Source organism: Mus caroli, unplaced genomic scaffold (assembly GCF_978045245.1).
Source record: "Mus caroli unplaced genomic scaffold, Mus_caroli_1 scaffold_18, whole genome shotgun sequence".
NCBI classification, from domain to species: Eukaryota; Metazoa; Chordata; class Mammalia; order Rodentia; family Muridae; genus Mus; species Mus caroli.
Genome location: NW_028227273.1, coordinates 19,445,762 through 19,589,940, shown reverse-complemented (window position 1 = coordinate 19,589,940; position 144,179 = coordinate 19,445,762). Strand labels below are relative to the sequence as shown.

The following is a 144,179-nucleotide window of genomic DNA, read 5'->3' as shown; positions in this document are numbered from 1 at the left end:
AGAGCACTTCCACCCAAAACTCTCTGCTGGTGTCAGACATGTGCTGCGGTAAACTGTAGCTCTCTGATGAGAAATAGAACAGGGCTGGCCAGTTTTCCCTTGGTTGGTTCTGAGATCTAGAGGAAACTATATGTAAGAGTGTGCTGGGTATGGCTCACCATAGCTCCAGGGTGCATGCTTGCTGTCTTACCTTTTCTACCTTTTCTCTGCAGTAGGCAAGGGTGTACATACTTCAGTGCTAACCTAATGCCTCCTTGTCTGTCTGGTTGTCTGGTTGGTTGGTTGGTTTGGTTTCAGTGTTGGTGTTGAGCCCAGGGTGGCCTGGATCCTCTTGTCTTTGCCTCTAGAGTGTTGGGGTTACAGACATGTGTCCTCGCACCCAAGTCATGAGCTGCTTTCTGTCAATGGTACTCCTACCCTGCCCCTCTGAGAGACCTTTTCTCTTCATTTGCTGCTGACATATGGAGTGAGATGCAAAGTTTCCCCTTTTGCCTTCCCTTGCTTGCTCCTAAACACCACCACCCTGTTCATCCAATTCTGGCCAAATTCATGCTATCCTCAGGCTATGATTGTAAAACATTAAGGAAGCAACAAACGAAGCACTTTTGATACAGCGAAGCAAAGAGTGGCACATATCTTGGTCCAGAGATGGAAGAACTTAAATTCGAAGAAACAGGTCTAGACCAGGAGCTAAAAAGAGAAGAAATGGAGACAAGGACACAAGTGTATTGAGCCTGTTGACTCCAGGCCTTTTATTTAGTGTGTGTGTGTGTGTGTGTGTCTATATATCTGTGTTTTGCTGTGTTTTGTGCCTGATTGTGTATATGTTGTGTTTGTGTTGTGGATGTGTCATTTGTGTATTGTGGGGTGTGTGTTGTGCCTATTTGTGGTATGTTGTGGATGTGTTATGCGTGTGACTATTGTCAAGTGTATTTTTGGGTGTATATGTCATGTGTGGTGTGTATATGAGTCTGATTATGTGGTGTGTCTGTGTATGTCATGTGTGCAGTTGTTTTTGTTGTGTGTGTGAGTGTGTGTGTGTGTGTGTCTGTGTGTGATGTATGTGAATCTAATTTCCTCTCATAGTTCCATACTTTCTAACTTCCTAGAAGATGGCTGACTATCTATCTGCTCTACTCTGGGCAAGAGATTATTCTCTGAAAAAAGACAGACATGCAGTGCAGTGCAGGTCTTCTAAGTCTTCTTAAGTACGACTTAAGTAGTCCTACTGAAGCCCTTCTGTCCCCTTCCTTCACTGCCACGGTCTAAAGAAGGAATTTGTTTTTGCCCATTTCAGTTAAGGACAAGTTTCCGTTCAACTGCAGACCGAGCAGTCACTGTGGCAAACATTCAAGTCCCTCCTCTGCCTCCCTATACCATCATCAACTAATGGTGCTTGTTTAAACCTGTAAGGAAAAAACACCTGGTAGAGAAACCTGCATGAAACATGACTCCTATACATACTACAGCAGACCTGGGCCTTGCTCCTCCTACATAGACATAGCTAACATTTCGTTGCTCTTCGGCTCTGGTGTGTGAAAACCCAAGCCTAGCCTCTGCTTCATGTCAAAAAGCTGACTTTAATCTGCCTCAGACAACAAAAACTTCACCTCCCGGTTTCTCATATGCCAGAGTGGCACAGTGACATGTGACTGTCCAGACCAGCCCCACAGATGTGTCTGTCATCAAAAACAGAGATTTCCTGCCAGGATGCAGTAATGTGCTTCCCATTGCTTCTGACAGCAGGGGTCCCAGACCCACTGGCTCCAGGGGGGTAATTTGAAAAAAAAATTTTTTTTCCACTTAAAGTAGAAATCAAAGCAGGACCATCTGTCGTGTGAATCTGCCATGCCAGGAAAATTAGTGTGATCAATGGCCTGGATCTGTTTAGTGTACTTAGTGGTGGTGGCCCATGCCACCCCATGTGTCCCTGTCATAGCTTTGATCTAGAGCTGTGTGCATTTGTGTTGGGGAGGTGGGGAATGCCATGGGGAGGGGACAGTCGTGGAGGTGTTACCATTTCCATTAGCTATTCATTTCACATTTGTGTTTGGCTAGATCCCCAGATGGAAACATTCACTGGGGGTCTCAGAAAGGAGGGCTCTCAGGATTTGCTCAGCCGTCCTCGCCCTGCATCTAGCACCTGACAGCTAGATGATTAATTGTTATTGGTGTGTATAAGAAGAGGGAGCTTTGGAAAGCAAAGAGACTTTAAGGACAAAGTATGCTGTGCGTGTGTTCACGGTGAGCTGGAGGAAGAGGCAGCCAAGGTTCCCTGGGTTCTCCTGGGAAGCTGTGGAAAGAGTCCAGGGATCTGCTGCTCTTGGCCTCTGTACTGCAGCCAGCCCTGATTCACTGATGTCTCCTAAGCTAGACTCTGACATTAAGCCAGACCTAGGGCTAACCACAACCAAGCACCTCCAAGCTAGAGTGGGTTTCTCTTGGGGCTTGGGATACTCAGAGGCCAGAACATGCTAGAAATGTATCCTCCTCACATTCTGAGGAAGGTACCTTACCTACTCCTCGTTGTAATGTTCTGAGCTATCCCTTGGACACCATGGAAAGAAGTCATGTTTGGTAGGATAACATTCTTTCTCTAGCATCTGACTTTGGTTAACCTGCTACTGAGGAACGTGCTATTTCGGTGGAGTGTGGTGGTGCACGCCTTTGGTTCCAGCGTTGGGAGGCAGAAGCAAGGGGATCTCTGTGAGTCTGAGGCCAGCCTGGTCTACATTGTGAGTTGCAAGGCAGCCAGGGCTACATGGTGAAACCTGTGAGTCAAAAATAAAGTAGTACTATTGTTCATAATTTATCAGACATAAGCACATTTGCCAAGACATTTGCCAGTTGTATGCCTTGTTGGAGAATGTTCATGAACATTTTTTTTCTCTATCCAGTTTCTTCCATCTATATAAAAAATCTCCAGATTATCTTCAAAAGGGAATCAGCAAACGCCTGCAATTTGTTCTTCTCTCTTCCTCAATTGACTGCAGCCCTTTTTGCCCACGGATCACCTTCGGTTCAGACATTTAGATATGTCACTTTCAATACTTTCAATATAGAGATCTTCCATGAAGCCTTCTGGGTTTCTCTTAAGGGAAAGAAAAGAAGACTAACTTTCATAATCTTTGAGCTTCCTACTTTATGAGCAAATTTATAACATTGCTTCACTTTTCACAGGTCACTAACATATGAAGATGAGATAAGAATTACCCCTGTGGAGGGGCTGGAGAGATGGCTCAGAGGTTAAGAGCACTGGCTACTCTTGCAGAGGACTCAGGTTTAATTCTCAGCATCCATACAGTGGCTCATAGCTGCCTGTAACTCCTGTTCGAGGGGGATCTGATTACCTCTTCTGGCCTCCATGGAGACTCGACACACACATGGCAAGCAGACATCCATGCAAGCCAAACATTCAGACAATAAAAATAAATAGAGATGTTTTTTTAAAGAATAACTCCTACGTGACAGATGTAGAAACTGAGACTTGCCCAACATTGCTAAACAGGAAAGCAAACAACCCAACCAAGACTCCAGCATGGGCTTCTGCCTCCAAAGCCCACGTTCTTCCCATTTCCCCATGCTCATGTCTCCCTTGACCCTGGCGAAGGATCTGAGATGACGTGTAAGATGGGAAGATGGGAGGCACAGCAGACATGGACCAGGACAGACCTTTTCTTGTTCCCAGAAAGATGACTGTGTCCTTGTGTTGATCACAGGCACGCATCTTCAGCTACAAGACAGAGCATGGGACACAGAAATGCTATTTTGACATCTAACCAGAACTGCTTAGCGTGCAATACATGAGAGACAGGGAGCAACAAGGACAGTAGAGCCTAGAATCCTGAGTGACCATGCCTGGCAGGAGAAGGGGAGGGAAAGATGAGTCAGGTCTTAAAACTAGCCATCCCCATGTCTCTCTACTACCTTCTCTCCAGCTTGGATCAAATCTGGGAACTTCTTTAGGAACCACTTGGCAGGGTCTGGCCATAATTTAGTTTTACTTGTCTGTACCTTGATTAGGTCTTTAAAATTAATCCAAAATACTTTTTTCCCCCATAACGTAATTCATTTACATCTGCATAGCCGTTGTTCAAGTGCAGCTCCCAGGCAGCTGTTTTTGGATGCTTGCTACTCATCCTTTTCACTCCCAGCTGAGGTCCCTCTTTTGACCTTGACAGAAGGTGAATGCTTCCAACAGTCACCTCACAGCTTGGTGGAGGAGAGCACAGGCTTGAAGCCAGACAACACTGGCCAGGCCCTTTCTGTGTCCCTTGGCATCCTTCAACCTCAAGTCTAGGTAGGGCTCCCTAACAGCTGACAGGCATCCCAGAGGAGAATACTCGGCCATCTCTGGGTTATGTCTTCCAAACTGAGTATATGAATTGATTCATGTGTAATATCCACTCTTAATCATACTATGGCTTGGCTATAAAATATTGAAAGATGTCCTCCCTTTGAGATGTACAGCAAATATATATATAAATAAATAAAAATCAGGAGCGATGACCTCAGCTCTCACAACTTGCAAACATTTGAACAATTCTGGTCTCAAAGGGAAGCCCTTCATGCTTTTCAAACGTTAATAATGCAGAACTGGACAATAGTTCATGCTCTACTTGAAGCTGGGGGTCTTTGTTTGTCTTTGTTTTTGAGTCAACAGTTTTATTTTAGGCTCTGTTATTTCCTTAATGAAATTAATATTTCATTTCACAGAATGGCTTCATGCAAAGTGTTGGGAGAGTCTGGGGTCTGGATGTTGTTTCTCCGTGAGGAGAGGGGTTGGGAGCCATGAGATTCCTGCCCTATCTTGTGACTCGGTGTGTTCTGAGGCCTCACTGTTTTCTCTGGCGCTATTCTCAGAGTGTGTAGGCTACAGTGCACATTTATATGAGTCTGAGGACAACTTGTCGGAGTCAGTTCTCTCCTTCCACCATGTGGATCCCAGTATTTAACTTAGGCTTGGTGGAAGGCGCTTTTTGTAGCTGAGCCATCTTGCCAGCCAGTATTGTTCTTTAGTTGTATATAGGAGGAAACAAACTGAAAACCTTTGGATAAGTGTTGCCTTGGGTGGTGAGGTTGTCTACCTAATAGGAGAGCCTAGTATCTGGCTGCCTCTACGTCATCCTGGCAAAGCAGATGACCTCTAGGAAGCTCAGACTTTTCACCAACTGCTCATTACTATACTTGGAGAATGCATTTTCTGTAATTCATACATTCAGCCCATAAAGCATTTCTCTCTAGACTTTCCGAAAATGACTATTAAGTGTAAGGAAGAGCCTGCCTGAGATCGTGGCATGCATTTAAATTGCAGCTACAGCCAATTACTGGAGGGACTAGAGGCAGGTGGGATGCGAGCTACCTGGTTGAGGGTGGAGAGGAGAAGAGACCATGAGTGGACAGAGGAGAAGCTGCCAGGAGAGGAAAGGGACTATGAGCAGCAAGTATTTGGGGAACACCCCTGGGGAGGTAACTAGCCCAGCAGATAGAAAAGTAGATTAAGAGAGACCCCCCAATTAATCGGTCACGCAATTTTTTAATTTAACCAATAGTTCTAGATCCCATGGCTTGGTTGAGGAGTAAGGTTAAGAATCCAACCATTCCGGGTTGGTCACACTTGGAATGGGGATGTGGGCTACAGGGAGTGGCAGCGGGAGGTGAGATGCAAGTAAAGCCCAGTGGTCCAGAAGAGCTGCAGGAGACAGCAGTTTACAAATGCTCTGTAGCCTGCTCATGGGGCTTTAGACCTGGTGCTGCTGGGTATTAGCTGAGATGTGATCTTTCTGCTTTTATGTCTGCACCCACCCTGTGTCTGCATCAGTAAAATGGGGGTAATAGCAAAATCTCTCAGAATGGAAATATTTTAGTGAAATGGGTGTTGATTAAATGCTTACAACAACACAGAGCAAGCAGTGTGTGGTCCTAAGTTTCTTGCTGCTATGCTACCGCTACCACTACTCTCATCCTTGTTGGATGTCCATCATGATCCTGTTCATGGGGCCTGGAGAATTCCGCAGTGCTCGACAGTTAGAGGAGCAGCTGATGGATTCAAGCTGGGAGTTTCCAGATGCTGTTGGGTCATGTTAGGAACACCAGCGATCCATTTTTTCCTGTTCCTATGGACATATGCTTTGCACTTACAACACGGACTATTTATTCCTTAATTTTTTTTATGATAATACATATTAGGGTTGGATAAAGCAACTCCTCCAGGAGGCCTGATGTATTTTAAGATGGCTTGTCCCTCCACCTCTATGTATGTGTGTGTGTTCTAGAATTTGCAAATGGTTTTGCAAATCATCAGCTCCTTTAAGTCATTGTTTATTCTTTATGCTCTATCCCAGTATTTAGTGTGTGCGTGAGCCCATCTCCCATAGAGGGAAGCCCAGCCACACTGGAGATGCTGCTGAATGGTGTGTGTCATGCCCAGATCACTGCTCTGAGATATGTGCGTGTCTAAGGTCACCTAACAGTGTCCATTCCCTCTCAGATGACTATGCCCAGCTGTGCAACATCCCTGTGACTGGGCGTCGGCGGCCATATGGACGGGATGCATTGGTGGACTTCAGTGAACAGTATGGCCCAGAAACAGACCCTTACTTCATCCAGGATCGTAAGTACACCCATGCAGTCATGTTAAGTTAAGCTAGGATCAAGAGTACTCAGTGTTCTCAAAATATGATCTGTGGGAAATTGTTCCAAATGCAGATATGTGGGTCTTGATCTAAACCTACCCATCAGAATGTCTGGGTGGGCCCAGCAGGCTGGTTTTATAATCTCTTTGGTTTATGTAGCTTGCCGACCTGGGTAAGAATCACCAGGTTCCAAGATTAGTATTACAGAGAGGACTATTATATTCATTTTCCTATAAAGTAATGAAAATGATCTTATTGTTATAAGTGCTACACCTCAATCATATCTTTTTATATTAAGTCATGGTCTAGTTCCATTTCCCTACACGATGACAAAGGTTCAGCACACCAAGTTGATGTTTGCAAAGATTTTAGAGTGGGTGGTCAGAAAACAAACAAACAAACAAACAAACAAACAAAAAGCAACCTTCTTGGTCAGAAATAGATTTTTAGAATCCATTTGTGAGGGGATTTATTAAGTAAGAAGTGATGGGTGCCAGCTTTTTCTGGATTTGTGAGCCGAGCTCTCATGGGGGAGACAAGAGGGAAAATATTGTCCCCTCTAGAAAGGAAATGTGTGTGAGGAAAGCGCACACGCAGAAACTCTGTTTCCACAGGAGAGACATCCATGCTTTTAAACAGGGAAGAGCAAGGTTTGAAAAGACAGCAGTTCAGGATGAAAGATGGCAGCTGGCTGGCTGGGGTCTAGGCTGCAGAGTAATAGCGAGAGGAAAGCTAATTCAGGGACCATTCTCATCTCACGAGGGATGCTCCCCCCTTAAACAGCTGTACCACATCCCCACATGCTGGAGCCTCAGCGGATCATGGATTCTGAGGCTAAGATCTTAGAGTTGCATCATCATTTCAAAATACTATGGAGTCTTTTCTTCTTCCAGGCCCTGCCATCTGTTTCCAGAGGCCACCATTTGGTAGTAGCCTTGGAGTAGCACCTAGAAATTTATAGGGGTTTGGTTTCAACACTATCTGATAGGTTATTTCTCTGCCACTGATGAAGTGAGCCAATTCAAGACAGATTAGATTAGATGAAAGGCAGGCTTATTGGGAAGCTGCTCTTGGGAGCATTCACTTCGGCTTGACAGAGTCAGTACCCCAGTTGGCGCAATCTTAGATGACTCACCCTTGACTCTTTCAAAGGTTGCTGCATTTTGATCATCCAGCAGAATTAAGGATGCCATATTTCTGCCATTCCAGAGAGCTTGGTTATCACATACATATATGATCCCTCTCCAAGGTCAAATATAATACAGTTCTAGAACGTTCCTGTTGCCCTCTCCCAGGTCTTTCCAAGAGTTCCTACTCTCCCATTCCTAAGACCTGTGCTTAGTAGTCTTCCTTTTTACCAACAAGACATGACCCTGAGTCACGTCACAAAATGGGCCTGAGTACATCTACAACCCCAAGACTATGATCACATCATATTACAGGGAAGATTATAGATCAGTAAGCCTTCTCCTTAAAAAGAGAAAGGAAGAAATAGCAAGATCCAAAGAAAGCCCACAAATCCAGAAACAGTAGGAAAGTCTCTAAGCAACCCTGACCCTGCCCAGCTCGTACGTAGCCTCTACTGCATTGCAGTTCACATTCCACGACTTTCCACGCTAAACACTTCTGAAGCTCTCTTCCATGGCAACATGACTCTGAGGCACCTTCCACTTCACACATATCATCAGACATATTGGTGTCACACTAGGCTCCTATTTAGCAACATAGAGAGTTGTCATGTGGGTCTTCATCTCCTGATTTGATTCCACAAAGGCCTTTAAACAGCCTACATGGCAGAAACTTCTCCCTGGCCCTGCATACACTGGTAGCAAGGGCTCCTGGCCCTGCTGCAGGAGGGACCACGCTGAATGGCTAGTGCTGGAAGAGAGTCTAAGTGAGAGCTCTCATCACCTTCATGGCTTGTGGTCTCCATTACCTTCAGTTTGAGCAGTATTACCCAAACTGGAACTCATTGGTGCAGAGATCACTCTGTTTTTCTGAAAGGCTAGATGTTGTAGAAATTATTTAATCTCAACCTGGAGTTTCTACCCCTCCTTTGACCCTTTAGTTCCTGTATAAAAGACACACAGAGCCTTCATATTTACAATAAGTCTTAAACAGCACAAGACCCTTTAGCTGCTTCTTCTGGGCTGCTCTTAACTCCAATTGGCCAGCACTCAGGGACATGTTTTTATAACTCACCTAACCTATGACGGCTTCTCCTCCCTCTTGCACCTTCTTTTCCTTGTGGTCCTTCTGCAACCCCAAGCCCAGGAAACCCAAACCCCACCTATGTCTCTTCTGCCCAGCTATTGGCTGTTGGCATCTTTATTTACCAATCAGAAATAAGGTCACTCTGTAGTCTCTGGGGCAACCAGTCTTGGGGGGGACTAATATTAGCATTAGAATACAAGCAGCATCAGGCCAGCCCACTACAGCTAGATATGGTAATGTTTTTGACTTTGCAGGCCACGTGGTCTCTGTTGTAGCCACTCAGCCCAGCCACTGCAGTACAGAAATAGCCACAGGGGGTTCTGGCAGCTACTGGTTGTAGGTGTATTCATTTACATAAAACAGGTACCATGTCAGATTTGGAGCAGGGGCTTGAGAATCCAGAAGTGTCTCTGGCACTCCCTAGAGATTCCTGGGTTGGAGGAGGCTCCTAGGAATCAATTTTGGTGGCCTTAGCTGAGATACATAACAGTGGGGATACAGACACCCAAGAGGCCAAACTCTTCTAGCTAGGTAGGATTCCCAGTAGAGGAATAAGGATACCGAAAAACTTTCCACTCACAATTTGTCCTGTCTAAAAGAAATGCAGGGACAAAGATGGAGTGGAGACTTAGGGAAAGGCCAACCAATAACCGGCCCAATTTGAGACTCATCCCATGGGCAAGCAACATTAATGATACTCTGTCATGCTTGCAGTTAGGAGTCTAGCATAACTGTCTTCTGAGAGTCCCCACCAAGAAAAAAAAATCCAGAAGTATTTTTAAGAGGTCTTGAGTTCCAATTGTTAATGGCACATTGCAATTCCTATAACAAAATGTAATTTTGCTAATTATAAAGTTGAAATTTATTTTGCTGTGATACGCTGGATTTGAAAATGCTTTCATTTCATCCCTAGTCTGTATTTCTCCAATCAGCTTTCTGTGTCTGCTATTTCTTGATGACCTGTTTCTTTCTCTCTATAAATTTTGGCAAGGGGACTTCATGGATGTGTTAATTTTTTTAAAGTGGGTGTTTTAGTGGGCTTCTATGCAAATTAAGACTTCCTAGGCCTGCAATAGCAACAATATTTTGCTGCCCCCTGCAGTTCTATTGGAGAATCACCTCAGAGGCCCGGTAATTCCCCTTTGGAGAGAGAAGATAAACTGTGACAGTGGACTTGGGGGATTATGTATTTATATATTACAACTTCTCTCTCTGGGAAGATAGCTCAACACTTTCAGGGCTGGCCATGTTGTTTTTATATTGTTAAAACTCTGGATGTCTCATATGGTTTTAGAGCTTGTATCTAAACTATAAGGAGAGCCAAACAAGAGCTTCTTTGTTTTATTCCTTTATTCTAAACACAAGTCTGATGTACCTTCCCATTTGTCAAGATGTTTGGAATCACTTCAGTGGACTTTATTCTTTGGGCTCTTGTGGAAGGCTTCATGGGAAGCCAGAGTAAACAGACCTCATAGGGCACAACCAGCCTGGCTCTTCTTTGGTTCTACAATTCCCAAATGCCCGTCCTCAAACCTGGAGCCCTCTTAGAAAATACCTACAGAACCCTGGTCAGGAAGTTCACCAATCCAATCCCAGAAGGCTTTCTGACTGGAAATTCATATAAAACATTCAAAAAGTTCCACATTTCCTAATTTGAAAGAAAAAGCTCAAGCCCGTGCTTGCTTTCTCATGTTATGTGGTTTCAGTATAAAGCATTGGAATTCAAAGAGTGGACTGGCTCATATAAAAAAACTGCATCGTTTTATGCTTAGCACTAGGTACAGGTATACTTGATAGCAAATTCTGAAGCTAACATTAAAGTATCTTAGACAGATAAATAAAATAAACCAGATCTATAATAATAATAATAATAGTAATAATAATAATTCAGTTTTCAACAGGGTAGGAGGGCAAACACTTGTAACCTGGCTTCTGCCTTTGCCTTTGCAGGCTTTCTAAATAGCTTTGAGGAGCTACAGGCTGAGGAGTGTGGCATCCTCAATGGTTGTGAAAATGGCCGCTGTGTGAGAGTCCAGGAAGGATACACTTGCGATTGCTTTGATGGATATCACCTGGATATGGCCAAGATGACCTGTGTCGGTAAGAATGAGAGTGTCCGTTAAGAGACTCTTTCCCTGGCGTCCCCTGTGACTGGTTCTGGTCAGCTGAGTAGGTGTCAGATAGATGGGTGGGCTTGTGGTTTGGAAAGATGAAAAAGGTTCTAGAAATATGCATGGAGTGTAATAATACTTCATGTCACAAGACTATACACAAAAACGGTTAAGGTAGTCAATGCTATAGTCTGTATTTCTTTTATGACAGCTAAAACTCATAGTTATCACCCCATATAAGAAGCCTAAGTGTCATATTTTTCTCATGGTCAGAGACTGAAGCCCAGGGCTTTGTGCCTGCTACTCAAGAACTGTACTGTGAACGATGCTCTACCTCCAGCCCCACCCCTAAAAGGCCAGAATGTCTCAAGTAATTATTTTGACTTTTAAATTTAAATTTTGACAGTTCAGTAATGACTCCCCTGAGTATGTGAGGTAAATATAAAAGACTGAAGGCAACTAGGAAATAAACAACTTCCCTAGCAGTAATTTTGGATAAAAATCTTTAAAAAGAAAAAAATCACCATTCACACTGTAGCTTGGGTATATTAAATATCAAGCTGACAAATGTTGACATTGTATTAAATAACAGGGCAATTCCAGACTCTCCCTGATCACTTATTTTAATATGTATAAAGGCTTATCTTGCATATTGAGAGAGATAAAAATGAGGAAACTGTCTGGTTTATGTGGCCAAGAACTGTGGACAGCACCCGGGCTGGCACCTGCGTGTCACTGGTGAGTAACGTAACCTTAAACACCGTGGTTTGGTTTATTGCAGATGTAAATGAATGCAGCGAGCTGAATAATCGGATGTCTCTCTGCAAGAACGCCAAGTGCATTAACACAGAAGGCTCCTACAAATGCTTGTGTCTGCCAGGCTACATACCATCCGACAAGCCCAACTACTGTACACCCCTGAACACCGCTTTGAATTTAGACAAAGACAGTGACCTGGAGTGAAGGAGAAGAAGCTGTGTAACCTATGCCCATATACTCTGCACTGTGTAAAGGAAAAGGGAGAGATGTATACTTGAGACACTGCACCTAACCCAGAATGTGGCAAAGACAGAGACAACTTGGAGTTGAGTGAACCCCCAAAGACAGTGAGCTGATGGAGCTGGAACCTGACAGGTGCAACAGACCAAATGGACATTTCTTCAAAAACCCAGTATATATAGTCTGTTCATATGTAAAATTCAATGGAAAAGAGGCAGGACATGGCTGTCATTTTAAACAGAGGTTGTATTATTATCTTGTTTTGATTTTTTTTTTTACTATTGCTTAAATTTGGCTTTTAAATAGTGGTGGAAATGTTTTATGTGATCTTTCTTTTTGCTGTGCAGATCCTCAGCTGCCATTTTTTTTCTCCAATGATAATCTCAAATGCAAACATCTTTGATAAAATATTGTTAAACTGTATTATAAGTAATATGACACAGGGTTGTGCTGTCCCTTGGTCTGGAGACTTTAAAAAAACAAATTGTCTGTCCTGTGGAGCAGGCAGTAATTGTTAAACTTGTGGAGGGGATGGGGAAACATCTTTATTTTCAATGTATTACCAGATTGCCTGTCAATTGGATCCCTTACCTGGATGGAAGTGGAAGAGCTTCATAGAGTTTATTAATATTGTGATGTGTAAAGTCAACTGAGAAAAATTTAAAAACCTGAACATCCCCCCAAACATTTACCATTGTATGTTATAAGAAAATAAACTCACCATTTTTGTAGAAAAAAAAATCTTGAGTGTGGAAAAGAAGTTGTCCCCTTCCCCATCTCTGATCTCTTAACCACTGGTCCTCCATCACGCTAGGCTTCTGTAAGTTAGGACTGGTTAGCTACTGTTACAGGTTGCTAATTTCCATCTTAAGTTCCATGCTGAAGTGCTGCATCCCTGTGCTTTAGGATGCGTGGATTCTCTTTGGAGACAAGATCTCTAAGGAGGAAATGAAAGTTACAGGAGACCAGTGGAGTAAACTGTAACCCAAGACTATGGGTGTCCTTAGATGACAGGGAAGTAAGGACATGTGCAGAGAAAAGGTCATTTGAAGAGGGCTGGAAGGCGACCATCTTACAAAAGAGTGAGGCCTCCGAGGGAAGCTAACTCTGCCACAGAGTTTGACCCCTAGTCCAGAATTATGAGAAAATAAACTTCTGTTGTCAAACCACCTGTCTATGATACTTTCTTATGGCCTTTCCTGACAACCAATACAGACTTGTATAACAGGAATAATGGACAAACAAGGCCTTTCAAAGTCCCGGTCTCTGATCTCATATGGACAACCCCTAGCAATGATAGCTGCTTCACGCACTGTGAAACTGTGCCTCGGCAAACCCCCATGGGACCCCCCCCCAGTGAACACTTTCTTGAAGGGCCTTTGCCTTCTAATGCCTGTAGCAGGCAAAGTGATAACAACTTAAAGATGTAGATCTTCCAACCTTTGGACTCTGTCATAATGAAGGGAAGTACTGTCTCAGAGAAGTCTGCCAAGTCACTTGGCCCCAAAGAGGAAGATAATCTTGGATTGCCTGGCTATTATTACTATGTAATCACCAGGGATGTCCTTGGAACCTTAAAAGTGGCAAGACAGAAAGAAAAAAGTTATGAAAATGTGACATGCAAGAGGTCAGGTACAGCACTAAAGTGATTCTTGTCACTACTGACTGGTAAAGGACATGAACCAAAGATGTGGACAGCTAGTAGAAGCCAGGCAAGATGAGGAGCTGGCTCTTCATATAGAAATGAGAATAGCACTATCTATACCCGATACCTTGTTTTTAGTCTAGTGAGTCTGTGTGAACCTTTCACCTATTGAGCTGTAAGATAACTGGGTATTGTTTGATGTGACTGAGTTTGTAACAATAGAAAGTTAAAGCTGCATAGAAACTTAAAGTCTAAACAAACGCAAAAGTTTCAGCTGATATTCACTTAGGAGAAATGGTTGGGCTGTCTCAAGAAAAGATGCTTAAGGGCTTGAGAGAGGGCTCATATAAGCATAAGGACAGAAGTTTGATCCCCAGGCATAGTGATGTGTACTTGTTAATCCCAGTGCTGTGTAGGAGACTGTCAGATCCCTAGGGCTTGCTAGGCCATCTAGGCTAGCCCACAGGGCAAGCTCCAGGCCAGAACCTGTCTTAAAAACAAGTTGAACAAAACCAGGTGTGGTGGTGGCCCAAGCCTTTAATTCCAGCACTTGAGAGACTCAGGCAGGGGAATCTTTGTGAGTTCAAGGCTGTTGCACAGAGAAACTGTGTCTCAAGAAAAAAAAGAAGAGAAGGAAAGAGAGAGAGAAAGAAAGAAAGAAAGAAAGAAAGAAAGAAAGAAAGAAAGAAAGAAAGAAAGGAAGGAAGGAAGGAAGGAAGGAAGGAAGGAAGGAAGGAAGGAATAGAGAGAGAGAGAGAGAGAGAGAGAGAGAAAGAAAGAAAGAAAGAAAGAAAGAAAGAAAGAAAGAAAGAAAGAAAGAAAGAGAAAGAAAAACAACAACAAAACCCACCAAACTAAAAAAAACCAAGTTTGTCCTCTGGTTCTCATAGACATGCACACATATTTATACCCACACACAAACATATGCATCTGTACACAAATATCTCACACACTCAATTTTTAAAATTTATATTATAATCTCATAACAGTATTTTTCATACAAGCAGAGTAACTTCTGACTCTAAAATATGTTCTTTGTCCAAAATTCTGATATGCTTGACTTAACGTTTATAAATATAGTATTGAATCAATGGTGTACAAATTTAGTGTGGAAATCAGTGTTTGCAAACTACTTTGTGGAGACTGTCGGAGAACAGCATATTCTACTCTTAAACAGCATCATTGTTGTATATATATATGAGAGTCTATTTGAAGAACACTGGAAATAAGGCTTCAGGACCTTCAAAGACCCAGAGACTCGAGAAAAGAATATAAAAAAGAGAAATAAAATCCTCACATACTTGTGGCTCACGTACAAAAGTAACTTGAAATCTGTGCAGTCGTCTCCCTTTGGGAAAGGATTTTGCTTCGTCTCCCAATGCATCCTAGTGTGATAAAGCTAGACCCTACCTTAAGAAGTGAGATCCGAAGCTGAGCTTTCCCAGGGCTTCACAAACCTCCGAATATTTCCATCTCTGAGATTCCATGGCACTGGCATGGAGTTATTATGGCTGCCATACAAAAACTCATCTTGGCCCAGCAGAATGTCTTTAGTCTAATCCTCCTGTAGTGCTGGGCAGGGTAGGAAACTGGTGGAAGAGTTAAGTCTAAGAGGTAGAGGAGCTTGCCCGCAGACCAAGGGCATGGTCAGCCATGGTTAGATTCATTTCCTGCCAGGACTGAAGGCCAGCACTCACAGTTCCCTTCACCCGTTGGACTATGCTCAGAGGCTTATGACTGACAGGGCAAGAAGGTAACATGGCGACCCGGAGCTTCTGCCCTAAATGAAGCAGAAGGCTGAAGGAGAGGTCTCCAAGTCACACTCCATATTACGGTGCACCTGGCCAGGGAGAGCCATGATCAGTTTTTCTCTGACCGACATACCTTCTTTTCCTGTTCCTTTTCAGACAAGCGCTACCCTCAATGAAGTTACAGGTTGAAAAAACTTCCATACCATCTGCCTCATGGCATAGGCTGCCGAAGGGAGCCACAAAAGGAATTTGCCCAGGCTTGACCATAATACCACTCTTAGCAAAAGCACTTCATTGATGTTTCAGAGTTACTGCTGACGTTTCTCCTTACGTATTCATGTCAGCCAGCCCCATATATCGCCCAATAAGCCTTTGACAGCAGCATATGGTCTAGAAAATCTCTATAGGCTTGGAAGGAATGGGATGAGATATTCTAAGCCCCGAAACCACAAAGATCATGGCTTCCCTCTCCATAACACTAGCCTTCAGAACTGAAGTAAAAATAAAGTCAATTCAAGACAGGACAGGAGTGGGGGACCTCATAAACAGCTGACCGGCCTTTAATAAGATACTTAAGACAGTTCTAATCTAAATTTACTAGCATATAAATATCAAGTCCAAAGAAAATAAATCACACAAGAGAGAAACAGAGGAACTAAATATTATCAGTGCATGAATCATCATACTATAAAGATAAGGGAGAGAAGAAAACAGAAACGGGGGTATTCAAATCAGCTTAGGAGAAAAGCAAGAAAACACAGGAGTGAGCCCCTACCTGTTAACTTTTAAAATTAAGTAAAATTGCCAATTAAAAGACTAAACACAAAGAGAGAGAGAGAGAGAGAGAGAGAGAGAGAGAGAGAGAGAGAGAGAGAGAGAAAAGCTCACCTCATTATTACTATGCACAGAGAGGAGATGGTGGGATGAAGAGAGAGATTGTAAAAGCACAATCTAACAATGGGTCCTGAAGATTTAAAAGAGCAAGAATAGACCAAACTCAAAATTAGTAGAAGTGATAGATGGCAAATATCAGGACAAAAATAAACTAGAGACTGAAGTAATAAATGAATCTATGCCCGTGCAGCATGGCAAGCTGATGTTTCCTTACATAGGGGTCACTGACAGGAGCACTGCCAATATTACAGGCACCTATGCCACTTAGGAGGGGTCTCCTTTTCCCATACATTGTCAACCACTTTTATATCCTCAGGGAGAGGAAAGCCATCATGCATCTCATGAACCTCACGAGTCGCCTCCACCTTCATAAAGGAATGTTAGTGGGCCCACTCTTCCTATGGATGACCCTTAAACCCAACCAAAAAGCCACTGGGTATATTAATAGCAATACCATTGCTGGTCCAGGGCAGTTATCTCACCTGGCATGCTGCTAGAATAGTATGAAGAGGAGGAACTTAATAAGACATTTGGTAACAAGCAGACTGCATGTAATCACTTCTGGTTTCACAACAGCTAGGTCGTGTGCAGAGAGCAGAGTTCCACAACACCCCACCCCTTCCTTTGACTCTTACATTTTATCTGCCCTTCTGGGATGCCCTCTGAAACTCAAAGAAGATGATGTAGATATATGATTATCCTCTCCTATTTGGGCTGACCATTGGACCACCACGCCACAGTCATCATTATTATTCTCCACAGTTTGACTGGCTATGAGTTTCCACAGTAGCCATTATCCACTGAAAAAGGAAATTTTCCTCTCAACCCAATATGGACAATGCTAATAATCTTTGGACATACATACAACTGTTTAGAAAGAAACTTAATAGCTACATTGCATCCATTTAACAAAACAGTAGGATTTTGTCCCCATTGATGCCTAGGACAGAGTTTTGTCCTGGATTACAGTACTAAACATGGCTTTCCTCCTATGGAATGTGCCTCAAATCCATCCAAAAAGCCATTGGATATATAGATAACAGTTGTGCCACTGTTGGTTCAGTGCAGTTATCTCACCTGGCATGCTGGTAGAGTAGTATGAAAAGTGGGGAACTTAATAGGACATTTGGTGACAAGCAGACTCCATAATGCCCTGTGGCATTCTGAAACCCAGCAGGTTATGTTGGTGGGAGAGCTTCCAGCTCAGTCCCAGCTTGATTTCTTTATGTCCTGCAACCAAAGTGTGTGGTCTCTTCAGTAACAGAATTGGACTATCTATTATTAGTATTTCTAGCATGCAATAAACATCACTGGCCATAGCCTGTATGGTTTTTGGGCCCTCAAGGATATTACTGGCCAACAACTTTTTGGGGATTATTTATTTTATTTATATGAGTATACTGTAGCTGTCTTCAGACACATCAGAAGAGGGCATCAGATCCCATTACAGATGGTTGTAAGCCATTATGTGGTTGCTGGGGATTGAACTCAGGACCTCTGGAAGAACAATCAGTGCTCTTAGATGCTGAACCATCTCTCCAGCCCCAGCCAACAACTTTTAATGACATAATCTATCCATGGCACGAAATTTCAGCCAGAACCTTACAGCTTCTGGGAGTGACTTTTTCTAATCATGGAAGGTATCTCCCAGGTTTAAATTCCTCGTGGTTTTTATAATCAATTCCCATTTTCTTCTTACACATTAATATCTCTCAGGCTGAGGAGCCTCCCTTTTTGCTTATGAGTCTGGCCTTTAATGACTGAGGCATCTCGCCAGCCCTTAAAGAACACTCTTTAACTCTTTAATCTTTTAACATTCTTGTAGAACTGATCTGGTCAAGAAATATTCCCTCAGTCAGCTTTAATTTACTTGATGTTGTCTTTATCACTGTCATTTATTTTTCTTTCTTTTTTTGTTTTTTGTTTTTGTTTGTTTGTTTGGTTGGGTTGTTTTTCAAGCCAGGGTTTCTCTGTATAGCCTTAGCTATCCTGGAACTCACTCTGTAGCCCAGGCTGGCCTCAAACTCACAGAGATCTGCCTGCCTTCGTCTTCCAAATGCTGGAATTAAAGGTGTGTGCCAACACCAACTGGTTCTCTATCATTTATAAAGGGTAGCTTTTCAGGTAGAATATTCTTGCCCAAGAGTCTTATCATTCATAGCTGTGAAGGTCCATCTTCCTTTCTCCCACACTGTAAGGTTTCCATGGAGATGTATGCTGTTGGATGAATTGGGACAGCTTTAAATGTTGTTTATTGTCTTTTAGAGCCTTGAGAACCTTTTATTTAGCACTCTCCTTTGAGAGTTCAATTATAAAATGGGTAGGGTTACATTTGGTTGAGTTAAAATTTGCTGGTGACCTGAACCTGACTGGGTATGTACATTCTTCTCTATGTTTGAGAACTTTTTCAGTGTAGTCTTGAAGATTGAACCCAGGGTCACCTGCATGCCAGGCAAGTGTCCCATCACTGAGTTACACCCCTGAGCACTAGTGTTTATTTGAATAAATCTAGCACCCTCTGTAATGCCTACGTTTTCTTGATCCCCATAACTGAAGCACTTGCTCATTTAATACTCTCTCAACCTTATCTTTCTTCCTCCTCCAACTGTATATTTTAAAGATCTCATCTTCAAGGTCATTGATTTTTTTTTCTTCTCTTTGATCTATCTGTCCTACTATAGCTACCTTTCATTATGTTTTTAACTGAGTGTAGTTTTCTTTTGAAGAATTTGAGTTTTTAAAAATTGCTTCCATTTATTGTAATATTTCTATATGTTTTAAGCTTATTGAGCTCCCTTAAAATCGCTGTTTTAAAGTCTCTGAGAACTTGTCCATACTGAGCACCCTCTTCAGCTTCTGGCCCCTTCTGAGGTGAGGTCATGGTTTCCTGAAAGTTCTTGATGCTTGTTGCTGGGCAACATCATCTGGTCCAGATTGCTTAATCTGCCTTTGTTCCCTCCCTTTACCAAAACCCTAAGCCAAATGTTGCTCTTCTCCAAGCCCGTGGTCATGCTATTTCAACACTGTGTAGTGTCCAGGTCCAGATTTTCTGAGAGTCTACTGCAGGTATATTGTCAGTATTTCAGTACTAGAGGAAAATCAAGCCCAAGTTTGTTCCAACGTCACTGTTAGAGACAGTCAGAAAACAAACAAACCAACAAACAACAAAAACCAGGATAATGTCTATATGAAGTAGTCTGCCTCCTTAAGGCTGCTCCTTAGAGTTGCATGAGACCTAAAGCCTTATCCATGGTTACTGGCTGTTGGGGCTCTGACTAGCTTTGGCCATATACTTATCATGGATGAACCATCTCCAAGTTCTTATGAAATAATTGTGTTGCCAAAGCCACCAAATTGTTTCATATCCTGAGCCCACATTCTGCCTAAGATCAGAATAGCACTTAGCAAAGACCAAGACATACACAGATAGGACTTTCTGTTGCTCAGGTAACCTCATGCCTAGGGCCACTGAAACAAGCCCTAGGCGATGCCAGTTGGACTAGAAGTTCGAGAGACTGGAGTTTCTTGTGTTCCAAAGGGTCCATCCACAGGCAGGATTCAGGATCAGGCTGTGAGGATCTCAGTGTGATGCTTCATTAGCCCAGCACTGAGTCCCATGGCAAAGTCTATTCCAACTGGTGTGGTCATCTGTGGCCACTGCACTCATGAACTCACTGTAGCTATGGTCACCTGTACAAAACCTGCAGGAGATTAGGCTCAACATTTTGTCATGGGATTAGGGAGGGCTCTCAAGTTACCATCCATCCATCACTGAGAGACTCGTAACAGTTCATGGTGACTGGGAGAAGGGATGTTACTGTCCTCAACGGGATAGCCCAGGTTCTAGTAACCTCCCACTATGTTCATGCAAGCAACACTAATTAAACACACATGAAAAGACATGAAGTGGGAGAGGGGCATGTACTTTGGGGAGAAGAATGGTTTCAGCAGAAGGAGCAGAAATGACCAAGTGTAATGAAGCATGTAAATGACTAACATCCTTTCTATACATCTATATCAAAGAATAATAAAATAAGAAAACGTTAAAACAGAGGCACAAGCCAGGTGTGGTGGCGCACGCCTTTAATCCCAGCACTTGGGAGGCAGAGGCAGGCGATTTTCTGAGTTAGAGGCCAGCCTGGTCTACAGAGTGAGTTCCAGGATAGCCAGGGCTACACAGAGAAACCCTGTCTCGAAAAAACCAAAAACCAAAAACCAAACAAACAAACGAACGAACGAACGAACACAGAGGCACAAAAGATTCAGACTCACAAAACCAACCCTGTGTTATAAGAGCAAAGCCGAAGGCATCACAATACTGGATGTGAAGACTGACTACAGAGACACAGTCACCACCACCACATGGTGTGACAACAGACTCGCAGGTCATGAAGCAGAGTAGAGATCACAGAAATAAATCCACACACACAGGGCCAACTGATTCACCTCAGAGGCATGGGCAGCATGCACTTGAGAAAGCCTCTTCAGTAAATGTGCTATGAAAAGATACCCATGCGTAAAAATGATGATCGGACTTCTATCCCCTACCCTGTGAGAAAACAGATTCAAAATGTATCAAAGTGGGCTGGAGAGATGGCTCCGTGGTTCAGAGCAATGAATACTCTTCCAAAGGGCCTAAGTTCAAGTCCCAGCAACCATATGGTGGCTCATAACCATCTATAATGAGATCTGATGCCCTATTCTGGTGTGTCTGAAGATAGCTATAGTGTACTTACATACAATAATAAATAAATCTTTTTTAAAAAAATGTATCAAAGTCCCCAGTTTAAGACCCGAAACTAGTAGAAGAAAACGTGTTGAAAACACTTCAAGAAATCAGCCAAGGCAATGTTTATTTTGGATATTAAAAACAAAAGTAAAAACACAGAAACATGAACACCACAAAGAAACAACTGATAGAGTGGACCCAACCTGACATGGGAGGAGATATTTGCCAACTGTTCCCCTGACAGAACAAACGAGCAACTTAAAAGCCTTACCAAGAAAATAAATGCTCCAGTTTAAGATGGGCAGATGACCTGAATAGACTCATTAGTGATCCAGACTCTGCCTAGAATGAATTATACTCTTAATTAAAATGTTTGCCTCCTGTATATGACATTTGGGACTACAAGAGGGATAAATGAAGCCATTCCTTTTGGGGCCAGGAAAATGTAACCCAAGTACTCACGCAGGTTAGCATCCCATGTGCATCACTTGAATGAAAGGCTTTGCTGGGGAGGACCAGGAATGAATGGACTCTGTACCACATTTGCATGACTGCATCACCACTGGATGGCAGTAAGAATCCTCAGATTTCACTCTATTCTCTTTTCAAACTAACTTGCCCTTTTGTCTAGCTAAAAAATGTCATGTGATGGGAGTTAGCTTTTACCAGAATGTCCTTATGTGAAATGTACTTAATATATAAGATTCAAGCTCAAAAATTTTAAATTATGGGGAAGGGGAAAAAAGGATGAATAAATTGTGCTCCAAACAAGATTAAGATATTTAGATAACAGTTAACATTAGGAAGTTTTCCCATTAGTGAAAATGAATGACCGCTATGCCCTTTAAACATCCAGTGAGGTGAAAACCACCCAGGTAATTCTCCTAGAGATATAAACCTTTAAACCTGGGCAGAAGAAGGTTCTAAAAATAAAGGCATAGGTGTTGTCTCTTATTGATTACTTCCGGCATTGAATAGATTCAACTCTTAGAACAGACCTTCAAACCATGACTCAAAAATTCTCCTTATCTAAAAGTGAACTCATTGCCTTCATCTTCAAGTTTACTTATTTCAAATGTTTGACAGAAATGCAGATGCAGACTAGGGCTAGGCATTAGGAATATAACAGGACTCAGGACACCCAAGGCTATCATGGCCATGGAGCTCTGATCCACTGCCTTCCCTAGATCTGAGAGTCACTTCCTGCCACTCTGTCTCCCATGGCTAGTCAATAGCCAGCAGTGTTTATTGTCTACTGAGATAGCTCTGGATTCCCTCCATGTCTCATCTTTTCTACTTTGAACTGATCTTAACTGGTCTTCCTGGCTCTGGTGTGTTAGCCATTTCCTCATTCCTAAGCCCTCAGAGGCCCTGATCCTCATGTCTCCCCCACTTAAACAGGATGCAGTGTTTGTTCATTTGTTCCATAGAGAGTAAGGGAATGCCACCCAGTAACCCAGGATGCCAACCATGGTCTTTCCTGTTCCATCATGCAGCCACAGTCCCTGTTCCAGTGTGCTGCATTATCATGGCCAGCTGCCTGAGATGTGACAGTCTTCTGTCCCCCATCACATCACCTCTCTGGGATGGCTCGCCACTGCTACAAGTTGGGGTTCTTGGAAAGTGGACTCTGCCATGGAGATAAGGACATGGGAATCGGATTGAATTGGGGAATGCTCTTGAGAATAACTTTCCTGGAAGATGACAGAAAGGAATCAAGTAGTACAAGAAGACAGATGGAGAAACAGTATCATCATCCTCATTGAGATCTCAAGGTTTATGCTAAAACAAATAACAGTTATGGCATCTAGGTAAGCTGATTTGTCATCCATATTGGTATGTTGGTATGAACTTAGATGTGTTGACTCTTTCAAGAAGGAAACACCAGTTGAATACCATTGACAAAGAGTCTTGCCAAGGCTTGCTGATCTTCCTCTTATTCATCTGTAGGAATGTGTTTTATTCTTCTAAATTCAGTGACTACATTTTAACAGTTTTCTTACAAGTGCTAGGTTTTTTAATCTTTTTTCTTTTTTCTTTTGTTTTTATTCTTTAATCTTTTTTTACAGTCCAGTTTTTATTTCCCTCCCAGTCCACCCTCTGACTGTTTCACATCCCATAGCTCCTCCCCAACCTACACCATCTCCAAGGGGATGTTCCCAACCCCCCAACTTTCCACCCCCACCCCAACAGACCTCCCTACTCCCTGGGGCCTTAAGTCTCTTGAGAGTTTGCATCTTCTCTCACTGAGTCAAGACCTAGTAATCTTCTGTTGTATGTGTGTTGGGAGCCTCATATCAGCTGGTGTACACTGCCTGGTTGATGGCTCAGTGCCTGAGCAATCTCAGGGGTCCAAGTTAGTTGAGACTGCTGGTCCTCCTATAGGGTAGCTGTTCTCCTCAGCTTCTTCTAGTTTTTCAATTACAGGGGTCATCAGCTTCTGTCCATTGGTTGGGTGTAATTATCTGCATCTGACTCTTTCAGCTGCTTGTTGGGTCTTTTGGAGGGCAGTCATGCTATGTTCCTATTCGTCAGCACACCATAGTACCAGTAATAGTGTCAGGTCTTGGGGCCCTCCCTTGAGCTGGATCCCAATTTGGGCCTGTCACTGGATCTCCTTTCCCTCAAGCTGTTCTCTGTTTTTTTTTAACCTGCAGTTCTTTCAGACAGGATCAATTCTGGGTCGGAGTTTTGGACCGTGGAATGGCAACCCCATCCCTTCATGTGCCCTGTCTTTCTACTAGAAGTAGACTCTACAAGTTCACTCTCCCCACTAAGGTACCTTCCTTTGAGTCCTGAGAGTCTCTCATTTCCCAGGTTTCTGGTACATTCTAGAGGGTCCCCCCACCTCTTACCTCCCAAGGTTGCCTGTTTCCATTCTTTCTGCTGGCTCTCAGGGCTTTAATCCTGTTCCTCCCACCCAATATCCAATCATGTGCCCTTCTTCTCCTCTCTGTCCTCTTCCCCACCCAGGTCTCTCCCTCCCTCCCCCTGGTCCCTGTGATTGCTTTCTTCTTCCTTCCAAGTGGGATTGAGGCATCCTCACTTAGGCCCTTAGGTTTGCTAACCTTCTTGAGTTCTGTGGATTGTATCCTGGATATTCTGTACTTTTTTGGCTAATATCCACTTATTAGTGAGTGCATACCATGCATGTCCTTTGGGAAGTTATCTCACTCAGGATGGTATTTTCTAGTTCCATTCATAAACCTGCAAAACTCAGGATGTCCTTGTTTTTAATCGCTGAGTAGTATTCCATTGTTTAAATGAACCACATTTTCTGTATCCATTCTTCTGTTGTGGGACATCTGGCTTGTTTCCAGCTTCTGGCTATCACAAATAAGGCCACTATGAACATAGTGGAACACATGCCCCTGTGGCATGGTGAGGCATCTTTTGGGTACATGCCCAAGAGTGGTAGAGCTGGGCCTTTAGGTAGATCTATTTCCAATTTTCTCAGGAACTTCCAGATTGATTTCTAGAGTGGTTGTACCAGCTTGCAATCCTCCAGCAATGGATTCCTCTCTCTCCACATCATTGCCAACATGTATTGTCACCTGAGTTTTTGATCTTAGACATTCTGATTGGTGTAAAGTGGAATTTCAGGATCATTTTGATTTGCATTTCCCTGATCACTAAGGACTTTGATCATTGCTTTAGGTGCTTCTCAGCCATTCGAGATCTGTCTGTTGTGAATTCTCTGTTTAGTTCTATACGCCATTTTTTGATTGGGTTGTTTGGTTTCTTGGTGGTTAGCTTCTTGAGTTCTTTATATATTTTGGATATTAGCTCTCTATTGGATGTGGGGTTAGTGAAGATTTTTCCGTCAATTTGTCTTATTTACTATGTCCTTTGCCTTACAGAAGCTTTGCAATTTCATGAGATCCTATTTATCAATTCTTGATGTTAGAACCTGAGCCATTGGAGTACTGTTTAGGAAAATTCCCCCTGTACCAATGAGTTCAAGGCTCTTTCCTACTTTCTCTTCTTTTAGATTCAGTGTATCTGGTTTTATGTTGAGGTCCTTGATACACTTGGACTTGAGCTTTGTGTAAAGGGACAAATATTTTCATTTTTCTACATACAGACTGCCTTTTAGGCCAACACCATTTATTGAAGATACTTTCTTTTTTCTATTGTATATTTTTGGCTTCTTTGTCAAAGATCAAGAGTCCATAAGTGTGTGGTTATATTTCTGAGTCTTCAATTCTATTCCACTGGACAACCTGTCTGTCTCTGTAACAATACCATGCAGTTTTTATCACTATTGCTCTGTAGCACAGTTTGAGGTTAAGGATGGTGATTCCCTCAGAAGTTCTTTTATTGTTAAGAATAATTGTTTTTGCTATTCTGGGCTTTTTGGTTCTCCAGATGAATTTGATAATGGCTTTTTCCATGTCTTTAAAGAATTATGTTGAGATTTTGATGGGGTTACATTGAATCTGTAGATTGCTCTTGTACGATGCCATTTTTACTATGTTAATTCTGCCAATCCATTAGCATGAAAGACCTCTCCATTTTCTGAGATCTTCTTTGACTTCTTTCTTGAGAGACTTGAAGTTATTGTTTGGTTAGAGTTACCCCAAGATATTTTATATTTTTGTGGCTATTGTGAAGGATGCCATTTCCTTAATTTCTTTCTCAGACTATTTATATAAAAGGGGGCTACTGGTTTATTTAAGTTAATTTTATATCCAGCCACTTTGCCGAAGTTGTTTATCAGTTGTAGAAGTTCTCTGGTAGAATTTTTGGGGTTACTTATATATATACTATCATATCATCTCCAAATAGTGATACCTTGACTTCTTCTTTGCCAATTTGTATCCCCTTTATCTCCTTTTGTTGTCTTATTGCTCTAGCTAGAACTTGGAGTTACTATTTTGAATAGCTATTGAGAGAGTGGGCATTCTTGTCTTCTTCCTGATTTTAGTGGGATTGCTTCACGTATATCCCATTTAATTAGATATTGGCTGTTGGTTTGCTGTAAATTGCTTTTATTATGTTTAGGTATGGGCCTTGAATTCCTGATCTCTCCAATACTTTTAACATGAAGGTACATTGTATTTTGTCAAATGCATTTTCAACATCTAAGGAGATGATCATGTGAATTTTTTCTTTGAGTTTGTTTATATAGTGGATTACATTCATGGACTTTTGTATATTAAACCAGCCTTGAATCCCTAGGATTAAGCCTACTTGATCATGATGAATGAGTTTTGATGAGTTCTTGGATTCAGTTTAAAAGAATTTATTGAGTATTCTCGCATAGATATTCATAAGCAAAATTGATCTGAGGTTCTTTTTTTCCTTCCTTCCTTCCTTCCTTCCTTCCTTCCTTCCTTCCTTCCTTCCTTCCTTCCTTTTATTTTTTGTCCTTGTGTGGTTTAGGTATCAGAGTAATTGTGGCTTCATAGAATGAATTAGGTAGTCTTCCTTCTGTCTCTATTTTATGGAATAGTTTGAGGAATATTGATATTAGCTCTTCTTTGAAGGTCTGGTAGAATTGTGCACTAAAGCACCTGGCCCTGGGCTTATTTTGGTTGGGAGGTTTTTAATGACTTCTTCTATTACCTTAGGGAATATGGGCCTGTTTAGATATTTTACCTGCTCTGATTTAACTTTGATATGTGCTATCTGTCTAGAAAATCATCCATTTCATCCTGATTTTCCAGTTTTGTCGAATATAGGCTTTTGTAGAAGGATCTGATAATTTTTTTGAATTTCCTCAATTTCTGTTGTTATGTCTCTCTTTCCCTTTCTGATTTTGTTATTTTGGATACTGTCTCTGGACCCTTTAGTTAGTTTAGCTAGCAGTTTATCTATCTTGTTGATTCTGTTAAAGAACCAGCTTTTGGTTTTGTTGATTCTATGTATCTGTCTCTTTGCTTCTACTTGGTTGATTTCAGCCTTAAGTTTGACTATTTTCTGCCTTCTACTCCTCTTGGGTGTGTTTGCTTCTTCTTGCTCTAGAGCTCTTAGGTGTGCTGTTAAGTTGCTAGTGTAGGATCTCTCCAATTTCTTTACCATGGTACTTAGTGCTATGAATTATCCTCTTTGAACTGCTTTCATTGTGTCCCATAAGTTTGGGTATGTTGTGTCATCATTTTCATTGAATTCCAGGAAGTCTTTTATTTCTTTCTTTATTTCTTCCCTGACCAAGTTATCTTTTGGTAGAGAGTTGTTCAGTTTCCATGGGTATGTGGGTTTTCTATTGTTTTTCGTGGTGATCTGATAGGATGAATGGGATTATTTCAATCTTCTTGTATCTGTTGAGATTTGTTTTGTTACTGATTATATGGTCAATTTTGGAGAAGGTACCATGAGGTGCTGAGAAGAAGATATATTCTTTTGTTTTAGGGTGAAATGTTCTGTAAATATCTGTTAAATCCATTTGGTTCATAACCCCTGTTAGTTTGACTGTGTCTCTTTTTAGTTTCTGTTCCAATGACCTACTTATTTTTGAGAGTGAGGTGTTGAAGTCTCCCACTATTATCATGTGGGGTTCAATGTGTGCTTTGAGCTTTAGAAAAGTTTATTTTATGAATTTGGGTGCTCTTGCATTAGGGGCATAGATGTTCAGAATTGAGACTTTCTCATGGTGGATTTTTCCTTTGATGAATATGAAGTGTCCTTTCTCATTTCACTTGATAACTCTTGGTTGAAAATCTATTTTATTGGATATTAGGATGGTAACTACAACTTGTTTCTTGGGACCATCTTCTTGGAAGATATTTTTTCCCAGCCTTTTATTCTAAGGTAGTGTCTGTCTTTTTTGGTACTGCTTATAGAAATGTGCAGCTTATATAAATTTGGCAAGTACTTGTCACTGGGCTCTAGAGGATGAAGTAGGATCAGGTAAAGGAATTTGTAGTTGGGCTGATGCAAGGATCAAGGTGAGCAAAGCCAAGGGACCTGTGACTCCCTTTTGTCTTGGTAATCCTGATAAGCACCCAGACCCACTGACTTGGGACTTTGTTTATTGCTTTGTTTGATTACTACCTGGTGTGATCTCTTTGTTCTTTGCCTTGTTTGATCACATTGTCTTAGATCTAAGAACTGACCCAATTCTCTGCATGTACCAAGAATGGTATAACAGCTGACTGGGAAAAAATAAACCCACTTCAGCTTCAACACTGGCTGGAGTTCTGTTATAATGTTTGTCTAATTATCTTTTTCTTTTCAATCCTCACTCCTGCCCTTGAGACCCTGTTGATTGACTGAACTGGTTTGGTCAGTCTTTCCTATTGAGGTGTGTTTCTTCTATCTAGCAAAATACTGATTCCTGTTTGTGTATCCAGCCTGTTAGCTTATGCCTTTTTATAGGTCAATTAAGCTCATTAATATTGAGAGATATTAAAGACTGTTGATTGTTAGTTCCTGCTATGTTTGTTGTAGTAGGTGGCATTATGTGCATGTGATTCTTTCCTTTTGGCTTTGTTGTGAGATCATTAATATCTTGTTTTGTCTTTGGTGTAGGTACTGTTCTTGTGTTGGAGTTTTTCTTCTAGAATCCTCTGTAGAGCTAGATTGGTACATAGGTATTATTTGAATTTGGTTTTGTCATGAAATATTTTGGTTTCTCCATCTATGTTGATTGATAGTTTTGCTGGGTATAGTAGCCTCCATTCATGTTTTCTTCGTTGTTTCTACTTCCAGTTTTAGGTTTTAGACTGACTTATTCAATTCCTTCCTCTGTTTGTGTTTTCTTCCACTTTGTTAAGGGATTTTTATGTTTCCTCTTTAAGGGCTTCTACCTATTTGTCTGTGTCTTCCTGTATTTCTTTCAGTGAGTTATTTATATCCTCCTTAAAGGACTCTATTATCTTCATGAGATAAGATTTTAGGTCAGCTTCCTGATTTTCAGGTGTGTTGGTATATTCAGGGCTTGCTGTGGTGGGAGAACTGGGTTCTGGTGATGCCCTTGTATATTGGCTTCTGTTGCTTATGGTCTTGTGCTTGCCTCTCACCATCTGGTTATCCCTGGTGTTTGCTGGTCTGGGTGTCTCTGTCTGTCCCCTGCCTCTTCTGTCTCTGGGTAGGCCCGTGGCCCTGGCTGCAGACCTCCTGTGGGGCCTTCAGACTGTGGGGTCTTCAGAATGGCATGTAGGCTAGTGACTTGTCAATCTAGTTGCAGTGGTTCTTCTGGGAGGCCCTGGAAGGCCTTCAGACTGAGGAGTCTTCATAGGGTCAGAGAAGCTGCTGATATGTTTACCCTGGCTGCAGGAGATCTTCTGAGAGGCTTTCAAAGTGTTGGGTCTTCACAGGGCAGTCAATCTGTTGCCCTGTGTGTAGCTGCTCTCCAGGAAGGTCTTCAGACTGTGGGGTCTGTTGCCCTGTGTGCAGCAGAACACAGGGAGGATTTCTGACTGTTGTATCAGTTGCCCTACATGCAGCAGAGCTGCTGGAAGGTCTTCAGGCTGTGGTGTCTTCAGGGTAACAGACAAGTTGTCAATCTGCCCCAGCAGAAGGTCCTGACTGGAAGGGGAGTGGAATTCGAGGGCGGGGTTTTGGGAGTGATAGGTCCTAAATCCACTGAACTCCCAGCTGCTGTGGGCCTTTGGGAGGGTCCCTTACCAGTTGTCCTGCATGCAGCTACACTCCTGGGATGACTTCAGGCTGTGGTGTCTTCAGGGGACCAGACAAGCTGGCGATCTGCCTCAGTAAAAGGTGCCAGCCATTACCTATCTTAAATCAGATAGGGGACTAATATCCAATATATATAAAGAACTCAAGAGGGTGGACTCCAGAAAATCAAATAACCCTATTAAAATAATGGGGCTCAGAGCTAAACAAAGAATTCTCACCTGAGGAATACTGAATGGCTGAGAAGCACCTGAAAAAATGTTCAACATCCCTAATCATCAGAGAAATGCAAATCAAAACAACCCTGAGATTCCATCTCACACCAGTCAGAATGGCTAAGATCAAAAATTCAGGTGACAGCAGATGCTGGCGAGGATGTGGAGAAAGAGGAACACTCCTCCATTGTTGGTGGGATTGCAAGCTTGTACAACCACTCTGGAAATCAGTCTGGCGGTTCCTCAGAAAATTGGACATAGTACTACCGGAGGATCCCACAATACTTCTCCTGGGCATATATCCAGAAGATGTCCCAACCAGTAAGAAGGACACATGCTCCACTATGTTCATAGCAGCCTTATTTATAATAGACAGAAGCTGGAAAGAATCCAGATGCCCCTCAACAGAGGAATGGATACAGAAAATATGGTACATTTACACAATGGAGTACTACTCAGCTATTAAAAAGAATGAATTTATGAAATTCCTAGGCAAATGGTTGGACCTGGAGGGCATCATCCTGAGTGAGGTAACACAATCACAAAAGAACTCAAATGATATGTACTCACTGATAAGTGGATATTAGCCCAGAAACTTAGTATAGCGAGATATAAGATACAATTTGCAAAACACATGAAACTGAAGAAGAACAAAGACCAAAGTGTAAACACTTTGCCCCTTCTTAGAATTGGAAACAATCACCCATGGAAGGATTACAGAGACAAAGTTTGGAGCTGAGACAAAAGGATGGACCATCTAGAGACTGCTATATCCAGGGATCCGTCCCATAATTAGCCTCCAAACAATGACAGCATTGCATACACTAGCAAGCGTTTGCTGCAAGGACCCTGATATAACTGTCTCTTGTGAGACTAGGCCAGGGCCTAGCAAACACATAAGTGGATGCTCACAGTCAGCTATTGGATGGATCACAGGGCCCCCAATGGAGGAGCTAGAGAAAGTATCCAAGGAGCTAAAGAGACCTGCAACCCTGTAGGTGCAACAACATTATGAACTAACCAGTACCCTGGAGCTCTTGACTCTAGCTGCATATGTATCAAAAGATGGCCTAATTGGCCATCACTGGAAAGAGACGCCCATTGGACACGCAAACTTTATATGCCCCAGTACAGGGGAATGCCAGGGCCAAAAAAATGGGAATGGGTGGGTAGGGAAGTGGGGGGTGGGGGTGTGGGGGACTTTTGGGATAGCATTGGAAATGTAATTGAGGAAAATATGTAATAAAAATATTAAAAAAGAGTAACAACTGGGGTAAATATGATCAAAATATATTATGTGATCTATGAAATTCTCAAAAACTTAATTTAAAATCACATAGTTTTTAAATGATAGTAGAAATACTTAGGTGTTTTAGTCTCTAAATTCTCATAATATTACGGGAGTTTTCTCTTTAAACAGTGTAGGAGGAACATATTTTGGTGAGTATTTGCTTTTGGAATATAATGAAACATTCATTTTCTCCTTTAAATTCAGGCTCAGAAACTATTTATAAAATACATCATCAAATAAATAAGAAGCCTTGATGCCTTGGTGATATATTAAAAAAAAAGAAAGAAAGAAAGAAAGAAAGAAATCAAAGATCTCAGAAAATGAAGAGATCTCCCATACTCATTGATTGGCGGAATTAACATAGTAAAATGGCCATCCTACCAAAGGCAATCTATAGATCCAATGCAATCCCCATCAAAATGTCAACACAATTCTTCAACGACATGGAAAGAGCAATTCTCAAATTCATATACTTCTTGTATTGAATTTCAATTTAATTTGTACTTGCTTTTCAATAACTTAAGTAATATTACTTATTTGAGTTTTCCTTAATTTTAGGATGTAGACACTGAGATCTTTTCTCTTAATAGATTTTGAAACATTGTGTTTCCAGTTTAATTCAATGGTAAGAATTTAAATAAAAATCTTGTTGATTTCTATAGTGAACCATCTATCATTTAATCATGTGTTCTTTAATGTCCATATATGTGTACTTTGAGTAGTTTCTCTTGATGTCTACTTTTGTTCCTTGTGATCGGAGAGAATATAAGATGTTATTTCAATTTTTCTATATTTGTTGAAAATCTTACTCTAAAATGTACTTTATTTTGAAGAACATTATGTGTTGCAAATGCATTCTTTATTGTTTGGGTATACGGTTTCTTAGGTTTTACTTATGTTCATTTGATTTAAGGTTAAATTTAACTTTAATTTTTGCATGGATGTCCTATTAGTGAAAATACGTATCAAAGTCACCCATAACTATTATATTGTTCTTAACATATGTCATTGAGAGTCATGTTATATATCTATCAAATTGGAAACACCTGTATGGTGTTTATTGGTTTAGATTTGTGGTAACTTGGATTTTTATATTATTTGGTTATAAAGCAGACTTTAAAAAAATCTCTTCTGAATAGTTTCATTTACAAATCTCATTTTGTCAATTTTTATAATAGCTTCAATTGCTCAATGTGTAGTGTTATTTGCTTTGAACACCCTTTTCCATTCTTTTCCTCTAAGGTGGTTCTATTCTTAATGATGAGATGTGTTTGCTGCAAGTGGGTAGACAGATGGATCTTGTTTTCTAATTGAATTTACTTGTTCACATCATTTAGTTGAATTTAGACCACTAACATTGTGAGTTATTAAAAGTTGTTTATTAATTCCTAAAAAAAAAAAGGTGCCAGCCAAAAGGCTTATTTAATCCTTTTAAATAAATTTTTGTTTGTTTATTTTAGATTTGTTTGAACCTAGTGCCACAGGTCTACTAGGCAAGTGCAGTTCAACTAAGCATTTGTTTGTGTGTTTGTTTGTTTGTTTGGTGTTTATTAGCAGTAATATAAACAAAGAACAATTCTTCAAGAATGTAAGTACTGAAATAAAATCTAGCAAATACCAGAAGCCATGACATGCTAAACACATTTGCTCTTGGAGCTAAATGCATGGCCAATATGAATCTATATTGATATTTGCTTCTTCAGCTCTTCAGCGTTTTCTACATGTCTTCTCCCAAGAAAAATCACTAAGGAGGGAATGCACTTTAGTTCATTGATCTTTTGCTTTATAATCACAGCAATGATTTTTCCTTTAAATTTGTGGCAGAAAAAAATAAGTGCACAGTGGCTGGTGTCATTTGTTGCTTAATTATAAGATATAAAGCCTCAAAGGGAGCGCTGAATAATTATCAGATTTTCTACACCATGTTAACAAAGCCCTTAAAAGACTTTCAAAAAAATCTCTGGAAAAATTCCTGGAGCTTCTTATCCCATTCTGGGTATTTGACATTCATGTATCTTCCTAATTAAGATGACTCTAGACACAGTATAGCAGTCTCTTAGAAAGAAGTTGAACATTAAGTTTGTATTTCAAAAGGCCTAGCATGTAGGCAGGGGCTTTCTCCGTACTTTAAACTGGCATGGAATCCAAGCCCTGATCCTCCTGCCTCAGCTGCCTGCATGCTGATATTTCGTGTGTGCATAATCACACCAACTCTCTTTCTGATCAGTTCAGATCGACAGATTGGCCTAGACTATTCCATTGTGATCTGATGACTTACACACACACACGCACGCACACACACACACACACACACACACACACTCACACACTTTGATCTTTTCATTCACTTTTGTAACCTTACTTGGCTGTTGATTTCAGGTTGCATTTTGTTTAGGTTTATTTGGTTTTGTTGTTGTTTTATTTATTTTATTTATTTATTTTAAACATGGTTTCTCTAGGTCGCACTAGCTGTCCTGGAGCTCACTAGGTAGACGAGGCTATCCCCAGACTCAGAAACCCTCCTGCCTCTGCCTCCCAAGTGCTGGTATTAAAGGTGTACCCACTTTCTTTCTTTTTTAACGTTGGTACCTCTGGTGATTTGAATATGCTTGGCCCAGGGAGTGACACTATTAGGAGGTGTGACCTTGTTGGAGGAAGTGTGTCATAGTAGGGGTGGGTAATGAGACCCTCTATCTATCCACGTGGGAGCTAGTTGATCCTGGCTTCCTTTGGATGAAGATGAAGAACTCTCAACTCCTGTGCCAAGCCTGCCCAAATGCTGCCATGCTTTCACCTTGATGATACTGGACTGAACCTCTGAACCTGTAAGCCAGCCCCAATTAAATGTTATCCTTTACAAGAGTTGCCTTGGTCATGGTGTCTCTTCACAGCAGTCAAACCCTCAGACAGTACTAAAAATGGAACCCGGGGCCTCGTATATCTAGACAAACACTCTACCACTCAGCTATATCTTATATTATCTTCCTTTTACCTGTGTCTTTGTCATATTTCTTTTTGAGAGAGGGTCTCACATAGTCCCGGCTGGCTTTGAACTCACTTTGTTATCAGGGATGACCCTAAACATCATATCCTCCTGCCTTCAACTCCCTAACGCTGCCACTTCAGGCGTGTCTCACCATGCCTGTGGATGTAGTGCTGGGATTCTATCCTGGGTTCTGTCGGGGTTAGGCAAGCCCTTCAACAAGCTATATCTGCAACCTGTTCATTTGTATTTTAAATTAAAACAAATAGAGGGAGAACTATTTGAAAGTCATTTTTCATTATGAAAGTGAACTCAGTCAAACCAGAGAACACTATGTAACAGTCTCCTGTCTGGGCAGTTGATGAATGGCTTGAGGCTTGTGAGAGCAGCCAATGAAGCCATCACTGCCAGCCCTGTCAGGCTGCTCTCTTCACCCAGCTGTTACTGTAGGGAAGTTGGTGAGACAGCAATACAGAATTTGAAATGTTTCACATCCCCTCCACACCCCCACCCTCAAGACCTTGTTTTGGCCTGTCAAGAAGATATTTGAACATCACTCACCACCACTCCCCGACCCTGACACACATAGATATATCAAGACACTGTCTCAGTATGTTGACCAGACTTGCTTGAAACTGACTATGTAGTCCAGGCTGGCCTTGAACTCACAGTCCTCCTGATTCATCTTACTGGTTACTATAATTACAGGCATGTTTCCTACAGCCAGCCTGTCAAAACTGAGAGAGATCTCATTCTGTCATCTAGGATGATGTGCTTTTTATGTCCTCCAAGTTCACATACCCTCTGCAACTTGACCCACAATGTGGATGCATTGAGATGGGTGTCTCTTTAAAGTAGGAGGCATCAATAATACAAATAAACTGCTTCCTCTGCGGATGTTGCTGTCTCCCCTGAAGGTAACCATGGCAGCATGGTTTAATCCATAGCATCCTCAGTGCCTATTCATGGGCATCTTTGGGATTTAAGATTAGGCAACATGAACTAAGCAATTCTTTGAGGATCTGCCTGCACACTTCCCTTGCAGCTAGCTCTAGAGAACTTCAGAGTTCTCTCCTCTGGCTTCTTGGCAGCTCCAGGCCACTTTCTGGCATCCTCAAGGAGCCCCTCTTAAGAGAGACGGTTAAACAAAAACCTTCCCCCGTATTCACCTTTGGCCTATTTTCTCTGCTGCGCCTCCCTCTTCTCCTGGCAGCCAGGCTCTCTGGTTCCCAGGCAGGAGGCAAGGGAAGAGGGTAGGAAACAGGATGTGGGGCCACCCTCTTTGATGTCAATGCACTTCCTCAGGTGAGAGACTCTGGCAAGCCTGTTAGAAGGGAGATTCACATCCAATGTTTCTGTGAGGTGCCTATGCATCTGTGAGAGGGACTGCTGAGGTAGCTCTTGCTGCTGTGGTCTGAAGAGTCACTGGTTTCTAACATCGCCCTCTCTTACTAACCCTGGAATTTCAGTCCTTTCAACCAATACAAGGAGAAGTGCTATTTCTAACCCCAACCCCAACAAAGTCTTGCTATGTAGCCCAGGCTAGCTTCAAAATCCTGATTGCCCTGCCTTTGCCTCCCAAATGTTAGAGTTCCAAGTGTGTGCCACCATGTCTGCTAGAAGCATTGCCTTCACAGGATTCTGAAAGCTTGCATATACTTTATGTTTATTGTGGGTTATCTTGCTGTAGCCTTTCCCCTTATCAATGATGTCCATACCTTCAGTATCTGGTTGGGAACAGGAGGCATTTTCTGGATCTCTATTATTCTGTCTGTTTCGAACTCTCTCGTTTTCACTTCCACAGGATGAGCCTCTTTGGCCTTGGTGATTGTCATGGCACTTGGGTGTCTCAGCTCTACCACGCAATTCCTGGTCACAGTGATTGTTACAAGAGGCAAGTGAGTTACCCATGGCAGAGTCCTGCCAGGGACTTTCTTTTCCTGTTGAAGGTAGAAAGGGAAGCTGTTAGTATTTAAGTGGTAGAGGTAGGTACCTTGGGAGATTAGGGCCAAGGGATGACACAAAGCCACACCATGCAATGGATTCATATGAGAGGTTTATTGGGGTGCAGGGGTGAATGTACAGCTTATCTCAGAGTGAGGGTGGAAGGGAAAGGGAGCAGGAAGAGAAGAAACTGGCTTTTCAATAAGGGCATATAACATATGCACATAGGGAGAACACTAAACTCCCGGTGACAGTGGAAATGTGTCACGTCTTGGTGGCCAATAAAGATGTGGCTTGCTGTCGCTAGACTATTGAAGGTGGGCTTAAGGGTGAGGTTTTTCAATAGGAGTCCTTTTCCTTTCTGGTCACTGTGAAGACTACGGATGTGAGTCTAGAAAAGGCAGACCTCCTCTCATGGAGAATTCTGTCAGACTTTGAAGGACAGATGAAAACCTGGGAAGGGATGGTGTTCTAATGTGTCCTCCAGACATTTTAATGTCCCACCATCTTTGTTTTTTCCTGAAGTGTAATTAGTTTATAGAATTCTATTTATGTCAGTCAGTCAACTTCAGATTTGTTGCCTCTTGTTGCCCTCAAATGTGACTAGTTCATTGTACTAAAGAAGGCTAACTCACAGCTGACGCCTATCTCTTAGTTCTAAAGTAGTCTCTGGTGTGATTTGTGAGGGGTTGAGGGGGACTCTGAAAGTTTGGATTTCTAGGAGTAAAGATTTCTTATCTTTTGCAGTAAACCCTTCACTTCTGGGAGTCCATGATGAAGTTTAGGGTACGGGAGATAAATAACATCCCCTGTTCTGTAAGCCAAGTCACGTAGCATCTTCAATCTATGAAAGCTGTAATAGCAGAAGTTGTAAGAAACTGGATTGCTGGCAATTAGAGTTACCTGGAGAATTCAGTCTTCTTCATTAGAAGGGTTTTTTTTCCCATTGTTTTGGATACCTGTTATCATCCTTTCCAAGTCTTTGGCTCAAAAAGTGAACTCAGCAAGTTAACCATAAGTATTCTTTTTATCACTAGTGCTGGCTTGGTATGTGTGTGTGTGTGTGTGTGTGTGTGTGTGTGTGTGTGTGTGTGTGTGTAGAATTCAGTCCAAACCTGTAACCTGTCGGAACTTCTGAGAGTGTAGTTTCTTTTCAACATGAGAATTAAGTGTAAGAGGATGAAAGTCTGCTTAGCCTGGTGTGGATGATCCCTTGATACTGAATAGAGACTGCCCCAGGATGGAACCAACTCACAGGAAGTAGATCCAGAAGATGGTGAGAAAAAGGTTGGCTCTTGCGTCAGATCTAGTGTCTCATGCCATATGTAAGATTGGTTGTTTTCTTTTTATATTTAAGAACATATAAAATGATTGTGTAAAACATTTAATAAAGCACAATATTTAAAACCATGTGCAGAGTGTGAATATATCACCTATAGGACTTGACTATGGTTTTAAAACTCTGATCACTTAAAAGAAAAAAAAAAAAAAGCAGAGGCTTGCCTCTGTTCTCTTTCCCATCCCTCACCCTTCTCATCTCTCTTCCTCTGGCTACACATACATCATAGACCAGACAGCCAAAACAGTTGGGAATCACAGAGACCACCTTGCAAGCTGTTTTGGTAAGAACAAGGAGACAAACTGCCTAGACATTAGTATCTACAGCCACTGCAGCCACTTCCTAATAGCTCTTGAGTTAGAAATTATACATAACTACCCTTGACTCCAAAGCACAAATATTATTAATTGGGAATATAAATAAGAAAAAATTGAGTTTTCCATGGCTATGACCATGTATCACTTACTCAAAAAATGTGATAGATAGATTTTCTTTTTATTGTTGTCTTGTTTTGCAATCCCTGATGTCTTTCCTTCGGACTACTTTGGTCATATTATCTGTTCCACAGAGATTGGGACAAGAGTCTTCTATCTGATAGTGATATACGAGATACCTTCTGCTTGTAGGGAATATGCCAGCTGGGTACCCACCATCCTCAGCCAGAGCTCCGAGACCTTCCTCTGCTCATGCCTTCACCTTCTTCCTTTCTTTCTGTTTAACAATTGGTTTTTAAAATCAAAGATGCATTTTGATGTTTGATCTGACTTTATCATTTTTATCTCACACCTAATGGTGTCATCTATTAGTTCAAAAACTGGCCCCTCCATTGTTGGAAGAAAAAAATAGAATAGCAGCTTTCAGGACCTGTGGGAGAAAGAGCAGAAGAATTATTCGAAGGCTATGAGGTTGCAGACATGCAGGATGAACGCACTCTGCTTCTCAAGAACCTGAAAATGCTAACATTACCAATTAATACACATCTAGGTCAAGACAATGAATAAATTACATAGTAAATGCTCTTTACTATCATTTTAAAAACTGCAAAAAAAATAGTTTTTGACATCTAGGAAGAAAAAAAAAGATTTCTCTTTGCTTGAAGAGACTCAAACTGAATTTGTCATCATTAGATACAAATTCAAACTGACTGTAGAGGAAATTTATATGGCCACATTTTCCAGAATAACACCTTGATGCTGGCTTTGGCAAGCAGTGGGATTCTCAGTACTCATAGAACCGAGTCCCTTGGGCCACTCTCTCAGTCTAGTTAAGAATGTATGCTTTGTCCCCTGGATCACCTCAGTGTGACCAGGTCATTGGTTCTCAAACTCCATTGTGCAGAGACAGCCCAAGCTTTATGATGAATGCACATTCCAAGACTTACCCTATTCTACTAAGTTATAAATCCACGAGGGTTGAGTCTCAGAAATGATCTATAAGCTGTCTAAATTATTATGATACTGGCTTATTGGACCATGGTGTTTGAAATTTGGTTTTTAGAAGGAATGCAGCTTTAATAGAAAAAGACTACATGTTCAGTGGGCCTTTGTTTTGTTTTGCTTTGTTTTGTTTCGTTTCCCTCAATCACCTCAAGCCCAGGGCTTTGAGTTGAGTAGGAACTTCTATGCAAGTTAAAAAAAAAAATGTTGTTTTGCTGAATTTACCCAAATAAGATGGACTTTGTAACACAAGCTTCTTCATAATTAGTCTTGCATTGGCTCTTGAGCAAACCGTATGATAAGGAGCTGGGAGATGATGCCAAAACTCCAAAACCATTCGTGTTCAGTCTCTTGAATTCTAGCCCCTGATCTCATGTAGCCCTGTGCAATGGTTGGTCTTGCTCATCAATTTGCTGGGAGTTAGAATCACCTGGAAGGCGCGTTTCCGGTGGTCTCAGGGAGTCTTACTCAGTCCAAGAGGGTTAAACAACCTCGTGGGTTGGAGTCCCGGGCAATAGAAAAGGCAAAAGAAAAAAAAAAGTGGGTCTGGAACCATATTTACTTTCCTCTGTTTCCTGACAAATACGTGTCTGCAGCACAACTCGCCACTATACTCCCATCCCTACCACCATAATGACTGTACTCCCTCAAACCATGAGCCAAAGGAACCCTTCTTTCGTTTCTTTGCCCATTTATTTTGTCACAGAAATGAGGGAAACAATCTACTACTGTGTGGGTTAAAACGACCTGGGCTGCTGGGTGAGGTGGGATGCAGGAAGTTTGTGCGCACCGCACTCAGCCACTGGGTGAGTGTCAGGCTATGAGAAGCCACAGGATCCTACCCTGGGGGTGGGGAAGTGCAGTCTGAGGTCCCTGCAGACTGATGGAGTTGGCTAGGACTCTCTCAGGCACCACAGACACAGCTGGGTGCTACAGAAGAGCTGAGAAGGGAGTGTGGGGCGCAGGGGCAGGCTCAAGCCTGGGATGAAGGGGAAAAGAGGGGGAAGAGAGCACTCTTGCTGGGTCCTGTGGGGACAAGAGTCCTTGGCTTGCTTGGCGGGCTGCTTGGCTTGGTGACCATTGCTAAGAGTGCAGGGAGACCCCCTGCGGGAGATCAGGCACAGCTCTTTAGAGGAAGACCTGCTCCATTGCTCCAGCACAGCAGATCCTGATGAAGAAGTCCGTGGTTTTAAGGCATTTATTGTCATGGCGAAGAGTTGTGATGAGTGAAACCGTACCCCCTCTTTCTCAGGCTGGTAAAGGGTATTTACCTTTTGCAGGGAGGAGTGTCTGGGAAGAGGAGCTAAGAGGGTAGTAGAGACAGAGAAAGGCAGAGAGAGGGAGAGAGTAGAGAAGTAGAGACTGGCCATGGCCATGTGGAGAGATGGGGGGAGGGAATTCCGGGGAGGAAAAGGGGATCCGGGCAAACATGAGGGCAAGGGAGAGATGCAAAAGTTAAGAGAGGGAGGAGGGTGTTGTGGCCACCAGCAGCTCACAACGAACGGTTCAACTGAGATGGCAGCTCGGGCTGAAAGAGAGGAATTAAACGGAAGGAAGAAAGAACGGAGCCAAGTCAAAAGTAACTTTGATCAAAGCTCAATTTTACTATATCAGCACGCAGTTATGAAGGAGAGGAAGGGGGGGGGCGATTCCCGCCAAATAGTCCGTGGACCAGTAGCAGGGGGACCACGTGTATGGCTCCGAACAGCAAAACGACAGGTTCCAGCAGTGGGCGTGGCAGAACGATTGAGCCCACAAGCTCCATCCAGGTGTAAACAGTGGAACCCTAAGGCTGGGGGAGGGGAGGCTACAGGAGGGGGCAAGCTGGCCCTTTTATAGTGGGCCAGGCCTACCTGGCTGTTGTCAGGTAACTGTGTGGGTGGAGTCCAGACAGAATGCCAGGAGCTTGGTGCATTGGCCTACCTGACTGATGGCCACAGAACTGTGAAGAGCTGAGGCCTCACTCATGTCAGGAGCCTGGTGTCTGGGGGCAAGGCAAACACCTTCTATCCCTTGCAGGAACACCTGCTGGGTCCCTGGGGTTTAAACCTAGCTCAATCAGAAAACAAGGTGCCTTTCACAGTCCCACACTACTGCACATTTCTTTCTTGGGCTTCTTGAAATCACTCATTAACATTTAAGTGGATATGAAAAACCCATCGTTTTAATCTTATTTTCCTCTTTCAAGCTGCGTTTTAAATTCACTATTAAAGAATATTTGGAAGGTATTCCAGGGTCTAATCTATCCTTACAAGAATGACAGTGGATATATTTCACATTTAATAGATTTGAGAATTTTATTTTTTTGCCTGAAGGAAAAAAATTATTTATCTAACTGGCAAGCAACTTGCAGTTGCCACATCTAGCTTAGAGTCACTTAAATTTTAAATAATAAATTTAGAATTTTTTAAATGAAAAAATTTAATAAATTTGTATTTATGATATCACCAGGATGTACAATAACAGCTCATCAAAATTTCCCTAGAAAATAATGAGATAATAAATTCTTCATGTACTATAAGATATTTGCCCTTCAGATGACTGACTAAAGAAATTAGTGAAAAAGGCATTGCACACTTTGAGAGTAAGTTTACACTGCCCAAGTGGTTTTTTTGATGCACTCAATACTGCTTACATTTATTTCCCACAATAACATAGTTTTTAGCTCAAAATTTGCATGTGTAAAATAAACTTCATAACAATTTTATCTCTGTGTATTTAAAAATCGCTTCATGCTTGAAGAATATAAATATTTCAAGGGAAAAATAAAAAGTTGTATCAAATAGTTAATACTTGCATAGATTTGGCATTTAACTTTTTAAGGGACTGGTCTATGGTATATTATCTTTCTCTTCTGTATTACTTTATTAAGATATGAGGGATACAAATTCAAAACTACATTCAAGCATGGCCAGGACTCTTGGCATTCCAAAATCACAGAGATGGGGCATGAAGACCGGTGCATTACTGAGTTATTCTAGAATTCATGAAGGTAGAGAACTGACTTGACTCTCCATCAGGGTGATACGACCCCCACTGATTGGAAGGAGGAAACATTACGGATTTGTCTACTTTGCCTTTGTGTAACACTCCTCAATTGTCCTTAGAGACCCACATGGAAACAAGACTTTTGGTTCTTCTAGATTGGTTACTTAGGCTCTAAGGTGGGCCCCGAGATCCCCCTCCTGTGGAACAGGGAAAGGACCTACATCTTGCTTCTAGTCCATAACTTCAACAATGTGAATGAGGTATATATGGTCCCATGTATATGATTGTCTCTTGCATGACTGGAAGCCGTCTTTATGTAAGATTTTCTCCCAGGTCTGCTTGGCCAGATATGGATGATTTGGGTCATCTGTTTCACAGCCTTCAATATCTGTGACCAGGGGATGGATAGGGGATGGATACATGGTTCTGCTTTAACAGCATTGGTTGCTCTTGCAGAGAACCGGGGTTTGGATCCCTGCACTATATGACAGCTCACAAGTCTACAACCCTAATGCCAGGGGGGCAATGTATACATATACATATATATAATATATATATATGTAATGTATATATGTAATGTATATATATATATTATATATGTATATATAATCCTGAGCTTGATTGGGATTAAATCTCTTTGCTTATTGGTAAATCAAGTCCTTGCAGTCAGATTAAACCGTCCAGTGTCTTGCTGATGGCTGGAGAGAGGTGCCATGTCACCCTATATGTGAGTAGCTCTCAGTAAGGGGGTTTGTTTCTCCCAGCATAAGGGAGATGAGAGAGGCTCTCGATCACGCCATACACAGCCAGAGGACTCAAGGGCTTTTCGTTTCTACTTTAGCTTTAACTTGTTCATCTCATTAAGTGGAGTTTGTACCCCTACAAGTTACACTAAAAGGCCATCTGTACTTACTAGCTACTGTTAATATAAATTCAGTTTAAGCTTTTTATATTGATTGTATAATTTGGGCATTAAGGGACTTATGACCAGGGCACCATTGTGAATTAAAACAAATCTAATCGGGCTGGTGAGATGGCTCAGTGGGTAAGAGCACCCGACTGCTCTTCCAAAGGTCCAGAGTTCAAATCCCAGCAACCACATGGTGGCTCACAACCACCCGTAACGAGATCTGGTGCCCTCTTCTGGAGTGTCTGAAGACAGCTACAGTGTACTTACATATAATAAATAAATCTTAAAAAACAAAAACAAAAACAAAAACAAAAACAAAAAAACAAATCTAATCCTCAAACAAGGAAACTGTATAAACAGTTAAATCGGTAATCAACCACATGGCTTTCTATCATGCTAAAGAGATTCCAAAACAATGGATTTTAATTATTAAGAGGATTTCTCCCAGGTTTCCTCTCAAATATTGCACAAGGCAAGGTAATACAGGACACCAACTCTCTTGCAGCCCATAGTAGCTTCCACTTGCCTTCAGATGTGTGTCACACACTGACCCTACAAGGGTCTGTCCTGCCTTGCTTCTTCATTCCAGTCATTGGCTCCACACACAACTTCATGGTTGAGTCAGGAGGCTTTCCTCAGTGGGACATGTAACTAGCAGAAACATTTGGATCAGTGCCTATGTGTCAGAATTTACAGATTTTAAAAAAATTGCAACAGCAGTCAGCATTTACTTTATCCATGGCATCAGATCTTAGTGTTACAAAAGCTGGGCCTGCGCTAGCCACTCATCATCAAAGAGCCTCATTTCCTTTTGGTGCTCTGATTGTTACACAGAAATCTGTTGTATTTTAGGTCTGGGACAAAGTCAGAGGACAACAATAGAGGCCAAAGTCCAAAACAATGAAAACTGGCTGGCTTGGATTTTCCCACTGACCGTTACCAAGACTGGGCCTCTCCTTAGACAAAGTATGAATTCTAGTATCAGTCCAGGATGTTTGTAATCTTGCAAAGTAGCTTTAATGTCATATGTACTAAGAACTGGGCCATTTGAAAATGAACTGCTAAACGACATAGATTCATTTAATTACATTAACAGGGAAGGATTTTGTTTTCTTTTTTCTAGCTCAGTAAGTTTTTGGTTGTGTTAAATAGTAACTTTTTTTTAATGTTAGAATGTAGAATTCCTGACCTCTAGCCATCTTCTTGCTGCTCCTGTTAAGGAGCTATGTAAAACCTGTATCCTTCTGAGCCTTCATCACAGAAGTCCCTGTGCATCTTATTAACATGATGCAACATTTGAGTTGGAGGGCACAATTCAACAGTGACTCGGGGCTTCTGTTCCATGTAGATAGACAACAAGGAGCTGTTACCAAAACCACAACACTAAGGCTCAGATGCACGCTGCTCCTCCGAGAAATAGCATCCAGACCTTTTTGTTTGTTTCCTTTGAGGACATGGGTTTGAGTTTTTTCTACATTGCAGGTACTGAAGTTATTTTTAGGCAACTGCAATAGGATATATACACTGTTTCATTCACTTAACAGAACCAAGACAACCAAGGAAAGTTGCTCTTTAGTTCCCCAGACAGGCCGCCAGTACTCCAGATAACTTTTCTGAAGTAACTCTGAGTGTCTTAACATTAGATGCAAAAGCTTATCTTCTGAATAAGGGTGGCATCAATAGAACCAACATTTAATTTTTATTCTTACATTTAAAATCTAAAATTCCCTTTAGAAGGTAAGATATACATAAACATAACTTCATAGAGGATCACTTGATAGTCATCCTGTGTGCCCAGAACTTCTGAGGTGTGTGTCACTGTGGTGACTGGTCCTTCTCTGGTTTTTGAGTGGCTCCTCCAACAGGTGAGGCATCACTGTACTGTCTCCATGTTACTTCTGTGTTAAGAGCAGCTTGTTAATCAGTTAAGTGTAGAAAGGTACAGAGATAGATGGATAGAGATGTTTGCTGGCAATATACAGGCATTTCATAGAATCTTGTGAATCTCTTTGAGTAGTACAGTTTTTCAACTCCTCTTTTAACTGAATAAAGCTTGACTTTTTACTTTTAGTGCTTTTTCAGTGCTGGGATTGATCCTAGGCCCTCGAGCATACTAAACAAGTACTCTACCATTAAGCTACGTTCTTGGTGCTGAATAAAAATTCAGCATATAAAGCGTGACATATGCAGCTATAATCAATTAAGAGCTACAGTGTGTGTGTGTGTGTGTGTGTGTGTGTGTGTGTGTGTGTGTGTGTGTGTGCGTGCTTGGAACTAAATTGTTTTCCCATCCCTAACTTACTCCCCAATCTGCAGAATAAACTAGATCGCATTACCTTGTTGGAGTCTGTGGACTGAACTTGAGGGTGAGGACTGCCCCCAGAAGAATGCAGTCCAGAGTTGGAGAGCTGGCCCAGTGGTTAAGAGCTCATCCGGCTCTTGCAGGGGACCTGGATTTAGTTCCTAGCACCCATGTCAGACATCTCACAACAGCTAATAACTCTAGTTCCATTGGATTTGACATCTCTAGTATGCAATGGCATTAGAACTCATGGGTGTGCTCCCCCCACCCCCCACCCCCCGCACACATGTAATTAAAAGTAAAACAAATCTTTAAAAAATAATACAGACCAGTTTATACTTCTACTTACTATTACACAAATGGTTGTTTCTTTACATATCAGTATCAGAAGTTAGCAGAAGTTTTAGCTGCCCATCTGTTATGTGGAAAAAATGGTACTATTTTGGGGTTTGCTTGCATTGTCAATAATGCAAGGGAATTTGAATTGCAAGAATGCAATTCTGTTTTTCCCATTCACATTAGATTCAGATGGTATATTCCTTTTTTCTTTTTCTTTTCTTTTTTTTTTTGGTATTTTGACTCAAGAAATTCTCTACTTTTTCTCTTAAAGACTTTTATAATTCCTCTGCATGTGTGTGTGAACACACACACACACACACACACACACACACACTGGAGGAGTCATTTTGTAGAGGCCAGAGGAGGGTGTTGGTGCTCTCAGAATTGGAGTTACAGGCATTTGTGGGATGCTGGGCTTATTCTGTGGGTGCTGGAAAACATTTTCTAGCCCCTAGGGTTGCTAGCAAGTGCTTGTAACCTGCTGAGTCAGCTTTCCAGCCTCAACATCTTTTTAAATGAAAGGAGAAAATGAGTCTGACATGGTGCTTACTTTGTAATCCTAGTATTTGAGGAAAGGGGATCACGAGTTTGAGCCTAGCTTGGGCTGTGTAATAAGGCATCATCTAAACTGTCTGAGGAAAGAAAGGAAAGGAAAGGAAAGGAAAGGAAAGGAAAGGAAAGGAAAGGAAAGGAAAGGAAAGGAAAGGAAAGGAAAGGAAAGGAAAGGAAAGGAAAGGAAAGGAAAGGAAAGGAAAGGAAAGGGGAAAGGGAAAGGGAAAGGGAAAGGGAAGGGGAGGGGAGGGAAGGAAAGGAAAGGAAAGGAAAGGAAAGGAAAGGAAAGGAAAGGAAAGAAAAGAAAAGGAAAGGAAAGAAAAGGAAAGGAAAGGAAAGAAAAGAAAAGGAAAAAATAAGACAGAAAGCAAAAGAACAGAACAGAACCAGGTCTTCCTCCTGGTGTTCAGGCATTCCCCCCACACTCCCACAAATTTGTCTTCCAGGAAATGAAGGATGCAGTGTGAATCTGCTCGTGGTAGTTTACACAGAAAATGATATTATTTCCAAATTCAAGCTTCGCTGGTGGGAAGTGACAACTTCTAGTCAAGTAGAGACTGAGGGACCAGTAAGTCACAACTCAATGGCTCACACTAAAGTTGAATTATTTAGGTTAAATTTTCTTCAGTGTGTTTACTTGTGCAGACTTGGAAGGAACACACACACACACTCATACATGCATATGTGTGCACGCACACACGCGCATACACACATGCACACTGCACACACACACACACACACACACACACCTAACACACACACCTCTAACTGCCTTTTGAAATCAAATACATTTCCTGCCTCTTCTTTCCTCGGTACTCACAGCAGCAGCTTATTTATAGCACAGGAAAGGGGAAAAAAACAGCACTCCACTGGAGGCCGGAAAACTAAGTAGGGAAAGAATAGGAGGAAGTGGGCCTGCCATTTAGCCAAACAGCCTTTACTTCATTGAGCTCAAAGCCTAGCCCCTTCAAGGTAGTGGTTTGTTGGGCACAAATTGGCTTCCAAATCTCTTTCTTTCTTTCTTCTTCTTCTTTTTATTATTTTGCTTTTACTCTTCACTTACGAACTGGACTTGAGCAATGGAGGGGATGACAGCTCTTTCAGGGGGAGCCCAGCAATCTCGAGGGGTTCAGGCACCTTGAATAGAGATTTTCAAGAACCTGGTGAAACCCCGATTCATTCCTCTTGTGAACTTCCACTGACTACGTGACTCTGGATTCAGGTATGTGTCCCTTTTAAATTTGCATCTTGCTATTTCTCACGTTTCCTTGGCTTTGCTTATTGGGCACAGGCAATATTTGTGATCTGAGGGCAGATCCTACTATAACTGTAACACGAGCTTTGCTTGTGTCTCTGAAGAGTAGCCAGCCGCCAGCGTCAGCAATGGCATCCTGAGCTTCTGGTAGCAAATGTGTATTTTACGGAAGTTGTTTTCTTGTGCTGACTTCCTTAAATCTCAGCATCATCTATAATCTCCCTGACGGTCATTTTTGAAAGCATCTGCCTGACACTATTTGTGCTTTCTGTCATGCTGATCAGTAACCTGTCTGACTTCTTTGAGGAATACTGGCTTAGAATATACTTAATAACCATGTCTTTAAACACAACCAAACCGTTGCCAAAGTTATTTTGCTGAAATTTAAGTTTTGTGTACAGCTGTGAAGATGAAAATTCGTCTGATATAAAGTTTCCTTTCTTAATCAATCATTCTTAAACAATGATGAACTTCTAAAACATAAAGACAACATCCAAGCCCTGAGCTTTTCCAGAGACGGGAATTATTCATAGCAATTACTTACATCTGAGTTTTTTCCAAAACCTTTCTGCTGTATAAATTTTGAGGGTCTTGAAAGAAAATATCCTTGTGCTTAGAAATGGAAAGGTGGGAGGAAAATTAAATAAACCCAAAAGAGTTGATGCTGCTCAAAAAACTTGGAAGGCTTCTGGGGACATGCTGAGGGACATTCCTTGGCATTACGTGAGTGCTTTTGTTTAAATGATGAGCCTGTGTGCTTCCAGGGCAGATAACCTCCACCTTTGCGTGGTAATGACGCTTGATTGATGTCAGCACAGTGACTGACCAAAAAGTAGGCTCTGCCAGTTGTTGAGAAGGAAACAGGTTGCTGTTCTTTCTGCCTCTCCTTGAATGAGATTTGTGTGTTTAGAGTTTGCAGCAAGAAGAGAGCGAAGTTAAAAAAAGCAGAACTGTGAGCCAGCCAGAACTGGTGCAGAGCCCAGGGCTTCCTTCTAAGTCATGATGGCTCTCTTTGGCCCTTTTCTCTGCTGAAAGAATTTAAGTGGGTATCTTGTTGTTGTTGTTGTTGTTGTGCTGTTTTGTATTGTTTTTCTGACTAGAAATTTGTAAGTCATTCCATGGAAATAGGTTCACAGAGATATTTTTTTAGAACACAGGAAAAGCATGACTGTTTTGCTTGTACTGTTTTGAAACGCTTTGAAAAGACAAAGGGAAACACGGTGACTTTAGATTTCCGTGAGAGAGCTAAGCAAATCACTCTCCACATTGGTTTCCCATGGCGCCACAGTATTTCCAAAGCCAGTTCTGAACCCAAGTTGTTCTACTGAGCTACCACACACATGACTCTGGGGATGGCGACCTTGCTCTCAATAACCCTGATTCTGCCATCGCTGAACCTGTCTCTCCCAACATTGTTATACATCTTTGCCAGCTGAGCAGATGCTTTGATTAAAGCGCTTCCTTCCTATGCAAAGGAAGATTGAAGCTTAGATCAATGCTTAGAGCTCACAGGAATGCTTGGTGGGCTAGCCAGCCAGGTTTGCAAGTCCTTGAATATCTTAGAGGAAGACTCCCTTGACAATCTCACATCTCTCTGTGTGTGAACACCTATACACACATGCACACCATGCATGTGTGAAAAAGAAAAAGACATTTTTACAGTAAAGACATTTACTTTATAAGCATTATGGTTTACTGTGAATCGTTTTTAAACAGTAGATAAAAATGATGAGTTCGAGGGTTTATTTTAGGAATATATGTTCTTCATTTGTCAAAGTCTTACAGCTTGCTATTGGTTTCTGAGGGCCAGCTTAATAAATTTATTCATGAGATACCAGCTATTGCAAACGCATTCCTTGGGAACTGCTTAATAGCCTCATAGGTTACTTGAGGCATTTTCTGACTCTCGAGACTTTTTTTAAGTTAGGCAATTTAGAAAAATGATTGTCAATATTTTTTTTTTCACTTTTCTGTTAACTAAGTAGAGGTTTGTCATCTCTGGTCTAACTCCTACAGTCATTACAGGTTACATAGAATAGCCACCCTGGGCCCCGTGTTTCCATAGGAATAAAAGCAGGGTCAAAAGATCATGTGAAACCACAGTGGTGTAGATGTCAGCAAGTCTAATCTTCGGCTTGTGGGATGTGTAAAAAAGGGTGTGGGGTGAGTCAGGCCAGGATCAGGAAGCTACACCCATCTCCCATCTGGCCAGAACTTGTGCAGAGAGCAGGGGATACTATGCATAGGATTCTGAGTTTCTATAGGAGCCCTAAAATGCAGAATGTGGGTTTTGGCAGATTCCCATTCTTCCCTCCTCCCCCAAACTGCAGTCCAAGCTGGCAAGCAGCACCATCCCACCAAAGCACATCAGGTTCTCCTAGATGTGGATTCATGTCAGATCTGTCAGATCTTCGCACACTCAATATTAAGTTAGAGAGAGTCAAGTAGGACACAGGCATCCGATATATGGAACCAAACTGATGATACAGATAATGAAGCCTAGGCAAGGAGGTGAGAACAGAAGAGGTGAGAACAGCCACTGCAGGCAAGGAGCCATGAGCCTGGACAGAGACGGAAATGTGCTCAGAGAAAGGGTGATTAGATGAAATGACGGATGCTCACTGAGAGGTGAATTTCTGCTAACAAACAAAACAAAACAAAGCCTACTTACCTACTATGTTCTAGTGCATGAGGTTGCATGGAGACGGCTGTAGTGGTCGTATTTATAAAACTATTATCCTTTCCCTTGAAATCACATTTAATTATGTGTCTTCCCTTTTTTAAGTCCTCATTTTGACAACCCATTCAGGGAATTGAGTCACCCCCTCGAGAAGAGCAGAGAAAGGAGCATGTGGGGCAGTGAGCTGAGTCTGAAAAGAGTTGAGGCCACACTGACATGCGACTGATGCCAGACGGAGGGATATGATACCTCAAAGATGTCATGGGTCACTGAGGAAGTGGAATGGATACAATTTGACGCAGGACTTGGCTAGGATATCGAGCACAGGACCCTGAGGCCTAAGTTCTGAAGCGAATGAAGAATACTAATTAGACATGGCTATGGGAGCAGAGCACAGATTGTGAGTCACGTGACTTGTGGAACAATGAAAAGCCATCAAGAGTAGCTCTGCATCAGGGAGCGGCTCCAGGAATTGATGGGAGATGTACTGAGTTTGAGCAATGGTGGAATAGTCAGGCAGGACAGCTGACCGCTGGCAATGTGGACTAGTGGAGGAAGGGGGTGAGGCGAGCTATGGTGGACCGGCAGCCTGCCTCTACTGAGCATTATGGTCCGTCGGGATTATGATCTCCGTTCCCTTACAAGGTGCTCACACACGGTTCTGGGAATGTTCCGTTGGTAGTCACCTGTGAAGGGTTGGTTTGGGAGCTGTTTGTATTAGTATGCTGCAGAAAGCACTTCACGAGATGGCATATATCCTTCAGTGTTAGAACACGTGTCTAGTGCACGCAAGGCCCTAGATAGCAGGACTAGCACCAGAAAAAAAAAGATTTAAAAAGTATATTATTTTATTATATTTGAATATTAAAAATTATGAAACTTTTAAAATGTACATGTAAGACTTTATTAACACAACTTCTTAAACATCACAATACATCTTTTTAAATAAAAAGTGAAAAGTTTAACTTAGAAATATGAGCCAAGGGACTAATCAAATTCAGACAAAATTGTGTGCAGATTTTTTTTTTCTTTTTAAAGAATTACTTATTTTTATTGTATGTTTGTATTTTGCCTGCATGTGTGGATTGTGAACCACCTGTGTGTAGTACCCGCTCAGGCGAGAAGAGGGCGTCAGGTCTTCTAGAATTGAGGTTGATGGTGGTGAGCTGCTATGTGAATGCTGGGAACTGAACCCTGGTCTCCTCCCGAAAGAGCAGCAAGAGCCCTTAGCAGGTGAAAGGTGTCCAGTCCCTGTAAAAGAATCGTTATTTGCAAAAAAACACACTTTAAAGAAAATACAAAAAGAAGGGAGCTGTTTGATATTATTCCATAATTTTGAATTTCAGAGTTTCCATTAGCATATTTAAAAGGGCTGGGATACAGTCATACTTAGTGTTACATGGGAAAGAAAAGGCTATAAGATGTTATTTATGGTATGGTCAAACTTTTCACACAACCTTTTTGTATATGAAACATATACATATTTCATGCATATATTCATATGTACATATGAGTTCATATACATATGTGTGTGTGTGCGTGTGAGAGAGAGAGAAGGAACTAAGAGTTGAGAATTCATAAGCCAACATGTTAACAGGAGTGATCTCTTGTCAGTGAAATATCAGACACTATTGTTTTCCACTCTGTCTTAGAATAAACACACAATACTTTATAATCAGTATCAAGCCCCAATAGTATCTATAAGGTAGAAAGCCAAGTCCTTTGTCCTGCTGTCAGAGTCAACAATATGTTTGTGCTAATTCAGCGCCATTTGTGGCCTCCTCATCCAGTGAGGAGCTGTATCCTGTTTGTGACAGCATAATTTATGGTAATGGAAAAGCTTGCGATACACCGACAGACCAACCGACTCTATGACTTCAGTGTATCCATTTGGCAACAGGAAACAAAGACCACACACACACACACACACACACACACACACACACACACACACTTTTTTCTCCGTAATTGTTTTAGTAATAATTGACAATTGGAGGAAATGAATGGCAGAAAACAATTATAGGCAGACAAGATGTCAGCAGATCCGGCTGGGGATTTCAGCAGACCTGTCCCGGCTTTATTCCTCTATTCACTTCAGAATCCCACAACGATATCATTGTTTTGCTCTCAATCTACTGCTGAAATCACTATTGTGTTTTGGTTTTTTTGTCTTGTTTTGTTTTTTTGTTTTTACTAGGAATTCTTTGCTGGCAGCACCCACATCCCAGTATGTATTGGATTTAGTAATATGGTAATCCATACGGGGATTGGTATTTTTTATGCTTATTTGCTATTCTGGGCGGAGGTGAGCTCCTCGCTGCACACAAATCCGAATCCAGAAACACTAGCTACTCAGCAATCTCTCTGGAATTTTCCTGCATTGGGCTAGCTGCCTGATGCCCGGACATGAACTGTTCAAATTTTTACTTTCCACTTAACTTGAACTTGAAGGACTCACAGCCATGTTTCTATTTCTGCACAATGATCTCTTGCCTTTGTTTCAGTGGCTGTAGACAGGGCTAGGGGGTGGGTGTGAGGGTGGGAGGCAAAAACTCAGGCTGGATGATTCATGGTTGACTCTCCAGTTTGTACGCTATAGTTGGCGACTCCTTAGAGGGAAATGAAGAGTTTATTATCATCTAGGAAAGGCTTAAGGGAGGGAAGCTGGAATTCATCGTTTCATGTCTAGTGTCCATAAATGCCGTGTTGGGACGTATTAAAAGTCTGTGTATTTGGGAGCTGAATAATCACAGGCTGTTATAATCTTTGCTCCGGTTTTATTTGTTTCCCATTAGTTCAGTTTAGAGTAGGGCTCTGCAGTGGGTCTGACTACTGTTTTTCATAATGGAAGCCTTACTAGGGGCATCCAACAGGAATAAAAAGTGAACCACAAGTGAGCTACAAAGATCCATTTTACCTTGCCAAGTGACCACATTAAAGCAAATAATAAAAACAAATAGATTAGATAAATTTTATTTTTATTTAACCATCTAGATATAGATCATTATCAATTCAAAGTATGATAGATAGATGGAAAACCTGTTATTGAGATATTTTACATCATCCTATTTTCCTGCCATCTTGGAGGTTTCTGATTTTGTTTACTGCACATCTGTATCCAGACTGGCTTTATTTCAAATGCTCAGTAGCTTTGAGAGTCTAGCGGCTGCTGTGCATGACTGCACATGTAGCATGCACAGTTTAGGACCCACAGTCTGTCTCCTCCATCCTAACCAGAGAGCTGGCAACACTTCGAGGGTTCAGCTATAACGCAGTAGTTGAAAGCCGGCAAAGAACCCATGCCTTTTGTCATCCAGTTACCAGAACAACTCAAAGCTCATGAGTCTGAGGAACTGTTGACTTCTCAATTGGAAATACAAGTGGATGAAGCTGACGAGAGGACCCACTGGGTAAAGAGCTTCCTGAGCAATTCTAAGGACCTGAGTTCACATCCTTAACTCCCATATAAAAGCTGGAAATGGTGGCCTGCCTCTGTAGCCCCAGAACTTGGGGGACAGAGACTGACAGGTGCTGGGGGCTCACTGGTCTGCCAGTCTGCCCCAAATGGAAAGTTCCATGCTCTATGAGTCTTTCTCAAAAGAACAGAATAGACACCTATGGTTGACTCCTGACCTCCACGTAGGGCTAGCATACCTGCACACACACACACACACACACACACACACACACACACACACACAAACACCGAAAAAAGAATAATGCTGATTCAAAACAAATCAGGATTACATATTTGCAATAGACTTCATTTGATCATCATAACATTTCTTGTGAATCTAGGCCTAGCATAGATTCTTCTACACAGACTGAAACTGAGTTCTAGGAAGCATTTGTGATTTCGTGCTTTTGATTCTATACAAAAGGGAAGGCATCTTTAGCAATTAAAATGCATACATACATGCATATGTCTCACACACACACACACACACACACACACGAGTTCTAGCATTGTGACTCCTTGCTGATGTCTTACTTGAAGGGTAGGAAACATGCTTCAATGGTCTTATGTAACACTCTGCCCTGGGGACTCCCATGCTAGTCAGCCGGGTGATAAAGATAGCTCTACGTGCTAAATAAGGAGATGCAAAAATAAACCTGTGGAAGAGGATATAAAACCAGAGGACCCTGAAGCTTCCCATGGCTTGCCAAAGGCAAAGACCTGGAAATCCAGGTCCCTGGAACCCTGACTCGGAGCCACGGCCAACTGCAGCAGTGCTATTTGGGGTTCGTTTCTTGTTACACGAGGGTTTGATTAGGAAGGTACGTTTAGAGCAGTCAGAGTGAAAGCTACAGACATCTAAAATGCAAGTGATGATGGTTTGCTTCATGCTTCGTGCATTGGGAATGCTCCAAAAGCTTGGAGATTTTCTTGGCCCTCTAAATTCACTTCCCATTTTTTTCCACATTAACAAAGTTATAAATAGTGATCAGGCATCTGCACCTAAAATGCCATATGTCTTCCATGAAATTGTTTCAATGCACTTACACCGAGTATGGAATGGACCAAGTTTCTGCTTGATAAGTTATTGTTTAATATAAATATGTTATATTCCTTAAATTATTCATTCTATTTACAAAAGAATATAAGGGTTATTATGGTATTTCTTAGACCACGGATGCAATATTCTATATACACAAGCTTTATTAGTATCTTGATAATTGTATTATATGATCAATACTTGGAAATATGTTAATAAATGAAATAGCATAATATATCAACTTATTTTTACCTTCTATGCAAAGAAATAAGCAATAGTAAAGATTTCAGAGAGCAGATGCTGTTCTGAGTTCCAGGACAAGCCTGTGGGGTAAATTCTATCTACTTATCTATTTGTGGTAAATTCTATTTATTTATCTATTCGTATTGGCAGGAAAGCAAATCTGTTAACAAAGAACATGGACGTTGAATTCTCACAAGAGTCACTTATCTAAGTGACTTGGGGACAAAGTCCTTTTTAGTCTTTTATGTCTTACTGTCCTTCCAAACACTGGTCTTGGCTTTCATTAAGGAAATACTGTTGGCTATACACTTAATGCATATTAATTAATATTAGGACTCCTTTGATTTACAGACAGGTCAGGTTTTACTGAAGGATAGAAGTCAGCAAATTGCAGAGGCGATTTAGAATGAAATATTGAAGCACACTGCACACTGGAAATCAAGCTACATACAATTGCTCAGGACTCTTTGGGGAGGGGCTGAGGCTGGGCTGGGAGGGATGATGCTGGGGTCTGGGGAGAGCGGAGGGACAGGTATGCACTCAGCCTTCACAATCCAGTTTTCATGCCTTAGAGATAGCAGCAAGCTGAATCCTGAAGGTATGACCATTGTTTTAGTTTATGGGGTTTTCTTCCCACTAGAAAGTGAGGTAGATGTCATCTGGGTGAGTTGTGTCCGTGTTTACTTTTATAAAACAGTCACATGAGTCCAAGGACTTACAAGAGGGCTGAGACAGAAGTTTGAGATGGGGAAAGAGAACACCTTGCTCTCTTTGATTGTCCCTGGGAACTAAGAAGGTTCCTTTGGTCCTACCCTACCAACAACGACAAACGGCGGTGACTGTGCCACAGATGTGCTCTGGAGTGTGGGCATCTGTGATTTCCTGCTAAAGCCACCCCAATGCCTTTCTGTCACTAAACATCCTTTTTTAGCATCTCCTCTCTTGGTTTCTTTGACTTTTGTTTATGATATTTTCGTTCAAATATCTACACTTCTTGAAAATGATCTCCCTGCTGAATCCCTCCATTCACCCCCTCCCACCATGATTTCCACTTTTCTCCATCACACTTTGAAGTTATAAATCTGACCTCTGTCCTCCGGCTCACTGGAACCCTGTCAGAGATGGAGTAAATCAATGATGCTTTTTTAGCATCCCCCTCTCTGATCCTTTTACATCTCGAGATCCAACCCTTTCCCAGTATCAGACACTGGAGTCCTGGTGTTTCTACAGCTGTAAACCCTGGTAGACTCTGTGTGTGTGTGTGTGTGTGTGTGTGTGTGCGCGCGCGCACGCATGTGCCATAGCTCTCTTATCTGGAGGTCAGAGGATACCTTCTGGGGAGCCAGTTCTTTCCTTCTCTCTTGCTTTGAAGCAGGGTCTCTCTTGTTTTGCCCCTGTGTTGTGTAAGAGAGTTTGCAGCTGACCTCCCTGTTGGTGCTGCTCATCTTGCCATAGGAGTGCCAGGATTACAGATGTGTACTGCCACATCTGGCTTTTTAAAAGTTATGAGTTCCAAGTATGGAACCCAAGTGGCCAGGCTTATGCGGTAAGTGCTCTTACCCACTGAGCCATCTCCTTAACCCTTCTAACCTTTCAAAGAACTTCATCCCCTCCTCCCTCAAAAGCCATTGTTTCCCTCTTCTCTCTAAATCCATTCTCTGCTCATACACTTGTTCTTGCTGCCAACATCCAAATGACACCGTGCTTCCTTAAACAGCTTTGAGAGAATTCGAGCTTATGTTCTATGTTCAGTTGTCCACTCCCCTTGATGTTCTGCATCATCTCAAACAGTGCTTCTGAGATAAGAATCCCATCCTCCACTGATGTCCACTCTGTGGGATTTGGTCCTTGAGATGCTGACATCAATCCAGCAAGCTGGGGCCATATTTCCCACCATCATGCCCTTCACCTGCCATGAACCCGGCTGGTCACCCTTCCTGTGAGCTGTGTCTCACTTCTTTTCCCAGCACGGCCACTTCCATTCTTGTTTCTTTTCACCCCATTACTGGACTCTCATGCACACATAGTGAAAAATCTAGCAGCTCCCCAGTTTATAGCTCATAGAAACTGATGCATCTCTTTTCAGACTGTTTTTGTTTTGTCGTGTTTGTTTTTGAAACTGGATATCGATATGTAGCCTTGGCTAACCAAGAATTTGCTATATAGACCAGGTTAGCCTTGAATTCAAAGAAATCTACCTACCTCTGTCTCCTGAGTGCTGGGATTAAAGGTGGGAACCACCAAATTTGGTTAATTTAACTTTTTAAAATGTATTTATGCATGGACAGGGTCTTCCTGGGTACCTCAGGCCAGCCTCCAATTTCAACGTGTAACCCAAGCTGGCTTCAAACTTTTAATCCTCCTGCCAATGTTTTCCAAGTACTGGGATTACAGGTCTAGCTCATGATACCCAGCCCTTGCCCATAACAGATTTGTTTGTTTGTTTGTTTCCTGCTGTTATGGCTGGAAAAGCTACTTGACAAGGATTCAATCTTTTTTAATTTGTTAAAGCTTGTTTTGTGACCTACCTTCTGGCCTATCCCGGAGACTGTTCTGCACATACTTTATTTAAAAGGATGCAATATATCATGTTCTTAGATGGAATCTTCTCTGTGCTAAACCTACTCAACTTATAGTGTGTTGTTCAACTCTATCATTTCTACTTTGGTTTATTCCCACTGTCTAATGAAGTCTAAATTCCCTGTTCTTATATTGTCTATTTCTACCTTAAGTCCTGTTCCAATATCTGTTTAAATAATAATCTCTTTTGTCTTGCTTCTCTCTCTCTCTCTCTCTCTCTCTCTCTCTCTCTCTCTCTCTCTCTCTCTCTCTCTCTCTCTCTCTCTCTCTCTCTTTCTTTTTTTCAGTTTTTGACTTGGCATCTCCTTTATTTGATACAAAAGTAGCTACCTCTGCTCTCTTCCCTTACCATGCATATGGAATTTCCCTTTCCTTTCAGAGTGTGTGAAGCTGGAACAAAGACCCTTGTAAATGATACATAGTGAACTCTTTGGTTTTTATTCATGTGACCACTTTGTATCTTTTGACTTAGTCCATTTACTTAGCAAGTAACTATTGATAGGCAAGAACTTTATAGTGTAACTTTTAGTTGCTTTCTATTCTTTTGTGTATATGTGACATATGCACGTGTCTACCTGTGTGTGTCTGTGTGTGCCTGGGTGTGCTTGTTCATATGTGGAGGTCATAAGTTATGTTGAATGTCTCCTATCACTCTAACTTTTTTTTTGAAAGATCATCTCTCGCTGAATCTGGAGCTTGCTAATTAGCTAGATTGGCTGACAAGCAAATCCCTGGGATGTCCCTGCCCTTCACAGTGGTGGGCACAGCACACCTGATATTTTACATGGCTGATGAGACTCCAAACTCAGACCATGCTTGTGAAGCAAGTGTTTTCCAATAGAGACATTTCTCTAGCCTGCGGTCTACTGTTTTAGAGTCCCTTCGTTTATTCTGACTCCTCTGTAGGTTGATGACTGCTGTGGTTGCTGAGGGAGTATGCTTTAATTCCTAACCTTTTACCTATTGTTTGTTTTACAGGCCTTGCTTTGTAGTTTCCACCCAAAGATTACATAAAACATCTGATATTTTTAGCAATGTATTTTAAGCTGAGAACAATAAGTTTTCATTGTTGTTACTGATGTCACAATTTACATCATTCTGTATTGTGTATCTATTAACAAATTAACATATCTACAGCCAATAATATATTTTGCGGTCCATTTGCACACAATAGTTAAAAGTGACCAGGCTATCATCACCATTATGGTATTAGAATATGGATGGACCCATACTTACTAGGGGCTCACACTTAGTCTTTTTAGTCTTGTGATGGGCAAAAGTGAGTCCAGTCTGTTGGAACCATATTTCGATTGTCAGGTTTTGATAGTTTTGCAGCCAGGGGTATACAACATTTAGTCTGTGATGATACTGGGCGGTGCCGTGAGTGTATGATTATAGAACCAGATGAATTATTATAGAACAAACAACTGGCCCTCTATACCCTACTGTGTTGTCATGTTACAATGATTGGAAGGTTTGGCGAAATAAATGGTTTTTATGACTTTCAATATTTTTGACACCTGCTGAGCCTTTGAGGGATGTAATCCCATTGTGAGCTGGGAGAGTATCTGCATTCTGAGCGTCACCAGATGCTTACTTTTTAATAGGGATGAGTTTAACATCTTTAAATTTTATTTGTTATTATTTGTGTGGGGGTATTTTTGCCTGCAGGTGTGTGTCTGTGCACAATACCCTCAGAAGCCAGCAGAGGGCATCAGCTCCACTGCTCCTGGGATAGCAGTTGTGAGCTGCCATGTGGGGGCTTGGGACCAAACCCTGGTCCTCTGGAAGAGTAACCAGTGCTCTTATCCTCTGAGCCATCGCTTCAGTCCCTAAAAATGAGTTTTATACTTTCATGTAGTAGATAATAACTTTTTAACTGGAAGACCTCTTTTTAGCATGTCTAATTGGTGATGAAACACCTTCTGTGTTTCTAAAGGTCCTCTTTACCTTCTTCATTTCTGAAAGATGGTCTGTCTTGCCAGGTTTAGTATCTTTGGTTGACATTTTTTTTCTATTAGCTTCTCTATACATCATTCCATTTCCTCTGGACTACAATCTTTCTTCAGAGAAACCTGCTAATTGTCTTCTGAACGTTTTCTCTTTATGTGGTAAGTTGCTTTTCTTCTCCCTGCTTTTCCTTGTTAACTTTGTCTTCGAGTTTTGAGAAATGATTACATTGTATCAGTGTGACGATATCTTCATAGCTTAACTACTTAAGGTTCACTGACCTTCAGGGATCTGAATGTTTATTTTCCTGTCTAGATCTTAGAAAGTTTCTGTCAACTCAATTATGTACTAGGGGATTCACAGATGCTTAGGGAAAGCAAACAGGGCAGAGTTTACTGGAGAAAATAACAGTATCTCCCTAGCATGGCATCAGAATTCCTTCAGAATGAGGCAATGTTTATTATGTCCTTACCTTGGAAGTTCAACTGTCACTTTTTGTGCATCCTGTTGGCCAGAGAGAATCCACCGTGATGGCTGAGGGCCATCTGCAGGATTCTACACATATGCGCCAGCACAGACTTCACAAAGTTGTGATTACAGAATCTTATCTCTGTCTTCCTGGTGCAATGAGTGAATGTTCATAACAATTTATGATTTTTATAATCATTAACATGTAAGTCAACAAAAATGGATTAATTAATTTCACTGTGTTCCAGAGCATAGAGAGTCACCCTCTCACATTGTGATATGAAAGTAAAATGAAAAGAAAGAAAGAAAGAAAGAAAGAAAGAAAGAAAGAAAGAAAAATGAGCTATACTTTCTTCTGCTTGTGTCAAATCTGTAACTCAGGAAAGTGGAACTTGGAAAGGAAGAGGGGTAGTTTAAATACAGAACACAAGGCTGGAAAGAATGAGCCAAGATGGAGCATGGAGCACCTAGGGAAGGAATGGAGTACCCAAGGGTCAAAGACATCAAAATGAGTTGAAATTATCATAAATATGAGCATACTGCAAAGTCTTCAAGCTTCTAGCTATTCTCTCTCTCTCTCTCTCTCCTTCTCCTCTCACCTACATTTACTTTGCTCTAGTATCTTATTCAAATGAGATCAAGGGGTTTTTGCATAAAAACAGAGATCATCTTTCTTCAACCACAGCAGAAACTAGATTTGTTCTCCCAGGAGGTTTTATACAGTATATTTTGACTACAGGACTCTCCTCTCTGGGTGAGATTCACTGAAGCATGTTTCAAACTAGGGGACTGGGTACAGGCTGAGGCCCCACTCTTTTCCCTGCTTCAGCACTCAGAATGTTGTGGAGCAGCAGAAAAGGTGATTGTTAATAGTTGTAGGTTTGTCTTAGACTTTGGCTAGAGAAAAAGAATTATCTAATTGCACATCTGAAAACCACAAGGAAGGGGGACGTTAGGGGAGGGGCTAATTCACCTGATTCTAGTGCATGCTTTTGGAGTGCTTTCGAGTGACCAAAGCAAAAGGGTGCTGGTGACTGACTTTGCTTGGGTCGCATGCCTATCTGTGGGTGAAAGTAGACTGGGCAGGTTTGAGACTGTGTTGAAAATGGTGGCCGAACGGAGTGGCAACACTGGGCACACAGTGTCAACGTGCCAACTAGAACTTGTCAGCCTCTTCTGTAGATGATGGCACACCATGAGCAGCACCAAGGAGCCTTCAAAGTACCTTGTGAGAATAAGAAATACACATTTAAGGTTGGCCAGTACAGAACGGTTCTTCTTAATTTTTAATGTTTTTTGAGGTTATAATTGTATCACTGAGCCTGACGGTGCATCCTTTAATCCCAGCACTTGGAAGATAGAGGCAGGTCATTTCTGAGTTTCAAGCCAATCTGGCCTATAAAGCTAGTTCCAGGACAGCAATGGTTACACAGGGAAATCCTGTCTTGAAAAGCAAAAATAAAAAAGTAAAAATACAACTTTATCATTTCCCTTGTTCCTTTCCTTCCTCCGCCCGCCCATGAACTTCCCCCCTTGTTATTTTAAATTTATGACCTCTTTCTCCTTGTTGTAGTTATGCACACACACACACACACTTATATATACTTAAATAGTATAAATATATATGGTATAAAATATAGTATATATACTATACATTTATATATAATTATGTGGGAAATAGTATTGGTCAGAATTCTTTAAAGTAAGAGAACTTATAGAATGAATCTTCCTCTCCCCCCTCTCTCTCCATACACACACACACACATTTATATATATATATATATATATATATATATATATATATATATATATACACTTATTAGAATGACTTACAAGCTGTGGTTCAGTGTCTGGTTGTGAACAGAAAGTTCGAGAATCCAGAAGTTGCTCATGCTAAGAGGTTGGATGTCTCAATTGGTCTTCAGTAAATACTGGAATCCTGAAGAAGTAGGCTCTAACTGCAGTGCAGAAAGGGACTTGGTAGGAAAGGTAAGAGCAAATAGACAAAGAACAAAATCTTCCTTCTTCCATGCCCTCATATAGGCTTTCAGCAGAAGGTGTGGCCCCAATTAAAGGTGTGTCTTCCCACCTCAAGATCTGGATTATTTTAAACTAGGCAAAAACCCTCACAGGTGTGTACTCTCCATTTTTGGATTTTAGTTAATTCCAGATGTAGTCAAATTGATAACCAAGAATAAACATCACAGAAATTATATATATATACATACAACCTACTATATAATATATCTCATCTGTGTATCTTTACAGAGCTGTCTATTTAGAATCAGAAAAGCGATTGCTATGTTCTTTCTTCTCATTCTGAGCAGTTGTTAGTTGCCTGTAGTTCTTTGTGGAGGGATGAGGACTCCTTGAGTTTCCCCTTCAATCTATCCTTATTAGCAAGTCCACTGGTGGCATCCCAAGTGGAGACTTGACTCACTCCACCAGAGACAAATCAAGCCTGTTACTGAAATAGCCATTTTACCTAGTAAAGCCATGAATTTAGAGAAGAAGTCTATAACAGCCACTTTACTAAACCAACATAATCCCTAACTACATTCTAAACATTTGTCCTTATGCCCCCAGGGACGTGTTACTCCCCATGAAGCAAACTTCTTATTGCAACAGTTAGAGACCATTACAAACAAGCACAGACAATCAAAATGCAGAGTTGTGGTGCTCATCCAACAGGTATATCTACCACACAACCCTGCACCTAAAGCCCAGGGATGATTCCAGGAGGGGGAGGGCAGGAGGATTATAAGATCTAGAGTAACAAGGGGTTTGCTGTCAGATTGAAATTTTAGAAAGATATTTCTTCAAAATACCTTTTCTGGGACATTCCCTTTCCTTTTGAAAGCAAATCCATGAGACACATATTACCACTCATTTTTTCGATTTACTATTAAGATGGATTCCAAAGAGCAATGGCGTAGAGTTGCTTACTGCCCCTCAAAGGCAGCATGAGTGACATCGGGTCGTTGGATTCCTTATCCTGTTCAGTTTTCTATTTTAGCTACTGGATCATCAAGACGACATTACAAATTCCTTGAAAACTGGGCATGGAGAAGGGCATTTGGAAGATGCTGTCTTCAAGTAATGAAGATTGCTGCCGTGGTCCTAGTTTCCTAGTTTCCTAGTGCCTCACCCACAATTAGCCTGCACTTCATCCCCAACATGTATAAAATGAACAGAGGCTGAGAAAGCACTGCAAAGCATAGACAGCCCAGAGGAACCACGTGGCCTCCTTTTGGAATCAGACTAAAGGATTAACTTCTGGAAAAACTTTTCCATCTGTTTCCCCGATAAGACTGATTAGAACCATCTATCTAGTTCTGCACACTCTGAACTAACAGATAAATGGTACCATCTGGCCTGGCTAAATTCAATGCAGATTTCTTCAAGGAGTTCTGGCTCCATTATGCAGGCAAAGAGTTCACCTTTCTGAAACCCTCGGAAGAACAGGAGCTACCAGGTGCTAGAGGTTGTCCACTCTGCATTCTCGGACCATCCACTGTAGGAAGTGGGGCATGGTTTTCCTTATACTGGCTAGACAACTGATAGCCAGCTCCTTGTGAGTTTCATTCTCTTTGTGGTGAACTTAGGGCTCTGTCTCCCCTACACTTCCCCATCCCTCACTTTTTCTACAGCATCAGTCAGTGTTCCCTTTTGGTTTTGGCATGAAGAGCTTGCTTTTAGTTAGGGTCAAGGATTTAGAATAAGCAGTTTAAAGAGGTTGAGTTCGTGATCGATGTCTCTCTGGTCCTGTTATATACACACAGACAGCGTTACTCCTTATGGGAACTGTGCTGACCTTGGGCCTACCTTCTCCTTTGTTCCTTAATGACAAGGTTTACACTCTAGGGGCGAATTCAGACAGTCTATACTGTGGTCATTAAAATAGTATGTAACTTTAGTTTTTAGTATCACATTTTTTACATATCTCTCTCTCTCTGCCTTCTCTTGAATTCTTAAAGTTCGCTGTATTTCATTTCCCCACATTTGTGCCTTGAAAGTTACAGGATATGTCTCCTTTGTTTTATAATTGGAAAACACACTTGATTTAACAAAGTCTAATATCAATATTGACAGGTAGGTGACACACATGTTATCTCAGCATTTGAAAGGCTGCGGCAGTAAGCTAAAATTTTTGAAGCTAGCTTCAGCTATGTAATAAACTTGCTCAAAGTCAGAGCTTTTCACTGAGACCTTGTCTGAAAAACTACAATGAAATCAAATCAACAACAATAAAGAACACCCCCACCCCCACTACCATGCCACCTTCTGAATAAGTAAGACATTAGAGACCTTTAATTCTGGGCTTCTACTTCTTTCTCCCCCTCCCCCTCCCCCTCTTCTTCTTCTTCTTCTTCTTCTTCTTCTTCTTCTTCTTCTTCTTCTTCTTCTTCTTCTTCTTCTTCTTCTTCTTCTTCTTCTTTGCTATCACTGTAAGGGATCCTTAGAGTCAGCACAGAACACACCCAGACACCAAATTCTTAAGCACAAAGGATATTTATTACCCTGGAAGGACAAGGGGGTGGGACTCTGGATAGAACAAGGAGAGCAGTAGGTGTTTCTGCAGGAGTGGTTTTTAAGGACAAAAAAAGGGAAGTCTGTGCTAACGTAAATTGGGAAGTCCTGATTGACAAGTTTGCCAGGGTAGCCAAATAATGAGTTTTGACTGCTGTGTTTTGATGGCTGGAGCTTGAAGTGTCAGTCAGGCATAAGGAAGAGGCTCAGTGAGGGAATAGACCTTGGGGCTAGTGTTAGGAATGAAACTGAATGGTTCAGCAAGAGAGAGGGACCTGGGGAAGTCAAGACATGCCCACGGCCATGTTTGCAATGCTTGGTCCTATTAGTCCTTCAAGTAGTGTGGAGCATTTAAATTCTACTTAAAGTAACCAAACAAAGAAACTAAACAGTCAAAGTACAATGGACATAAAATAAACTGCATACCTTTAAACCACAATTAGATTTCCTGACGTAGCAGAAATGCATGAATTGGCCACCATGATAAAGGTAATAATCATTTTACATCTAAAACAAATCAATCCAGTTCACACACAAATACGGCCACTATACGATATAAAGATCTGCTAGCTTCCAGTAGCGTTCAAAGTTCCAAAAGCTGGATGGCTAGGCGGTGAGAAGGCTAAGCAGCAGAGATCCTCCCCTCCCCGCAAGTACACATCTCCAATAAAGGAGAAGTCTTCCATTAAACCTTTACAGGTCTTATCACCATCCCTTTACACGTGGGCACTGGCACATTTACTCAAATCCTATCAGTATTTCCCTGAAATTTAGTCTTAGGGCTGACGAGTTGGCTCAGTGGCTAAGCGTGCTTACTGCACAAGCCTGATGACCAGTGTTGAATCCCTGAAACCTATTTGAAGGAGAAAGGAGAGAACCAACTCTAGAATTGTCCTCTGTCCTACACATACTTGTGTCTTGGGCTGCTACTACTAATATTAAACATTAATTATTGAAGTTGTGCCATTTGTTTTAAACATCCTTGATGCTAAAATCAATCACATCAGAAATGTAAAAATAGAATCATGTTTGGGTTTGTTTTATAAGAATGGATATATGTTTGTGTTGCGCCCACCTCGGCCAGCAAGGAAGACACAACACGGTAGGATTCTTCTTAACAGCCTTTATTACAGGAACACCTCGATGCTGCTACGGGGGACCCCGGGAACCCAGGGAGCACTACTTACATGCACCCCAGCACAGGAGAAGGCTCTGTGGCCCCCTGGGATTGGTCAGTCTGCCGGCACCTAATTTGCATGCACCCACTCGGGAGGGGTTGGCGTTGGCGCCAGATTCAGGCTAGCGCCTGCGCAGTGGTGTTGTTTACCACAAAGGCACACCTGAAACCAGCGCCATCTTAGAGTTGGCTTCCTACATGTTTGTTTTCATCTTTTCTCATGGCTGCATAATATAGACTTCATTGAATATTCATTCTGATTATTTTGACCAACTGCCTCTTGTTTCTTTTTCTTTTTTTAAAGACAGGGTATTACTCTATACTTCAGACTGGTCTAGAACTCACTACTGTAACCCAGGCTGGCCCTCAACTCACAAAATCTTGTCATAGTCTCCTGAGAATTAACATTACAGACATGAGCCTCCAATTCCTGCCTAGTGCCCTAATCATCAGATTGTTTCTTTTTACAGTATGTCATATGTTCAACTTGTCTTCCGTGTGTCTCTGTTCACTTGTTGACTACTTTTATAGGCCACACTTGTGAAGTCAATTGCATGATTTCCATTCTAAAACCTATTTGAGAAACCGTGGAGCCACCTTTGACTCAGGCCTTTCCATTTCCTTATTTAAAATGAAGGCTTTTTATTAGTCTTGAAAGGTTCGGTTTATGCCTGAGTGGGGACTGTGAAGCCTACCTCCTTTCTATGGTGTGGGGTCCCCAGCTCATCATACCACCTCTCTTACTAGGTTACAAAAGGACTAACAGAAAAAAACCAAGTGTGAAAGAATTGTCAGGAATATTACTAAGAATTTAAAACAAGTAGGGTCTGTGGAATCAGAGCCCAGGAGACCTACTTCAAGCTGGTGTAGTCTCACCTGGCCTTTCGGTTGAGGGCACTAAGTTGAGAGCTTATTTTTAGTAGTTGACTTCTGAGCACTCGGGTATCATGAAGTTGCTGTGTGTGACAGGCAGGAGGGAACTGCCTGCCTGCATTTTACTCTGAAGGAAAAGATGCAGCTCATCTAGGCCTGTAAGTTGGATCCAAACTTGGACTTGGATCTATTTTATTTAACAAATGTGCTCTTGATTCGTGTGGGCTGGATTTTGATTGATGTGGTGTCATTTTTTTTTTTAATGAAACAGGAATTTGTACATTTCTCATAATCTCTAAACAATGCCTTTCTAAAAACAAAGAATGTTTGAGAATTGTGAACAAATTTCCTTTGTTGTAAGAAATAGAACTATTTTTCATTTAAAGCCAGGAACCTGGTGTGTGGTGGTTAGTGACCTAGAACACGGTAGCTAGGGCTGAAGTCGTTGTTAATTGTAATGTGGACTGTATACACTACATACTCTCATTCTAAGGTCTTACTCCAATTAACCAAAACTTAAGTTTGCAATAAAGACTTAGCTTAGAAGAGTTGTGTTGTTGTTGTAGTTGTTGTTGTTTTGAGAAACTATCTCACCCGGAGGAGAGTATCTGTAGATATTGGTGATCCTTGGCCCGATGTTGATATTATATTATTGCCTCAGGTGTCATGTGAGGTGCTGGCTCTTCAGTTACAAGTCCAGCAAGCCACACAGAATCATGTGTGGGAGGGAATGGCCACTTCACCAGCACCAGTGCATGCTGGGAATGTGCAAGAAGATGCATGCTTCAAGATGACAGCTTAGGGATGTCTTTGGTTCCTACAGTTTGTAGCCTCTCATGGTTTGTTTGTTTGTTGTTTGTTTTTTAAATTTTTTTTGCCAGTCAGCGATTGATCCCCTTACAGAAATGGTCTTAGAATTCATGGGAGTCTTGGTATGTGCAGTTAACAAATGTTAAAATAGCAAGTAGTAGCTGGAGGCATGGTGGAACACACCTGTAATACTATCATTTGAAAGGCTGATGCTGGAGGATTGTGACTTTGAGGCAAGCCTCATCTACAGAGCAAGACCCTGTCTCTAAAAGCTACCGTACAAGAAAAAAAGTTAAGAAAACAGTAAAAGTAGACAGACTCTAAATTTAAACTTTGACAAAATTTCAATGAGTTTAAGATCCTTTGAAGAAGCTTATTATTCATCATAAAACCTAAGCAGGCATCTTCCATTTCAGTCATTGAGTAGGCCTGGCTGCTAGGATGTCATTTGAAATGAAATTTTATTGCCTTTCATTGTACAATCTAGATCCTTCAGATTAACGTTTCTAGGAACATTTCAGCCTGGGGCCGTGTTCAAAAGTTTTAGGAAAAAGAACTTTTTTGTCAAGTCATACATAAGTCCCAGGGACAAAGACAGATTTTCATCAGTCATAACTATGGCAATATTGCAAAAAGAGCCTGGTGGAAAGCCTTTCTTATTGAGTTTAGAGCCAACATACTTGGCCGTGATAAAAAATAAAATCAATTTACAGAGTATCAATTTTTAAAATGAAAAGGTATATCTATGGTATCTATCTTTTTAGAATCTCATATTGCTGCCATGTGACACAGAAAATCTATGTTATGTCAGTGAGTTAAGAACACATAAGAAAGGGGATTGGTAAGTGCCTGATATATAGCACTTTGTTACCGTGAGTGAGTAATGCTTTTACATTTAAGCATTTTATGAAACAAAGCACTGGAGTGCTGCTTTTATGACTTTGTGAAGAATCTGTGGGGATTCACATTCGATCACAGATTCGCAGGTTAAGCTGGCCATTCCTGGCTGAGCAGCTCTTCTGTCTTGGCTGCTCAGTCCGCTGTGTTTACTCCCACTAACTGAAAAGCTTCATCAAGAATTCAGCCTCTTGTCTATAGAAACACAACTGGACACTCCATTCTGAACCCTCCATGTGAGATGTCTTACTCCGCTACAGCGATCTACTTGCTTTTCTTCTGACGTCACGAAGGTGAACCCCGAGACTACTCCGGGTTTAATGAAAAGATTAGGCAAGAAGATAATTGACCCACCACCTTTGATGTTCCGCTAAGTGTGTCTTCTTAGTTAACCCACCATGATGTCCAAGTAAGAAAATCCTCTTGCAATAGCATTAGGTTCTCTCTAGCTGGCTCCTATTCAGCTAGCGGTCCCCTCGGTGTTCTCCCAGGAAGTCCTATGAAAAGAGCAAAGAGCTCAAAGGATCTCTGGACACCAGTGGTCCTCACCCTTCCTAATGCTGTGACCCTTTCTTACATTTCCTCACGAAGTGACCCTTTCAACCATAGAATTATTTTTGTTGCTACTTCGTAAGTGAAATTTTGCTACTGTAGTGAGTCCTAACGCAAATATCTGATATGCAGGATGGTCTTAGGAGACCCCTGCGAAAGGGTTGTTTGACCCTCAGGTTGAGAACCTCTGCTATACACCAAGAAAAGAATTTTAAGAGAAAAGTACAGCCATAAAGATAAATTTAAATGAATTAAAATTAATAACACAATTATCCCAAGGGTGATGTTTATAAAAAGTGAGTGAGAAAATTTTCAGAGAGGGAGGAAGGAGGAGAGCTGAAAAACAAGACAAAACAGAGAAATGACGGGGGGCACTCTATTGTAGTCAGGACTTGTCTGCAAATTTGAGAGTTTCTCCAAGAGGAGATGTGGGGGCTGGGTGCAGAGACCAATTCTGATGGAGACCCCCTCATTTTGTCTGCTAATAATATATGATTTCCAATTCATCTGTGCATTGTGTTCTAAAGATGAACCTGGAGATGGGCTGTTTGAAACTTACCTGTGTTTATCCCATATAATTCTTTCACTCATAGAGACACTATTGTACCTGTTCTTTCACACCTGGCTACCACACAGACACTTACTTGACTCTTATAACCGGCTCAACATCACATTTGTGGCTGATAATATTAGAAAACTGTTTTGTTTTGTTTTGTTTTGTTTTGTTTTGTTTTGTTTTGTTTTGTTTTGTTTTGTTTTGTTTTGAGTCAAGGTTCCTGTGTAGCCTTGGCTGTCCTGGAACTATCTCTGTAAACCAGACTGGCCTCGAACTCACAGAGATCCATCTGCCTTTGCCTCCTGAGTGCTGACATTAAAGGTGTGTGCCGCCACTGCCCAACTAAGGAAGCTAATCTTATATGCTAATAATTAGACCTCAAATGTAATAAAGTTAACTAGATTGCTGTGCTACAAGGTGAGTAAGCTTAACTAAATGAACAAGAGAACTTTTCTTCTAAGTTTGACTTCTAAGAAAACTTTGTGGCTACCAAACCACTAAGGTTGGGGGTAATATGGGTTTTGGAGTCAGAGAGATAATCTGGGTTTACATTCTTATTTCTTAGACTGCTTGTTAGTTGGGAATAAACCTTTTGTACTGTAGTTAACAAGTTATAAATTACATATTAGACTATGCCGGGGCCTGGCAAACACATAAGTGGATGCTCACAGTCAGCTATTGGATGGATCACAGGGCCCCCAATGGAGGAGCTAGAAAAAGTACCCAAGGAGCTAAAGGGATCTGCAACCCTATAGGTGGAACAACATTATGAACTAACCAGTACCCTGGAGCTCTTGACTCTAGCTGCATATGTATCAAAAGATGGCCTAGTTGGCCATCACTGGAAAGAGAAGTCCATTGGACTTGCAAACTTTATATGCCCCAGTACAGGGGAACGCCAGGGCCAAAAAGTAGGAGTGGGTGGGTAGGGAAGTGGGGGGGGGGGGGGAGAGTATGGGGGACTTTTGGGATAGCATTGGAAATGTAAGTGAGAAAAATACCTAATTAAAAAAAACATGAAACAATAATAAATAAATAAATAACATATTATATATATTATAATTATATAGTATGTTAACATGTTAAAATTATCATAGTGTATGCATATTAGTCTATTATAACCTTTTGTACAGTAGTTAACAGGTTATATATTACATATTACAGTTATAAAATATGTTAATGTATTAAAGTTTTTATAGTGTACACATATTAATATATTATAATTGCTATCATAATTACTTCTACTTTGGTGTTCTATGTGTTTCTCTCTGTTCCCACAGAGCTATTCATCTTGAGAGCAGAGACTTTTGTCTCGTTTTGATGACCTTTAGTAGACTGCGTGCAGAAGCTGTATTTCTGATCATTTTTTTGACATAGCTTGTTCTGTGCAAAGGGCAGTGAGGGGAACTAAAAACCTCAACTCTGAACACATAGAAAACGATTCTTTCTTTTTTAGAACAGGTACGTAGCTAGCACAACTCTTAAGAGGAGTTCTCTCTGATTGGGTACTTTCTTTGATTTCACACAGTTGAAAGGAAAGGAAGGAGGGGTAGAGAAAGAGGAGCAGGGACAGTACCCCTGCCCTGTGGGACAGTAGACCATGCAGGAAAGTTAGTAAGGATGAGTGGGTCCAAGACTCCGGCACCCAGGCATCCACCTGATACAGTAGGCATCTCCCTACTCCCTACTAGATTCCTGGCCTGGAACACATGCTACACCTTTCATATAGGAAACGTGACCTAAATAGAATTCTCTTCATGGTAATGAGATATTTAGAGACCCTGAGGGTTTAGTCAATAAGCTTCCCTTCCCAGACATTCCATCCTTCAAAAGATATTTAATCTCTGGTCCATCCTGAGAAGGCGGTATGCACCCATTTCTCATGATGAACAATCAATAGACAGTTTGGAACCAAGGACTGTCTCTTCCATTGAAACCACCATGGGGAGCATGGGGAAGGCCTTTCTTTGCCTACAGAGCAGCAACCTAAATCTCCCACAGAAGGCCCATCTGCACCCCCAGACAACTGCCACCAAGCTAAGGACAATCACAAATGAACTAAGCTGGAGTTCCCCATTAACCCATCCTAGCCTTGTCACGGCCTGTGTACCCCCAACACTTCATTCCTGACTCCTTTGTATAGCACCCCAGTGGCAACTGGATGCCCGGGTGCTCAGGGAACCCCAGCTTCAGTCTCCCACATCCTGGGCTGCATTTTCCTACCCCCCCTGAGCAGTGTCTCTATACTTCCCTAAAGCCCAGTACCCAAAGGCAGTGGTGCAGGGTAAACACAGTTAACATCTTTGCTTTTTTTCCACCCATCAGTGTTTCTCACACCCCAGTGGTGGGGCAAAACTTGGACCCACAACTGGTGCCCAACATGGGGCACAAACCCATGACCCAGAGATTAAGCATCTCATGTGCTACCAGCTGAGCTAGCTGGGCATCATTGCATACCCTGCATACCCTCAAGATCCTTAGATAGAGAATGAAGCTAAAAGAAAAACTGAGATGGTTTCAAAAAAAAAGGGGGTAGGGGGAGGAGCAACGCTGAACCTAAAGTCCTTGCAAGGATAGGGAAATAGGGGTGGGTTTAAGGCACATGCATGCTAGTGTCAGTGCCTCAAGCCAACAGTAGGTGGTGTGTTACCAAGGCAGAACAGCCTGTGTGGAGTCTGGCACAAGTCAGGGAGTAGCCCGAAAGACAGTGCTTTCTGTTTGAAGATCTGCGATGGGACATTTGAGAATCTCTACATAAGGGGGTCCCTTGTGTAGGCACAAAGCCCAAGAAGGAGTCTTAGAAGTGGAATCTGGGGAGCTCAGGCCAGACCACTGTTCTCTCCTTTTCCGTGCCCATGCAACCTGCTGCTTCCATCACGTCTAGCAAGTTCCTGCCAAGTGTTCTGTCTCAGGATTGCAAGTGAGAGACTCAAGAAGTATTCAGCTTTGTTAGTGAACTCTGAGGGTTTCCTCATCTTTATCTTTTTAAAATTCCTTTTTCTTGCCAATGGCTTTCTCCTCTTTGGGTAAATACTGAGTGTCCGTAAGTATCTTCTAGACCACTTCCCCTCCCTTGTACTTTTGTTTCATTCATTCATTTGGTCATTCATTTATTTTTGAGACAGATCCCATGTATCCTAGACTGGCCTCGAACTCCTCATGTAGCCGAAGATAGCCTTGAACTTCTGTGTCTCCTATTTCAACCTCCCAAGTTCTAAGATTACAGGCATGATCCAGTTCAGGCAAGCACTCTACCAACTGAGCCACATCCTCAGCCCCAGTTTACCCTGTTACCTTTAAAAGATTGTGTACAAACAATAAGAGAAATGGGCTGAGGGTTATGGGAACTTAACTCTCAGAGACAATCAGAAAACAAACTGTCTTAAATTTTTTGGTATTTGTTTTGAGTTTTCTCTTATGTTCACATATCTATTCCTGGGAAACGAGATTATTTTGAAGAAACCTTTACCCAATACCAAGTATTTCCCAGGTCAATAATAAATGTGAACATTATTTATTTTTTATTATTATTATTTATTATTATTATTTATTTATTATTGCATAGCAATAGTGCTGTGAAGGGATTGTCACTGATATAGCCCTGTTGGGCACTCAGAGGTTAAAGGGTACCCTAAGGAACAGCCACATAGTTATGCAATCCATAGGCTTTCCTTTGAATATAATTTTAGAACAGGAACTGGTGAGTGAAAGGAAAATCACATTTTAAAGGGTGTTTGCTTCAAATTACAAAATTAGCTTCCTCACATGGTGTACCAGCTACATCCTCCCCTTCCCCTCCCCCCTCCCTATCCTTCTCTCCAGACAGTGTTTCTCTGTGTAGCCCTGGCTGTCTTGGAACTTGCTCAGTAGACTATACTGGCATAGGCCTTAAACTCAGATATCTGCTTCTGCCTCCAACTCTGCTTCCTGAGTGCTGGGATTAAAGGAGAACGCCACCCCCACTGGGCTTATCCATACATTGTTAAGAGAACACTAGAGAAGTTTCTGTTTTCTAAACAACATTTTAACATTGGGAATTATTATTATTATTTTTGTCAAGTTTGTCAAGTGATATTTTATTTAATTTGCCCTTTGTAAGGAAGATGAATTTTTTCACATGCATTTTGGTCATTTTGGCTTCTGCTCTTGTGAAATATTTATTGTTATCCTCTGTCCAGCTACTACTTTTCAATACTGTTTTATATTAAAGGTATCCATCACTTATCTATATGCTTCTCTTCTTTTATCTCATTTTGACATTTGTGATTTTACTTTGGCTATGATGGAGCAATAGTTTATACACAAAAATTATCTTACCATTTAAATATTTAAATTTTTCATCATGGTTTAGGGTTTTATGAACAGAGTTGAAATCTTTTCATGATGATAAAAGAATTTAGTCATGATTAAAATAATTTTAAGGTTATGAAAACAATTGTATTATGCCTGAAATCAGCAGAGAGAAAGAAAGAGAAACAGAGAGACAAGGGCAGGAAAGAGAGAGAGAGAAAGGCAGAGAGAGAACAAAAGGGGGATTGTGGCAAATAGTCCCCGTCAAGGTTCTAGTAGTTTCTGGACACATAGAAATGCCTGAGATACCACAATGGCCCCTAAGAGGCTTCAATCATAGGTAAACTGTAAGAGACATTGAGGTTATAAATGGGGATTTTAGAGGCAAATCAGTCAGCATGCATGAAACATATTATAAATAGGAATGGAAGAGAAAGGGTTTTCACATTTAGGGGTAGGTAGTTTATGTAGAAAGGCTGAAGGAAGCTGCAGCAAGACTTCATGGAAGCCACAGGACATTTTTGGCACCACATATTCAGTTGCATCAAATATAGCCAAAAGTTAAGTAAGATAGGAGCAAAAAAAAAAAAAGAAAAATGTCATACAGCCATGTGGAGTAAGCAGTATGTGTGACGCAGGAGAAGCTAGTCCTCAAGCAGACTGAGCCTTTAATGGGATTTGAGACAGGAAGACAAGTATTTCTCCAGAAACTTAATTGTGAAGAAAGACTGAGCTGTGATAGTAAGAGCAACGAATCAGAGAGATCGTGGTTAAGAAACAGGAGCAAGTGGAAACAGCTAGATGGTGAGACAGGTGTGCTGAGAGGGAGACAGATGTGCTGAGAGGGAGACAGATGTGCTGAGAGGGAGACAGGTGTGCTGAGAGGGAGACAGATGTGCTGAGAGGGAGACAGGTGTGCTGAGAGGGAGACAGATGTGCTGAGAGGGAGACAGATGTGCTGAGAGGGAGACAGGTGTGCTGAGAGGGAGACAGGTGTGCTGAGAGGGAGACAGGTGTGCTGAGAGGGAGACAGGTGTGCTGAGAGGGAGACAGGTGTGCTGAGAGGGAGACAGGTGTGCTGAGAGGGAGACAGGTGTGCTGAGAGGGAGACAGGTGTGCTGAGAGGGAGACAGGTGTGCTGAGAGGGAGACAGGTGTGCTGAGAGGGAGACAGGTGTGCTGAGAGGGAGACAGGTGTGCTGAGAGGGAGACAGGTGTGCTGAGAGGGAGACAGGTGTGCTGAGAGGGAGACAGGTGTGCTGAGAGGGAGACAGGTGAGCTGAGAGGGAGACAGGTGTGCCGAGAGGGAGACAGATGTGCCGAGAGGGAGACAGGTGTGCTGAGAGGGAGACAGGTGTGCTGAGAGGGAGACAGATGTGCTGAGAGGGAGACAGGTGTGCTGAGAGGGAGACAGGTGTGCTGAGAGGGAGACAGGTGAGCTGAGAGGGAGACAGGTGTGCTGAGAGGGAGACAGGTGTGCTGAGAGGGAGACAGGTGAGCTGAGAGGGAGACAGGTGTGCTGAGAGGGAGACAGATGTGCTGAGAGGGAGACAGGTGTGCTGAGAGGGAGACAGGTGTGCTGAGAGGGAGACAGGTGTGCTGAGAGGGAGACAGGTGTGCTGAGAGGGAGACAGGTGTGCTGAGAGGGAGACAGGTGTGCTGAGAGGGAGACAGGTGTGCTGAGAGGGAGACAGGTGAGCTGAGAGGGAGACAGGTGTGCCGAGAGGGAGACAGATGTGCCGAGAGGGAGACAGGTGTGCTGAGAGGGAGACAGTTGTGCTGAGAGGGAGACAGGTGTGCTGAGAGGGAGACAGGTGTGCTGAGAGGGAGACAGGTGTGCTGAGAGGGAGACAGGTGTGCTGAGAGGGAGACAGGTGTGCTGAGAGGGAGACAGGTGTGCTGAGAGGGAGACAGGTGTGCTGAGAGGGAGACAGGTGAGCTGAGAGGGAGACAGATGTGCTGAGAGGGAGACAGGTGTGCTGAGAGGGAGACAGGTGTGCTGAGAGGGAGACAGGTGAGCTGAGAGGGAGACAGGTGTTAGGACCTAGGACAGGTGCAATACACAGGGGAAATCATGACAGGTGGGCAGGGAGTCAGAAAGAGGCAAGACTTTGGAGTTGATGGAAATGGTGGGCACCTGTAGGTAAGTTGGTTAGAAAAGTGCTCTTTCCCTTGCAAGGTTGGAAGATGATGTCATTATTGTCAGTCACCTGACTAGACTCAGAGTAGAAAGGGACAATGCCTTGTTCTCTGTGTTGACATTTTGCCTCCTAAGTACCATTGGGTCTGCCCTTGGCTGCAAGTAGAATTGGCAAAGAATCTCTGTATTGTTTTCTCTGTTGGTCACCGAACAGTTTCCAGAAGTCTCTCTTTCCTTGACCTTGTGGTACATAATGGATTATCAGAATAATTGACCTAGTTGGTTGCAGATGAAGTGACTGATATCTGCCCTTGGGTCCAGAAGTTTCTGTTACTGTAAACATGGAGTATAAATAAGTCAGAAGAGCATTTCAAGTGATTAGCAGGCTTCCTTTTCTGTTTGGGAATGGAGACTGAGTCATCTCCACAGGAGCGCAAAGTCTCTGGAGGTGACCCATCTCAGGGCACCGCATCCCTGGGTCTGGAGTTCATTTCTATTGCTCACTTTAAACTCTCACTGCTAGGTCTTGATATTTCCAATGTTTTCCATGCACACACTGACTTTCACAACTAAGTAAAAAAAAATTAGACCTGAGAAATCCTCTTCCCCCTCTTTCCCCTCTCCTCTTCTATTATACAGGGGGAGATTTCTGGTTTAAGTTTCACTACCAATAATCATAAGATGAACCCCAGTTTGGAAGATTGGTCATACATGCTCCTATACTAAGAGTGTTACACTTGTTAAAAGTCAAGGCTGGCAGTGTAGCAGAATAATTGTGACTCAGAAATTCCCTGGGGGGCTCCAGCCACTCTTCCCTTATTTTTTCCCAAATAAGCTGACTCTTGGCCATATTTCCACTCGCCCTTGAAGTGTAAGTTCCAACAGAGTTTTGGGAAGCATCACCTTGGTATTCCAGATATCTCAAGAAGTCAGAGACTCAAGGTCAGACTCCTAAAGCCATAGACTCTGAGATTTTTCTTGAGAAAGAGAGATGGCAAGGGTGAGAAAAGAAAGTCAGCTCAGGGGCTGGTGAGATGGCTCAGTGGGTAAGAGCACCCGACTGCTCTTCTGAAGGTCCAGAGTTCAAATCCCAGCAACCACATGGTGGCTCACAACCATCTGTAACGAGATCTGGTGCCCTCTTCTGGAGTGTCTGAAGACAGCTACAGTGTACTTACATATAATAAATAAATAAATCTTTAAAAGAAAAAAAAAAAGAAAGTCAGCTCAGTGGGGAGGATGAATCCAACACCATGGGTGTGGCAGCCTGCCGCCACTGTGAGCAGTACAGAAACTGCCCCTTCCCCAGCTTCCCAGAACATAGGGTGGTCAGCAGCGGGTCTGCAAGATGGCCATTTCTCTCCCCAGCCACCCTGGCTACCAATCTCCGATGCTCTGTGCTTCTCCGGAATGTTGACACTATAGGCAGCTAGCTACATGGAAGTGAGGCCTGAAGCCATGTGAAATCATCTCCTCTGGCTCTTTTGACAAAACTGGATGGGATCTTCTTCCTTCTCCCCTCCCGCACTTGTCACTGGCCACCTTCAGCTGCAGCCTTGAAGGGCAATGCCAGATGGGGGAGAGAACATGACTAAACATTCTTAGAAGGCTAAAGTTTGCCTTTGGACAGTCCCCATAATTGTGTGGAGGAGTTCTGAGAAAATGAGACCAAGTAGATTGGTTGTGCTCTACGGGCATCTGGCCTACAAAGCAACTTCCACCTGCTGGCTGAACTCCTGGTTCCTGTTTTCTTGCTGACTAGACACCCTAGAGAGAACTTAAGTGAGACAGGAGAGTGGCGACTTTCAGCCTCCCCAACCCCCCAAGCAAATGGAGGTAGCTTTCTGTTTTCAGTGACCTGCACTCCCGGTGTGACTTATCAGCTCTTGGGCCATTTGTCTCCAAAAGAAAAACAAACGGTGGAATGCGCTGCCCTGCATGTTAATCAAGTGGCTGAGCCAACCCACAGCTTAGGAGAAGGTTTGCCAAAGGGGAGAAGAATGATCTTCAGTTTCTGACCTCCTGGCACCGAGCGAGCGAGCGAGCGAGTGAGCGGTGTTTATCAGGAGGTGCATATGACTGGTTAAGACGCACAGCCTGACTGGAAGGAAACAGCTGCTACTGGCATGCTCCACACTTGGCAGCCAGACAGGCCAAGTGCTGGTGTGAGGAAGACAAAATTACCCTAGTAAGTAACCAGAGATGTGTGTGTGTGTGTGTGTGTTTGTGTTTGTGTGTGTGTGTGTGTGTGTGTGTGTGCGCGCGCGCGCGCGCGTGTGCTTGTGCGCGCGTGAGTTACAAGTCACCAACTTTTTATTTCTTATTGATTTTGGTACCCTGTGACACTATAGAAAGACATTCATTTGTACTTGCTAGTTTGTGTTTTTACTAACTTTTAAAGAATGTGTTCTTCTTAGCCATACTGTCTCCTAACTTTGAGAATGAAAGACTGGATTCCTGTTTAGCAAAGAAATTGGTTTCTAGGTATCCAGGATTTATGCTTAGGTTCATAGCCAGGATTTAAGTCGCAGAGTAGTGAACTAGTGGATAGGAGCTGATGGCTGGAATTTTATTAATATTTTACCATTGAAACTTGAAAACTTAGTGGTTTAAAATAATCTGGCGAATTAATGCTATGGCTGACTTGATCATTCCTAGTCAATTCTGAAAGGGAAAAAAAAGATTTCTGTAACAGTGTGTAAGAGTCTGTAAGGTGTACTTCTAAATCGACACTTGGATCAAACTTTGCATCAGGTTTTATGTGTGCTTTCTGGTTCATTGAGTGCTTAGCTTTATGCTTTTCTTTTGTAAACTCACACAGCCTCCTGACTAAAAAGCTAGCACTTACAGTTAGTGGCTGGTCTTAGTGGCTCTGTGGTGCTCTGGGGTTTTTGTCTGTTTTTTCTTGTTTATAAAAGTGTTCTGTGACAGAGCTTGCTCTGGAGAGATCAGCTAAGGGGGAAGGATGGTGGGACTGAGCTGTTGTTCAGGGACCTTTAACCCAAGTGGAGGAGGAAAGAGTAGGCAGGAGACTGATTGATGATGGATCTTCTAAAGGCGACAGAACTCTGGGTCAGAGTTGCAGAAAAAAATGATCGGGCAGGTTCCTCTTCTGGATAGCGTGGACAGGCCCGAGGAACCAGACAGGGGCTGTATCCATGTGGAGTCCCATGAGATGGTGAGCCTAGGATTCTCTTGAGGATGACTGATGATGGATTGTTCTCAGGGCTCAGATCATTTGATTTGCTTGCAACCTTTACTTGAGGGCACATCAAGTCTTCTACCCCCCTCCCCGCCCCCCCACCCCATCTCACCCCTTGTACATGAAGAGGGGATGGAAATAACGCAGGGTGTGACGGTTCTGGGACATGTCTCTGTGGCACAGCTGACCTGTGACATCTCATCAGTCAGGATCCCTAAGGAGGGGATCTCTATGGGGAGGGGTGGGGGTGGGGTGACAAGAAAAGGCTAATCTGGCACCAGAAGTTCTTCTCATTCTTTTCCTTACGATGTTTCCTTATGATGTGGAAGAATCTGCCAAACCTGGAGTGTCCAAAGAGAAAAAGAATTGCTCTAGCTCTTTGTTCCTCTTCATGCCATTTTGTGAGGTCCTGGAGCCAGCCGGTATCTTCCCTGTGACTTCCCTGTCTAGCCTGTGACTTCCTTGTCTCAGTTCAGAAGGCTGCTGTTGCCTGGGCCATTCTTGAGAGCTCCTCTTTACTAGAGTTCATAACAGTGGGGAAACAGACAGACAGACAAACAAACAAACAAACCTCTCCAGTGAAATTATGTCTCCACAATGATAGATAAATGATAGATAGATAAAATGCAATGTCGGTTGAAGTCTAAACTAAGGACTGTTCTCCATTGAGACAACACATGCATGATAATATCTTGGGATAAGGTGGAACTCAGTGGTACAGCACTTGCCAGGCACCCAGGAGGCTCTGGGTATACACTTCCTATCCACCAGACACATATAACTGCTGAAGTTTTGTATGCCCACAGGTTTTGAACAAGGCTTAAACCCAACTTTTTAAAGTACAAATAATTTAAAAATTATTAATTTTGCATGTGAATAATATATATACCGCACAGTCAAAAAATTTCAGATCCAGATATGAATTTTCCAGTGTTGAGTTTAACACATATTTTGAAGATGGGGAAATTGCATTACATTTTACTACAGTAGTGACTATATATCCCAATGCAGAAACAGAAAAAAAATAACAAACAAAAAACCCCCAAAGGCTTCTGTTGCTGATACAAGAGATCATCAACAAATATTAATAAGCATAGCGTATGCATACTATGCATTCCCAATACCATATGATATGCACAGGTGTATATACTTTGATAGAATGTGCATGGTAATGCTATGTGCTGCCTAGTCAGTCTTTTGCTCATGGTACCTTGACTTAACAACTGTATGATGTGAATATGATAGGAATTCCATGGAAACCATGCTTTGAATCTTGATCTTGGATCTCTGTCCAATCTGCCCATTTATTGGACCTTCCTTTCTTGGCACGCTGGGTAATAGTGTGAGCTATAGCTCTATTTTAGTCAGATGACCAGAAGGGCAAACAACTGGTACCCAACAGGGTACCTTGCTGCCAAGTTGTGCTATTTTCGGTCCTTACCTGTTGAATGCATTTTCAACTAACGCTAGCTTTAATTTAAGATATGTTTATTAAGAGAGAACTCCATTACAACTTGAGAATCATGCATATGTTTTGCATATTGAAGAAACTGAGACTCAGAAGGTGCTTAGATATAAGCTGAAATGACACAGGGGTTCGGGCTCTTGTTTACATGTTTTAAAAGATGGGATTTGTATGTAAATCCCACCATTTAAAGGTCCCAAGAAATGCAAACGTGTTTCTGAAACAACACAATTAGATGCACAATATGTGTGTGCCATGGCCTTCTAAACTCTCAACAGAAGGAAGGGCTCTTTTCCTCTGTGACAGTCCCAATCCAGACTCCACAGGAGCACTGACTGATGGTCCACTTTTTCCTCTTTGAGGAACAGTTCACAATGAAGACTTTTGTGTTGGTAAATCCAGCACTAAGCGCTTGTAATTTATCTGGAATGCACAGCACTGATGTCCTTTGTAGCTTTTTCATCATTTTTTCTCCTGTAACTCCTTTATCTATCTATCTATCTATCTATCTATCTATCTATCTATCTATCTATCTATCTATCTATTTATTTATTTATTTATTTATTTATTGCAGGATAGCTACTTTAGCCATGCTCAACACTGAATAGCTGTTTTCATACTGGAGAAACTATTTTCAGACCTGTTTATATGATTCAACTTAGAAGACCTGTTGTCCAAGTAGGTTGTTTATTTGCTTATCCATAGAAACAGCACAGTGCTTCACTCTGATCCTCCCAAAGTATCACCCACTAAGTTGTCCAATATAGATACCACTAATATGGATACCACACTGTCATCCAGTTGAAAAAAATTGTTAAGTACCATGAGCCAAGGACTGACTCAACAGCAAACAGGTTTTCCATGCATACTCTATGTAAATACATACACCTCTGCCCACCATTTATTATGATAAATATGCAATAAGCATCATACTTGCGCTTGTGTGATCACACTTAGGTCAATGTAGTTCAGCATGGAAAGAGTTCCATGGCAGGGGACTGACTGGGAGTGGGGTAGGAGGAGATCTGATGGCTGCTGCACATGCTGTTTTGCCATGAGTCTTGCCATCTTATGATTTGCTACGCACCTAGAGACTGACTGGTTGTCTCACTTGCCAGTTGTGAACCTGTGGTTTCTCCGGGTCATCAGTCAGGTAGAGCCTTCACAGAAAGCTACTGCTTGAACATTTTTATAAATTTCATCTGCCTCTCTACATCCCTTCACTTGGCTAGACATCAAAATGGTAGTGAGCAAAAGGCTGTGTATAATATATAAGGAGCTGGGGAATGGGGAAACCTTTCAGGCTGACAGAAAGAACACTGAGGAGATCAGCGTTACATGGATGCCTTGAGAAAGCATAAATGTTTTTTGCAAAGTCATCATGCCCAGATTACATATTTTGGAGATCAACCCACTTATAGAAAGAAAAGGCAAAATTTAATTTTACTCACCCAATCCCTTCAAAAGTAAACCCAAATCAATAGTAGTTCTCACTGTAGTCTTCTAAACTAGAACACTGGGAATGAGACTTGTCCCTTAGTGTCCTTATGTGATAGATTCCAGGACTCCATGAACACCATGCATGATCATGATGCCCAGGTCCTCCCTGTTCAGGGGTACAGTGTTTTTATATAACCTATGTTGATCTTCCTGTGTGACTTAAATCATCTGTGTCTCACTTGGAGATGTGACCTAATATTGTTATCCTATATTCTTTAAGGAATAATGAAAAGAACAAAAGGTGTTCAGTACAGATATCACTACTTTGAGAAACATACTGTACATTCATGGTTGGTTGCATTTCATAGACATAAAACCTTGAGGATATGAAGGCTCTTATCTTTGATGGAAAATGCTTTTTTTCCCAAGGAAATGGCATAATTTAGTGAACGCTAGCAGAGACATAAAGAATGGACTCAGGATTTTGACATCAAATGCTTGTTTGATTTCTAGGATGTTTTGCAATAGGGAATGGAATCCTAGGACACAGAGCATGTTTTGTCTGTCTTGGGAGATTGTATGCTTTACAGACACCTGTTCTCCAAAAGCTAGCCCCATGGTCCCTTATTTCCCCCTTATATCAGTTGTTCATTTATTATAGGAGTTAGCCATCATGTTGTCATGTTCTCATTACTTTATGAGACCTAAAATCTTGGGTGTTCTATTCTTTCATGTGGTCTTTGTCCCTTCAGAGTCTGTGGTATGTAAAGTCACTGTGCTTTGGTCTTTGAATTCATCTTTGGGATTGACAAAAACAGAATGCCCGTTTACATGGGAATTCACTGGCACTAGGCACTCTCTCTCACTGCCACAATTTCAAGTGGGGGTGTGGGCATCATTCCCATTGTTTACAGAGAGGAGACCTGAGAATGAGAAAATGTACGTAACTTGTTCACAGTCATGGAGGAAGTACGTGCAGGCAGAATTCTACACAGTGTAAACAATCTATTAGCCCCGAATCCCAGGAATTTCTCTGTTTATGCTGTCATCCAGGGGAAGACAGGTTTCAATTACATCATTCAAGCGCACATTTTGAATTGTCTTTTGTAGTGAAAAAGGCTGTACCTTGTCATTATCTTCTGTTAGGCATTGGTTTATGACTAGTTTGTAGTGTGCTGGCTGATGGGTATTGTTGGTGGTATTAAATAAGTTTTATGGGCAGTTGACTTGAAGAATAAGTCCATCGTAGTCACAGACACAATGATATTGGCTTCAGATAACATTTGTAGTGGAATTTAGTCATCATTTTCGTCATTGGTGTGGGTTGGCTGAAGTCTCAGCAATGACGGCATGATGTAACATCAGCTTTGAGAGGGCTCATTTTTGAGATATAAAAAGTTATTAACATAATTAATTGATTACATTTAAAATAATCCAGCCTGCTCTCTTGCATATATTCTCCTTGCCTAAGAAAAACAATTCTTGGGAGTTCTGCTGGCTACAACACCCGCACATCGAGGGGGACTTGCTTATTCCTTTCCTCCTTGCGTTTACTTGCTCAGTGTGAGGAGTCTTAGCTCACTAGACTAGTTGAGACTCTTTACTGTTGGTCAGTTCTCCAACAAGTTCATTGTTTATTGACTAACACCATTATCAGTATGTTGGTAAGATCATAAAAACAGCTGTATGTGACATCTAGTAGTTGTGAGTGCAGCGATACATAGTAATAGCCCGGGAAAATATAAATGTATGCTGTTTTACAATAAAAACCATTATGATAACCTTTGTAGTATGACTGTTTAGGGCTGCTTTCTTTGAATTAAAAAAAAAAAAGTCTTGAACTGACTCATGAATTGATCCAAAAGGTATTTCCCCCTTTTTACTGGTTATTGTAATGTTCAGAATTTTCGGCACCATCCAAGAGCATACAAGAGAACATTTATAAAAGAAGGAAAGACAGTGAAATGGTTGGTGATGGTTTTACCATTATGGATTTCATGTTGGTCAGCGGAGTTCAAAGAAGTGTAAATCTTGATGCCCCTACTGTAATAGAAGGATCTTATTCAAGTCTAGTTTGTGACAGGATTCAGGTTGCTGCAGCTATACTAATATCTTTTACACTTTTGTTTAATAGGATTGGTACTTTTATTTTCTGAAGGTTTCTTTATTTCCCAAATGTTGTCCCATCTTTTCCCTTAATCAGCTGACCCATAACTACCCCATAAGGTGCCATATTATTATGACATTGATTTGCTTTAAGATTATAAATACAGTCAGAGTTTTAATTAAGAATGTGTTCCTGGTACAACTGGCAGAGAACTACCCATGGGAGGAAAATAACATGGGAAATTTATATCTATTCCCAGAGCTTCCTTTTAGTTATTGCTCTTCTCGCCACTTAATTTTTTTCAACCCCACAGACAAGCAACTGCATTAGGGAATGTGTAAGTGATTTTAATTGCATTTTCCCCTGTCTGGAGCATTTTTAATGTGGCAGAGAGACCAATGCAATTGGCCCAAAGGGAAATTGATGAGCTAGGAATGGAGTTAGACACAGCCATCAATCTAAGGCACAGTCAGCCTGCAAGTTTACAAACTGGCTCGGTCTCTCCTCTGCTTTGAGGACATTTTCTTTCCATTCAACAAATCCAAACTGCTTTGCACTGGGCTTCCTGGGTGCCTTCTGTGCAAATTAACCTTGGAAGGCCCGTGAGAGTTGTGCCTAGACATCTGCACATGAAGGTCCCTGTTGCAGAACAGTTCTAAAGACTGGAATCAAGGACCTCTAGAGAAGTATGTCCTTTCCCAGGCATACTGCAGAAACTCTCCCTGTACCCATGAAGAATGCTCCTTCTCAGATCTCAAGCTAATACAGCCTTCTGGAGCTCCCAAGCACTCAAGAATTTGAAGTAGTTTTAAATTGAAGAACCAAGTACATCCATATTTGGTTCTGAGATACTCACACTGCAAGTTCGATTTGAGTGAACACTGGAATTGGCCCAGGTCTCAGTTCTGCTTTCTCAAAGTAGAAAGTATTTCATTTATGCATGGAATGCCTGCCACTCAAAAATCATATGAGTTGACAGGCTGTTTTAGAGATCATTATTTTCCTGTGGCCTGGGCAAGTGGCCAATCTGAAGGGTGGTTTTTCAGATTTCTCTGTAGCCCACTTCCCTCCCCAGCCAGTCTTGATCCAGACATGTCTCTGCCTCTGTTGGTGTTTCTTTTGTTGTCTATGCCTGCTTTAGGAATAGAAAAGAAAATAACATTTACTTTCACCTCATTCAGAAAGTAGATAGCGCTGTAGTGAGCAGGGTGCTTTAAGAGAAGAAATCAAATAAGAAGAGTTGGCTACCTTGCATTTTAAAAGGCCAGATGCTCATGCCTTTTTAACATAATGATGCTGTCTCTCATTCTACCTAGGTTTAGAATGGATGCTCTCTATGGAAAGGACATCCATTGTGCAGTGGAGACAGCTGGCCTTGTCATGCAATTGATGTTGCATCATGACCAATACATTTACCATTTCCATTAGTAGACTTTTACCAGACACAAAAGCATTGTCAGGCTCTGTGGATTTATAACTGCACCCTAAGTCTCTTTAGTTCCTACCCGGAACACACTCGTTCAGTTTTTATTACTGAACTATTCTCTCAACTGTGGTCTTCTGTGTCTCCTGCAGGGTGGTCCTGTAGAACTCAGACTCTGCCAACACTCAAACATCATTATTCTATCTCTGATGATGACAGGTAGAAAGAATGGTCGTGACAATGGGCCTAGCAGATTCGCCAAAAGTGACAGTTTGCTGAGAGCTGTATTTAAATTTTATAAGACATGACATAATATTGGCACTGAGAAGTGTAGTCATACTCACTCACATAAAATTCTCTGTGAACCATTATTACAGATAACTAGAAGAGCCAAATAGCATCGGGAGCAGAATCTCTTGATGTCTCACACACACACAGACACTCTGTGTGTGTGTCTGTGTGTGTGTGTGTGTATGTAATATTTCTTCAACCTCTCTTTGTAAGCTGTAAGAACTTTGACTTAAGCTAGTGCTGGTGATATTGAGTAAGATATAAGAATTGAGAACAAATCTATCCAGCTGTCAGAATTAATGAGACACAGCATGCATAAAACGTTCTGTAACTTATCTTGTTTATTATCTCATACCAACCTTATAGAAGCAGATAAATTTAGAAATTCATGAATTTAGAAAGTTGTTTGGACCATTACTTCCTAAATTTAGAGCTTTTGTTAAATCTAAAATGCTTAAAGACTTAATACATACAGTCTAATCTACAGATCCCTTCATGAAGAAGTCATCAAAGGGAATTTTTTAAAAATCTAAAGTTTTTTTTCATACAAGATGATTCATTTGGTATTTTTAAACATCAAATATGGATAATGATATTGACTTCCTCCCATAGAATATTACCACCTTGTTAATCATGCATACATTTTAAAGTATTGCAAAAAGCACATTGCAGTGTGTGAATATATGCCTATAAAGAAGAGTAATATGGCAGTCCAAGAAGTGGACACTATCATGCTGAGCCAGGGGAGGGTTCCTGGAGTTGGTGACATTTGAGCTGGAAGAAAAACAAACATGCAAGCAAGGACCACCACCACCAACAACAACAACGACAACACATAGTTACTGAGGCTTTTTGAAAAAGTCTATTTCAAGAATCACACATAACTTGGTTGAGCTGAATCGTAAGATATGTGGTAGAGGGTAGAATGGAGAAGGGCCTGAAGAGAGACACTTCCAGAGGGTCGGGATTCCTGTTTGCTTTTCTGAAGCACTGTGATATACTTGAGAGTTATCTGAAAGTTACAAAAGAACAGAACTTTTAATCAGACTGAAGTAGAAGGATTAGAAGTTCAAAACCAAGTTGGACAACTTTGTAAGACCTTGCCTCAAAGAGAAGACAAAACAACTACAAAACTCAAGTTTTTATTGTGGGATATTTGAATATATACAAAAGTAAACAACATGACATAATGAATTCCTAGGTCTTCATCACAGAAACTTTAAGGTATTTTATTTTTCAATGTTGTTTATATCTCTACTCATACTCTTCTCTTCCCATCATTAATCTTTACTTTATCAGCTCAGCGGGTCAAGGTACTTGCTGCCACCTCTGATGACCTAAGTTCAGTCCCTGGGACCCACATGGTGGAAGGCGATAACTGACTCCACAAGTTGCCCTCTGAGCTCCACATATGCACTATGTTGCACACTCACACACACACACACACACACACACTCACACTCACAAGTGATAAAAAAACAAACCCCATATACACACATATAAAAACATATGTGTGTGTATATATACACATATACATATATACACACACACACATATATATATATATATATATATATATATATATATATATATACCAGTATGTATACATACTATGTATATGTATGTGTGTGTGTGTGTGTATGGACCAATATATATGTATTATGTATGTGTGTACATGTATATGCATGTGTATCTGTTTGTTCATATGTATATGTACATATATATGTATGTAATTTATGTATATATATTAGTTTCTTGAGACAGGATCTCTATGTCTATATAGCCCTAGCTGTCCTGGGACTCACTGTGTATACACCAGGCTGGCTTCAAACTCACAGAGGTCTGCCTGCTTCTGTCTTAGGAGTGCTGGGATTAAAAGTGTGCATCACCAGGCCCAAATTGACAAAAAAAAAAGTTAAATAAAAATAAAAAAAATCCACTAAAAAAACATGGCAAATACGCAGGAAATGGCATCCAAAGTTCAAGGGAACAGAGGAATCATGTGGACAGACAAAAAAAACCGAAGGCCCAGTGTTAGGTATGATGAATAGCTACAAAATCTAATGGCTACTCTAAAAGGTATGTGACTTGTTTACCAGTCCTTGAGCCACTGGAAGTTTAAAATAAGTGAGTTTAAAATAATGCCAGGACCCACCCCCACGCCCACCCCCACCCCGCATCATTATATGTTGAAACTGTTCAAACAAACAAAACATTACAAGAGTTGGACAGGAATCCCTGAGAGTTGATCATGGAGGCCAACAACAGTGTTCTGTGTTTGTTTCCTAGCACACTGGTCTGGTGGCATTTTGTTTCCAAAATAAAATACAGACAGCAATATACTTTATGCCTTACTATCAAGGAACTGATCAGACATATATCATTAATCAGAGGACAATATTATGTAGAATCTATACTTTCCAAAGAGACAGAGGTTTGACTTATCTGTGCTTATTTTCTGTATAGGAAAGTTGCTGATTCCAGAAAGATCAATACAACCCATAGCTCGGTGTTTCTGGGTAGTTATTAAGAAAACCAAGCAAACAACCTTGAAATGTTTGGAAAACCCCATCGTCACAATGTAGGTAAAGGATTAGTGAGACTGAAAAAGGAGGATTGTTTAGGGAGAAGATGCCATGCATTTAGGGAACCTGTAGTTGGAGCAGAGGCTGATGGGAGCCTAGGAGCACAGCATCAGGGTCAGGCAGCAGTACCTTGCCTGCCTCTTTAGTCCTCTGGCTCAATGAGATAACAATGGCAGAGTCGGTGATTAGGCCACACAAAGAAGTGTTTGCTCTCATCCTAGCATGTAGCTCTTCCTCAAGGTTTCAACTCATTGGGAAGGAGTCCCTTCAAATTGTCTTCCAAATGTTTAATAAGAGGCAGGACTTTTCCTGCACAATTTCTAAGGTAGAGAAACATCTTCCCAAAATTAAGATTGGAACTACCCAATCCCTAAAAATATTACTGGGAAAAATGGGGAGACATTTGCTCCTGATTAATTCACTTGTTCTATCTTTGTCTTTGTTTTAAAAATTACACTGTGTGTGTGTGTGTGTGTGTGTGTGTGTGTGTGTGTGTGTGTGTGTGTGTGTTCATCACAGTACATGTGTGGAAGTCAGAAAGCAGTTTGTAAAAGTTAGCTCTTATAAAAAAAAAAAAAGTCAGCTCTTTCCTTCCACCCTGTAGATTCCAGGCATTGCTCTCAGGTCTCTAGACTGATAGCAAGCTTGTTTATCCTCTGGGCCATCTCGATGGACACCCCACTCTATCCTTCTTGAGATAGATGTCCCTGCCTGATGTGGGTAGAATTTAGAGACAGCAATGCAGCAAACTTCAATTTGTAGATAAGATAATCCAAATTCTGACAGGTCAGAGTCTCACAATAGGTTAGTGGTGTGTTGGATCAGAGTGAGAGGACCAAATAGACAGACAGGAGAAGGACCCAAGCTTCAGACCTGCAGAAACAGTAGTTTGTGCTAGAACCTACTTTGAGCTCTGAGACAACCTTCTAACTCTCACCCCCCTTTACCTGCCTTTCAATCATTTAAAAAAAAAAACTCCCAGGATGGCTTCAGCGTCTCAGAATCTACTAGCTAGAGACAGTGGATCTTTACTAACTTCCCTCCCTTTCACTTTAGATTGCTGAATTTAAAACTTTCTTTGATCAGGAGAGATAACCAGGTCAGGATAACCTTTGAAAAATCAAAAAGCTAACTTTCTTTGATATCAGACCAGTGAACATACATTCCTTGACTGTTAGCAAATAGCCTAGTCATCTCTCCTTATCTAAATGATTAACGGACAACATCAAGGTACAAAGTCCACACTTCTGTAACTAGGTGCTTTACTTCAAACAGACTTCTCAGAGACACTCTTACCCCCCATGCAAATCTGGGTTCTAAAAGCTTACTATAGTGGGGTATTTTTCTTTCAGCCACTATGCTCATTGCTTAAACATGGGCCAATCATTTAAATTTTGTCCATAGGGATCTTCTTTTAGAATAAGGTTGCTAATCTCTTAACTAAGTAAGAAGTGCCCTTGGAAAGTGGAAATGCACCTTGAATCTCCCATTACATCAGTCTCCTGAATTAGAGGTTTAGTTTCCAGGGTAAACCCAAAACACTGTCAGAAAACTTGAATGAACAGGAAGATGAAACTGGGTGTTGGGTTCAATCCTGCAGCTGCCCTGATCAGTAAACAAACCTTCTGTCCTTTCTGGTTTCTCTTCTTAGAGTAATAAACAACAACAAAAGAATAATACCAGCTCAGCCTCTTCAGTCAGCAATTACGTGTGACTCTATTTTATTCAAGTGCTATAAATGACACACAGGAAACTACCCTGAAAAGGCCACAGTGGGGAGTGTGACGTTCTAGAGCCTTCATGGAGAAGTCAGATATTCCTAGTTGTAGTTAACAAACCCAAGCAGAGCAACAGGAAGAGGAAGCTGACAGAGTGTAAGACTATGCTCTATATAGTGTGCAGAACTGAAGCTGTTTGCCTCTAAGCACAAGGGGGTACAGTTTTTAAAGGTAGCTCAAGTCAATGGACACCGTTTTATCTTAATCTTTCTAGAATATACCAAGGGAAATGTCAAGAAGCAACGATCCAAGTGATTCATTAGTGACTACCATTGCAGTGAGAACTTCTTGGCAGGTGTGGGGTGGAAGCACGCGTGTACAGGTGAAGATAGGTGTGTTCGTGGGTATGTAAAGGCCAGAGGTTGATGTTGAGTGTTTTTCTTCACTGGTCTCCATTTTATTTATTAGGGCAGACTCTCCTACAGAATCAGGAGCTAATCTAGCTACCCAGCTTACCCCAAGTATCTTTTGTCTCTGTCTCCCCAGCACTTCGATTATAGGTGGACTGCCATGTGGGTGCTGGGGATTCGAATCCTAGGTTTCATGGTTGTGTGCCAACCACTTTATCCACTGAACTCTCTCTTTGGTCTGAGAGTTTATTATGAAAGAAAAATGCACAGAAATAGGAGGGAATTGCAAACCTTGTGGTAATATAGACATTTAAGGATAATGTGAACACAAATAAGTAATACCTTACTGGCCTAATCCTCAACAGACAAAGCCGAAGTCTCCAAACCTGCTTTGTGCCCAAGTGAAAGATGACATTTGTCTTGCTGTTTGAACCTCCCTTTGAGTGAGCAGGAGGAGAACCTTGAGGAAGCGCGGGAGTGGCCTTGTCTTCTCCTTATCTAATCTAGAAGTAGGACCATTCTTAAGCTCTTTACCCTGAAAGGTTCTCCTTAGCTTTTGAGTCTGTGATGTCAGAGGCCCATCCAGTAAGTCTGAGGTTGGGGCTGGCAAAGGAAATGTTGATAGCAAGCAGGCACCAGGTTCCCTTCCTAAAACTACCAAAAAAGGAAGTGACACTTGGCCTCAGCCTCTGGGGACAACAGAAGGGAGTGAAGATTTAGGGAGCCTGGGAGGCACTTGTTGTCTAGCAATCGTAGACTCCGAAGATCTGATTTTCCTACAAGAACAAAGAAAACTGGATATTAAAGTAGAGATTGGGTTTGTATATCATTTTACAAATAGTTAAAATTTTTTGAAAAATTTAAATGCTGGCAGGACCGACAAATACAGCTACGGGATGCATCGTTCCCCAAAGACCTCGATGTGATATGTAAAAGCTGAGGGAGGCAGAATTGATTGGTGTACATGATCTTCATTGCAGAGAAAACTTTCTGTTTATTATTTGTCATTAAATAGGTTTTCTCAGATAAGGGGGAAAGTCTGCAGAGAGAAAGGTGCTTGCAATCAGTATCCATGATGTCTCTTCAGTCTGTGAGCAGTATTCATGATGTCTCTCCAGTCTGTGAGCAGTATCCATGTTGTCTCTCCAGTCTGTGAGCAGTATCCATGATGACTCTACAGGGACTGTGTTCTTGCACCTCACCTCTGTCACATCAGAGACAGAGTTTGGGGTGATTATGCAAAGCAGGGTTGTGGTGGTTTGGGACCTGCAAGCATAGCTGAGAGAGACACTGCTGATGTCCGCACACTGCATTCAGACAGCGCTCTCACATAGACCTCAGTTAAAAACTTGGTGGAATGATTCAGATACCGCCCGAGTCACACCAAACTTACAGAAGCTTGGAAATGTCCAGATGACAGAGGGATTTTTCTAGATTGGAGAAAGTAGGTGGTTGGCTTTTCTTCACATTTGATTAAAGTGGCCTTCATCAAGCCAAGCATTAAATTTTAGGAAATAAAGTATCAAGACAGAAAACAGTCTTACTGGGCATTGTGGCATGGGTCTGTATTTGCCAACACTCAAGAGGGGAGTAAAGCAGGGAGGTTAAGAAAAAGAAGAAGAGAAGAGAAAAAAAGAAACCAAAAATGGCAACACATTTATTTGCAGTGCATAGAGCCAGTACATTTCTGGTTTCAAGTATTTCTTAATTTTCATATGTAGAGACAGTTCCAGATAGTTTGGTATTCTTCCTAGTCATTGAATGTTCTTATGGTAGCTCTCTCTCTCACTCTCTCTCTCTCTCTCTCTCTTTCTTTGTGTGTGTGTGTGTGTGTGTGTGTGTGTGAGAGAGAGAGAGAGAGAGAGAGAGAGAGAGACTTCCTGTGTATTACTGAAGGTATGCACATGCCACAGTGAACATGCACAGGTCATAACCTCAGGTGTCAGGATTTTGCCTTCTGTTTTGTTGGAACTCCTGTTTGCAGCTGTGTACTCCATGCAAGATGGTCTATCCTCCCGTCTCTGCCTCTTATCTAACTGTCACAACAGCTGAGGCATTGGTTGTCACCCCTGGCTTTGTGTGGGTTCTGGGCATCCAAACCCAAGTCCTCACCCTTGTATGGCTAGTTTCCCACTCACTGAGCCACCTTCTCAACCCTGAATGCTTTTTCTGGAATAATGAAAGAGTGTAGTGCCAAATTAATGACATGTTTAAACATTTTAGTTTATATTTTTCAGTTATACATAACATGTTGGAGTTAGTAGTGAGGAATTATCTTTTTAGCTAAAATTCTGGTGCATACTGAATGTTTGTGTGATTAGTAACAATATAGTCAGAAAATTTTGATAAGTAATAAGATCAATACATACACACACACAGAGATACATATATACATACATACATACATACATACATACACACACACACACATACAAGACCAGGCTGTCCATGAACCCACAGAGATCTACTTGCTTCAGACTCCAGAATGCTGGGATTAAAAGCATGTGCTACCAGATTTGGAGTACATGCTCTGTTTCCTGGGCTATAAATTAGAAGCTAATACTGATAAGGAGCTACTGTACATGAGATAATGTGGTGAGATTCAACAGGCAACGGTCAGCCATTGTGGGAACCTACACACTTGTAAAATCCCCACAGATTACTGCAGAAGCTGTTGCGTTCTGGTTTTAAATTTGCTACCAGCTTGGTTTCAGTTACTGTTTGAACTCTTCAACATCCTTATTGTGACTAGCAGATCCATTCACAATACTTTCAATGAAGATAGTTCCCTATATTATCCACCCTCAGGCATGCTTTAAGAGATGTTAGCAACTGGCAAGCATTCTCCCTGGAATCTGATAATGAACTTGGATTGAGAAAGACGGAGAATTTCATGCAGTAAGAGAGTGTTAGAGGAGATTGGGAAATGGGCAGAATAAGGCTGTCGGGTCATAAAAGAGGAATGAATGGATGGGGTTGGACTCAAGTGTGTGCAGGACACACTTCTGGGTAAGGGCTCTCAAAAAGTACAATCTTGTTCATCTAGGGAAACAGATCCAGTCAGCAGTATAAATCACACAAAACACAGAGGAAATCAGCTCACAGGGTGCCTATGCCTGTCTGGAAGTTTCTAGGGGTTGGAGCATTGCTGAAAAGTGTGTATGTTATTGCCAGGCTAAAACATGTCAGGAGAGTGCATATCTAAAATCTTTGCTCAGTTCTCTATTGTGTTACATAGCTCCAAGGTCCTTTCCATGGCATACAAACCTTTCCATAAATAGCCCCTTATCCCAGGTCAACATGTACCCCAGGTCCAACACTTACCTCAGATCTGTCCCTGTAGCGGTTTGAATAGGTATGATGCCAGTCCTCACCCCCACAGACTCATGCTTTTGAATGCTTGGCCCATAAGGAATGGCACTGTTAGGAGGTGTGGCCTTGTTGGAGGAAGTTTGTCACTTTGGGGGCAGGTTTTGAGGTCTCCTATATTCAAGCTCTGCCCAGTGTAGAATTCTAGTCTCCTCCTGGCTGCCTGTGGAAGACAGTCCCCTTTTGCTGCCTTTGGATCAAGATGTAGAACTCTCCTCACCTCCAGCACCATGTCTGCCTGGATGCTGCCATGTTTCCTGCCACGATGATAATGGACTAAACCTCTGAAACTGTAAGCCAACCCCAGTTGAATGTTTTCCTTTATAAGAGTTGCCTTGGTCATGGTGCCTCTTCACAGCAATAGAACCCTAAGAGAACCGCCTTACCCCAGATCCATCCCTTCTCCCAGGTCCACTGAAACCCTGCCCCTGCTCCTCAGAAAATGAACTTCTTTTTCATCGTCCCCATGCTCTGCCAATGTCATTTACTGTTCTTAAAGTGCTGTTCCACGCCACAGCACCTTTAGCCTGGCAACAACATACACACATTTCAACATTTGTACAACGCCCAGAGGCTTCCAGACAGACATTGGCACTCTAAGAAACTGACTTACCCTCTGTTTTGTATGATTTATATTGCTGACCTGATCTGTTTCCCTCTGAGAACAAAGCTGTAGTTTTGTGAGACCCCCTACCTAGACATGTGTCCGATGACTTTATATGGTTATTTAATGCCTTTAAAAGTCTGATTTATTTCTCCTTCCCATTTCTCTCCCTCATCTGTTTGTTATTTCATGGAAAAGCTAGTTTCCTTTCCTTCTATCCTTCTCTGTATCTCTAGATTGCAAGTCACCATTGCTCTGGAGAATGCATAGTTTTGGAAGCTAAACATACCAACCCACACTATCAACTTACAAATCAGCAGTCTCAGCCTATGGGTAGTAAGCCCCTTGTGGGTCACATATCAGATATCCTGTACATTTGACATTTACATTACAATTTATAACAGTAGCAAAATTACAGTTTTGAAGTAGCAATGAAATACTTATGGTTGGGCATCACCACAGCATGAGGAACAGGCTGTATTAAAGGGTGCCAGCATTAGGAAGGTTGAGAACCACTGCTCTAAATGCTTGAGAAATCCCAAGGTTTTTTGCAGTAAGTTGACAGGTTTCCCTCTACAGGCTCCTGGTCCCCCATATGTACATATGCTATGAATGCATTCATAATAGTGTCCTAATGGGAAGCCGTATTCTACATTACAGAAAGCTAATTTGCAAATGCAGTTGGGAACGGGACTTCATTTTAAAATCATGTTGTGGTTCATGCTCTCTTCTGTTCTGGTGAGGAAGGTGGAGTGACTTCTTCCCAATTGGGTGATAATAGTGAACTTTACAGAAGTTAAGTGGGACCTATGATAGATACCACAGAACATTCTAGTAACTTACGCTATCTTTTCCATAGGGATGTGCTGTGATTTAGGGAGTAAGGGAGTTAGTTAGCATCTTACATGCGAGGATGAGCAGTGTCACAGCTTCTTGGGACTTTTTTTTTTCTTTTAGAAAAAGAGAAGACAGAGAAATCCTGTCCTGAACAAAAAGAAAGAAAAAAAGAAAGAAAAGAAATATTTGTGGTAGGATAAACATCTGAAATAAAAAAAGAGCACAACAGTGCCTTTAGGGAGAGCCCTCCAGTTGGATGCTTCAAGGTGTCTAAATACAGCTGAAAGCAAAAAAAGAACTTGAAAGACACTCTTTCTTTTTTTAGTTCTTATGTTTGGCTTTCCATCGGTTCCAATAAAAAGTCTAGCTCCAAATCCCTGATTCAGAAGCAATTTAAACTGAGATTTTTGCCATCTCATCAAAAGAGTACCATAAACATGCATGTTTCTAAATAGGAACAAATGTTGTCACTTCTATGTTACCATAGTACAGTTACGGCTGGAGAAGGAGACTCATCCAGAGTACAGGTTTTGGTGGGTTTCTTACTCTGTGCACATGAAAATGTCATTAAAATGACGGGGAAAAGTTAATTGTTTAGTACTTATCACTGTCAAGGATCAAATAGCCGAGGTCATACAATTAGTAATCACAAAGCACCCTGTGTCCCCATGTGTCGCTCTTGTTCTACCTTAATTCTATTGGATGTGTATGAGTGCTTTGCCTACAGTGTGTACTTGTGTGCCACATGCATGCCTGGTGCCCATGGAAACCAAAAGAGGGCATCAGACATCCTAGAGCTGGAGTTTGTTTTGACTTGCGGTTTAGGTACCGAGAATTGAACCCAAGTCCTCTGGAAGAGTAGACAGCACTCTTAAGCACTGAGCCATCTTTCTAGCCCCTATTCTTCTTTGATTATTTAGGTTAGCTTATAACTGATGGGTTTCATCATGGCAGCTTCTTATAAGCGTCGTTGTACTTTGTTTGCATTTTTTCCAACGAGCCCTCTCCCACTCTGTCTGGTTCCCTCTCTTTCCCAGTTGCTTTCTCCTATGTGTTAACTGTCACATACCTTCCATTTTTTCCATACCTTCCTGTTTTCCATCCAGCAGAGGGTATCTTCTTCTCTCTCATGATTGCCCTTCTAATTTTAGGACCTACTACTCTTATTTTTATTTTTATTTGTTTGCAGTTCTGCAACTTTGTCTGACATTCAGCAGTTTAGTTCTCATCTACATTGACCATCTGTAGTTTTTTGAATGTGGTGATAAGCACAGAGATTACCAATGTGTCGAGCTTCTTTGGAAAATCCTCATCTTCATTATGTTCTCTGGACAAACGGACTCAGATGCGATATGAAACATTCCTCACTCTTTTGGCCCAGATGGTTTTATTGAGCCTGGTATATCAGTGTGCAAATCTGGAGTCTCCATCTCCTTTGTGGCACATTTACTGATTTCTTTGAGTGTCGGAGGGCACTTCTTGATGCCCACTTCCTGAATGTTGATGTTGTATTTTCAGGTCACCACCTCCTTGATAGCAGAATGACCCTTCTTGCTACCCTTCTTTGTGGGAGCCACTCTGCTAGACCCAAGTTGGAGGACCCCCCCCCACACACACACAGTTTTAATGTTTTCATTTATTTGTGCAATTTTGCTGTGTTTGAGATTGAAATCTAGCTACATTGCCCAGGTTACTCTCAAACTCCTGGACCTAAGCCAGCCTCCCAAATAGTACCAGCACTTGGCTTGTTTTGTGCCTTTTTCAAAATTCAAAGACTGAGTTAGACACGATGGAGAACTGGGGGTCTAGAGTAGAAGAATCATGAGTTCTAGAATAGCCTGGTCTAGACAGCAAGTTTAAAGCCACCTTGTACGTACTGAAACCCTACCTCAGAAAACAAATGCTCCCCTGCTTTCCAAATTAGTTATTTAATTAAACCCAAGGGCTTGGTGGTCTATGTGTCTTGGTGTTTAGAAAGTGTGAGGACCTGAATTGAGGATGAGTGGGGAGAATGGGAGAAACTGGCCAGGGATTGCTCAAAATTCATTTCACAAGAGTTCATTGTGTTTTACTAACAATTAAATAAGGAGATTTTAGTTGCATTTTCTTTATTGCTGGAATGTTGGGGAGGGACAGCCCTCCAGAGAAGATTTTGGGGGAGGTAAAAGTTGGAGATAAGGCGCTCAGTGACTGCCACAGAAAGCATTAAAAATGGTTTCTTCTCCATGTTCGCCACCTCCTCCTCCTCCTTCTCCTCCTCTTCCTCCTCCTCCTCTTCCTCCTTCTCCTCTTCCTTCATCACTATCATCATCAAATTTGCTCTGAAATAAGTGGAACAATCTAAGGAGTGCAGGAATGTGACCACTATTTCAAGTAACTTGATACTAGGTCCTTCTTGAGTGTTAGGGACACCAACAGAATTACTGTATGAACCATCAAGATTGGCATGTTGAGTGCAGGGTGTGGTGGCACACACCTTTGATCCCAGCACTTGGAAGGCAGAGGCAGGTGGATTCCTGAGTTCGAGGCCAACCTGGTCTACAAAGTGAGTTCCAGGACAGCCAGGGCTATACAGAGAAACCCTGTCTCAAAAAAACAACAAAACAAAACAAAACAAAACAAAACAAAACAAAACAAAACAAGATTGGCATGTTGAGATGAAGACAATGATTATACATGTATATATTATATATGTATATATATTATATATGTATATGATATATTTTTTTCTTCATATATATATTTTTTCTAAAGTCCCAAATCTTAATTTGTAGGGCAAAACATTTCCTAGCTGCTAGCCTCATTTTTGAATGTTATTTTCAGTTGGATTATGGGGTTGTCATAGTACGACATAATCCTTGGGTATGGATGAATGCATCTATCTGGATATCACCCACCCACAAGTGTCTATAACATGTGTGCATAGCATTGTTTCATGCTTAGCTCCTTCCACGTGCTAGGAAAGTACCCTTTAATTGAACTTTGGTGTTTCATGGTTTATTGCTAGAGCTTCCTTGGACTTTCTTATTCAACTTGCACAGCTAGTACTAAGTACGGTAGTTTGACTACTATTGTTAAATGTCAGCAACTAAGAAAAATACACAGATGAACTTTGCTATTTTATTGTTACTCCCATTCCTGCCCCAAATGCAGCACAGTCTTGTGAGTGAGATGAGCTCTGAGCTGCTCCTGTTTGGTACTTGGTACCAGCGTTCCCCTGGATTGCCAAGCCTGCTGGAACAATGAAGCTTATTCATCTATAGACAATATAGCCAGTGATACATGCTTAGGAGTCAGCGCAGCGAGCAGGGAGCACATGTTTTCCCCAGTGCCTAGAAATGGATTCAACAGGCTAAAATGTTTACAGATCACTGGGAGGGGGGGTTGAAAATTTTGGAGTCAGACCTGTACTTTGGAAAGTAGGAGTAACATGCTATTTAGACAATCAGTTCAGCCTCTTTAGGCCTCTACGTCATTATTTATGCAGTCTATAATTGTGCTTGACTTTTATTAAAGTAGATATAACATATGTATTCCTCCAACATTGCAACTTTCATGATAGATTGCCAGAAATAAGTGGTATTTCTACAAGCTATTATTGCTTTGGTTTTTTAAAATTCAAGACAAAATATACCATGAATATTAGTTAATATCCTATTGATTTAGTAAAATAGTGTAGAAAGAAATTATACATGAACAGATAGCACATAACTTAAGACCCAGGAAAATGTTATTAAATAAGCATTGGCGAGAATGGAAAATAGGTTTAGAGTTGAAAAATACACTGTTTTCTATAGCTATTCCTGTTGTCATTGTCAAATGACCTTTGAACTAAAGCTTAGCCATTCATTAGTGTGGGATTTTATTCTTCATGCCATCTATTGTAGCCCATGTGCAATGATTTGCCCTTACTGTAAGCACAAGGGCCAATTCTCTATGTTCAAACTATTCCAGTAGGTCTGTGACCCAGCCTGCTTTGAGAGAGATGAGAACAAAAGCAATGAGCATGCTGAGAAGAGTGACTGATGGTAGGAAACAGGATAGAAAGAGAAAGCCAAAGAACTGAGGAACGGGCTTGGAAGCATTGGAATAGAGCAGCAAGACCCAAGCTGAACTAGCCAAAGAAAAATATAAAATCTAACTAGAAAGTGTGAACTAGGAAGAGAATAGCAGTACCCATTTGAAGTTCATATTTACTTATTTTTAAATCTTTTTAAAGACAACAAGTAACGAAGGTACTGGAGGGTTAATGGTAGCCAAGGATGTAGGAAGCCTGGTTGGGAAGATGGTGATGATGGTGAGGGTAACTAAGATTGCAGTTGCCAGATGAAATAACCCGAATCAGTTCACATGGTAAGAGAGTAATAATTTCTCTATTATTATCTCTATTGATTTCCCTTAGTGGCTTAATGTCCTTGTCACCGAGTCAGGCAGGGAGAGATGAAATGTTAGCTAGCCCCTGTGGCAGCTCTGCTGTCTGTCTGTGGCTCAAACTTGCAGAAAGAGCATGACTGTCCCAGAGCCAAAGGAAGCCATAACCTTTCGTTAAGAAGAGAATGTCATATTAAGTTGTTCCAGATAGCTCAAAATAATTTCAGAGACATCACACAAGGGGAAGCTACAATAGCATAAAAGACAAAGGACACTGAACGTCATGGCAACCACCAAGCTTCTGCTATTGATGGGAGTTTTGGCATCTTCTTAGTGTCTCAAGTATTCTGTAAATCTCAGATCTGTATCTATCATAGCCACACAAGAGCTTCTTTAATATCTAGCCATCAAAATGAAAAATCTACCTACCTCCTTCCCCTGCCCCTGCATTAGCACCAAAAGAGGTAGCCTTCACTTCCCTAAGGCTAATCTCTCCCTTAATGCTTGCATCCATCACCCCTGTCTGCGGGAGCATTATGTGAATTAACTTCTTACTAACTTAAACTTTCAGCTTCTCCCTCCACTAACTTTTAGTGCTTAATCTTCCTTTAAGTTTCAACTTGGAGTCTCTGAGAGTTATTCAGATACAGCTTAAAGTTCCTTGAGTATTGCAGGCATCGCTAACTCAACATGGCCAAAGTGATTGCATCCTTTTCCTTTTCTTTTTTTTTGTTTTTAAAGATTTATTTATTATTATATGTAAATACACTGTAGCTTTCTTCAGACACTCCAGAAGAGGGAGGCAGATCTTGTTACGGATGGTTGTGAGCCACCATGTGGTTGCTGGGATTTGAACTCTGGACCTTCGGAAGAGCAGTCGGGTGCTCTTACCCACTGTGCCATCTCACCAGCCCGCATCCTTTTTCTCAAATGAATTTTCCTGTTTGTTGATGAATGAACTCAATGAAAGTTCCTCCAGCTTGGGACTGGCACTATAACCTGGCCCAATATCCAGGTAGAAATGCTGGCATTCTCTTAAATTCTGTAAATTCCTCATGATCAATAGTCCCATCTTATTGGATCTATTTTCGATGTACACTCTGTTATCACCTACTTTTGTCCATCTTTGAGTTAAAACACCATCATCTCTTGCTTGGATGGTTATAAACTGTTGCCTGTGGCTTGGACTACTTGGTTGGAGGTGAGGTGGCTCGGAGATGGAACAGGTGAGAAATGCTGCAGCAAACTCCTGAACACTGCTGCAAGCTTCTTTAATACCCTCCACCTGCACCCCATTGGTCCCAAGAAACCATCTCTTCTAAACAGCAGTTCCAGACTGGCTGGAATTGTCTGTACCAGCAGTCCTTTATCTCCCAGGCAGTCCTCAATTAGGTCCTCCTGCAGGAAATGCTTTTGCCGCTGCAGGGTGAGGTGAGGTGGGGCCTGACATTTCCATAGTCAGCTGAGTTCCTGCTACAATAAATGGCTACTAAGTATTTCCCCATCTTTTTTGATGTTGTTTAGACAGCAAAGTGCTGAAGATTTTTATGAACATTTGGGGTTTATTCTTGGAAACTCTTATATGAATACTTCCTAGAGATAAATCTACAACTGAAGTAGAATTTCAAACTATGTGCATAGAACTAAAAAAACCAAAACTGCATGAGTTGTTTTAAGACAAGTTTTAAAAAAATTAAATTTTCTCTATTATTTATCTGGGGTGTGGATGGCCCATGTGCTTTGGCATTTGTGTGGAGATTAAAGAACAATTTTGTGGGGCCAGTTCTCTCAATTTTTACCTAGATCGAGAAGGTTGAACCTAGGTCACCAGACTTTCACAGGAAATGCTTTTACCATCTAGGCCTTTCTCTGCCAATTGACTAAAGCAAGCATGCCACCAAATCATTATTTTGAGTATGTTCCCCATCTTACTTAATTTTAAGGTTGACGTTCACACCAAATTTCCAACACTACATAGACCTTAGGGAATACCATTGACGGTTCTTCAGCCCCAGATAGATTCTTTAGGGTTCCATTTACTAACTTGAGCTTCTCTTCTGCTGTTGTCTTCAGGTTTTCCAGAGCCCTTATCATTTGAGTTTAATGAACCAGTTCTTCACTCTGCTTCCCTCATGCCCTTCCCAGGGATGACAACTGCCCTTGGCATCTTTTCAGACCTGGAACTCTATCTGTATGAAAATAGATTGTAAGTGCTTTTTAAAACAATCAATTACGATTACATAAGAAACAACCTCAAATATGCCCAGCAAAACAAAAGCAGCACACCGTGACATTAGTGAGAGCTATATTTTTGCGCAAGACTATAGGTAACATCTTTCCTCACTGTCCATTTTAAAGCATATATGCCACTGTTTTTGCATGGCAGAATCTTTGTTTTTAGAAAGGCGTTTGTAGACATAATAAGGCCCACATGATTGAAATGTGATCGCAGGTAAATGTGCAGAGGACAAAGGATAAGTGGAGATACAGACAGGCTTAGTGATGGCAGAAACAGATGGCAACCCAATAGCCCAGTCCACTTGGCCCATTACATACCAGATTCTTCACTGTTCACATATACAGCTCGCCAAACAGTGGCAGGTCTTTAGCACAGCTTATTTCTAACTACTTGTGGGGAACTTAACATTTCCAGGCAACTCAAGAGTCATTTAAGGCTTAGTCTACAGCCATATACCACTATTTCCAGCTAATTCTTCAGTCTAACCTTTAAATGTACTAGTAGAGCTTACATTAGAGAAAAATCAGGGAGGTGTTGTTGTAGAAGAGGTATGGAATCCTTATGACTCTGGGTGGACCCTGTTAAATATAAAAGGCTGACAGAATTTTCTAAAGCTAATTCAAATTAGTGAGTCAAACTGAAAAAGGGGAAAAAACTGAACTGTCTTAAGTATTTGTGGGGGTCTCTAATTCTCACACAAATTTGCACATATTCAGACAAACTTTGGGTTATTTTTTATTTTATTCATTCATAAATCCATTCTTTCATAAATTGGTAAATTTGAGGGAGGAGTCCTATGGAGAGTTATTGCCTCAGGCATCCAAAGAAAGGTAAACTCATGAAGAGAGTACACTGAGTGGGAGGTGGCCTGAGGGAGAAGTGATTTTCTTTTGAAGTAGGGAGGTCTGGAACAGTTTGCTGATAAGCCAGCTTTGCTATGAGGAATATGAGAGTTGGCTGAGCAAAGCTTTGTGGATGCCCTTCCTGTTGTTTTCAGTAAGCCATTCTTTTTATCTTCTGAGACTGGCACCCTAGGCACAAAGATGTGACTCTATAAAATGAGTTGACAAGAAACCTAGAACACACACCCCCTTTTCCATCTAGAATTATATGCCCAATGCACAGACTGACGCAAATGCCACCAAATGAATGCAACTATGCATCGGGGCATTAGTCATTTTCCCCCTGTGCTCTCTGCAGCTGAGTGTGAACCTGCTGAAGGCGAGGACAGAACGGTTCCTTCCTTCATCTTGGTAACCTTTGTGCCTAATGCAACACCTGATGCTCAATGATCACCAGTTCCATAAACAAATTTGAGAGGGAAATAAGCATTGAGTCAAAACAGCTCGCCAGAAGAGCCCGTGGTGACCTCACTTGTGCGCTCCACTGTCCAAAGTGAACAATGCTTTAGAGCATGGTGGCCTGTGTTTCTCCGGGTCCTGTGATGATCTGACATCAGGGACTGGCTCGATGAAGGAAGGCGGTGCTGTTTCTCCAACGGGGACACATTCCATGACCAACTCTAAGATGTTTCAGACCCCAGTTCCCCAATGACATTCTGTTACTTCTATGACTGATATTGTCATTGTATCCTCTTCCTGAGATGATGTGAAAGAGTAATGCCCTTCATATTGGATTAGGGAACGCTGTTGTGACAACTCACACTATTCACATCTAGGGGAGTCATAGGAGGAAAAGGGAGCCCAGAAGTAAGTTTTATTTTATCAAGAGGATTTTGCTCCTAGGACTAAACAATGTTGTAGTTTGGATTAAATTGTTGAGTCTCTATGAATCCACAAGTTTATTTATATAAGTGGAGAATAATAATTGGTGCCTCACAGCATCAGTATGAAGGTCTCATCAGTAAAGCTGGGCAAGATTAAAGCTTCTGTCCTGCTTACTACATCGGGAGGTTGTTCAATAAACAATGATGCTTTTTTACTGCTGTGGTGGTTTGAATGAGAATGGCCCCGTGGGCTCATATGTTTGAATACTTGGTCCCCAGTTGGGAGTGATTAGGAGGTGTGGCCTTGTTGGAGGAGGTGTGTCGCTGGGGGTGGGATTTGAGTTTTCAAAAGGTCATTCCCCATTAGCTATCTTGTCATCTCTAATTGTGTATCAGGATGTGGTCTCAGCTACTACTCCAGTAACACACATGCCTGCCTGCCATGCTCCTCACCATGATGGTCATAGACTCTAACCCTCTGGAACCATGGTCCTCAACCAGTGTTTTCTTTTATAAGTTGCTTTGGTCATGCTGTCTCTTAACAGCAACACAAAAGTAAATAAGACAACCACTCATAGTACTAATGTTATTATTAGCAAGTTTAAGAAAGGTTTAGAATTTCTGCTTATAGTTGTTCAACATTTATGTGATCAGTGAGGATGATGCTTATAACTCTATTTGTATCTAAAAATGTATGTCCCAAAATATATCTGCAATGTCATGAAGTAAAGGGTGTGGTATTCCCGAATGCCTTATTAGGTAAGAATATGAAGACCGTATAAGATATTATTTTAAAAATTGTTTAGCTGCAGAAAGGGATGTCATTTAAGATGGAACACCTCTGTGATCTCAGATCATAGTGCACGCTAAGGGACATTCCACCCAGGTATTTTATTCTCCTGGCCATTAAGATCGCCTGTCCACTTGATACTTTTCTTGTAGAAAATACAGTCAATGGCTATTGGGTGGGGAAAGATAGAAAATCAGTCCCGTGATGTGGGCTAAATTGAGTCTTTTCTTCTTTACCTTTTAGAGAATTCTTGAAGTATAATTAAGAAGGAACATAGACTGCCAAAGGGCGAGAGAACCACTGCCTCGTACAGATATGGAGATAATCTGTCTGCTGCTGGAAATGTCTCCAGATTTTTGACAACGGCTAAAGAACCATGGGGTCCAACGGGCTCGGGAAATCGGCAACACTAGATGAACTTCTCAGCACATGCATTGAGATGTTTGGTATGAGCCTTTCCTCTTTGGTCCCTTTGTGCTTCCGCTTGCTTCTGTTCGTATGCAGGTTCCTTATAGAATAGGCTTCAGTGTCTATCTCTTGCTGTCTGAGGGCAGAAGTACTCCATCACTGGCCTCTGTTTCTTTCTCTTCAGTGTCCACAGCTAATATTCCAGAAAAACTACCATTCATTTCTGGAACATTCTTTGTGTCATTTTACTTCCATCTTTTTCTTCTTTCATTGGAATTCTTTTTAAAGCCATCAGTTATCATGCTAAATATTAATAATTCCTAATAACCTTTCAGAAATAGTGCTTACTTCTCCCATCCCACTTTCCAATTTTTGTCGTCATGTGTATGGTCCATGCTACACTCATGACTGTTTTGTGTTTTGACTCATGTGTCTGTGTGTGTGTGTACTACACAATCTACCATAATCTTCATTTGTATATATCCTGTGTCTACCACAGCCATGAGCCTTTATTTTGCTGTTAGTGTATCTACTTTAGCATTGAGCATTGGAGTCACACAAGATGACTTTGTTTAATCAATTTAACAATTTAATTTGTTCAATTGATAGAAACCAGAAGTAAGCCAGAGTAGGGCTATTGGATAAAATACAGAATGATAATGGCCAGCAAGGTGGCTCAGCTTTTGTCACAGGCAAGCCTGATGGGCTGAGTTTGATCGCCAGTGCTCACATAGTAGAAGGAGAGAACCGGTTCCTGAAAGCTGTTCTCTGATCTCCACACATGAAGCACCCTGACTCCCATAAATAAGTGAATGCAAGAGGATTGCTCACATTTGAATTTCAGATGATCACCATTTTTTTTTTGTATGCCTCAAATATTCCAAAGTCATACTTGTTCTGACAACTTGATCATTATTTACTTTCAATTCAAATTTACCTGGATGTCCTCAATTTATATTTGCTACATTTAATCAATTGTAAAGCAGAAGAATGGTGACACCCATCTGCCTTAGTTTTCTAGGAAATAACAGCAAGAGTAAGATAGTAACGACAGTTGACCTTGGGACCAGAGAGATGGCTCACGGCAGTTAAGCGTGCATGCTGCTCTTAAGGATGACAAAGTGGGTTCCCAGATGATGTCTGATGGCTCACAACTGCCTGCTACTCCCACTAATGCCTCTGGCTTCATGTGCACATATCTACTCTTTGCACATAATTAAAAGCAATTGAAAATAAATCTAACACAATATAATGGGGGCTTGGGGGGCATTGTTGACACTGTGATATTAAAGGAAGAAAAGACTAACACTGGCATCTCTTCATGCATTTTTGATTTCCCTTAGATGACAATGGAGAACTGAACGACAGTTACTTGCCCAGAATTGTGTTACTGATGCACCGATGGTATTTATCCTCCACTGAACTGGCAGGAAAACTCCTCTGCATATATCTTTTCAAAGGCTGTGTAATGCTTTTGGTCACAAATTAAGTTCTGTATTTAGATAGAGTGTCCATCTAAAGCCAGTAGATTAAGGTAAATAAAGTCGTATTTAGCTTTCCAGCTGTTTTGAGGTTATATAGATGTTAGATGAGACATCTGGATGATGGGCCAAGTTGTTGACTAAATACTAGGTGTTTGGTTGTGATTGAAGGTATCAGTAAGATGTGAAGTGGAATAGGAGTGGTGTGCTAAGGGTTCCTAACTTGTCTTCAACATTTTGAGTGGCAGTGTAATGAAAGAGTATTTAATGCACTGACTTAGGACCTAATATTTTCCTTCTGTGATGATCATAAAGACTAGCTAAGTTTTTACATTTCTTCCTGCTGGCATGATACAATGAATGTTCTAGAACAGTGTTTCTCAACCTTCCTAATGCTGTGACTCTTTAATACAGTTCCTCATGTTGTGGTGACGCCAACCATAAAATTATTTTCATTGCTACTTAATAACTGTAATTTTCACTGTTATGAACTGTAATGTAAATATCTGATATGCAGAATATTTGATATGTGACTCCCAAAGGGGTCTCGAACCATAGGGCATTTTTGTTTGTTGTTTTGTTTTGTTGGTTTTTCTCTATAATTTGTTGATTGCTGATAATGTTTGGTTTTATTGACAAAAGCAAACAAGCCAAAAATCTGTACAAGGCTAAAAATTAAGTTTCTACATAGTTGAAAAATCCCACTTTTATAGCAAGAGGTACAAATTTTTTTAACTGATTTTTGTGTATAATAAAGTCCTGAAATTACTAATTTTTGTGTGTAATAAGGTCTGGAAAATTGTTAAAAGGTGCACAGATGATAATGCAAGCAGTCTTACAGCAGCACCAGGAGGTTTATTTCCTAAGATCTGTGCATGTTATATAATCTCTAAGTGTGTTCTTATATCTCTACCTTGTACTATCTGGGAGGCCCTGTATGGTTGGGAGCATATTCAGGAGAGGGAATGGGGCCTGTGACTTAGAAAGTCTGCCCCAATGTTCTCGTCTGCCAAGGCTTCATAAGCTTGCCTTCTTCACATGTCTTCTTTCCATCTCCCTACAACCTCAAGTGATAAAGAGGATGTTAGACAGGGTGGAGAGGCACTCACCCTGAATGGAGAGCCTTGGAAGTGAGCAACGTCTCTATGGTCCATTGCTCCCACTTTTGATAGGCAGAGTGTAGGGGAGGAGGAGGGAGTTAAACACTTGAGCCACACATGGCCCACTGAGTTCTCGTGCAAACAGCACTCTTCTCTTAGTGAGCTTGCCAGTGCATGAAATGTAAATACAGAGGGTCATTTGGGCATGTTCAAGCATAGTGTGGGAAATTTCAGGTCATATGAAAATTGAAGACTGATGTTTTCCTCTTTGGATACTTTACCAGGCCCACTAATCCTCACTACAGTAGGAGTATTTGGTAAAGGAGAACCAGTGAATAGACTCAAGAACAAACAATGCAACATTAACATTAACATACTTGAACTTGACATTTTAAAATAGCAATGAGCCGGGCGTGGTGGCGCACGCCTTTAATCCCAGCACTCGGGAGGCAGAGGCAGGCGGATTTCTGAGTTCGAGGCCAGCCTGGTCTACAAAGTGAGTGCCAGGACAGCCAGGGCTACACAGAGAAACCCTGTCTCGAAAAACCAAAATAAATAAATAAATAAATAAATAAATAAATAAATAAATAAATAAATAAATAAAATAGCAATGAGATTAAAGTACTTGTTATATACAAACCCAATACAAAAACTCCTTTTTAGCTACAATGGTGCTTTTGGGTACTATAAGTTTTGAATTGTGTATACTTTCCAGTGTGCTTGTAACCACAGTTTGTGACTGCTGATTGTCAAGTACTCAGGAAGGTACAGCTAACTTGTAAGTGACTTCTCCACTGGACGAAAAATATATCCCAGAGCATTAACACTCATAGTTTGACTACTCAGTGTGGACATGCTCACAGCCCACTTCCGTGCCCATTTGACCATCTCCAGATTGCATTCACATCATCCACAATTTCAAAACCCAAATATTTCATATCTTGGATTTTTAGCAAATTTCATAATAGCTGTACTTATACCATAAGATGTCAATAAAAATGTCACCCAAGTCTAAAAATACATTGTTTTGAATGAATGCATCTTTGACTATAGAATCACATTAGTTCAGGAATATTGTTGGTTCTCCAAAAGTTTCAGAGTTTGAGGCACTTTTGCAGTCTCGGTCCTCAGCCTGTAGCTCAAATGTTGCCTGGGATTCATGTAAGTTATTGGAGCAGTGTAGGCTAGGCACATGCAAAGAGAAGACCTGTAAACATTTTCTTAACTGCCCTACGTATCGGAATGCCAGTGGAGAAAGCTGTGATGAGTTCCGACTGAAGATCTGCTATTTCATGAGGTAAATACATGTTTAGATGTAATTTCTCATTGCTTTGGGTTCTAGAATTATCAACAAATATTGTTTTTCCTAAGCAGTGATACTTCTCCCTGTCTTTGTAACTGTTAGTTCTTCTCTGTTCTTGGTGAGCAGTGTAAAATTTACCTTACGGGCTAGAGATCAAGTAATGCCTTCGGGAGTAAAACCAATTCATAGATCTGGTAGATTCCATGTTCTCTACTCCTTCACCATATACATTGCCACAAATTGGGAGGGGATTCCCCTCAGCTATGTTCGGCAGTAAGTCAGGAAGAACTTAGGGTTTGCAGGATCTTGCTTCATGAAGGAACAGAAAGATACATGATGGGATTGCTGGGGATGGGAGCTGTCAACTTGGAACTATGGTACTGGAGTCAGTGTTATACTCAGTTTTTAAAATAGTCTCCAAGTGTGGTCCAAACGAAAGCTTCCAGCTGTCAAAAGTCCTTTTTTTACCTTTCAGGTACTGGATTCTGAAATTTCCTGCAGAGTTTAATTTGGATCTTGGTTTGATTCGCATGACTGAGGAGTTCCGGGAAGTAGCTAGTCAACTAGGACATGAAAAACACATCAGCCTCATGGACATATCTAGCATGTAAGAGTGGAATGAGGCTTTTGGTCTTTGTGGGTCCATTGCTTTGGGGAAAAGGGTAGTAATGACCCTGCTTGACTGGAATCTCAACTGTTCTAGAAGGAAGTTCCTTCTTTGGAGAGAGCCTGGCTACAATGAACACAGCTATATCAAATACCATGTATCTCTCCAAGCTGCAGTTTGTTTGTAAAATGGCACAGTACCTTTGTGGGACTATTCTATGTTTTAAAAGTATACAAGAAAGCATTTGGCACAAAGTAGATGCTGAATAATTACCTCTTTAATCTGAATGTAGTCAATGTCTCCTATGCTCTTGCTACTCAGATCATGTCACTGGTTTCTCCTAGGAGCCCATGAGAAAATAGTCTTGGCTTCAGAAGCCTGAGCCTTCTGGATTGGAATCTATACCTTAATGACATTCCCTTGTGATTCATTCTCTTCTCCAAGTCTGAAAACCTCTCTACCCCAGGGCTTCAGAGGCTCGCCTGAGGCTCCCTAAATGTTGACCAAAGTTGTCTCACGGACTGGTTATTCCATTAGGGACTTAATTAATACTAATTAGACTCACTTAATACAGACCAGCTAACTCTGCCAGAAGTGTTTTGACTCTAGGTGTGATTGTCCATATTACAATTGTATATTCTATCCCAAGCTGGTCTGAAATTTATTATGTAGCCTAAGCTGTCCTTGAACTTCTGATGATTTTTTCCTGTCTTGGATTTCTAAGTGCTAGGATTATGGATGTATCTCAAATATACATATTTTCTGTCTTAGGCGTTCTCTTTGCCTAGACTGTTTCTTCAAGACTGATAATGAATGACCCAGGATTCACCAGGGAGGCTTGTTTACAATTCCTGTCACTCAGATTCAGTTCTAGTAAATCAGTGTTTCTGCAAGTGAGATGTGGTAGGCCTTTGTCTTCATAATGAATTTTTCAGATAATCCATACGATCCTCAGGTGTGATAAACAAAATCATGGTTGTTTCCAAGCACCTTTTATCACCATCTATATGCCAACAAACTTCTGAATTTATAGGCCTATCCCCGATATCTTCTTTATAGTTCAGATCTTGTTTGGTCACAAGGAGTACCAAGTAAGAGATTCAGAATGGATCAGGGCAAACCTATTGTGCCTAGACAAAACTGTTGGCAAAGGGTGGGTGGTTTTCTCTTCAAATATGGAAGACAGGGCATGTATTTCACACAAGCTCCTGGCAGTAGGCCAAGAGTTAGTCAGTAGGTTAATATCTTCCTCTGAGTGACATGAGTTTTCAGCAAGCTGACCAGACTTGTTCTTCTTTTCACAGTCCTTCCTATGACTGGATGAGGAGAGTCACACAGAGGAAAAAAGTATCGAAAAGGGGAAAGGCCTGTCTCTTATTTGACCATCTGGAGCCCATTGAATTGGCTGAGCACCTCACTTTTCTGGAGCATAAATCTTTTAGAAGGATCTCAGTAAGGAACTTGGTGGTTATTCTTCCAAGGGTAACAAGCAACGTGCCAACTTTCCCAAGAGCTGTGTGTTCATACTCCCAAGTGCTGGCAGCGTCTGCCACTGGGCTGTGTTGGAAATGTGCCCTCAATTCACCAGAACAATCCTTTTTAACCAAATATAAATATTATCCTGTCTTTAGTTTGTGGCCTAGGAGCTCTATTTCTGCAGCTATGTTCAATGTCTCCTTTCATAGAATTAAAGCGTGATTTTTCTAAAAATCCAGCAGAGACTTAACCATTCGAGGTTTATTTAGTTCGAGAGGCCTCCTCCAAGTGAACAGTTTGGCTGGGCCTTTTATTTATGGCAGTGAGGGTTAGGCATGAGTTAACTTACGTTGGTATCTATACAATGCCTAACTATGAAAATAGGTTGAGAATTCAGAGTTGTAGGCTTTGAGGAGATCTCAACACTAGATGGTCTCTTTCCCAGAGAAAGACATCCTGACTTAGACTTTGTTCCCTATGCATCCTGATGGACCCTCATTCCCTTTCTATGTTCCTTTTCCCTTCTGCTCGCCTTCCTTCCTCAGCCACAGTCTCTTCAAGCCGCCCTTTATCATGATCTACTTCTTTCTAGTGTCTCCATCAGCCAGTTATGTTGATGTATCTTGTGAGCTTAGGTGAAACCATCCCTTCTTAAAGACCCTGACGTAAATCACACCGTTGCTGGGAAGCAAGATGATTTGACTAGAATGTAGATTTCTCTCTCTCTCTCTCTCTCTCTCTCTCTCTCTCTCTCTCTCTCTCTCTTTCTTTCATCACCCTTACTTTTTCCCCCTATCTTCCTTTCCCCTTAAAAGACTAGAAGCTCATTGTCTATTGAGAGTATTATATTCCATCCATTTCCTGTTCTTTAGTGTGTGCCATTGTATCTTAAATGTGCTTGTTCTTTGGCGTCACTGGTAGAACCTTAATTCATTTGTGGGAAATACTGATCCTGTCTGATCTATTAGTTTTCCCAGGATAATGGCCTACATGGCTCTTAGGATTCAGTAAGCTTGGAATGCTCTGCAATATAACTTTGAGTTTCTCCCCTTCTTACCCATCCTCTAAAGCTCTATGATTTGTGTGTTTGTATCTGAATTTTAAAATGTAGTAAGATAGTCCATTAGAGGTACAGAAGCATAGAACTTGAAAGAAACCTTTATAAATGCAAAATGGAAGAAATCACCACAGTGCTATGAAAGGCTAGCTCATGGCTCTTATCCAACTGTGTAACATCTGATTTTGTGAAAACTCCATTATAGTTCAGAATCTCTTATTCTTCTTTTCCCAGTTCACAGATTATCAGAGCTATGTCATCCATGGCTGTCTGGAGAATAACCCAACATTGGAGAGATCTATTGCTTTATTTAATGGAATCTCTAAGTGGGTCCAGTTGATGGTTCTTAGCAAACCAAGTGCTCAGCAAAGGGCAGAAGTCATCACAAAGTTCATCAATGTAGCCCAGGTTTGCCTTCATCATAATCAGATCTGGGTTTGGGGATTCTGTATATTCATTAATTGTCCTGAGAAAAGTCATTGAGGAAATTGGTGTTTGTTAGCAATAAAACAGCACTGGACTATTAAACTGTTCACAGATATCTAATAAACAAACTATATTCTTTTCACATAGCAGGTTACTTATAAAAGGCAATGCTTAGAAACATTTAATTATGTTAATATGAAATGACTGGTATTGTATTTTCAGAGAATTCAACTTTCATTTCATCTTAAACTGATGTATGTTTTCTCCCTAAATTCTTGTTATTAAAATTGTTCTCATATTCACCTGCAACTTGGAAAATCCAAAATAATTTTTAAAAATTCTTACCATGTGTTAGTGTTAATGGTGTTTTTGTTTGTCTGTTTGTTTTTGTAGAAACTCCTTCAACTAAAAAATTTTAACACCTTGATGGCAGTGGTTGGTGGCCTTAGTCACAGCTCCATTTCCCGACTCAAAGACACCCATTCTCACCTCTCTTCCGAAGTTACAAAGGTACCGTGGATTTTTATCTAAATTCTAAGTCAGCATTATAGATTGCTGAGATATGCTCTGATCCTGGCATATATTATATAGGAGGGTAGTATTTTTTTTTATCTTAAACCAATGTCAAGTTATATATTGGGTACAAAATAGAAAGGGAATAGCCCCATTGTCCAAGCCTACCCATCAAACCAGATTGCTGCTGGTGATAGGTGTTACTGTAAGAATGTTCTGGCCAGGCTGGTGAGATGGCTCAGTAGGTGAGGATGCTTGTCATCAATCTGGTGACCTTGGTTTGATCCCTGGAACCCACATTGTGGAAGAAAAGAACTTATTCCCCACAGTTATCCTCTGATTGGTATATCCATGCCGAGCCATGCACCTGCCCCACCCCCCAATAAATAAATAAATAAATAAATAAATAAATAAATAAGCCCTAGCCAAAGATGACAATATTATAAATGTTACCAAATAGTTATGCGGTGCTTGCTATATGATCAGCACTCCAATAAATGTGGAAGATACCGGATGAGTAGAATAAATATCCAAAGCTTCTGAAATGAATTCACGGATGCCTACCATAGTTGCAACATTGTGGCACATGGGAGATGCAAAGGAAGAGAGAGTGGGAGGTCTTATATAGAAATATTCAGACTCATAACTGAGTTGCCACAAACAAGCATGTGCCTTTAAAATACAGTTCACTGGTATTAGTAATATAGTAGATTTCCTCTACTATATTAACTTGTAGACCAAATCAAATAATCATTTTACTTACTGAGCAGAAAGGAACCTTTTCCCTTAAACTAACACTTGGCAGTTGTGGGAGTAGGGTGTGTACTGCTTTAACCTTAAAGATGTTTAAAAAAAAAAACTCGATTGGTTAAATAATAAAGTAGTGTATTGTCTGAGAACCGTGGCAGTCCAGTGGCAGGCAGTCTCCAGGAGTGACCATACCAGAGCCTGGCTCGGTTGCTTAGCTTTCTCAATATCAGGGGTTTGTAGCTTTTCTTGTTCAATTTTTGTTTTTGTTTGTTTGACTTCTTGCTGTTATTAGCCTGCCTTCCCTCCTGATTTGGCTTTGGGGCGCAACAGGACAAAAACTACCCTCCTTGAACGACTTCTCTCTGCCCTCATTAATTAGGGACCCTCTTCCCATATGTTTTTGGCCATCTCAAGTCACATGACGACCATCCTGGACCAATAGCAGCTGTCTAAGAAACATAGTATACTGATTGGCTTCACCCTCTCAGTTCCTAAACTGTTTTTAAACAAAACAGGTGGAATTCACTTAAGCTTACTGCAGAGTCCATCCTAGGTGCTGGAGGAAGAAACAGCTCATGAGTCATATGAGATGCTATTGGAAAGGGAAGGTGATGGGGACAGTTTATTAGAAAGTCTAGCTGTTGTCTAGCTGTTGTTCACTAACCAACCAAGAATATCTGTATAAACACAAGTGAATAAGCCAGATAAGTACCACTATTTGGCCTCAGGCTCTACCCTCACCTCAAGTATAATGGGACTCACTATGGGTTTTATTTTTTTCTTACGTTTTATACTACATTTCAAATAAAAGGCAAAAAGAAAACTTAAGCTGTACAGAAAAAAAAGAGCTTAGGGGTTGTACTATATCTCTGTAAATTATGTATTTGAGGGATGGAGAAATGGCTCAGCTGTTGATCTACCAGAGGATGTAGATTTGATTCCTAGTAACTGAATGGTGGCTCTCAACTGTCTGTAGCTCAAGAACCAAGGCTCTAACAGCCTCCTCTAATATCCCCAGGCACTAAGCCAGGCAGGCATGTGCTGCACACACTCACTTGAAGACAGAGCACTCATATACATAAAGTAATACAACACACACTCACACACTCACCCTTTTAGTTAGTGGGAATTCTAAATGTCCAGCTCAGTTCAGCTTTCCCTACCTTGCACTGTCCCAGATTAACCTTCAAGTGACACTGGCAAGGTAACTTTCTTGGAACCATGACGGTCCTACGTGCTTGCCTTTGTGAGCTGTAATTTCTCATGACTCTCAGAATCCTAGGCATATGTGCTGCCATTTAGCAGCTCATAGGTGCGCAGAAATATAAGATAGTTCTGTGTTGTTGCAAAGTGGAGCAGGCTGTTCCAGTGAGAGCCAGGCCCAGTGCAGTTTTCCGATTTTTTTTTTCCTCTTGGTTGATAGTTTCCTGCATCCACATTGGTACAGCTAATACTCCACCCCATAGCTGAGGAATTCCAAACCACATATCCCAGAATCTGGGAGTGGACAGGGGAGAAAGTTGCTGCTTGAAAATTCTACTTTTCCATCTCTTCCCAGAACTGGAACGAAATGACAGAGTTGGTCTCCTCCAATGGCAATTATTGCAATTACCGCAAGGCCTTTGCTGACTGTGATGGCTTCAAAATCCCCATCCTTGGCGTGCACTTGAAAGACTTGATAGCAGTCCATGTCATTTTCCCAGACTGGATGGAGGAGAACAAAGTGAACGTTGTGAAAATGCACCAGCTTTCTGTTACCCTGAGTGAACTGGTCTCCCTGCAGAATGCCTCTCACCACTTGGAACCTAACATGGATTTGATCAACCTACTCACCGTGAGTCCCAGGGGTCAATAGTATGCTATTTGCACTTTGTATCTTAATTTCCAGTGTCATAGAAAGATATGTTGTAACAATTCACATTAGAGGGAGAATAATTTGAGGTCAGTCCATGGAGCCTAGGCCTAAGGAGCCTAGGACTAGGATGAGGCTCTCAAAGGATGAGGAATCAGAAACTTACATCCACAAGGAGCATGACTTGAGACTGTAGCCTCTTGGCAAATACATTTTCCTTCTTTGGGAGAAGCCTAGACTCTGCCTACATGAACCTCTTCCCTAAGAGACACTTTAGCCCATTACTCTCCTTCATCATACTTGGCCAACTAATCGGCTCTTTCCTTATGTCCTCAAGTCCTCTGCTTCTATTTTGATTGACAATTCAAAGACTCCGTCTTTATTTATTTTTTATTTATTTATTTATTTTTTTTGGGTTTTCGAGACAGGGTTTCTCTGTGTAGCCCTGGCTGTCCTGGAACTCACTCTGTAGACCAGGCTAGCCTCCGTCTTTATTCTTAATTTAAAACTTTTTATTTCATATTATATTTATGTGTGTGCATGGTAGGGGGAAGAAGAGGGAGAGAGAGAGAAGGAGGGGGAGGGAGAAAAAGAAGGAGGAGGGGCAGGGAGAGAGAGACTTGAGCGTAGCACAGCAATCATGTGCAGGTCAAAGGACAACTTCATGAGTTTGTTTTCTCTTCCTACCTGTATACAGATTCCAGGCTAAAACAGGTTGGTGTGTTTGTGGAAGGAGTTCCTTTTTCTGCTGAGTCGTCTTGCTGACTTCTTGCTTTTTTGTTTTTGTTTACTTTTCTCTTGTTTTCATTTTGTTGTTGTTTGTTTTAGACTGGGTCTTGTTTAGCTCAGGCTAGTCTTGAACTTGTGGCCCCTTGACCTCAATCTCCCAAGTGCTAGGATTGTAGCCGTGGGTCACCATGTGCTGCTTTTTAAAGAGTCTTTCCAGGGTGTTCTTTGTTCTCTTCCAAAGCAGGAATGACTCTGTTGTGCTTTATCCTGGGTTTTACATTTGCCTTAACTGCAGGAGGCATTGCTCTGCATTAGACTATTTTTTTCTGTTCATGTGCTTTAGTTAGCACATGCCCAGCACCTTCCACAGTACCTGGTACAATTAAGACCTCAGGAGTCAGAGTGAATGCTGTGCTTAGGGAGTGGTGAGTGTCAGACAAAAAGTCTGACATCCTTTTGTCACTGCCACTCTATTTATTTATTTAGGCACTTGTAACAGATTGTTTGGGTGGTCTTCAGGTCTAGTGTCTAGACACAGCAGGTGTATAAAAGATAACATCTTCCATTGTAACTTGCTTTTTGAGGAGGAAGGAACATAAGCAAATTCTCTTATCCTTGCTTAAACAAGCAAAGGTACAACTTCCCCCTTTGGCTTCATAACAGCTCAATAGCTGAAACTCGGCTGCCATCGATGAGCTGATGTTTTCTTTTGATGTCCATAGAAAATGAAAGCAACGACTCTTCTTAAGCTCTGGCAGCCTAAATTACCTAGGACTGCTGCATTGGAATAGGAGCCTGGCTCCCAGACTTCACCCAATAACTATAACTAAAGGACACACCCCTAAGTAGAATGGTAATATCAACTGTACTTTTAGTGTGAAGTTGAAGTGGTCAACACACAGACGTCTTGGGTTTGTGGGATTCAACAATGAACACAAAGATGTTCTCCAGTGGGGAACCACCTCACAATAACTCAAGCACCTGCATTGATTAGTCATTTGACATGTAAATATGTTTCCATGAATCAGTGCCCAGGTTTCTAACCACAATCAGACTACAAACCACGGAACAGACAGATAATGTCTGAAGAGAAGAGCCAGTGTGGTCCTCAGTTTCAACTGTCTGCCTCCAGACTGTGCTTTTAACAGTTATTGTTATGAGTATAACTTTATAACGCAGGTGCCTACATTTGGGCAATGTCTCCAACACCTAAAAGACAATGATAAAGCAGGGAAATTAAGTCAGTTTTAAGTGCATCAAGCAAGGGGAAGGTCTCTCCATGGTAGAATACTTGCCAGCATGCCCAAGACCCTGGCTCAGTCCCTAAACAAACAAACAAACAAACAAACACAAAACCTAAATGCACCAAGCTACATTATCAAGAAGATGTTTAGAAAAGTTCTGAAAAAAAAATTTTTAATGAAAGTTCAATGGTATAAATGGAAATCTGAATTTAAAAAAATAAAAGCTAAGAAGTAATTCTTTTTGGTTAGGAAAAGCAAATGAAAAAAAAAAAAATAATGCCAGAGTATGCCCACCTCTTTTTTTTAAGAGCACAGAGGGACAATGTAGAAGCTATTTAGCATCATATTTAAGTCTGCATAGCTCAGAGTGATAGCAAAAAATCCTAAGTGAGAAGTCTTGACCTCTGCCTTGAACCTGTGCTAATCCGTCTTAACTGTAGCTTTTTCTTCATGCTTCTGTGGTCATTCATGAGCTCTGCACTTCTACAACTCTAGAAATTCAGAATGGCACAGCCATGAAAATAAGGAAATAGTTTTGTGGCATCGGCCATGGCCCACCGACTCCCCTGGACAGCACAGACCTGCAGAGCGGTCACGACACCTAAGCCAGTTTCTTCGTACATCTAAGATCATCCTTCTCTCCCCACAATCAAGAAGAATGTTCATTACACGCAAAGACACATTACGTTTTTTCTGATGCCATGTGGAAGGCAATGTCCTCACCATGAGCCCTGAGGAAGCTTATGTGTCCACTAGAGTCTCGTGTCCACTCTATGAAGCACATGCGTGTTTGAATTAAGAACTACGGGACTGCAGCTGTCTGAGGCACAAGAGTGTGTCCACAAGCACAGCATTTAAGGGAGGAGTTCCTTTTTCTCCAGGCTGTGTTCGTTAGTGACCCATATATGCTTTAGCACGTTAAAAAATAGAGAGTGAGAAAACTCAAGTTAATGAACAATCATTAAACACCTAGTCTGTGCATCAGGCTGTCTGCCAATGCTGGAACTTTCCATGATCACTAGCTCTCATGGCACCTTCCCCATCCATCTCCCTGGTAAATGCTCATATAGGCCCTGTAATAAATCCTGGGGGTTGGGGTGGGGGAACAGAAAAATGTCATACCACCTCTGTCCCTTCCTTTCTCAAAAATAAAAGATGGAAGATTTATAAATGTCCCCAAAGTTTAAAAATAACCAACTTCTAAGATACAAAGTTGGGGAACTCTCTCCCTTGGGTAAGAAATTAGTCATCATTTGTCACTATAACAAATACCCAGTATAAATCAATTTACTGAAAGAAAAGGCTTATTTTGGCTCTGCCTGTTAACAGTTGGCTTCGTTGCGTTGGTCCAGTGGTAAGGCTGCGTATCAGTGGGGCAGCACGTGGCAAAACAAGATCACTCATCTCATGGCTGGGGAGTGGAAAGGGAAGAGGACATGGCTGAGCTTCCACAGTCCCCTTGGAGGCATGCTCTCATGATTTAAAGACTTCTCACTGGGCTTCACCTCTTAATGCCCCCACGACATCACAATAGTACTGAACAAACTTTTAACATATGGAACTCTGAAGGCCTTTTAAGATGGAAATAAATAGTGATGGTTGATGTTGGGTGCACATCTGCTCTCTGCTATGGGCGTATTAATAACGTATCATTTATTTTGTGTCAGTGCAAAATTAAATAATATTTTCTCCAACTCTTTCCATTATTTATTTAGAGAATACAATTTATGAGGAAAAGACCTTGTCCTTCTCTCCACTGTGTCCTTTGTCCCTTCGAACAGCATGGGTTAGGTGGAGAGCGGGAAGCACAGCATCACTCTGTAGAGATTTAGACTCTTCCCCCTTTCAGGGTGGATCTGGAGACAGCATCTCACCTTGAGACCCCAGTTCATAAAATGAGGAGTTCTCAAGGCTAATGCCTCGGTTTCATGATATATGAAACAGACAAAGTCTTTTCATGGTATTTTTAGCCCCATCAGTTACATTTATCATTTTGAGCACATGCAAATAGCTGGAAAGCCCCTATGTTTTTACAGACTTGTTTAAAAAAGAAAAGAAAATGAAGAGAAGAGAGAGAAGAAGGAGGAAGGAGGAGGAGGAAGAGAAAAAAGGAGAGGACGATTTGCTAAACTGATGAGTGCAAATATGATCAAATGTGTTTTATTTTATAATAAGCAAATCTTAATATAAAATCTAACTCTAGAGCCACCTGTGCTGACAGGATTGAAGGGTAAATGTGACAGATAATGGATCAGAAAATTGCCCAAAACCATGGGGGCAAAATATGTTAGACAAATTTAGTTATATTATTTAAAATTGGAAGGTCGGCAGAGAAAAATTCTTAGGTCTCCACCAAGATCTGAGAGAGGAAACAGGGTTGAGGGGTCAGGGCAGACATGGTATCAGTGGCCCTGGGGACAGTTTTCTGTTCACAGATAAGCACCATTACATGTGGCTGCTACATTGCCTATGTGCCAAGCCTGCATCTATGAGCTTCTAAGCAAAGCCAATGAAATGAATATGCATTAGCTCACTTAAATCTTCACCAAGGTCATGGGTGGAAAGCTATTACTGATCAGTAAGAAGTCAAGAAGCTTAATCGTTTGCTCAGGATTACAGTATTGATAAGTAGAAAGAAGACATTTGGAGAAGACCAAATTATGCGTCAGTCTTTGGGAAAATACCCAACAAGGATACTTGCAGGAAATTCTCATGGATTTCGTAAAGGTTTGTGGGCATTTCTGGCTGAACGTCTTGGAGTTGCTGTTACTTCATTTGAGAATGCTGGTACCAGTCATCTTGGGACTTGGACATCACAGGCCTAAGAGGCAAGTCAGGAGGAAGGGAACCTGCTTGCCAATCAAAGCAGGGGCTGAGAACAAGGAATTTGAAAGGAGGACTGCATTTAGCATTCTCTCACTATTTATGGAAACTGCTCCATGCAAGACCTCAGACTGCAACTGAGGCAAAAAGGACAGATGTCCTGCCCACTCACTACCCAGAGACTTCTCTCTGGTGATTTTAGGTCCTAAAGAGTGGATATTAACCATCACAGGTCCCAGTGTGTCCATCAAATATCCTTTTTGTTCATCCTCTTTCACTCTTTTGAATAACTGGTTCCTAGAGGCCTTTGTCTGTGACATGTGTGACTACTCTTTAGAGAAAGGTTAAAAACACAGAGTCCATTCTTTTTTTTTTTAAAGATTTATTTATTATATACAATGTACAGTACAGTGTTGCTGACTTCAGACGCACCAGCAGAAGGCATCAGATCTCATTATGGATGGTTGTGAGCCACCATGTGGTTGCTGGGACTTGAACTCATGACCTTCGGAAGAGCAAGTCAGTGCTCTTACCCACTGAGCCATCTCGCCAGCCCCCCACAGAGTCCATTCTTAGCAAGCAGGTTTTTCAAGACCTAGGTTTGGGGTCTTCCTAGATTTGGGGACCATTTTATAGCAATGCCAACTTTACTCTTCTTAGGAAAGAAGTTCAGGTAACGAAGTCAGCCTTCTCTCCCTTTCATTCCTTCCCATTCACACTACCTCCGGAGTCTTTCCTGATCATTCTCTAGGGTTCCCCGTGTGTAGTGATAATAGTAATAAATACAGATACACCGATAACATCATATAGCAATTCACAGAACAGTCTGGTCTGCTGGATCCTTGTGAAGTAGTTTGAATGTATTCTTTCATTTGGTCCTCATTGAAGTCTAGTTCGTTGGAGACTTGTATAGTTTATTCACACTTTACAGATGGAGAATTTGAGTGCTAGAGCACATATACCTTGTTCGGGGCTCCAGAGTTCACCAGTGTCAAATTTAGGTTTGAATGGTGGCTCCATCCACCCTTTGCTTTCACTCTCTTCTTTCCCATAATAATTCCTGTAACATTTGGAGAGGGGTGTCTCACTTCATACTTAACAGGCATGGATGTGAACCCAACTTGTTTTGTGGTTGTTTGCTTGAATTCTGTTTCTTCGAGTTAACTGCCAGACTTTTGAGGGCAAAAGGCTACTCTCTGCACTTTGTTATCACCAAGTCTTTGCACAATGTTCTGAAAACAATAGGATCTGGACTAGTTTAGTCTTTATTTCCACAGATCTTTAATCAGGTCTTGTACTATGCACCTGTCCAGTATCCAGGCTATAAAAATCTAGAATCCTCCCCCAACCCACCCTCTTGAGGATATAAAAGAGGTCCAGCCAACACTGCAAGGGAGCAGAGTTCATGGCGTTGTTTCCTGATGCTCATGGCCTCACCAGGATAAACTTGTTCTTTTCAAACCTTTATTTCTCATCTCTGCATGCCTTTGCATCTTTCTACTCCTTTACATCCATCCAGATTACAAGGCATGAGACTTCTAATGTTTGAAAATGTTCCATTAAAGTACATAAAGAAATGAAGTCCAACCTCATCAGCCGTGTCTTCTGTTTTTTTCATAGCTCTCTCTGGACCTCTACCACACAGAGGATGATATTTACAAACTGTCACTGGTGTTGGAACCTAGAAATTCCAAATCGGTACGTATTGGTTTTGTCTCGGTGCTAAACTCCTCTGTTTGTCATTTATCGTCATTGACCATTTTGATGGTGTTTTGTCTTCTAAAGACCGAAGAACCTTGAAGATCTGTTTTCTTCCCATTTAACCAATGGGCCAACTTATCCCCAAAGGGATTATTTCTTCACATCATCTGTTAAGGAGGAGAAAGAATTGCACTCTCATGCTGTTTTATTATTAATCTTTTATCTTTTGTATCCAAGAGTTCATCTATACAAAGGATGAGAGAGAGAGAGAGAGAGAGAGAGAGAGAGAGAGAGAGAGAGAGAGAGAGAATAAAACAGAGCAAACAAATAACAGTATCTCACTGTTTAAGATGCTGTCTTGGGTAGGGTTTCTGTCCAGATCCCTTATACACTTCTGGGCTTTGTTATAAGCAAACAAACAAACAAACAAACAGGGTCTAGACATGGTTCCGTGGTTAAGAGCATTTGCTGATCTTGTAGAGGACCAGGTTCAGTTCCCAGCACCCACGTGGTGGCTCACAACCACCTGTAACTGCAGTTCTAGAGGTTTTGATGCCTTCTTTTGATCTCCACACAAGGGGGCACATTCATGCATGCAGGTCCAAATACTCGTATGCACAAATCAAAATAAAAGAAACAAACCAACTGAAGAAAAACATCAGCAGGAGCAGGACAAAAACATCCTCATTCCCCAGGAAATTAGTTCAACAAATTTTTAATCTGTCTCAAAAATTATGTGACTGAGAGTGATTGAAGACGACACCTAAAGTTGACCTCGAGAGTTCACATATACATGCAATGTGTGAAGAGAAGGGTGTAAGCTGTGTGTGCATGGCTCTATCTAGATTGTGTAAAGTTGTTGGTCTTGCTAGTAACCCACCAGTAACACCCACCACAACTTTACTTGACATTAAAATGTGTTACGGCTCCTCCTCAGTTTCTCTTGAAAGAAATGTATCCCTAGTTCATATTAAATAAAGAGCCTCCTAGAACAGGTTCGCCTGTGTAGACCAGTGAAAACTCTGCCACCACACGAGAGTCCCTGAGAGGAAAACACATAAACCACACAGCGGCCTTAGCTGGGTCGAGATTGGATTGTATCTCCTGTGTGCAGTATGCACTATTGCTGCCATATTCCCCATGTAGACAGCTCTACTGGAAAAGCCTGTGGAGAAAGAAATCAGTAGCTCCAGAGGAGACAGAGAGAATCAAGTATTCACAGAATAGTCTGCAGTGATTAGCACATTAAACAAAGGGATGGAGAGAAAGGATAGAAACTTGGCCACATGTTGGCTACTAGTTTTTGTATACATTCAATGCAGATTTGTCATGAAAACAATTTGAAAAATAGATAAAATTAGATAACTTTTAGTTTTGAGACAGGGTCTTGGTATAAAACCCAGGCTGGCCTCAAACTCCTGGTTTTCCTCAGTCTTCTACATGCTAGAACTTCAGGTATATGCCACCAAAGCCAATAACTTGATAACTGTAATTATGTGTGTGTGTGTGTGTGTGTGTGTGTGTGTGTGTGTGTGTATAAAAGTCCGTGGTGCATTATCAGGTAAACCTTTAGGAATGATTTAGTGATTTCTATAGTTAGAGAATTTGAATGGGCTATTTGTGTGGTCCAGGTGCACACACTTTTATACATATCTAGAATAGAATGTAAGCTACTACTAAACAACGTGCACCATTAAAGTATATCGTTAGAAATGTGTGTTGACACACAGCTAGAAGACTCACACTCTGAGGCTAAGACAATGGAATTATATGCTCCAGAGACACAGAGCAAGGGACTTTGTCTCAAAAAAGCCCAGACTAAAGCGAAACATGGTTTCAGTTACTGTTCAGATTCTATTAACAAAAGATGTCGGTTTATAAACAACAATGCAAAGCTGGGTATGGCCTCATGGGGCAGAGGCAAGAGAATTTGTTCAAGTTCAAGACCGTCCTGGTCTACGTTGTTTCACACCTACTGGGGAGACATAGTGAGCCTCTATCTCAAGTAAAACAACAACAACAACAACAACACAAAAGCCACTTAAGTCTTTACTGCTGTTCATATAGTAAATTTTCTCTCTTGGTGGATCAAGGTCCAGTTAATATTTAAAACTGTGTATTTGTTCTTTTAGCAGCCAACCTCCCCAACGACACCTAATAAGCCTGTGGTACCTCTGGAGTGGGCTTCAGAAGTGGTACCAAAGTCAGACCCCACAATCATCAACAAACACATAAGGAAGTTGGTTGAGGTAAGTAACTGAATGAGAATAATCAGAGAGCTCTATAAAACACCTTTTTTCTTTCTTTGTAATTTCTTTTTAAATTTTATTTATTTTATTTTTTATTTTTTTAAATATTTATTTATTTTATGCATATGAATAAACTGTAGTTGTCTTCAGACACACTAGAAGAGGGCATCAGATCCAATTACAGATGGTTATGAGCCACCATGTGGTTGCTGGAAATTGAACTCAGGACCTCTGGAAGAACAGTCACTCCTCTTAACATCTAAACCATCTCTCCAGCCCAATCCTTTTTCTTTCTTAATATTCTATTATTGTCCAGAAATCAGATCACATCCAAGTAAAATAGATCTTGGCGAAAGAGAATCAATTGAGCTTGAACGTCGATTGATGAACAATTGACACTCCTTGCTTCCTGGTTTGGCCCCAAGAGAAGAATTTACCAGAAAAGACCTTTCTCTCTCTTGACTGTGTCTTCTTATTTATCTAACTGTTCTCAGCTCCTTCCAGTTCCCCTCTTGAGCATTTACCACCTCTGTCACTGCCACCAACTTAAAGGACTTTGGGAATAAGAATTACTTGTGGATTTACCCATAAGAATTATTTATGAAAACCCACTGCAGAAAGGGTGCTCATGTCCGAGCAGGGAAACATCCCCTAATTTGCTTTGCTTTACCTGCTGTGTATTATAAGGGTTTTATGACACAGCCACACAATGCCACTGATGTCTGAAAAATCGTTCAATCTAAGTCAAGGCACTTCCGGGTTCTTGACTGAAGGAAACAAAACAGACTTGGGTGTGGTGGTGCACCCGTGTAATCCCAAGCCTTGGGAGTCTGGGGCAGGAGGATGTTGAGACCCTGCCTGAAAAGACTGGGGGCAGGGAGGCCCACAGAAGAGTAGAAGTAGAAATGCTGAGGAAGAAGTGGAAATGTCTCTGTCACTGGAAATTGTGATCAAGGCATGATTAAACCCCTGCTTTCATGGACTGCTTCCGTGTAGATTACAATTAGGTTGGATATGTGAGATAGACTATGAGATAGATAGATAGTGCTTTTTACTGGAAAAGGATTTTTAAGAACACAGAATGTTCTTTGTCTTGGGGAGCCCAGGGATTTTGTAAAAGTTGAGAGACATTTTATGGTGTATGTGTGAGACAGTAAGAAATCACTAGAAGGCATAGCATGGAAGGCCTGTGTACTAATACTCAGCTGTCATGTCAGCAACGGAACATGAGGCGGGAGAGTTTGAGTCAACCAGAGCTACACAACAGGACCCTCTCTCAAAAATAAGTAAGCCGCATGTTGGGAAGACTGCTGAGGTTAAAAGGACTCCCTGATCTGCAGGGCCTGAATTTGATTCCTGGCACCCACACTGGCTGACTAACAACCCAACGGTAACTCCAGCAAGGGGACCCAAGCCCACTCAGGTTTTTGTGGGCACCTGAATACCTGTGCATGAGCACATACACACACACAGGCATGCATACAGTTTAAAAATAAAATAAACATTAGGCAAACAAGCAAACAGAAAACCCAAGCCAGCCAACAATAACCACAAACGTGATATGGAAGAAACTTTTGCTGAGGGAAAAGGCTGAGAACACAGTATGGCCAGGGCAAAGATGAACAGAGTTGAGGTGGAGATGGTGGCCTCAAAAGGATACCAGGAGGGTTTTGCACACCAGGATGCTCTGATTCCTGAAAACAAAAGTAGAGAGCTTGCTCCCTCCCATTTCCCCCTCTCCCCTCCCTCTCCCCCTCCCCCTTCCCTACCTCTCCTCTCCTCTCCTCTCCTCTCCTCTCCTCTCCTCTCCTCTCCTCTCCTCTCCTCTCCTCTCCTCTCCTCTCCTCTCCTCTCCTCTCCTCTCCTCTCCTCTCCTCTCCTCTCCTCTCCTCTCCTCTCCTCCCCTCCCCTCCCCTCCCCTCCCCTCCCCTCCTCCCCTCCTCCCCTCCCCTCTTCCCTTCCTCCCTTCCTCCCTTCCTCCCTTCCTCCCTTCCTCCCTTCCTCCCTTCCTCCCTTCCTCCCTTCCTCCCTTCCTCCCTTCCTCCCTTCCTCCCTTCCTCCCTTCCTCCCTTCCTCCCTTCCTCCCTTCCTCCCTTCCTCCCTTCCTCCCTTCCTCCCTTCCTCCCTTCCTCCCTTCCTCCCTTCCTCCCTTCCTCCCTTCCTCCCTCCCTCCCTCCCTCCCTCCCTCCCTCCCTCCCTTCCTTCCTTCCTTCCTTCCTTCCTTCCTTCCTTCCTTCCTTCCTTCCTTCCATCCTTCCTTCAGATTTCATTATGGAGTTGTCAAACACTTGTTTTTATTGGTTCTCAGTCCTTCTCTTCTCCCCCCCCACCAGCCCCTGCCTCCTTGTGACCTCTGCCCTAGTAACCTCCTTTCTCTCTTTGCCTCTCCTCTGCCCTGTTGTTCTCCCAACACCTCCTCATTTCCTTCTCTTGCCTTCCATTCTAGTTTCACTGCTTAAACCCATGCTCACAGAGACCTGGACACAGATGAAGAAACATTCAGCACTAATATCTGGACATATGAGAGAGAATGTGTGAATTTATTTTCTTTTTCATTGATAAGTAGCCCTTTAGCATACTTGATTTCTAAAGGGGTATTCTCTCTCTCTCTCTCTCTCTCTCTCTCTCTCTCTCTCTCTCACTCTCTCTCATCACTCTGAACCATTTTTAGCCTATACATTTACTTTTATTTGAACTTTAAAATCTATTTGTTCATTTGAAAACATTCCCCCCCAAAATATAAATTAAAATTTTTCTTACTGGGATTTTGGTGAGGATGGCATTCAACATTCAACATATATTTTCAAGTTTTGAGGTCATTTAAATCCCTCAAGTATCATTTTCTATATATTTTTTTGGTACTATAACCAATAAACTCACCAATCTAACTCCTACTAACCCTAACCTAACCCTGAAATCTCAACTTACACTTTTCTTTCCATAGCAAACCTTTATCTAAATCCCAACCTCAAAGCCCTCCACAAACTACTTACAGCTTTTCTAGTATTAAACAAGCTATGTGTTTAGGAGTCTCCCACCAGCCTCTAGGCCATTTGATTGAATAGCGAATCTTCTTATTGGTTCCCCACAAGTTTAGTGCCTGACTTACACATGTCCATAGTAAATACTAGCTACCTGTCTATCCTCTGCAGTCTGTGTTTCGAAACTACGATCATGACCACGATGGTTACATCTCCCAAGAGGACTTTGAGAGCATAGCTGCCAATTTCCCCTTCCTGGATTCCTTCTGCGTGCTAGACAAAGATCAGTAAGTTTAATGAATTCCTTTGTTTTTAATGGATCTGGCTTAAAACAGAAGATTATCAGCCAGGGTGTGGTGGTAACATGCCTTTAATCCCAGCACTCGAGAGGCAGAGGCAGGCGGATTTCTGAGTTTGAAGCCAGCCTGGTCTACAGAGTGAGTTCCAGGACAGCCAGGGCTACACAAAGAAACCCTGTCTCAAAAAACAACAACAAAACAAAAACCAACCAACCAAACAAAAAAACCCAGAAGATTATCTAGGGGTGGCAGGGAAGGCAAACCAGCAATCTACATCCTAACAAGCTTTGCCCTGCTATTCTGATAGAGCAGTCTGGCTTTTCATTGGTTGGTTTTCTTGGTATCCCTGAACATGATCGGTTGGGTGCTATCATAGGACAGACCACATCTCTGTCAAGCATAAGTGCTGTCTGCAAATAAACCAGCTCTCAGTTTCTTTAGGTCCTTCTACTGCTTCACTACGACCAACTCTAAAAGCCTCCTCATGACAAGTCAAAGTGAGAAGCCCAAGGGCAAAGGCCTGTAGTCCCAGCTACCAGGAAGATCGAATTGGACTCTCGTGAATATTTGTGATTGACGCAGGTGTCTGCAGAAAATGCAGGATAATTTTTTCTTTTAGGATGGGCAAGATACTAGATGATTTAATTTTAAAAATTGTTAGTATAATTCAAGTTATTTTGCACATGAGAGGAATAAAAGTCTGGGGTATAACTGTGACATTGTTCATAGAAACAGGGGAATCCGTGGTAATACAAATTAGAAAGAAAGATACAGGCTTTGGCATCGCTATGTTGATTGTGAGAGGGAGACAGGGTGTACAGAAAGAGATGCTTTTGAGGATGTAGAAAGCAAGCTATTGAGGATGTAGAACAAAACGTGTGAGGGCAGTTGGGCAAGAAGTGCACGTTACTTTTCAGTCCATTGGTATTAGCTGGTTGCTGAGGTCTGGTGCAGCATTCCTTTCTGGTGGGAAATTTAGGGGGAGATGAGCATGTCGGACTTCCCTTCCCACTTGTGGGTTCTGCAGAAGAGACAGAGAAGGGGGAGCAGAGAGGAACAAGAAAAACAGTGCAGCATGAACTTGCATGCTCTAGGTAGAAGAGGACGTCAAAAAGTTAATATGTCCCCCTGGTACACACTGCCACGAGGTCAGACACTTTGAAGAATGACAGGGGGCCATTGAGGATTGTCCTTACTGGCAGCTTCAGCACAAAGGCAATGTGAGGACCTTGACCGGGTGGTATAGAATGATTGAAGGAAATGCTAATCACTGGTGGTTTTGACAACTTTGGGAATTGGTAAGAGAGAAAGACCAGTGCTGGGGAAGGCAACAGAATCAAGGAAAGAGATGTGGGGAGAACAAAGGTCTTGGGCATCTCCAGAAACAGGAGAAACAGGGGTAGGGGGTGGGGGAGGTTAAGAAGAGCCTGCAAGAAGGCCAAGGTCTATGGAGGCCCAGAGCAGGGAAGGAGCAGTCCTTCTGATGCCATAGGAAGAGCCAAGAGAAGGACAAGGGAATCCTGAACTGAACAGGAAAGGCAGGATCTCTGTACCCAGCACTTGCCTGTGTCCTTATGGATGGGCAAGTGGCAAGCAAGGGGCGTGGTGAGCTGAAGCAGGCGGGTGGGCTGAAGAGGAAGCTCCTTCTGTGTAGAGGGGATCCGGGAGACTCTGCTCTAGATGAGCAGGGGGTTCTGGAGGACAAAGATGCAAGAGCCACTGGAGAGTAGCCTGCACTAAATTAGGCTGAGTAAATTGAGTATGATGGTGATAATCTCCATCTTATTGCCAGTCAAGGACTAGAAAGCTGTCCTTCTGGAAGCTTGTACTCAGGAATGAAGATAATTCTCTGAGCCATGTGTCTTCATACATGTGAATACACACACACGGACACATGGACACACACAGATATTAACACGCGTACGGAATCTACTTATTGGGGAAGGCTTTGACTATGTTGTGCTCTTTGAGATTTATCCTCCTTTTGGATGTTTAGGAAAAGTGAAAATCTCTCATTTGCTTTTGATGACAAAGGTTTGGGAGGTGGGGAGCTGAGTGTGGTGACTACTTGGTGATCGAGCAATCAAAGATCCTTCCCTTTTTTTTGATTCTCCTAACAGGGACGGCCTAATTAGCAAAGACGAAATGATGGCTTATTTCCTGAGAGCTAAATCTCAGCTACACTGCAAAATGGGACCAGGCTTCATCCATAATTTTCAGGAGATGAACTATCTCAAGCCGACCTTCTGTGAACACTGTGCGGGATTTGTAAGTTGGATTTCCATTTTTCATTTGTGCAGGACCTTGGAAAGGCAGGGAAATGGTTTACTAAATATGATTCACTTTCTCCTTTGAGTCAAAAATCAGTTGTGTGATTGCTCCCTGAGACGAAAGATGAAATGAAAGCAAAACAGATCTGTGAGAGATGAGATAAAAGCAAAAACGATCTGTGACTTTAGCTGGGCTCCAGGAGCACCCGTGACCAGATAGGGAAGGCTAACTGAGCCCTGTTAGCGAGAGAGAGAGAGAGAGAGAGAGAGAGAGAGAGAGAGAGCTCTGCTAGTAACCTGCGCCAGGGGAAGGTGTCAGCCCAGAGAACCCTGGCATTCATCAGCACTGTTGGCAATGTTTGTAAAGAGGAATATTTATCTCAGCCAGTTCCTTCTGGCACTCATTTAACATGGTATTTGTCACCACATCCATCATGGTGTGGCTCAATACTTCCCAACACAGAGGGGGAAAAAAATACCCTTTGGGGATAAGGCAGTCATGATAAGAAATAACATTCACGGGCTGGTGAGATGGCTCAGTGGGTAAGAGCACCTGACTGCTCTTCCGAAGGTCCAGAGTTCAAATCCCAGCAACCACATGGTGGCTCACAACCATCCGCAACGAGATCTGGCGCCCTCTTCTGGAGTATCTGAAGACAGCTACAGTGTACTTACATATAATAAATAATAAAATCTTTAAAAAGAATCCTATCTTTAAAAAAAAAAAGAAAGAAAGAAAGAAATAACATTCACCTAATGCTTCACAGTAACAAAGTCCCTGGACAGGAATGTAAGGATTCCCTACAACATGCTTTTGAGACATTTTCTCCCCATTTTGCCTAGGAAGGTGGAGAGATGCATAATGGCCACCCCAAATCCTCCAGAATTCAAAGTTCTATTGAAAAGGGTGTGCACTCAAGCACAGGTGCTCTGAGTATGGACCTGTGCTCGCCCTCCACCGCTGCAGCACATGGAGACTGTATACCAGCCATTCTTGGCCTGTGGGTTGTGATCCCTTAGATATTACTTAAGACCTTTGGAAAACACAGATATTTCTATTATGATTCATAACTAGCAAAGTTACAGTTATGAAGGAGCAGTGAAAATAGTTTTATGGTTGGGGGGATTACCATATTAAAGGGTCGCAGCCTTGGGAATGGTGGGAACCACTGCTATATACCTGCCCTGACTACCTGGTGGTAAGGCCAGCTTTTGGCCCTCTCCTTACCAGATTTTTGGGGCTCTGATTATTGTGTTTTATAAAAAAAGGAAGAGAGCCAGGAATGTTTGATAGAAGTGCAGTATGGTGATGTGGAAGGGGGCACCTCTGCCTACCCATGCTGAAGCATCCCTTTCCCCTGAGGGACCAGGTATAGGACTGATAGAGTATGGAATAGAGAGTATTTAGGGCACGGGGAGGGGAGTTGAGGAAGGAGGAGAGAGGGAGAAGGAGAGGGAGAGGGAGGGAGGGAGGAAGAGAAGAGAAGAGAAGAGAAGAGAAGAGAAGAGAAGAGAAGAGAAGAGAAGAGAAGAGAAGAGAAGAGAAGAGAAGAGAAGAGGCTGGCATGAACACATGGAGAAGGGGGAAGGGGGACAAAGGGAGAAAGGGCAGGGAGAAGAGGCAGAGAGTAAGAGGGTAAGAGAGAGAGGAGGGGGCAAGCAGCCCCTTTTACAGTGAGTCAGGCACACCTGGCTGTTGCCAGGTAACTGTGGGGCAGAGCCTAGAAGGAATGCTAACCCGGATTATCCTTTCATCTGGTACTCAAGTAAAAAACGAAAACTTTGAAGCGAGGGTGGCCCAGCACCTAGCTCTGATAACTGCCCCGGGCTGAAGGACTGGTTTTATTCAGTGGCCACATCCCATGTTGGTTGCATTGGGGCTGCCAGCAGACTGTGCTTCTTCAGTCCCTTGCCTGAAGGACTGGCTTTGTGAGCCACATCCTTCTGAGAATGGGTAAAGAAGAGGCAGGTTTCACGTTCACCACAGTTCCAGGTGCTGACAGCAGCCCCCACACCTCTCTAGCCAGCTCGCCTTATCAATCTCAGGAACAGAGAAGCAAGTTCCTTTTCTGTTAGCATCGCCACTGGGTGCTTCACCAGACTACTCTACCGTGCAACAAATGCATTTCTGTTTTCATGTATCTCTTGTTTCTCTATTTTCATGGGGAATTTGGAGAAGTAGATAAACCTGAAAATGCAAATGCAATGAAGCCATGTAAATGCTCCAATGCCCTGCAAATCTCTCTCTCTCTCTCTCTCTCTCTCTCTCTCTCTCTCTCTCTCTCACACACACACACACACACACACACACACACACACACTTCTCTGTGAAATACAGTTTTGAGTCTTCCAATTAACAGATCAGGCTGAGAGGACCTACTTAGGCACAACTGTAAGTCAGGACCAGTTCCTGATCTCTGGTGGCGTATGAGGGACTTGAGGCATTTATTTGTCCACAGGTCCACAATGTTACGTGTGTTGCCTCCTCCTAGCGCAGGACACTGGCTTTCACAGAGGCAGGAAGGTGGTCATTCTTGGGATGCCACATCTTCCCCTGATTCATCTGAACACAGGTGCTGGTTCTGTGCTGGGATGCGAATGAAGGTACAAAGTCCTGGACGTGGGGTCTGGAACCTGAGCTTTGAACTTCACTTCTGCTCCCTCCTACTTTCATGTCGTGGACCTCAGTCAATGACTATCTTTATGTCTGTGTTCCTATTTGTAAAAGATACTTAAGACACCACTTACCTGCCAGTTGTTGGGGAGATAAATGATAGCAGGCGTGTTAAAACTTTCAAGCAGCAGGAGAATGAGACAAAAGAGAAAGCAGCACAAAAATATTGGAAAGAATTCTCTTGGCACTGTGTGAGAGTTGCCTGAAATTATCTCTTTTAATTTTTGTAAGCCTTTTTATTTTTTCAAAATATGTTTAATTTCATTTGTAGAGCTTGCTTTGATCTTTGCTCTCATAATACCTAAGGGTCGCTTGGTCTTCAAGGGATGTATAAATACAACTCTAAAGATATATCCTCGAAAGGAACTGAGAATACCAGGAACCATTCTCTAGTGCCTGGCCCATCTGGTTCTGAAATAAATTCTATTTTAAGGGTAAAGAAGGCAGTGCATGCGTCTCAGAATTGCCAGAACTGAAAGCCTATTGGTAATCCCCGAATTTTATAGAAGAAACTGAAGGCTAGAGAACTTACTTACACGAGTTAGTTTCCCAAGGTCACACAAGTCACTGGCAGCAGGACCATGAAGCCTAGCCAGCTCTTCTCACTCTCAGTCTAGTGTTCTTCTTATTATAAAGAATTTCATGTACCATAGCAGCCTGTGTTCTAAGATCAAAGGAACCTGGGAAATACTCACCTAAGCGGGGATTCCTTCAGCTGTTGTTGGCTGGCACACTGACCCACTGCCTCTTCCTGGCACTGTTTCCACCTGGGTTCTAAGAGAGCTCAGTAAACCATGTCCTGAAAGGACTCTTGCTTGATTCTGTCTTTCTCCAGCAGCTCTTCAGTGATGTTAATAATGTACTGTATCTCTATATTAGGGTGTTCTATCTTTATATGTAGTGGGAAAGGGTCTCTCACTCAATAGTCCAGGGTGGCCTTGAACTTGAGACCCTTCTTCCTTCCTTCTGAATGCTGGGATTACAAACATGGACCACCAGGAAAGGCTGTCTCTTCTTCTCTCCCCTACCCCTGTTTATTGAAAATAGATTTTTTTCTTCACATAATATAGCCTGATTACAGTTTCTCCTCCTCCTACTCCTCCAAGTTCCTCCCACCTAGCCTCCTATCCACATCCATCCCCTTTCTGTCTCTCACTAGAAAACGGGCATCTATGGGATAATAATATAAAATATAATACAGTATAAAAGATAAAAGCTAACACATTGGAATAGGACAAAACAAACAGAAGGAAAGGACTTTAAGAAAAGCACAAGAAACTGTTGCGTTTTATAAAAAAGAAAAGGAAAGGAAGGAAGGAAGGATATGTCTGGTAGAGGTGTGTTATGGTGAGGGAGACAGGGACTGGGTGCCTCTGTAGGCCCATGATGAGGCATTCCTCCTCCACCTGACCCCCCACCCCCAAGGTACCAGCCTATCCAGGTAACTGTTGGCCAGAGCCTAGAGAAAATGCTAACACTCTATACCTAGCCTCTGTGATTGTATGGGTTGTAGCTTGGCTATCATTGACTTCATTGACCTAACAGTTCATTTCCATACATAATTGTATACATACCATATTTGTTTTTCTGGGCCTGGGTTACCTAACTGAGGCTTTTTTTTTTTTTTCTTTTTGTAGTTCATTTAATTTACCTGTGAGTTTCTCATATATATGATTGACCCTTACTCTCCTTCTGGTCTTACTCTAGTGGCTTTGTTCACACAGGAACAACCCAGAAACTGGGAATGGAATGTCACTAAAGTTTTGCAGATTGAGACTTGCATGTATCGATTTCCTGAATCATCGTTGATGTGTTTATAAAAAAAAGAAGCCGGGTGTGGTGACGCACGCCTTTAATCCCAGCACTCAGGAGGCAGAAGCAGGCAGATTTCTGAATTCGAGGACAGCCTGGTCTACAAAATGAGTTCCAGGACAGCCAGGGCTACATAGAGAAACCCTGTCTCGAAAAACTAATAAATTGATAGATAGATAGATAGATAGATAGATAGATAGATAGATAGATAGATAGATAGATAGATAGATAAAAGGAGGATATGTTCTATGGGGGTGTGGTGAGGTATGGGGGAAGGGGGATGTCTTAGTGGGCCCATGCTGAGGCATCCCTTCCCCCTGAGGGACCAGCCACATGAAGACAGTATAGAACAGAGTTTATTCAGGGGATGGGGAGGGGAGTTAGGAGGGTAGTAGAGGCAGAGAATGGCAGAGAGAAGTAGAGGAGAAGAATAGAGGCTGGCCATGAGCATGTGGAGAGGGGGGAAGAGGAGGGAGGGGATGGGGCAAGCAGCCCCTTTTATAGTGAGTCAGGCCTACCTGGCTATTGCCAGGTAACTGTGGGGAGAAGCATATCTGGCTGTTGCCAGGTAACTGTGGGGTGGAGTTTAGATAGACCGCTAACAGTCACCTTCACCACCTCTTACATGACAGAAGCCAGCTAGATGATTTAAAATTTCACAGACTCTTGAGAAGGTATAACTAACCCGATGGCCCACTTCCCTTTTCTGCCCCCATTTAGTCTTCAGTGGTCCTGAGCTAACCTATCAGTGGTGTGAAGACATCTTTTCTGCCCAGAGGCAAACTGTGACGCCACCAGAAGGCATTTGCATCTTAAAGTGTTCTGTAAAGGATCTGTAAAGGATCAAAATAATCTCTGGGGTCCCCTGTTGGGATTTCTTTGTTTGCATGAGAGGAAGGGGGCAGCCACCCAGGCATCCTTCCTTAGTCACTCTGCTTTGGTAGCTACTTCATTTTTTAAATCTGGGCCAGACACTTCTACTCAGGGGACTTGTTGACCATAATGCATTGTGAATAGTGTTCCCTCTCCTGAAGCCATTGGCCTAGACCTTTTCAGTATCACTATATTAAGTAAACGGCAAGCACCTAGACTAACCCATTACCAAGGTAGAGTTTTTCCAGTCTAAGCCCACTAAACTAAGCTAAGCCTAATACTGAACGTGCTGGCATCCCTGCTGCCCTGGGCTAGGGCTATGGAGAAGGTAGAAGGAAGATCCGGGCAAGGACACTTTTCTCACAGTGTTAAACACCAGTCTACCAGGAGGGCAAAGTCCCAACTTTTACTGGAGTTTTTAGTGTCAGAACCTGGGACCCAGATGCCTCTAGGCTTAGCCACCTGACTTCAAGATGCCAATTAGACAAATAAACAATTCAATGTGGCCATCTTGGGAAGAGGGACTGCTGTGTTTTATTAAAAAGAGAAAAAGAAGCCAGGGATTTGTTGGGTGGAGGCTCAGTATGGTGTGGGGGGAGGGGGTGCCTCTGTGAGCCCAAGATGAGGCATTGCTTCCCCCTGAGGTACCAGCCACACGAAGGTATCATATAGAATTATAGAATAGAGTTTATTTAGGGCATGGATGGGAGTTGAGGGGCAGAAGAGGGGGAGGGGAGGGGGGAGAGAGAGAGAGAAAGAGAGAGAGAGAGAAGAAGAAGAAGGAGGAGGAGGAGGAGGAGGAGGAGGAGGAGGAGAGGCCGGCCATGAGCAGGTGGAGAGAGAGGGGGAGGGGAATGAGGAGAGAGGGGACCGAGGGGTTAAGAGGGTAGGAGGAAGAGGAGCAAGAAAAGAGAGGGGGGGCAAGCAGCCCCTTTTATGGTGTGTCAGGCACACCTGGCTGTTGCCAGGTAACGGTGGGGCAGAGCCTAGAAAGAATGCCAATAGCGACAAGTAAAGAGGTGCGGCAGGACTCCATCTAGTCTTCTGAGTTCTGACACTCCAGGTTTGTGCTTAACTAGAGCAGGTATGATCTACGACCAGGAAGTCTTTGTTGAAGTGTGGTTTGGCCCGATTTTGACCCATCCTTGTCTCAGCTCCAGTCTCTTTTGCAAGGTGGCCCGAGAAGCTGCCAGGATTGTGGGAACTCTCTCTGAGGGAGAGAAGCCCCTCCTCTTGCTGGTCTGGGACTTCAGCCTCTTTGTCTCCAGGCATGAGCTTGCTGGAAGCTCCAGTTCCCTGGGGACCATTGCTTCATTCAATAGCTTGAGGGATAAAGGGAAGGGAACACGGGACTCTTTAGAATGTCTTCATTTCTGCCAAGATGTTACACCACAACCAAGGCTGTGGCCAAAACAGCTTGCAAAAACACTCCTCATCCAACCTGAGGCATTTGTCATGTCAAAGAACAAAATTATAGTTTCAGTTAAAGATCCTAGATATCACTGTTTTAGATTCTAAAACCAGGCAACACGTAATTTTACAAAACAGGATATGTTTTCCAATGAACCTGGTGGCAGAGGTTGATTTTATAGACAGAGAGAAGCCTAAGCAATAGCAGATTGGTCCCTCCCTGTGCATGAAGGTGGGAAGAGAACAATATAAAAATAGCCAGGTGTAGTGGTACATGCTTATAATAACGTCAACACTTGGGAGGGTGAGGCAGGAGGATCGGAAGTTGAAGACCATCTTGGGCTACATCATGCAGTCCTGTCTAAACAGAAAAGGAGAACTGATTGCATGAGTCCCTTCACCTTTCCTTCTTATGAATTAAGGTGTAGATAGAAAATTGAAACTGGCCATTTGGGAAGAATTTAGTTGTTTCTCCTGGTTCCTGGAAAGGTCTGATAAAAAGCTTAATTTCAGCACCGTGGAATGGAGCGTTAGTATGAGTGATTGTTTTCTGATGTTTAATCCTGTGTGTTGAGGTCTTGTGCAGCAACTAAATCCATTACAATGCTCCCTGGAACCTTTGGTTAGCAGTGGCTTCCTACTTACTAACTTCGTGGAAGCAACCATATCCGTGTTTGGCAGCGCCAGAGCCTTTTTGACAGCCCCCACAGCCCTGCCGCAGACACAGTGCAAACACGTGTGCCCCTTCTTTACCTGGCAAAATCCAAATTAGTAATTTGCTTATATTGTTTCCTTCCCTGCAGAAGGTGGCAAAAGCAGTCAGTATCATTAATGAGAAAGACAGGAAGACCTACTGGTCAATTCCTATATATTTGGCTTGAAAGTACATCACCAAAGGGGAACCAACGTACCAACTTACCAACTTTAATTTCCCATCCCATCTACTCTTTGGCTCCAAGAAAGAAAAGGGAAGTTAACATCACAGCTGGGGGTTGGGGGGGATGGGAGAGGCTCCTCTCTGACAGGAAGGGTGTCTAGAGCAGCTCCATCCTGTTTGTGAGCCACCAGTCGTTGGCCTTCCCAGGACTTTTTTCCTCTGTTGACTTGTTTTCCTTCTAGATGTCTCTTCCCATCCACTGACATTGCCTCATCTTCTGTTTCAGCTCTGGGGCATAATCAAACAAGGCTACAAGTGCAAAGGTAAATAAATACCTGGGATGCGATGGATATTTTGGGTAGGAATCAAATCGGTCTAATTAAACCATAAATAGTCTTGGCCTCACTGAGAACTTTGGTCTCTTGGGACAATGGAAGCTAAAGAGTTAATCTGTGCCCCCAACAATGGCTTCCTAGATTCAATCCTGAAATTCAGAAGGGGGCTGGCAAGGCCTGGCAGCTGTTTCCACTCTGGAAGCTGAGTCAGACACACGGTTCACACTCATTTGTGCTAATTTGGGTTCTTTTTAGACTGTGGAGCCAACTGTCACAAGCAGTGCAAAGACCTCTTGGTTCTGGCCTGCAGGAGACTTGCCAGGGCACCCTCCTTGAGCAGCAACCCCGGGTCACTGCCTGGAAGCCCAGCCTTACCTCCAGGTAAGGCTCTCTGTGTTCTTCACAACCCCTCCCACCCCACCCCACAGTGTTTTTTTTAAAAGCACCTCTCCATACCTGTCCTTGATTTGTTTTCTGCATCTACTTAGGGTCTGAATCATACAAACACAAGGGCACTCCCTTCTGTAGATTGCTCTGGATGCTAAACCCTTCATTCTGGTGCTTTTTGATCCGGTTCTCTGGAACCTTGCATATCAGATTCCTGGTGTCTGTACTAACAGTGATGGTTTGCTCCTGGACAGACCAACGTCAAATAATAATCACTCTTTTTTTTCCCTTCTAGTGCAGGATGAGGTATTTGAGTTTCCTGGGGTCACAGCTGGACACCGAGACCTGGACAGCAGAGCCATTACCCTGGTAACAGGATCTTCCCGGAAGATCTCCGTGAGGCTGCAGAGAGCCACCACTAGTCAAGCCACCCAGACAGAACCTGTGTGGTCAGAGGCTGTCTGGGGAGACTCAGGGTCTCATACCTTCCCCAAAATGAAATCCAAGTTCCATGACAAAGCAGCAAAGGACAAGGGCTTTGCCAAGTGGGAAAACGAGAAGCCCACCGTACAAGCTGGTGTGGATGTTGTAGATCGAGGCACTGCATTTGAACCTGACCAGGATGATGGGCAAGATGAAGCCAAACAGGGTGGTGAGGTCAGTGCTGTGAATCCATGACTACTCTCAGGAAGAGGCTGAGAGTGCTGATATGGGCATGTAGCTCTGGAAAATAGCCTCATGACTTTAAAAGCACTGTGATCAGAAATCAAGATGTATTCCTTTTAAAGTTACTACTGGCTAGTTATATGAACCAGGAAAGATGATTTCTTCCCCCCGCCCCACACACCTGTTTCACCCTGCATAAAACCCAAATAGAATTCTGAAATGTAACAAGGTCATGTCTGTATTGCAGTGATACACAAGGGACCTGTGACTGTTGCCTATATTTACATAGCAGTGCAGTGCAGGGTTACCTCATTGTCCAAGACAGAGCCGGGGCTCAAACCCAGGGAGGACTTGTAGAGGGGAGAATTAGATTCTCACCTGTGCTAAAAACAGACTCTTGACAGTATCAAAGAAAAAAGAGGGGCAGCAATCCAAGATGTGAAGGCTGCAAGGGTCTATAAAGTGGGCCCTGTCCCCCAGGAATCATACTCTGTTCACCCACAGTAAACTGGCGTGCACACGCAATGTCAGAATATGCCGAAACTATAAATCCATTCAACATGGCGAAGACAATTAGTCAACAGTCCATGCTGTATTAAGAAAATAGATTTGGGAACATCAAATAATTCCTAAAATAAAGCAATTATTGAAAATTTAAATTCACATGATATGAATATACAGTGTACATACCTATATGCAATTTTCATGCAAAATTTCTTAGTGCCCTTATATGTTATAGCATGAATTTCTGAGCTGGGAACATTTTAACATGGAACATTTGAGAGAGGGACTAATATTTTGTGCAGCACTCTACAGGAACATCTCATTTACTGTACAGGAACTCTGCATGAGAGTAAGATTTTCATGTGCTGAGTGGACAATCGTTTTTATTACTTGTTTGTATGTATGAATATAAATATGTGTGCCAGTCTGCATGCATGTGCTGAGGACAAAAATGGGTGTTGGATGGCCTCCGTTCATTCTCTCTCTCTCTCTCTCTCTCTCTCTCTCTCTCTCTCTCTCTCTCTCTCTCTCTCTCTCTCTCTCTCTCTCTCCAATTTCTTTCTTTAATTCAGGGGTCAGTCTCTCTCCAAATTTGGACTGATGTCTTTTCTCTGCTAGGCTGGAAGCTAGTTAGCTCCAGCAGTCGAATCCTCTTGCACCACCATCTCAAGGTTGCAGTTCCAGGCGTGCCCAGGCCATCTAGACTGGACAGCTAGCTTGTTACAATGGGTGCTAAAATCCATGATTGTACAGCAGGCACTTTGAAACATTGACCCATCTCTCTGGTCCCTGCTTCTGTTTTGAAGTTTATTTATTTTCGAGATGGAGTCACAGGATGTTGCTCTGGGCCAGCCTCCAACTCCTGGGCTCAAAGGATTCTCCTCTGGCTCCTAAGTATTGTGGACTACAGGCTCAGATCACAGCTGGGTGGCTCTCTATGACCTTTTAATTCTCTTCTAAATATGGAAGCTCTGAGGTGCTCATCTTTTGAGGTCTTCCCTTATATTCTTTTGGAAAACGGTATTTCAGTTACACTCTGCTTTTGTTAACTGAGACCCAACTCTGCAGCAGGCTCTGGTTTGTATTGCAGGATGGCTGAGGTCAAGCTTGGGAAACCAAAGGCAATCAAGTCGGCTATGAGGAGGAGAGAGAAGAGGCGCTCTGAAAGGCACTGTCTCGCTCAGAAGCGGTCTGGAAAAGAGATTTGGATATGCTCACAGCCTCCAGTCATCCTGGGATCCCCATGACTGGACTACGGGATAGAGAATTTACCCTGACTGAACTATTTATTTCCTGTACTCTGTCTGCCCCTGCTGAGGTGCCACGAAAACTAGTTACGTAGTCAGCAGCTTCTCACATCTCTCTAAAGCCATTTGTAGCCAGGGGGATGAAAGCTTTGGTGCACGTGCGTGGTTTTCTCTAAAATCAAAACTTAGCTCTTTTGGACAATATTATGTTTGTAAAGTGTATGCGTGTGTGTAGGGATGTCTCATAAGAAGTTGAGTTTGAGCTCCTTTGCATGTGCCTTTTAGATGGGACCAGGACTTGAAGTTTTATTGAGGGACAAAGACATTCTTTAGATCCTGGAAGGCAGTGAACCCTCTGCTGCTGATTGGCTGTAAGGAGTGTTTATAGTGTCCTACCACACAGTGGCTGTGCTTGTAATGTCATGTGTGTATATCACCTAGGTCTTAATCAATCCTGGATCACTAAGGGCAATCATATCCCCAAAGCTCCCCTAATACTCATGCTAGATATGGTAAAAACAAAGCAAAACAAAACAAAACAGCATATACCTGGCCACCTAATTGGGTTCCCCACTCTTTCTGAAGATTCCCATAATAGAATGTTAATTAAGAAAGCAAATCAAGTTCTGAGGGGTGAAATTTAGTAGAAAGACCCACCAAACTACTAGGTTAAAGATAACCAACCAGTTTGGAAAGCTGAAAGTAAGCCTAAGATTTTTATTTTAGATCATTTCTGGATGCAAAAGGTAACTTAATTTCTTCCTAATAAATTCTCATCCACAGTTAAAAATTATTCACAATTCTCATCTCTAGCTCTTCTTCTTCCCCACCCTTCCCCCCTCTCTCCATGTGGCCATGGCTGGCCTCTCTCTTCCAACCTTCTCTCTTCTTCTCTGCCTTTTTACAGTAAAGCTTTAAAACCATGAAAAAAAATATTCACAAAAGGAAAAAATCACCATAAACTTCAACTATGGATTGATATTCCATGTACACATTTAAAATATTAATAATTTAAATGTCTTTCTTTGAGTGTGTATCTTTTGAAATAGAGACGCCAGGCTGATATTCCAATACCTATAATCTCTGCATTTGGGGCATGAGATAGGAGGACCCCAAGTCTGAAGTCAACCTGGGCAACTTAGCAAGAATATGTCTAAGAAAAAAATGTAGGGGCTGGAGAGATGGCTCAGCAGTTAAGAGCACTGGCTGCTCTTTTAGAGGTCCTGAGTTCAATTCCTAGCAACCACATGATGGCTCACAACCATCTAGGGATCTGATGTTCTCTCCTAGTGTGTCTGAAGACAGCTACAGTGCACTCATATACATAAGCCTTTAAAAAGTAATAATCAAAATAAAAGAAAAATTGAGGTGATTGAGTCTGTCATTGAGGGGACCATCTCATATCAAATAACCAGTTAGGAAATATTCCACAGAGGTACCAGGTCTACATTTGAGGGCTAACATGTGTGTATCTTATGTAAAACTGACTATGGCCTTATTTGTACAAGTCACTTCCATATAGCTCAACTGCTAATTCTATGCTCGTCCTTAGAAACGGAGAGCATGAAGCCATAACTGCTAAGTGGTTCCAGTGTCTTAAGACAACCTTGGTAGAGGTGACACAATGTGCCCCGAAGGTTCTAGAACAGGGCATGATTCAGATTGGGGATACTAAACAATAAGTGATGTCTCTAATTGAAGGAGCTGTGATTAACCAGATGAGAACTCATTAAGGGTCAAGTGCCTCGAGCAGTGCTGTTGGATCTATGTATATAGACTGTTACTATTCATAAATACAGCAGATTACATGTTAACGGATTCAAAACAGAAACTGGCAAGTCAAGTGCAGACAAACTCTAAAAACCCTCTAAAAACACCCGGAAGGAAACGTTAGGGAAGGCTGGAGCTTTTGTATTTCTTTTCAAAGGAATTATCTCACCTGCCATTTGGTTTATATATTTATGCGTTTTCATATATAGAAGGAATTTTGTATCTTTGGTCTTCCTGTGATAAGGAAAAACAAAATGTACCTTCCAAGAAAAATAAACACACACAAAAAGAAATACAGTGTGTACTGTATGTACGTAGATAGCATGTGTCTGCCTGTGGATCACATGCATGTGCAAACACAGCTGTTACTAGTCTGCTGAAGAGAGATTTTAGTTCATAATGAAGATGCCTTGCAATCTTGATTATACCACTGACTAACATGGTGACTTTAATGATTTCAATTCATCAACTTTCCAGAGTTAGCAAAATAGACGAGACCACGACAAAACAAATCAGAATGAGTTTTTTCTTCCTCGTAACCTCTGTTTTGTAGTACACTGTCACCTTGATTTTCTTTAATTTCTTTTTTTAAAGAAAAGTCTTATTTTATGTGTATGGATGTTTTGCCTGTGTAAGTGCGCCACGTGCATGCAGTGCCCTGGAAGGCCAGATGAGGGCACTTGATCTCCTGGAACTGGAGTTACAGGCAGACAGTTGTTAGCTGCCATATAGCTGCTGGGAATTGAACCTGGTTCTTCTGGAAGAACCAGTCAATGCTCTTAACCCTGAGTCATTTTTCCAGCCTCACTTTTATCTTCTTGGGAGACGGGGGTCATTCTATGTGTAACTTGGGAGCCAGGGCCTCACTCTGTAGTGAAGGATGGTTGATAACTTTGATAACTTTCTAGGTAATCCAGGCTGGCTCCACTTGGAGAGTACTGCATCATACCCTGCCACCATCACCTTTAAAGGGAAGGGCGAAGCCAAAGTCTTCACAGTGAGTTAAGTAGGGCAGGGGGTATTAGCTACTTCCCTTGATTCTTCATTGATCTGCTTAAAGCAGAGCAGACACAATTGGAACCTTTTGTGGAAGGTCTGCCTCCTCAACAATGTCCCAGATTCCCACAGTAACAGGCTTTGGATGGTCTAAGAGCTGTGCTGTTAGAAAACAATGAAGGTAGACTCCTGTGGGTAGAAATATAGCTGGGCGTGGTGGCGCACGCCTTTAATCCCAGCACTTGGGAGGCAGAGACAGGCGGTTTCTGAGTTCCAGGCCAGCCTGGTCTACAAAGTGAGCTCCAGGACAGCCAGGGCTATACAGAGAAACCCTGTCTCCAAAAACCATGAAAAAAAAATCAAATAAATAAAAAGAAATATAAATGAAAATGATGCTCAAAGGAGCTTTTCTTCTGGGTACTGTCATATGAAGATGAGTTCTTTGTCTTTTTTTTTTTTCTCCTTCTAACACTGTCTATTCTTTCCAGTTAAAATTAGGTGGTCAAGACAAGCAACTGGATGGGTAAAATGTAAATTAGAGAAAAAATATATATTACACACATGTAAATAACCCAAAGCATAAGTATGTTTAAAAGACAATTTAACAGTGAGGTAGGAACACTGACAACTGGGTCGGGTTCTAGAATCCTAGGAGCCTAAGCACAGGAGAGTGCTTCAAGACTGCTTCCTTCCTGTCTGCACGAATCAGACAAAGCTGGGCAAAACTAGAGAGCACTTTGGAGACCTCAGATGAAGACAATTCCTGCATCTTGTCCTCTAGTGTCTTAGTGGCAGCCACACTGGAATGGTGTCCTCTGAGAATGTGTCAGAGTTCCTCTGGAGGAACACAGGGACAACATCACTTGGGCATTTTGAAGAGCAATTGGCCTGAACATTTCAAAAATAAAACCTAACAAAATCAGTGGGGAAAAAAGGAAGGGGGCTGCAGTTCTTGACCAAATACTATACCCAAATGCAACGTAAGGGACCATGGTTATATTCTGGTTCAAACATTATTTAAATCAGGTTTTTTATGGTAACTAGGAAAATTTAGATGTGCACTGTTAGAGCATGAAGAGTGAACCCTAATCTATTTCAGTATGATAATGACTTTACAGTTATGTGGGAGACTGCTCTTAGGAGACTTGTAGACTACTAGACTACTTAGGGAAGAAGTATCACCATCAGCAAGTTGTTACTTTCCCATACTTAAGACTACTATGTAGCTGGGTATGCCTGGCTGCAAAGTTCTTTTAGATGGTCTTTATGTTAAAGACAAACAAACATTCCTATTGGACAGTATGATAAAGCAATATGGCAAGATTTGAAAATGTTGACTCCAGGTAAAGCATTTAAAAACTTTCCTGTACATTTCTAGTTCAAAACAGTTTCAGGGAAGAGACACATTTATCTTTACTGTAAATCAGTT

General features: G+C 41.9%; 2 protein-coding genes across 6 annotated transcripts in view; both read left to right on the top strand.

Annotated features, from left to right (window-relative positions):
* Ltbp1 (latent transforming growth factor beta binding protein 1) overlaps positions 1-13,112 on the top strand; it is a 387,481-nt gene extending 374,369 nt beyond the window's left edge. For 3 of the 5 annotated variants that reach the window (XM_029471037.2, XM_021185976.3, XM_021185979.3), the window contains 3 exons: positions 6,491-6,613; positions 10,800-10,949; positions 11,742-13,111. In XM_029471037.2, the coding sequence (XP_029326897.1) occupies positions 6,491-6,613; positions 10,800-10,949; positions 11,742-11,923 (455 nt within the window). In that variant the 3' untranslated portion in view covers positions 11,924-13,111. Of the gene's footprint in view, positions 1-6,490; positions 6,614-10,799; positions 10,950-11,741 lie in introns of all 5 variants that reach the window. The other 2 variants (XM_029471038.2, XM_029471039.2) reach the window with 2 other exon arrangements.
* A 33,616-nt stretch (positions 13,113-46,728) lies between these two features.
* Rasgrp3 (RAS guanyl releasing protein 3) lies at positions 46,729-141,356 on the top strand. Its single transcript, XM_021186414.3, has 17 exons — positions 46,729-47,079; positions 104,174-104,376; positions 105,682-105,784; positions 108,154-108,216; positions 108,698-108,829; positions 110,134-110,281; positions 111,597-111,770; positions 112,182-112,298; positions 114,610-114,885; positions 121,320-121,397; positions 123,533-123,649; positions 126,802-126,917; positions 129,050-129,197; positions 137,132-137,168; positions 137,436-137,561; positions 137,863-138,224; positions 139,828-141,356. The coding sequence occupies exons 2-17, from the start codon at positions 104,307-104,309 to the stop codon at positions 139,834-139,836; spliced, it is 2,076 nt and encodes a 691-aa protein (XP_021042073.1). The 5' UTR covers positions 46,729-47,079; positions 104,174-104,306; the 3' UTR covers positions 139,837-141,356.
* Positions 141,357-144,179: the final 2,823 nt, after the last annotated feature.

Coding starts and splice junctions, on each gene's coding strand:
- Rasgrp3 (XM_021186414.3), top strand. CDS start 104,307: ATGGGGTCCAACGGGCTCGGGAAATCGGCAACACTAGATGAACTTCTC. Junction 108,217..108,697: donor AAGATCTGCTATTTCATGAG/GTAAATACATGT, acceptor TTTACCTTTCAG/GTACTGGATTCTGAAATTTC. Junction 110,282..111,596: donor AATCTTTTAGAAGGATCTCA/GTAAGGAACTTG, acceptor TTCTTTTCCCAG/TTCACAGATTATCAGAGCTA.